We start from the raw sequence: 144,179 nt of genomic DNA on the forward strand, positions 1-144,179 counted from the left end.
CCTTCCTTCTTTATAGAGCAGGACAAACTCATCAGCAGAGAGCCAAACAGCATGTTTGTACAAAGAAAGGCTGACTGAAATGATAAAGAATAACCACCATTTTGAACAACCATTGTTGCAAGTGTTTACAGTGCTTTAGTTGTCAAAGATGTTGTGCTATGCAAGTAATAGACAGATTTTAAAATGGGTCATGCCAGCAGCTATCAACAGTATGGGCTATTCCTGTAGCCACAGGAACAAAGGTCAATCCATAAACAAAAAGGTCAATCTACAGAATATAGAAAGATCTTAGGATAAGCAGCACACAGCCATAATGTTAAGGGGCACGCACATTACCCTATTAACACAAAACAGGAGGTTGGGTTTTAACCAAACCAAGAAATTCCTGTCACCAGGGCAACTCCTCATTCAGATGAAATACTTCCCCCAGTTAGCCAAATCTAACCATACTTAGCCAACGGGATCAGAGGATCCCAGTGGTTATATTAAAAGGGAAATAAAAACTCGAGATGCTAGCATAATATTGCCCCTGTTTAACTCTCTAGTAAGGCCACATCTGGAATATGGAATTCAGTTCTGGGCACCACATTACAAAAAAGATATTGCAGTTTTAGAGCAGGTGCAGAGACGAGCAACAAAATTGATACGTGGGATGGAAGGTCTCACTTACCAAGAAAGGTTAGATAAACTGGGTTTATTTAGTCTAAAGAAAAGACGCCTTAGAGGGGATCTAATTAACATGTATAAATACATCAGAGGGCAATATAATAGCTTGGCGGATGAGCTTTTTGTCCCTAGGCCTTCTCAAAGGACTAGAGGACATGATCTGCGCATGGAGGAAAAACGTTTTAGCCATTTATTTAGGAAAGGGTTCTTTACAGTAAGAGTGATTAAGATGTGGAATGCATTGCCAATGATGTTGATCCAGGGATTTTATCTGATTGCCATCTGGAGTCGGGAAGAAATTTTTCCCTTTTGGGGCTAATTGGACCAAGCCTTGTAAGGGTTTTTTCGCCTTCCTCTGGATCAACAGGGATATGTGAGGGAGCAGGCTGGTGTTGTACTTTATACTGGTTGAACTCGATGGACGTATGTCTTTTTTCACCAAAATAATTATGTAACTATGCAACTATATTGATCACATCCTTACCCTTATTAGGCTTTAGCAGTTGCATGTGGTCTGGTGTTTGTCATGGAGAGAATTCAAAGACATAACAACAAATTTTGTTTAGGTGATACCTTTAATGACTAACTGTGCAAGATTTCAAAACATAAAGTTTCCTAACTATCTAACGACCGCGTCTCGCCAATGGGCGTTACCACGGCGGCAGCCCCAGGACCGCCTAACGTGTCATCCTGGGGCCCGGCTACTGCAGAAGATCGCGCGCAGGCTGCGTACACATCTCCTGATTGGGAGGCAGAGCTCCGCCCTACCTTCAGTCTCCAAGCAGCGATTGCGGTCTTTTTACTAAGTACAGCGCTGCGATCTGGAGCAGCGCTGTGCTGGGGATAGCCATGTGACACGGCTGTCCCTCTGGCACACAGGAGAGCAATCAGCTCTCATAGGTTGAAGCCTATGACAGCCAATTGCATCATTGGCTGGCTGGGGGGAGGGAGGGTTTTCAGGGGGAAAAAAAGAAATAGTAAATTTTATATTGAAAAAAAAAACAACATAAATATTTATACAAAAAAAAAAAAAACAACAATTGGGGGGAGGGGTGATCAGACCCCACCAACATAGAGCTCTGTTGGTGCGGAGAAAAGGGGGGGGGGAAATCATTTGTGAGCTGTGTTGTGCGGCCCTGCAGCTTGGCCTTAAAGCTGCAGTGGCCAATTTAGTGAAAATAGGCCTGGTCTTCAGGGGGGTTTAACACTGCGGTCCTCAAGAGGTTAAGGATCTGTATCATGCCTGAACCATGATACAGGTATGGCTCTGATCTAGTTCTGTATCATGCCTGAAGAAGAAACGTAAAGTTTCGAAAGCTTGCAAATAAATCTTGTATAGTTAGGGCTCGTTTCCACTTGTGCGTGGCATGTGTTTTGTGAGACGCGATGCCGGCACAGCTGTGACCTGCTCGCAGCCGAATCCCTCTTGCCGCACTATGCTTGGCTATGGGATTTGGACAGCGATGCATGAATTTATGCTGCAGGGCCTCAGATCTTTCCCCGACCACGAATTCGGATGCTTCCGATTGACTTCAATAGGTTGTCAAATCCTATCCGAATTAGTGGGCGGGGAATCGGCCCGGGATCGCAGCAATGGAAACTAGTCTCATTTGTTCCACCTAAACAACTTATTGTCTTAGGCTTAGCAAGGAGTTTATTGTTATTGTGCAGCAAGTAAGAGGCAAGTAGACATACGTTGGCAGGGCTCCTATGGTGTTAAACTCTCTCTTCATGTTGTTGAGTTTTTTTGAGCGCATGAATAAGTGATACTAATGTACCTCTGTACTCATCTGAAGGTCCATTTGTTATTAAACTTGTCTTCCAGATTCTACAAGATGTGTTAACCCGGTCACTTGGGCATATTGCCACATGCATAGGGCAGTTACCCCATCTACCTAAGCCTGAGGTAGGGAGGATCACCTTGCAGGGAGGTGGGGTGCCCCTTTTTGCAATCTGCAAGAAAGCACTAAGTAGTTGTAACGCTTGGTGGTGTATTCTCCACAGTCAGCATGCAACGCATGAGCTGGCGTGGAGGAGGTACACACACTAGCACCAGGAAACAGGCTATCCCTAGTATAGTGGAGGGGAGGACTGACTGCAATAGGAGATTGTGGCGCACAGAGCCGGTGCAGATCTGACAGCCACAAACAATGCTTTCCTTATAACGTCTCAGCGCAAAGTAGCGCTGAGCGCACAAACCAGAACTGAGGAGATCAGGACAGGTAGACAGAATGAACGCTTGCTAGCTAGCGGCTACTTAGCGACAGCAAGCGTCCAAAACCAGACAGACTGGAATGAGGCAGCCAATGCGATGCGGCGATGGCGTGCCTCACAAAGACAGGACAGGATAGTCAGAAAATAGCAGGATTAAGATAGATGAACGTAACACAGATAAATATACAATAAGTATGTTTTCCTAGCGTATTACAATTACAGCTATCAATGAAACTATTTGTAACGTCTGACTAACATATGTATATATCGGCAATGAACCGATATATGACATAAGCAGGAACGCTGACTAGGAATGGAGTAAACACAGGGAACAGGACTCAGAAGGATTCGCTATCTCTTCGCAGAGATGAACGCAATCCACAAACAGAACCAGGAGCAGGGTAACTACCTCAGCACGGGTGGTCACGGTACGCGCAACGTACCAAAACGTGCTGGAAAGCTGACTAACTGCACACAGGATATAAACAGTTTGTGTACGTATACATCAGCGACACTGATGTATTAACGTAACACAAATACAAGGAAAATAATAAACGTGCTGGTATGCATATATATTGGCAATGAACCAATATATGATGCAAAGACCAGCAAAGTATCTTTATAACAAGAAACACGATCGGGGGCTAAAGCGACAGCAAGACAGGCTTAAGCTGAAGCTATGAAAACCCAAGGAAACCCTGCAGGAAGCAGATCTTTATACTGAGGTCATCCAATGGGAGCAGACATGCAGATTCCCACACAGGTGAATGATAATCAGTCACAAGCTGACAGCAGGGAAAGACAGACAAAGCTATGCAACTTGCATGGAAATAGATCAGAACTGCCTGAGCTGCAGCACTAATACTTCCAGTAATAGCTGCTGCAGCAGCGATCATTACAGTACCCCCGCCTTTAAAAGTGGATTCCAGACGCTTTTCAAAACTGAAATTTCCAACAAAACAGTCTGACTGATAATTCATGATGACCGGGACAGCCCGGCAAGACCGAATTCCAGAATCAGTCCCCACAAGACTGGGCCCATCAGAACCAGAACCTACAGAACCATGCCCATCAGTACTACAAGCCCCAGTGTGACACCCATCAGAACCATGATTTCCAGAAGAAAGCCCTCCGAAACTCCCTGAGCGATACCCACCGCCTTCCAGGAACAGTTCAGAAACGCCAAAGCCTTTGCAATGCCCACCGGTACTGTCTTTACCAACACAAAACCCACTGTTGAACCAGTCCAAGGCACCAGGACAAGTTTTCTCAGAGACCTCCCAGAACACCTTGAAGCTCCAAAGAGATCCCCATAGGTCAGAATGCCCCTTAGGCTCACATGGAGAACTATCAAGAACCCCTATGGAACCTAGGGCAATTCCCGAGTCAGGGCCACAAGGACAAACATCAATATCAGGGCTTTCAGGGACCAGAACCATCTCTGGGCATGCAGGCAGACTGGCAATATCAGAACGTGTTCCCACTAAGGAAGCATCAGAGCACGCTAACACCTTAGACACACTTGGGCATTCTGGCACACAAAGAACATCTGGGCACACCGGCACAAGAGAAACCTCTGGGCATGTCAAGGAACTGTGAGCCTCAGGGTCAGCCAAGACAGGACCAAAACCAGGACTGGCCAAAAAAAAATCATCATGACTAAACTTCGCAACTACTGGACTTTTACACGAGAATGCTGGATCAGACTTAGATGTCGCTGATTCCAGCAAAGTCAGTAACAAATCAGATTCAGGGGCACTAACAAGACAGGACAAATCTTCTAATGTATGCACTGAACCAGACAGGGACTCCACAACTACCTCTGGACTGGACAGAGACTCATTTAATACACTGGATTGGAGCTCATGAGGCGCTGCAGAACAAGTCAGTATTGCAGCAGCCCCCACTGGACTAGGCAAAACTGAGGAATTCCCTGGACAGGAAGGGAACTCTGGAACCTCTGCCACAGCGGCCAGAGAACCAGAATCTTTCAGGATACAGGGCTGGGTTTCAGGAACACTCATCAGACCGGACTGAAATTCTGAGATTTCTATTATTTTGACCAGAGAATCAGAATTATCCATGTTACAGGGCAAGACTTCTGAAACATTCAGAGGACAGGGCTGGAGTTCCTCGGCTGTTACAACACTGGAGAGGGACTCAACATTGGTTAAATCAGACTGTGTACAGGGCAAGGTATCTGACACACTTGCTGACGAGGACAATATTTCAATGGCTTCTGCTTTGCTGGGCAGAAATTCATCAAGTTTTATTAGAGCAGACTTTAATTCCAAAACAGCTGCTAGACAAGTGAATATTACTGCAACACCAACTGAGGTAAGCAGTGCTTCAGCCTCCTCTGCTAGAGGGTTTAAAGTATCCAAAGTACTGGGTGAAGCATAAGACTCTGCGACCACAGCTTCACTGGACAGGATCACTGAACAGTCCATATTGCAGGGCAAAACCATGGAAGCACCTGCTGGACAGCATAATGATTCTGTGACCTGAGTTTCATTGGAGAGATCTACTGCACAATTCATGGTACAGGGCAAATTTATTGGAAAATTTTCTGAACAAGGTAATAATTCTGCGATTTCAGGTTCACATAGCAGATGCTCTGAGCTATTCACGAAACTAGAGCGAGGTGTAGAAACAGGAAGATCAAGACACAATGTTTGCGCATCTGAATCACCATTCATTTGTAAAATTGGAAAATTCAGATGCTGGGGTTCTGAGTTTACTAGACAGGATTGCTGGGACTCGGAAACTGATGCAGTGCACCTACTGGCATCTGCTGGATCAGACAGGAGTTGAACTTTATTAACACAGGTAATTTCTGCAGAAGTGTTTGCAGAGACAGGCAAGATTTTTCTGGTGTCTGTTTCACTAAACAAAGAGTCATGAGTACTGGCTAGACTGGACTCGGAAGTCAGCAGGACCTCTGGATTCTCTGCTGAGAAATTTGCGCAGGGCAAGGTTAAGAATGTATCAGTGGCTTCTGTTTTACTGGGAAGTAACACTGAGTTATCCCTGGTACAGGGTGGAATTGCAGGAACTTCAATTTCACACAAAAAGAGCTCCGAATCACCTGCTGAATCAGCCAAAGGTGCTGAAGCAGGCGGGTCAGAACGCCAAATTTGCGAATTCGGAGTCACATAAAAATCATCCAAAATCAGTTCCCACACATCAATCAAGGGAGCCACACGGTCATACCTACACACACCAGCCTCTATTAGGTTATAGGCTGACTTAATGCATGCGTTCAATACCATTTCACTTTTTGCACTGTAAAATTGACAAAATGAACTTGAATCATTCTTCCATTCACAGACCAGGGCTTCCATCTCTCCCCTCTCGAATGGAGGATCCCATGCATACTTAACAGCGAAACATTTAGGCTGATCACAGTCTGCAGATATGATTGTGGCAGGCACATGTATAGGGTTAATTAGCAGGTGATTGGCAGATTCCTTATTCTTAAGAATTTCCAATACCTGTAGCAAGTGTTGAACTGTAGTGTATGCAAACTTCCCTTGGTTCACAAATAAGTTGATTTGTTCAATACTCTGTAATATCTCATCATAATCATACTCAGATAATTCTTTTAAACAAAAATCTTTATTTTCCCTAGCCAGGGAGGAAAGTTCATTAGTAGTTTCATAAGTCCATTTAACTCCCCTGAAAGACAATTGCATTTCATTATCTGTTAATGGCAGAATCTCATTATAGGTCTCAGTCGCTAAGGATAATGATTCTGCAGATTGGACACGTTTCTTAGAACGTTTGCGTTTTGCCTTTGACCTTGCGGTTTTTGGTGATTTATTCAAAGCTGCAGGAAAATTATCAGTAACACTTTCTGCTTGCTGCTCATTCTTGCAAGCAATTGAAGGAGCAGCTGATTGGCCTGCTGCTAGGAGTTCATTAAGAGGAAAAGGCAATGGATCTATGCGCAACCAGTTATGGATCACAAACGCTAGAAATTCCAGCGGTCTATCTTTCAAATCGGAATGATTGAGAACATCAAATGCCCACTGGAATAATTCCCCTTTAAACAAAATATAACTTAGTTGGAGTGCCCAGGTTGAAACAGGAGTCGCTTGGAGATCAGGATTGGTCAGGAACCTGGCACATTCAGAGAAAAACTCATTTTCTGTTTCAGAGCTAAGTTCTTCAAATTTTTTAAAGGAACAGGAACCATAATTAACAGTGTCATACTTTCTGGGAATCCCCCCCACAATGGGGATTGGTAATGGGGTTTTCATAATGTAACGCTTGGTGGTGTATTCTCCACAGTCAGCATGCAACGCATGAGCTGGCGTGGAGGAGGTACACACACTAGCACCAGGAAACAGGCTATCCCTAGTATAGTGGAGGGGAGGACTGACTGCAATAGGAGATTGTGGCGCACAGAGCCGGTGCAGATCTGACAGCCACAAACAATGCTTTCCTTATAACGTCTCAGCGCAAAGTAGCGCTGAGCGCACAAACCAGAACTGAGGAGATCAGGACAGGTAGACAGAATGAACGCTTGCTAGCTAGCGGCTACTTAGCGACAGCAAGCGTCCAAAACCAGACAGACTGGAATGAGGCAGCCAATGCGATGCGGCGATGGCGTGCCTCACAAAGACAGGACAGGATAGTCAGAAAATAGCAGGATTAAGATAGATGAACGTAACACAGATAAATATACAATAAGTATGTTTTCCTAGCGTATTACAATTACAGCTATCAATGAAACTATTTGTAACGTCTGACTAACATATGTATATATCGGCAATGAACCGATATATGACATAAGCAGGAACGCTGACTAGGAATGGAGTAAACACAGGGAACAGGACTCAGAAGGATTCGCTATCTCTTCGCAGAGATGAACGCAATCCACAAACGGTAACAGAACAGGATTCAGAAGGATTCGTTATCTCTTCGCAGAGATGAACGCAATCCACAAACGGTAACAGAACAGGATTCAGAAGGATTCGTTATCTCTTCGCAGAGATGAACGCAATCCACAAACAGAACCAGGAGCAGGGTAACTACCTCAGCACGGGTGGTCACGGTACGCGCAACCTACCAAAACGTGCTGGAAAGCTGACTAACTGCACACAGGATATAAACAGTTTGTGTACGTATACATCAGCGACACTGATGTATTAACGTAACACAAATACAAGGAAAATAATAAACGTGCTGGTATGCATATATATTGGCAATGAACCAATATATGATGCAAAGACCAGCAAAGTATCTTTATAACAAGAAACACGATCGGGGGCTAAAGCGACAGCAAGACAGGCTTAAGCTGAAGCTATGAAAACCCAAGGAAACCCTGCAGGAAGCAGATCTTTATACTGAGGTCATCCAATGGGAGCAGACATGCAGATTCCCACACAGGTGAATGATAATCAGTCACAAGCTGACAGCAGGGAAAGACAGACAAAGCTATGCAACTTGCATGGAAATAGATCAGAACTGCCTGAGCTGCAGCACTAATACTTCCAGTAATAGCTGCTGCAGCAGCGATCATTACAGTAGTATCTTCAAATGCTGTATAAAAAGCCAGCATAGCAACTTTTGCTACACAGGTGAGATGAATAACTAGCTAAGCACACAAGCATGAAATATGCACTCCACAAAATTAGAGATGCCAAAAACTGAACTACATATGAATTATGCAACCAACAGCAGGAACAGACACTGGTCAGAATAAATTGTACAAAACACCACACACTAACAGCATATGTCATTCCACTGCTAGCAGTGGCGTACCTAGGGCATTTGACACCCGGTGCTGGGTATTATAAGACACACACACCCGCCGCGGCAAAAAAATGGACGTGACCATGACCGAATGAGGGCGGAGCTAATTGTAATTTAACGTGAACCTGGGGTGAGAGTGATATGGAGGCTGCCATATTTATTTCCTTTTAAGCAATACTAGTTGCCTGCCAGCCCTGCTAATCTATTTGGCTGCAGTAGTGAACTGAATTACACCAGAAACAAGCATGCTTGTTCAGGGTCTATGGTTGAAAGAATTAGGGGCAGAGGACCAGCACGGCAGCCAGCCAACTGGTATTGCTTAAAAGGAGATAAATATGGCAGCCTCAATATTATTCTCACCTCGGGTTCCCTTTAAAAGTGCAATGCAAAGACAGTGGGCCCAAGTTTTGGTGACCCTTTCCCCAGAAAATTCACATAGTTGTGCAGGTTTTCTCAAGAAAATACACGTAATGTGAGCAGATTTGCCCAGAAAATACGTTAAATCATGTCGGCAAATTTGACCAGAAAACATGTTCAATAATTTTGGCAGATTGGACCAGAAAATAGTTCAATCATGTCAGTGATTAAAAAATACGTGCAATCTTGTCGGCAGATTTGCCCAGAAAATACATGCAACCATGTAGCAGATTTGACCAGAAAATACATGCAATCATGTAGCAGATTTGGCCAGAAAATACATGCAATCATGTCAGCAGATTTGCCCAGAAAATACAAGTAATCATGTCGGCAGATTTGCCCAGAAAATACATGCAATCATGTAGCAGATTTGACCAGAAAATACATGGAATCGTGTAGCAAATTTGGCTAGAAAAATACGTGGAATCATGTCGGCAGATTTGCCCAGAAAATACATGCAATCATGTAGCTGATTTGACCAGAAAATACGTGCAATCATGTCGGCAGATTTGACCAGAAAAGACGTGCAATCATGTGGCAGATTTGACCAGAAAATACGTGGAATCGTGTAGCAAATTTGACCAGAAAAATACGTGGAATCATGTGGCAGATTTGCCCAGAAAACACATGCAATCATGTGGAAGATTTGACCAGAAAATACATGCAATCATGTAGCAGATTTGACTAGAAAATACATGCAATCATGTGGCAGACCTGGCCAGAAAACACTTCAATCGTGTAGCAGACCTGGCCAGAACATAAACGATACACCTGGCTGCTAATATAAATAAAAAAAAAAAAAAAACATTTACTCACCTGCAGCTGAGCTCCTGTCCCGGCCTCCGTCCGGAAGCAGCTCCCACGATCCTCTGCAGCCAGCAACTGAAACTCCGGCGCTGAGAGCAGGGCTACAGGAAAATGGCGCCCGAAGCCCTGCACTGCAGACTCAAAGTCTCCAGAGCAGGGCTTCCGATGACATTTTATCATAGCCCTGCTCTGCCGCTGCAGTGAACTGACATGGCGTCTATTAGATGCCGAAAGTCAGTTCATGCTGGGGGGCGCTTGGAGAATTTTAGGGGGTGCTTCAGCACCCAAAGCAACCCCCGGCACCGCCACTGCCCCCACTATAGGTAGCTAGCACAGTTGCCCCCAGTATAGGCAGCTAGTTGCCCCCAGTGAAGGTAGTATAGTTGCCCCAATATAGCTGCCCCCAGTATAGCTAGTATAGTTGCCCCCAGGATAGGCAGCATAGCTGCTTCCCCCAATGTAGGTAGTGCTGCTGCCCCCAGTGTAGCTAGTATAGTGGCCCCCTGTATAGCTGCCCCCAGTATAGGTAGTATAGCGGCCCTCATAGTTGCCCCAGTATATCTAGTATAGTGGCCCCCAGTTCAGGTTGCATAGTGGCCCCCAGTTTAGGTAGTATAGTGGGCCCCTGTGTAGCTAGTATAGTGGCCCCAAGGTAGCTAATAAAGTTGCCCCCAGTGTAGCTAGTATAGTGGCCTCCATTGTAGCTGGTATAGTGCCCCCCTCCAGTATAGGTAGTATAGTGGCCCAATAGTTGCCCCCAGTATAGCTAGTATAGTGGCCCTCCGTATAGCTGCCCCCAGTATAGGTAGTATAGTGGCCCCCATAGTTGCCTCAGTATAGCTAGTATAGTGGCCCACAGTTTAGGTAGTATAGTGGCCTCCAGTGTAGCTAGTATAGTGGCCCCCAGTGTAGCTAGTATATTGGCCCCAAGGTAGCTGGTATAGTACTCCCCCCCATTGTAGCTAGTATAGTGGCCCCCCCAGTATAGCTAGAAGGAGGGGTGACAGCAGGAATAGCGGCAGGGAGGGGGGACATAGCCCCCCTCCCTCCCTTACCTGGGTCCCCTCCTTCTGCATTTCTTCCCCTTCAAAAGGCGGGCAGGGGGCCGGGGGCAGCGAGCAGTCGGGCGCAGAGAATACTCACTTCACTTCCGCGTATCAGCCTGGAACACTGCGTCGCCATCACGTGCCTCTTCTGCGCGAAGAGGAACGTGACGGCTACTCTGCGTTCCAGCGGCTGATACGCGGAAGTGACATAAGTATTCTCTGTGCCCGCCCTGCCTGTTTGCTGCCCCGGCCCGCTGCCCGCATTTTAGGGGGGGAAGAGAGGCAGAAGGAGGGGACCCAGGTGAGGGAGGGGGGGATATGTCCCCCCTCCCCAACGCTATTCCTGCTGTCACTCCTCCTTCTAGCGCTGCTCTTTCCCTCCTGCATCTACGGGGGGTCGTGGCGACACCCCCTGGCTGTCAGTCACCCGGTGCACCACGCCCCCCTGTGCCCTATTGTAGGAAGGCCACTGACTGCTAGCAATTTATTTGGTTACAAAAGATCAAGACAAGTTGCATAGACATAATGAAATGGCAAAAGGATTCCATTAACCAATAGTTGCATATATTCATCTACGTGCAGCCAGAACAAATCTGTTCCTATAAGGAACAATTGTTCCCAAATAGGACAAATCACCCAGCTGTTAACAGGAAACGACATAATTCCCACAAGAAGGTCTTGACCATGAAACCCACCGCACGGGGGTGGCAGGAAAGGACTGATTACAATTGGCGTCCGTTATACATGTAGTCCAATGCCACACACTTATAAGAGAAAACGGAGGTCAAACCTATAGCCACAATTGTAGCCTTAACCTGCTGAGCGGTCTGGACGAGCTCAGCTCGTCCAGTACCGCCGGAGCCTGCCGCTCAGGCCCTGCTGGGCCGATTTGGCTCAAATAAAAAGCAGCACACGCAGCCGGCACTTTGCCAGCCGCGTGTGCTACTTGATCGCCGCTGCAGCGCGGCGATCTGCCGCATGCAGCGGCGAAAGAGGGTCCTCCCAGCCGCCTGAGCCCAGCGTAGCCGGAACAAAAAGTTCCGGCCAGCGCTAAGGGCTGGAGCAGAGGCGGGTGACGTCAGGACGTCGGCTGACGTCCATGACGTCACTCCGCTCGTCGCCATGGCGACGAGGTAAGCGAAACACGGAAGGCCGCCCATTGCGGCCTTCCGTGTTACTTCTGGCCGCCGGAGGCGATCAGAAGAACGCATCCGGAGCGCCCTCTAGTGGGCTTTCATGCAGCCAACTTTCAGTTGGCTGCATGAAATATTTTTTTTTTTATAAAAAAAAAACCCTCCCGCAGCCTCCCTGGCGATCTTAATAGAATGCCAGGGAGGTTAAACCATCCACCGCACGGTGGGGTCACGGCAGTAACCAAATGAAATGGCTGACTGAGTAGTCAGCACCCCTCCCCTCCCTATACCCCCCTGCAGATCAGCCCACACACACCGACAGATGCACCTGGGGTCGTCACCCCAATCAGGCTCAAAGGACAATTAAGTACTAATAGTCCATAGGGAATGGTTGATGACTGCCAAACCCTTCCCTTTAAAAATTAGGGATGTCACAAGTGCACTAATAATTTCTCAAATCCTCCAATAATGATTCTATGGAACAGTGGCAAGGAAAAAGTCAGTCCTAGATTGTAATTATTCCAGCAATTACTATTCAATTGTCAACGGATGCAGCCTGTATATGTATACACCGGCTCAGTCTTTCCCTGATCTGATACATTCTCTCCAGCATGACTGTATAAGCCCGAGACAAATAGCTTGATTTCCAGTCAGAATAGTAGTTATCAACAGATTCTGGGCTTTATGCAATAAAGCGTATGCAATAGTTACCACTCCTTGCTGTGTAGCACGCCGTCTTAGACACTTGGTGATGCCCAGCTAACCGCCTATAAACTTGTTAGGCAGGAGTCTCCCGTCCGATCTACGGGGACTCGGGAAAGCTTGCCATTAAAGTTGTCCATACATCTGCCGTCTTTTAAGTCCGTAGGGTGTGAGAGCGCCGATCACGGTGGAGGGGCAGAGGGAGGAGAGCGGCCCAGCAGCGCATGACGCAGGCCTCCGTAAACGCATTTTGCCCTGCCCAGGGACTTCCTCAGGACGTTCTGCGTAATGACGCTGCTTCCACACTGGCTTATATCCTCTTACTATGCTTTCCAGCAAATCGGAAGGGCCTTCACATAGGAAATTCATTGCGTTCCAGCTTACTAGTGACATCTAGAGGTTCATTTAGATTAGAGATGGCCTGAACTCTTTGCCGGCGATCAGTATTCAACGAAGATTGGGTATTCACGCTCGCCGCACATGGGACTATTTGACCTGACCCCATACATCATCATTGGGCTAAACTTTGACCCTTTACATCACAGTCAGCAGGCACATGGCAGCCGATCAGTCTGCACTCCTTCACAGACCCACTATACAGACCTATAAAAACGCTGCCATGCTCGCCATGTTCCAGTCTGTCTTCGGCTGGAATAGAGAGAGTAAAGGTGCGTACACACGCACTACAGCAGCCAACGACGGGGCCGTCGGCACCTCCCGCTGAGAGGGTTTTCAGCAGACTGTAGTGCGTGTGTACGCACTGTCGGCGGACTGATAAGGCTGTTCCTGAACGATCCGCTGGGCAGATCGTTCAGGAACAGCCTTATCAGTCCGCAGACATTGCGTACTCACGCACTACAGTCTGCTGAAAACCCGCCCAGCGGGTGGTGCCGATGAACCAGTCGTTGGCTGCTGTAGTGCGTGTGTACGAACCTTTAGGGACAGAGCTTGTTGGAGATAAGGAAAGCGTTAGCTAGGCTCTGAGCTGTGTGTGTTTGTTTAGCTATATCATAGTGTAATTAGCCTTATTGCTAGCTATGAATGAGAGCACAGTAGCTCTGCCTGTACAGGAAAAGACAGAGGCTTTAAGGCCTCTTTCACACCAAGACGTTGCATTTTAGGGGACGTTAAGGTTGAATAACGTGCCCCTAACGCAACGCATGGTGGTGTTGAAGTTGGACGTCAGATTGAGCAGCGTTATGAGGCTCTCGGTGCTATCCTTGGAAGTCCGGATCTTTTCAATGATTTAGATGATTCAAATCGGATCATTGAAAAGATCCGGATCTTTTTACCGAATCTTTGAATCATTTTACTAGGGAAGCAGGGGTGCAGGAGAGTGAGAGGTACAGGAGAATGAAGGCACATTGAGGGTGCTAATGGGGAAGGGAGAGATGCAGCAGGAAGATTGTGCCTTGTGCACAGAAGCTGCAGTTCCTGTTTCATCCAGACATCCACTGTGAACCGAATCCTTCATTGTGATGATCCGGATGATTCGACTCACAAAAAAGATCCGGATCAACGATCCGAATCGTTCATGATCTGGACAACACTACAGTGCAGTGAATATTAATTAGCCATGTCGCTAGGAACAATATCGGACTTTCCCCTTACTGAGCATGTGCAAACAGGCTAACGCAGCTAAAACCACCTATAAAGCACACCATGCTGCACTTTCTTTGAACGTCCAGCGTTACCCTGTAACGAAACATGGGCACTGTGAACAGCCCATTGATTTTTCATTACTGTGAGTTGGGCTGCGTTACAGGCTGCTCTAACATGCGCCTGTAACGTCCCACTGTGAAAGCAGCCTAACTGTTTCTGTGCTCCTTGAAAGCTAATCTAGTTAAAATTTCACTTGTTTAGGATTTCTGTAAACTGTAATGAAGATTTTTTCTCCCCTAAAGGTTATCATGCTGTGCCTAATCCTTTAGAGTAGAGAGAAAGTTCTGAGTTTAAATCTACTTTAAAGGGACACTTAAGCCAGGAATAAAAAAAAATCAGTTTTACTTGCCTAGGGCTTCTACCAGCCCCCTGCAGCAGTCCCGTGCCCTTGCAGTCACTCACAGAGCCATCGGTCCCCCGCTGCCAGCTAGTTTTATTTTCGCTGACAGGGAGTCGGTGGGCTTTCTGCGCCTGTGCAGTCCTGGCCACACGTATCCTTCTTCCTGTTCCTGTCCTCAATAGTGTCCTGCACAGGCGCAGAATGCTATTGCGGACGGGAACGCAAAGAAAAATACGTGTGGCCTGGCCTGTCAGGCCTTTAAGCGAAAATGAAACTAGCTGGAGGTGGGGGACAGGAGGCTTCGTGAGTGACTGCGAGGGCACGGGATGGCTGGAGTGGGCTGGTAGAAGCCCTAGGAAAGTAAAACTGATTTTTTATTCCTGGCTTAAGTGTCCCTTTAAGATTGAATTTCTGCTCCTCACAAAAGGCGTCCGCACGTATGGCAAATGTGGGCGGCTGCCTACCCCTGGGCCTGGCCACCCGCTGCCTCCCCCCCCCGGCCGCCCAGTGGCCGAATCAGTGCCCCTCTCTACCCTCCACCCAACTCAGCGCAGTGAAGTGGGAGCAGATGGCACAGTGGTGGAGAAGGCCCCCTTCCCTCACCTTGGGGCTCCCCCTTACTCTCCCCCCCCCTCCATAATGCAGTGGCGGGCGCACCAGAAAACTTCCTCTATTCCATGCTCACTAGGAAGGTTCTGTGCGCAGCTGGTCTGGTCAGTGATGTCAGACTAGCGATGCACAGATCTCCCCAGGGGTCTAGTCCTGGGAAAAGAAGTGAGTGGACTCACCTGGAGAACCTCTGCGCTGCGCGAAGCGCGGTGCGCCAAAAATGGGCGTGGTCAAGCACACCATGGGCGTGGTCATGGGTGGGGCCAAATATACATGACCTTAGCAGTGATGTAAAAGGTCTGCCAAGGAAGTTTAAGCTCTGCCGTAGTGTATCCCCCAAAAATTGATGTAATCTGACAGCATTTCACCAAAAAGACACATAATCTGGTAGAAGTTCCTCCAAAATACAGATAATATGGAAGTGGTTCCCCCAAAATAGACAATGTGGCAGCAGCAGTTCCACCAACATACACATAATTTGGAAGCAGTTCCCCAAAATACGCGAAACCTGACAGCGGATCACCCAAAATACACGTAACACCCAAAAGACATAATCTGGCAGTAGTGGTCCCCCAAACATACACAATCTGGCAGCAGTTCCCCAAAATACACGTAATCTGGCAGCAGCCGTTCCCCTAACATACACATAATCTGGCAGCTGTTCCCCAAAATACATAACAGCGATTCCACAAAAATGCAGATAATCTGACAGCAGTTCCCCCAAAATAGGTACCCCCAGGTAGCCAGGTCTATAGGTGTCCCCAGTATAAGTAGCCATGAGTATAGTAGTCCCCAGTATATGTAGCCAGAGGTATAGTTGCCTAGTATATGTAGCCAGGGGTATATGTGCCCAGTATATGTAGCCAGTGGGATATGTCCCCAGTATATGTAGGTAGGGGTATATGTCCCCAGTATATGTAGGCAGGGGTATGTCCCCAGTATATGTAGGCAGGGGTATATGTCCCCAGTATATGTAGGCAGGTGTATATGTCCCCAGTATATGTAGGCAGGAGTATATGTCCCCAGTATATGTAGGCAGGGGTATGTCCCCAGTATATGTAGGCAGGTGTATATGTCCCCAGTATATGTAGGCAGGTGTATATGTCCCCAGTATATGTAGGCAGGGGTATGTCCCCAGTATATGTAGGCAGGTGTATATGTCCCCAGTATTTGTAGGCAGGTGTATATGTCCCCAGTATATGTAGGCAGGTGTATATGTCCCCAGTATATGTAGGCAGGGGTATATGTGCCCAGTATATGTAGCCAGTGGGATATGTCCCCAGTATATGTAGGCAGGGGTATATGTCCCCAGTATATGTAGGCAGGGGTATATGTCCCCAGTATATGTAGGCAGGGGTATATGTCCCCAGTATATGTAGGCAGGGGTATATGTCCCCAGTATATGTAGGCAGGTGTATATGTCCCCAGTATATGTAGGCAGGGGTATATATGCCCAGTATATGTAGGCAGGTGTATATGTCCCCAGTATATGTAGGCAGGTGTATATGTCCCCAGTATATGTAGGCAGGTGTATATGTCCCCAGTATATGTAGGCAGGGGTATGTCCCCAGTATATGTAGGCAGGTGTATATGTCCCCAGTATATGTAGGCAGGGGTATATGTCCCCAGTATATGTAGGCAGGTGTATATGTCCCCAGTATATGTAGGCAGGTGTATATGTCCCCAGTATATGTAGGCAGGTGTATATGTGCCCAGCAGGGGTCGAGTCCTGCGTGAACGCGGGTGAACGGCGTCCACCCACTTTTTCTTCAAAGTGAACGCCGTTCATCCTGGCTTGTGTGGAGGGGGGCAGAGCAGGGAAGGCGAGCTATAGGGACAGCGGGGATGGGCGGACATCTCCCCCCCCATCCCTCACCTTTGTGCTCCCCTTCCTGCCTCTCCCCTCCAGCGTTTTTAAGTGTCGGGCCGGCGGCGAAAGTGGGCGGAGACTTCCTGCGTTCCAGTCGCATGGGACGCTCCGCTCTGTGTGCGGCTAGTCTGGTCTTCTAGCCGCACACAGAGCAGAGCGTCCCATGCGACTTGAACGAGGTAAGTCTCCGCCCACTTTCGCCGCCGGGCCGACACTTAAAAACGCCGGAGGGGAGAGGCACTAAGGGGAGCACAAAGGTGAGGGATGGGGGGGGAGATGTCCGCCCATCCCCGCTGTCCCTATAGCTCGCCTTCACTGCTCTGCTCCCTCCGGGTTTGGGGCTGGGGGCACACCTGGCTACCTGGGCACATATACACCTGCCTACATATACTGGGGACATATACACCTGCCTACATATACTGGGGACATATACACCTGGCTATATATACTGGGCACATATACCCCTGGCTATATATACTGGGCACATATACACCTGCCTACATATACTGGGGACATATACACCTGCCTACATATACTGGGGACATATACACCTGCCTACATATACTGGGGACATACCCCTGCCTACATATACTGGGGACATATACACCTGCTTACATATACTGGGGACATATACACCTGCCTACATATACTGGGGACATATACACCTGCCTACATATACTGGGGACATATACACCTGCCTACATATACTGGGGACATATACCCCTGCCTACATATACTGGGGACATATACCCCTGCCTACATATACTGGGGACATATACCCCTGCCTACATATACTGGGGACATATACCCCTGCCTACATATACTGGGGACATATCCCACTGGCTACATATACTGGGCACATATACCCCTGCCTACATATACTGGGGACATATACACCTGCCTACATATACTGGGGACATATACACCTGCCTACATATACTGGGGACATACCCCTGCCTACATATACTGGGGACATACCCCTGCCTACATGTACTGGGGACATATACCCCTGCCTACATATACTGGGGACATATACACCTGCCTACATATACTGGGGACATATACACCTGCCTACATATACTGGGGACATACCCCTGCATACATATACTGGGGACATATACCCCTGCCTACATATACTGGGGACATATACACCTGCCTATATATACTAGGGACATATACACCTGCCTACATATACTGGGCATATATACCCCTGCCTACATATACTGGGGACATATACACCTGCCTACATATACTGGGGACATATACCCCTGCCTACATATACTGGGGACATATACCCCTGCCTACATATACTGGGGACATATACCCCTGCCTACATATACTGGGGACATATACCCCTGCCTACATATACTGGGGACATATCCCACTGGCTACATATACTGGGCACATATACCCCTGGCTACATATACTAGGCAACTATACCTCTGGCTACATATACTGGGGACTACTATACTCATGGCTACTTATACTGGGGACACCTATAGACCTGGCTACCTGGGGGTACCTATTTTGGGGGAACTGCTGTCAGATTATCTGCATTTTTGTGGAATCGCTGTTATGTATTTTGGGGAACAGCTGCCAGATTATGTGTATGTTAGGGGAACGGCTGCTGCCAGATTACGTGTATTTTGGAGAACTGCTGCCAGATTGTGTATGTTTGGGGGACCACTACTGCCAGATTATGTCTTTTGGGTGTTACGTTTATTTTTTTTAGTGATCCGCTGTCAGGTTTCGCGTATTTTGGGGAACTGCTTCCAAATTATGTGTATGTTGGTGGAACTGCTGCTGCCACATTGTCTATTTTGGGGGAACCACTTCCATATTATCTGTATTTTGGAGGAACTTCTACCAGATTATGTGTCTTTTTGGTGAAATGCTGTCAGATTACATCAATTTTTGGGGGATACACTACGGCAGAGCTCAAACTTCCTTAGCAGACCTTTTACATCACTGCTAAGGTCATGTATATTTGGCCCCACCCATGGCCACGCCCACGGTGTGCTTGACCACGCCCATTTTTGGCGCCGCAGCGGTTCTCCAGGTGAGTCCACTCACTTCTTTTCCCAGGACTAGACCCCTGGTGCCCAGTATATATAGCCAGGGGTATATGTGCCCAGTATATATAGCCAGGTGTATATGTCCCCAGTATATGTAGGCAGGTGTATATGTCCCCAGTATATGTAGGCAGGGGTATATGTCCCCAGTATATGTAGGCAAGGGTATATGTTCCCAGTATATGTAGGCAGGGGTATATGTGCCCAGTATATATAGCCAGGTGTATATGTCCCCAGTATATGTAGGCAGGTGTATATGTCCCCAGTATATGTAGGCAGGTGTATATGTGCCCAGGTAGCCAGGTGTGCCCCCAGCCCCCCACCCGGAGGGAGCAGAGCAGGGAAGGCGAGCTATAGGGACAGCGGGGATGGGCGGACATCTCCCCCCCCCCCCATCCCTCACCTTTGTGCTCCCCTTCCTGCCTCTCCCCTCCGGCATTTTTAAGTGTCGGCCCGGCGGCGAAAGTGGGTGGAGACTTACCTCGTTGCAGTCGCATGGGACGCTCCGCTCTGTGTGCGGCTAGAAGACCAGACTAGCCGCACACAGAGCGGAGCGTCCCATGCGACTGGAACGCAGGAAGTCTCTGCCCACTTTCGCCGCCGGCCCGACACTTAAAAACGCTGGAGGGGAGAGGCAGGAAGGAAAGCACAAAGGTGAGGGATGGGGGGGGAGATGTCCGCCCATCCCCGCTGTCCCTATAGCTCGCCTTCCCTGCTCTGCCCCCCTCCACACAAGCCAGGGTGAACGGCGTTCACTTTGAAGAAAAAGTGGGTGGACGCCGTTCACCCGCGTTCACGCAGGACTCGACCCCTGGATCTCCCTCTCCCAATAGGAGAGGAAGTGTTCCGCTCCACTGCCGCCCGCTGCATTATGGAGTGGGGAGTCGGACCGAGGAAGGGTGAGCCCCAAGGTGATGGGAGGGGGGGGGACTTCCCCCCCTGCTCCGCCACTGTCCCTACCGTCCACACTACCTAAACTGGTGGGCTCCTGTCACTACCTGAACTGGGGGGTCCTGTCACTACGTGAACTGGTGGGCTCCTGTCACTACCTGAACTGGTGGGCTCCTGTCACTACCTGAACTGGTGGGCTCCTGTCACTACCTGAACTTGTGAGCTCCTGTCACTACCTGAACTGGGAGGGGGGGTTCCCTGTCACTACCTGAATTAATGGGCTCCTGTCACTACCTGAACTGGGGGGTCCCTGTCACTACCTGAACTGGTGGGCTCCTTTCACTACCTGAACTGGTGGGCTCCTGTCACTACCTGAACTGGGGGGGGGGTCCCTGTCACTACCTGAACTGGTTGTCTCCTGTCACTACCTGAACTGGGGGGCTCCTGTCACTACCTGAACTGGGAGGGTCCCTGTCACTACCTAAACTGGTGGGCTCTTGTCACTACCTGAACTGGTGGGTTCCTGTCGCTACCTGAACTGGGGGCTCCTGTCACTACCTGAACTGGTGGGCTCCTGTCACTACCTGAACTGGGGGGTCCCTGTCACTACCTGAACTGGTGGGCTCCTGTCACTACCTGAACTGAGGGGGGTGGTCCCTGTCACTACCTGAACTGGTGGGATCCTGTCACTATCTGAACTGGGGGGTCCCTGTCACTACCTGAACTGGGGGATCCTGTTACTACCTGAACTGTGGGGTCCCTTTCACTACCTAAACTGGGGTGGGGGGCTCCTATCACTACCTGAAGGGTGGGGTCCCTGTCACTACCTGAACTGGGGGGCCTGTCGCTACCTAAACTGGAGGGCACCTGGCGCTACCTAAACTAGGAGGCACCTGTCACTACCTAAACTGGGGGGCCCTGTCATTACCTAAACTGGGGGCCCTGTCGCTACCTACACTCGAGGGCACCTGGTGCTATATAAACTAGGGGGCACCTGTCACTACCTAAACTATCCACGCCAGCCAGCTCAGCATCACCGCCAGCCAGGCCAGTCCAGCATCACCGCCAGCCAGGCTAGCCCAGCATCACCGCCAGCCAGGCCACAGCATCACTGCCAGGCCTTTCGGCACACACATAATCCCCAAGCCAGCCAAAAACAGTATTGCCAGGCCAGCCAAGCACAGCAGCTAGTAGAGGAGAATTCAGAAGCCAGGTAAGAGGTATCTACCATATCAAGGGGGCATTCTGCCTATTTATGTGAAATGCTGTCTATTTATGTGCTTCATGACTGCTGGATTTGTCTTGTTGGGGGCCTCATGGTTACTGAATTTGTCTTGTTGGGGGCCTCATGATTTCTTGGGGGCCTCAAGATTGCTGAATTTGTCTTGTTGGGGGGCCTCATGATTGCTGAATTTGTCTTGTTGGGGCCTCAAGATTGCTGAATTTGTCTTGTTGGGGGCCTCATGATTGCTAAATTTGTCTTGTTGGGGGCCTCATGATTGCTGAATTGGTCTTGTTGGGGGCCTCATGATTGCTGAGTTGGTCTTGTTGGGGGCCTCATGATTGCTGAGTTGGTCATGTTGGGGGCCTCATGATTGCTGAATTTGTCTTGATGGGTGGGCCTCATGATTGCTGAATTTGTCTTGATGGGGGGGCCTCATGATGGGCCGAACCTCCGATTTTAGGTTCGCGAACCGGGTTCGCGAACTTCCGCGGAAAGTTCGGTTCGTGAAAACGTTTGCAAACTGCCATAGACTTCAATGGGGAGGCGAACTTTGAAAAATAGAAAAAATTATGCTGGCCACAAAACTGATGGAAAAGATGTTTCAAGGGGTCTAACACCTGGAGGGGGGCATGGCGGAGTGGGATACACGCCAAAAGTCCCAGGGAAAAATCTGGATTGAACGCAAAGCAGCATTTTAAGGGCAGAAATCACATTGAATGCTAAATTGCAGGCCTAACGTGCTTTAAAACATCTTGCATGTGTATACATCAATCAGGGAGTGTAATTAGAGTACTGCTGCACACTGACACACCAAACTCACTGTGTAACGTACCGCAAACAGTTGTTTGTGTAGTGACGGCCGTGCTGGACTACTGCGCACCATGGTGAGGATTGCTCTTCCTCACTCAGTGATGTCTGGTTAGGTAATGTCTGTCTGCCTTATCAACTTTCGATGGTTCTTTCTCTACCATTGTTAAAGCTTACATCTATTTTTTTTACATTACATTTTCTACTTGCTGTTCAGTACCTGCAATGAGAATCTATTATGGAGGACAAGTCTGCCATTGTGACCAATGGTAATGGCGGGGGAACGCTTCCTGGTGCCATTCCGGTCCGGAGTTGGAGCCTAACAAACGGTTGGCTACCACCACACATCCATTGCAAGGAGGGCAGCAGGCATGCCCGCCCCGAGGTAGTGACCAAAAATAACACTACGGGACTTGGGAGGCCCTGCTGTTTTCGAAATGAATTGACTTTAAATCCTTTGGAATCCGTTATGGAGGGCAAGTCTGCCATTGTCACCACGGGTAATGGCCGGGGAATCAAGGTTGGATTCCGGCCCGAAGTGGGAGCCTGCAGAGACCCATGCTGTACCTGCCCTGACCGTGCTTTTCAGACCAGGCACCTGTGGTCAGATGGACCCTTGACCCAGCGGAAGACAAACCAAGTCGAAAGCATTTGCCAAGAATGTTTTATGGAGGGCAAGTTTGCTATTTTTTTCAATTGTGTGAAACTGTAGATGGTACTATAGTCTCAGTACCATGGTGACTGACCACGGGTAATGGCCGGGGAATCCAGTTTCTATTGCGTTCCGGAGTTGGAGCCTAAGATACGGCTACCACCACACATGCAGGCAAGGAGGGCAGCAGGCAGGCATGCCCGCCCCGAGTTGGAGTGACCAAAAATAACAATACGGGACTCGGGAGGCCCTGCTGTTTTCAAAATGAATTGACTTTAAATCCTTTAATGGGAATCCGTTATGGAGGGAAAGTCTGATGGTGCCTTCACTGCATTCACCAGGTTGGTGTAACGGTCTGCTCAGCTGTCTGCACAGGCAGACGGCTGTTTGTCCATTTCTTAAGTCTGAGGGCTGCAGGTCTCTAGAAAAAAGACCTGCCTGTGCTTTGCAAGTTTAAGACCTGCTCTGCTGCTGAGTGTATCGATCGGTGTCAGCACACAGAGAGAATCTGATTGTTGATGATCTGCAGAATCACCAATAATACAAGTATGACTAACCTCTGGACACCTAATAAAGTGTAAGTGTTTGGTGTAACAGTAGGCTATCTCCCGAGAGGCGGGAGATACAGGCAGCTTAACCAAGAACCACCTGAGGGGCAGATGGGCCTGGGAAGTGCAGGAACTATCCCCTAGAGAGAGGGAACAGAGAGGACCTGGCAACCAGGGATATCTGGAGATTAGATATAGACTGTACTGCAGCCAGGGGACTCCAGGAGAAGAGGCCACTGGCTGCTAACAGGCCGGACTCCCTGAGGAGCAGGAGTCCTAGCTGCAACTGACACTAGGTGGAATTGTGTCACTGCTAGTACAGATAGACTGAGCACTCCAGGAGTGAGTGACAGCCTGGGAGGTCGGGCAGGCCAGGTCGGCAACACACGAGCAGATAAGGTACAGAGACAGAAGGCTGATTCAGTAACCGGGTACAAGCAGGGTCTGGCAACAGGAAGGCAGATATGCAGGGGTACTGAATCAGAAAGCAATAGAGAGGTCGACAGAGCAAATAGTCTTAACAGAAATAGAGCAGAGTTCTAGTCTGGGGTGTGAGGTCCGTGGTCTCGACACCCAGGAATTAGTCTAAAGTATAACACAGCAATGACACAGTAATCCTAAGCTTGGGTGTGAGGTCCTTGGTCACAACACCCCGGAACTGGTCTAAAGTATAACACAGCAATGACACAGTAATCCTAAGCTTGGGTGTGAGGTCCTTGGTCACAACACCCCGGAACTGGTCTAAAGTATAACACAGCAATGACACAGTAATCCTAAGCTTGGGTGTGAGGTCCTTGGTCACAACACCCCGGAACTGGTCTAAAGTATAACACAAGCGTAATCTGGCTAAGTGTGAATTCCCAGGTCCACCTGGTTCTAACACACTGTGGGATCTGACTATGGTCTGAGTGCTCACACGTATGTATTCGCAACGGCAGACAACTTGAGACTGACCAGCGAGATCTATATATAGTGAAGCGCTCCTCAGCGCCACCCAGCTCTCTTCAGCCAATCAAAGCCTGCGCTGGGATCAGCTGATCAACCTGATCAGCTGATCCCTCTCCTACTGGCATAAAGGTCCTGCCTCCCAGCGCGCGCGCGCGTAGCTCTCCATCTGTGTGCACTAGAAGGCTCAGACAAACCAGACGCATGCTGCTGTGCGGAAACCGCCAGTCTGAACGCGGAGACAGCCGCCCCGCTGCCAGACCACGCGGCGGCATCTCTGCAATCCATTACATTGGGCAATTTGCATACACTTGTCATGCAAATGGCCTAGCTGCCTCCTTTGAAGGCTTGCAGTATAAATGCCATGTGATCCCAGAGTCCTTTGCTGCTCATAGAGGTTTGTTCCTGCTGGACTCACCTGGAGTGTCAGCCACTGCTATCTTAGTATAGTTAATTCTTGGGGAGTGCTCCTTGCATTCCTAGTTAGTGCAGTCAGTTTGTGTATAATTTGTACTGCCTATTCTGTCCTGTTTTGTCTGTCGCGATTGCACTGTCACCAGCGGCGGTTGATAGCGAATCGCTCTGTCTTGTTTGGATCCCACTAGCCTCTAGCGGTAGCGGCTGTGGATCCTTCTGATCTATGTTCCTGGAGTTTAAGCTGGAGCAGCGGTTGCTACTGGCTACCTCATCTGTCTGTCTTGTTTGGATCGCACTAGCCTCTAGCGGTAGTGGCTGTGGATCCTTCTGATCTATGTTCCTGGAGTGTAAGCTGGAGCAGCGGTTGCTACTGGCTACCTCATCTGTTTGTCTTGTCTGTTTGTGCTCCTTTGTGTTACTTGTGGCTAGTTAGGGTGGCGTGCTTGTCTCAGTTGCACTTTTCGTGCGGAGACCGCGCTGTAAACGCGTTTGCTGTTGGGAATGAGTGCGGTGTTCGCGTTTAGCTAGCGTTTGTTATTTTCCTTATCTTTTATTGTTGTTTGCTGTGCCTTTGCTACTCTCGTCCTCTGTCCTGCTCAGTCTGGTGTCACTATGTGGCAATCGCCATTCTTGCGATTGCGTTACCACTTCGTTTCCGCCGTTGTGTGTTCACCATCACTGGGTGGCGACTAGTTTGGTGGACACACATTGATTCTGTCTCTATGCTCTCTCTATTTGGGGGCTATCTTGCCTTGTGTTGCTTCTCTTCAGACAATTTCCATCTGGCATTTGTGGCAGTGCAGAGGGTTTATTCCTCTGCACTCCACAGCTCCATCTGCCGGTGGGAATTCCCCTCTACTGGTGTTTGCACCAAAAGCTGGGTTCTAGTATCTTGACACACTTGTGGAGGACTTCCGCAGTGTCAGCGCACATCTTGTGCGCTGACCACGGAGATATCCCACAATCGTTACAGTTGGTCTCCGGCGAGAATATGTTATGGAGGTCAAGTCTGCCATTGTGACCACTGACCATAGCTAATGGCGGGGGAACCCTTCCTGGTGTGATTCCGGTCTGGAGTTGTAGCCTAACAAACGGCTACCACCACACATCCAGGCAAGGAGGGCAGCAGGCAGGAATGCCTGCCCCGAGGTAGCGACCAAAAATAACAATACAGGACTCAGGAGGACTTTTTGAGGCCTTAATTGTAATGAATCAACTTTAAATCCTTTAAAGGGAAACCGTTATGGAGGGCAAGTCTGCAATCCATTCAAGTGCAAGGTATGCACTGACTGCCAGGAATAATACAATGTGCAGTCACAGATACAGTGAAAGGTATGCAGTGACCGCAAACAGCCGTTTGTGTAGTGACGGCTGTGCTGGACTGGTGCGCACCATGACGAGAGTGCAAGTGACGGTGGCTTTACAGCCCATATGGTCGCCCGGCTGATGTAGCTGAATGACAAAACAACTGTCATTCAGCTACTGTCCAGATGATCAAATTTGGTCTGACCACTATGAAGCAACGACCTTATTATCTTTGGTGTGCCACCCCCACCTGAGACACTCCTATAGCCGGCGGTCATTCCTTTATTGTGATACGCAAGCCCCTTCACCGTGGCAAGGTAATGATCATGAAGGGGGATGGGCACATGTACATGCCTTTTTTTTGTTGCAGCCGCCCGCAGTGCAGCCAGAAAAATTAGGCAGGCATGTACATGCACCAGGAAAATTAGTATAGCGGCCGCTGCTAGCAGTGGCCTAAAAAATTCTGGAATCCGCCTAGAGTCCTGGACCCTGTTGGTGGTGGTGGAGAAGGCAGTCAAGCGGCCTGAAGGCAGAGATGCTGTGTGTGGGGACTGACTTAGTCTTCGGTCGTGCAGTAGCCCTTCGGGATCCATGCCTCATTCATTTTGATAAAGGTGAGGTACTGAACACTGTCATGACTTAAGCGACTTCTCTTCTCAGTGACAATGCCTCCAGCTGCACTGAAGGTCCTTTCTGAGAGGACGCTTGCGGCAGGGCAAGAGAGAAGTTGGATGGAAAATTGGGACAGCTCTGGCCACAGGTCAAGCCTGCGCATCCAGTAGACCAAGGGTTGATCGTCACTGCTCGCAGTGTCTACATCCACAGTTAAGGCCAGGTAGTCGGCTACCTGCCAGTCCAGGCGTTGGTTGAGGGTGGATCCGGAAGGGCTACGGCAAGGCATTGGACTAAAGAATGTCCGCATGTCCAACATCACCCCGAGATCGCTGGAGCATCCTGTCCTTGCCTGCGTGGACTTGGGAGGAGGAGGATTACTGCCAGTGGTACCTTTATTGCGTTGTCCTGTCACATCACCCTTAAAAGCATTGTACAGCATAATTGCCAGCTTGTTCTGCAAGTGCTGCATCCTTTCCGCCTTCTGTTGAGTTGGTAACAGGTCCGCCACTTTGTGCCTGTACCGAGGGTCTAGTAGAGTGGCCACCCAGTACAGGTCATTCCCCTTGAGTTTTTTGATACGGGGGTCCTTCAACAGGCTGGACAACATGAAAGAGGCCATCTGCACAAAGTTGGATCCAAGCGTACTATCCATCTCCTCTTGCTCTTCCTCAGTGACGTCACGCAAGTCCTCCTCCTCCCCCCAGCCACGAACAATACCATGGGAACATGGAGCAGCAGAAGCCCCCTGTGACAGCCGCTTATGCGGTTGTTTTTCTGCCGCAGCCTCTTCCTCCTCCTCCACAGAAACACCTTCCTCATCCGAGTCTGACTCCTCTCCTTCCCCACACGACTCCTCCTCTTTCTCCTCCTTCCCCCTCTGTGCTGCCGCAGGTGTCGAGAAAACATTTGGTTCGGATGAAAATCGCTCCCACGAGTCCTCCTGCCGTAACTGTTCCTTTTCACACTCCTCCACAGCTTCATCCACCACTCGACGCACGGCACGCTCCAGTAAGTAAGCGTAGGGGGGATCAAGTCGCTGATGGTGCCTTCAGTGTGACTCACCAGGTTAGTCACCTCCTCAAACGGCTTCATGGTCCTGCATGCATTTCGCATCAGTGTCCAGTGGTTGGGCCACAACATCCCCATCTTTCCAGATTGTGTCCTTTTACTGTAATTATACAGGTACTGGCAGGGCCAGATTTGTAGTTTGCACCGTCCAAGGCACAATGTCACCAACCGCCCTACCCCCCCTCCTCAAAATAACAACATCCTCACCAACTACCCACTCCAAACAAAAACATTCTCTCACAATAAACCAGCATTTTTCAGAATTACATATACCACCAGGGGGCTGCATAAGCAAAGCTGGATCATTCCAATGACTTCCACACTTCTACAGCACTAGAGGAAGTGGGACCCTTTACTTTACTATAAGCTAAAGCTACACCACCCATACAGCAACACATAATGCACATTAATAACTGCCACATGCACATTACACAGAGGGGAAAGTAAAAAGTGCTAAAGGGTACCATTTCCTGTAGTTATCCTGTGGAAATCATTATTATAATTTAGTATTTATATAGCGAAAAGAGCTTTACATAAACTGTGTATATATATATATATATATATATATATATATATATATATATATATAGTCCTGTCACTAACTGTCCCTCAGAGGAGCTCATAAACGTAGTTTAGGGCCAATGTTTTTTAAGGGAAAGCCAACTAACTTATCTGTATGTTTTTGGGATATGCGAAGAAACTTGAGTGTCCAGAGGAAACCCACACAGACAAGGGTAGAACATACAAACTCCATGCAAATAATCCCCTGGCTTGGGGTTTGAGCTAGGAACCTAGTGCTGCAAGGCAGGAGGGGTAACCACAACGCCACCATGTTTTCCACATAAATATATAGGTAATTACATCACTAGTGGAAAACCTCTGGATGGTCCTGAGGTTTCCCAGGGATTCTTGCACCCCGCCATGCCAATGCTGGGTCCCTTGGTTTTTTCAGTGTCCACTATGGAAATGCTCAGGACATTCGCCCAGAGAGGGACGGAGAGTGCTGAAATGGGGAAGATGTGGGAAATCGCAGTACTATCCAGAAATGTCCCTAATGAGGTAGCTATGTATTTTTAATTGCTGCAGGATTGTGTGTGTGATGTAGTGTGGTATGCGTTTAGAACACAGACAAGGGAAACGGACACACCTCACCAACAGCTGAGGTCTCTCCTTTCTACATGCTGCCTCGATCAGGAATGCCCCATCTGATCGGCAGCTACAAGACCTCTGACCCCATCAGACCTCGGAGAAACAGTAGCTGAACATAGGCTGCTGTGCTGTGTGCTAAAAAGCACACTAGACGGGAGAGATATGAAGCACGTGGGATGGAGGCTGCAGATTACTGGCTGTCACTGTGACTTGTGAAGAGGGGAAAGCTGAGGATCGGAAGCAGACCAGCACAAGCCGGATTCTTTTCTGCATTCTATGCCTTTCAACTTAGGCTGACCACCAGCAGGAGAAGTTTGCACCAGAGGGCGGAGGCGCTGGAGGCATGCTGTTTCAGGCAGCAAGGTAGGCTCAGGCTGTAATGAGTGTGCGTCCTCTGCCTGCTGGTCCTACCCCTCTATTCTGCTATTTGTTGATTCCTGTTTAGCCGCCCGCTGCACTGCCTGCACAAATGCACAGGGTTCAGTGTGCATTGCGAAGAGGGCGGCTTGCGGGTGGACCAAGCCGACATTTATATCAATATCAGGATGGAATGCTGTGGATGGCTCTACACCCACAGTCGCCCTTTTAAATTCTGGTGCCCTAGGAACCAGCCTTGGGGGCCTGCCCACAAATCCGGCCTTGGGTACTGGGTGACGGCTTTCTCCTGGTCTAGCAGGCGAGAGAACATCAGCAGGGTGGAATTCCAGCGGGTCGGGCTATCGCAAATCAGGCATCTCACCGGCAAGTTGTTTCTCCGCTGAATGTCCGCAAAGCATGCCATGGCCGTGTAAGACCGCCTGAAATGCCCACACAACTTCCTGGCCTGCTTCAGAACATCCTCTAAGCCTGGGTACTTTGACACAAATCTTTGCACGACCAGATTCAACACATGTGCCATGCAGGGTACATGTGTCAGCTTTCCCAAATTCAACGCGGAAATGAGATTGTTGCCGTTTTCACACACCACGTTGCCAATCTCCAGCTGGTGCGGGGTCAGCCATTTCTCCACCTCTTTGTTAAGAGCAGCCAGGAGAGCTGGTCCAGTGTGACTCTCCGCTTTGAGGCAAGACATGTCTAAGACTGCGTGACACCGTCGTACCTGGCATGCAGCGTAGGTTCTGGGGAGATGGGGCTGTGTAGCTGGAGAGGAGGAGATGGCAGCACCGCTAGAGTTCAACTGCCACTCAGCCAAGGAGGAGGAGGAGGATGACAGCAAAGAGGATGTAGCAGGAGGAGGAGGAGAGGAGGTGGCAGGAGGCCTGCCTGCAAGCCGTGGAGGTGTCACAAGTTGGTCCGCTGTGCAGCCACGTACTCCCTGCTTGCCATCGGTCACCAGGTTGACCCAATGGGCTGTGTAAGTAATGTAGCGGCCCTGCCCGTGCTTGGCAGACCAGGCATCCGTGGTCAGGTGGACCCTTGACCCAACGTTCTTCGCAATAGATGACACCACTTGCCTCTGAACTGCATGGTACAGTTTGGGTATGGCCTTTCGTGAAAAATAAGTGCGGCCTGGTATCTTCCACTGTGGTGTCCCAATGGCCACAAATTCACGGAAAGCCTCTGACTCCACCAGCTTGTATGGTAATAGCTAGCGAGCTAATAGTTCCGCCACACCAGCTGTCAGACGCCGGGCAAGAGGGTTACTGGCCGAAATTGGCTTCTTCCACTCAAAGACTTCCTTCACGGACACCTGGCTACTGCTGTGGGCAAACGAGCAGGAACCGCTCAAGGGCAGAGGCGGTGTGAAGGAGGCTGGCTGTGAAGGTTCAAGGGAGAAAGCGGATGAAGACAATGCACCTGAAGGAGGAAGAGGAGAAGGAGGGTGGCTTGTCTTTTGAGGGGTACTGCTTTTCCTCAGGTGTTCTTCCCATAGCTGCTTGTGCCTTTTCTCCAGGTGCCTTTGTAAGGCACTTGTCCCTACGTGGGTGTTGGCCTTTCCACAGCTCAATTTTTGGAGGCAGAGAGAACAGATGGCTTTGCTTTTATCTGAGGTACACACGTTAAAATATTTCCAAACCGCTGAGCCCCCTGGGGTGATGGCACTATGGTGGCATCAACAGCTGACCTTGAAGGGCATGTTGGCTGGCTGTCCATAGCTGGCGATACATGGTGCCAGACACTGCCCCCAGCTGCTTCTGAGGATGAGCTCCCTCTGCTTCTTTCATGGACTCGTCTCCTCCTACTCCTCTCTGGCTCCCCCTCTGAACTGTCCCCCTGGTCATCTCCTCTATTGGGAACATACGTGGCATCCGTATAATCGTCATCATAATCCTCCTGCCCAGCTTCACTTTCCTCAGACAACTCCACAACTGCACCAACTTCAGGTGGTTCATCATCCCCCTCCTCACACGTTACGTCCATACTATCGCCACCTAACTCAGACGTATGAGGTGGTGTACCTGCGCCTTCTTGTTGTTGTTGCAGTAGTGGATGTGAATCAGTGATTTCACCACCACCAAATAACTCCTGCGAAGTGTCAAATGCAGCAGATGTGGTGCTTGTTGTAGCGCTGGTGGCTGGGGGAGATGAGGTGTTCTGTGTTAAATAATCAAGCACGTCCTCACAATTTTGGGAAGTGATGGCACGTGCCTTCTTCTGAGTACTGTACTCTGGGCCAGGTCCGCACGAAATCACAGCAACACCACCTCGCATAGACCTGCCAGTGCCAGGTGGCCTTCCTCTGGGTCTGCCTCTACCTCTTCCTCTACCTGGTTTGTCCATTTTATCCATCTCGGGGGAAAGCTAGGTATATGAAGTGAGGTGGGTTCACTCAACTCAAAGGTAGGTAGATGCAGTGAGGTGAGTTCACTCAACACAAAGGTAGTTATATGCAGTGAGGTGGGTTCACTGAACACAAAAGGTAGTTATATGCAGAGAGGTGAGTTCACTCAACCCAAAGGTAGTTAAATGCAGTGAGGTGGGTTCACTGAACACAAAAGGTAGATATGCAGTGAGGTGAGTTCACTCAACCCAAAGGTAGTTATATGCAGTGAGGTGAGTTCACTCAACACAAAAGGTAGTTAGATGCTGTCAGGTGAGTAATTATATGCAGTGAGGTGAGTTCACTCAACAAAAAAGGTAGATATGCAGTGAGGTGAGTTCACTGAACACAAAACGTAGTTATATGCACAGAGGTGAGTTCACTCAACACAAAGGTAGGTAGATGCAGTGAGGTGAGTTTACTCAACACAAAGGTAGGTAGATGCAGTGAGGTGGGTTCACTGAACACAAAAGGTAGATATGCAGTGAGGTGAGTTCACTCAACACAAAGGTAGGTAGATGCAGTGAGGTGGGTTCACTGAACACAAAAGGTAGATATGCAGTGAGAGGTGAGTTCACTCAACACAAAGGTAGTTATTTGCAGTGAGGTGAGTTCACTGAACACAAAAGGTAGATATGCAGAGAGGTGAGTTCACTCAACCCAAAGGTAGTTATATGCAGTGAGGTGGGTTCACTGAACACAAAAGGTAGATGTAACGATCGGTGTCAGCACACAGAGAGAATCTGATTATTGGTGATCTGCTGTATCACCAAGAATACAGATTATACCTGATTATTGATGATCTGCAGAATCACCGATAATCCAAGTATAACTAACCTCTGGACACCTTATAATGTGAGTATTAGATGCAACAGTAATAACTTTGAGTAAGACCACCCGGGGAGCGGGTGGTCTTTGGCAGTACGGGCGATACTGCCTTTAGGGAGGAACAGAGACCTTCCAGTAGCCTGAGAACTCCAAAAGGGTGGAGTTTCAGGGTAAGGTAGGTTGAACCTGTGAGTGAGTGACATTTGAAGGTGGTAGTCACTACCAGGTCAGGAGACTATCTCTTAACGAGAGAGATAGCTCTCGAGGTCGGGCAAGCCAGGTCGGCAACACACAGACAGATAAGGTACAAAGACAGAAGACTGATTCGGTATCCAAAACGAGCAGGGTCTGGCAACAGGTAATCAGAAGTGCGAGGTACCGAATCAGAAAGTAGAGGGAAAGTCAGAAACACAATAGGTCATAACAGATAACAACAATGCCTAGTCTTGGGTGTGAGGTCCGTGGTCTCTACACCCTGGAACTAGTCTGAAGTATAACAGAATGGTAACACAAGTCCCTAGTCTTGGGTGTGAGGTCCGTGGTCTCGACACCCTGGAACTAGTCTGAGGTACAACAGAATGGTAACACAAGTCCCTAGTCTTGGGTGTGAGGTACGTGGTCTCGACACCCTGGTACTAGTCTGAGGTATAACAGAATGATAATACAATAACAAACAGAAGCAATCTGGCTCAGTGTGAATTCCCAGGTCCTCCTGATTCAAACACACTGTTGGATCTGACTAAGGTCTGAGTGCTTCCACGTAAGTGTTCGCAACGGCAGACCACGTGAAAGTGCCCAGCAGTGACTATATATAGAGCAGTGCTCTCTAGCGCCACCCCTATGTGATCAACCAATAGTCAGCTGCCTTGAGATCAGCTGACCTCCCTGGTCAGCTGATCCCTCACCGCTTGACATAAAGGCTCTGCCTCTCGGCGCTCGCGCGCGTATTCCTCAGCCTATGTGAACTAACAGACCCAGCCACACCAGACGCATGCTGCTGCGGAGAAACCACCGCGCTGGACGCATGCTGCTGCGGACAAACCGCCGCGCTGGACGCGGAATCAGCCGCCTTGCCGCTAGTACACGCGGCGGCTTTTCCACGTTCTCTTACAGTTTGGGCATCTGCAACATAACATCTCAGAAACTGCTCCAGGGATTGATTGACTCTCTCGGGTCTGGCCATTGGTCTGTGGGTGGTAGCCTGATGAAAATAAAAGATCCATGTCAAGCTGATGGCAAAATGCTCTCCAAAATTTAGATACAAATTGGACACCCCGATCTGACACTATATTTTCCGGAATGCCATGCAGCCGGAAAATGTGCTGGATGAAGAGATCAGCCAATTCCTGAGCCGAGGGGAGTCCTTTCAGAGGGACAAAATGAGCCATCTTACTGAATCAATCGACTACCACCCAAATGACCGTCATGTCCTCAGATCTGGGAAGTTCGCCCACGAAATCCATGGACAAATGGGTCCAAGGTTCACTTGGAACTGGTAAAGGCTGCAATGTTCCAACAGGTGCCTGGCGGGAGGGTTTGCTTCTAGCACACACTGCACACTCTCTTACAAACTCCTTACAGTCTGTTGCCAATGACGGCCACTAAGCACATCTAGTAAGTAGATCCTGAGTTCTGGTGGCCCCAGGATGTCCAGCATTCTTATGGGAATGAAACAGCTGCAACAGCTGTAAGCGAAAAGGCAATGGTACAAACAAGACCCCCTCAGGTTTCCCCTCGGGAACATCCTGTTGGAATGGACCCAAAGTGACAGTCCAATCTTTCCAGGTCTCAGTAGCTGCCAGGACCATCTTCTGCGGAATAATGGTCTCGGGGACTGAGGGCTGTGCTGTCTCGGGCTCGAAACACCTGGACAAGGCATCAGCCTTGATGTTCTTACTACCAGGGGTATACGTGATTATAAATCTGAATCTCGAGAAGAATAACGACCACCGAGCCTGTTGGGGGCTAAGTCTCTTAGCACCCTCAATAATATGTTCTGCCAGTTCTAGACAATAACGCCATTCTTCAAAGGCCAACTTGATGGCTAGAAGTTCACGGTTGCCTATATCGTAGTTTTTCTCTGCGGGTGAAAATCTACGAGAAAAATAGGCACAGGGGTGAAGTTTCCCCTGCAAGCCAGAACGCTGAGACAGCACAGCCCCTACCCCTACCTCCGAGGCGTCCACCTCCACGATAAAGGGGAAGATGATGTCAACATGTCTCAATATGGGTGCAGAACAGAACAGTTTCTTCAGAGTGGAAAAAGCATCATGGGCCTCTGGGCACCAGTGATGAGTGTCTGCCCCTTTCTTGGTGAGACTGGTGAGAGGCGAGATCACTGTAGAGTACCCCTTTATGAACCTCCTGTAGTAGTTGGCGAACCCCAGGAATCTCTGGAGTGCCTTCAGTCCCACTGGCTGAGGCCACTCCAAGACAGCAGAAACCTTTCCAGGGTCCATAGTGAGGCCAGATGTCGAGATTATGTACCCAAGAAAGGCGACAGAAGTCACTTCGAAAATGCATTTTTCCAATTTAGCGTACAGCATATTCTGTTTCTGTAGCACAAACTTAAAGGGACTCCGAGCTCACCCAAAAAAAGAAAGTTGTACTCACCAGGGGCTTTCTCCAGCCCAGTGCTGGTCGGGAGGTCCCACGCCGGCATCCTGGCTCCTCTCCTTCTCCCCGATCCGGAATGGCTGACAGGCCACAGCCCGGGCGACACTCGGCAGAGTGTCGGGCTGCTCCTTCCGTGTATGACGCGGCTGACGTCACACGCCGGCCGCCTCGTGTCATCACGGCGGCCGGCGCGAAAGTACTGCGCATGCGCGCTTTAATCGCGCATGCGCAGTACTTTCACGCCGGCCGCCGTGATGACGCGAGGCGGCCGGCGTGTGACATCAGCCGCGTCATACGCGGAAGGAGCAGCCCGACACTCTGCCGAGTGTCGCCCGGGCTGCGGCCTGTCAGCCATTCCGGAGCGGGGAGAAGGAGAGGAGCCAGGACGCCGGCGTGGGACCTCCCAACCAGCACTGGGCTGGAGAAAGCCCCTGGTGAGTACAACTTTCTTTTTTTGGGTGAGCTCGGAGTCCCTTTAACATGTTTCCTGTGTTCTGAGATATTGGAAGAGAAAATCAGTATGTCGTCTAAGTATACCAAGAGGTATTTGCCCAACACCTCCCTGAACACCTCATTAATCAGTTCTTGGAAGACGGCTGGAGCATTGCACAACCCGAAGGGCATCACCAGGTACTCGTAATGCCCGTCGGGTGTGTTAAAGGCCGTCTTCCACTCATCACCGTCTCTGATACGCACAAGGTTGTATGCACCCCTTAAATCCAATTTCGAGAAAATATTAGCATTGGTAACTTGGGTAAAGAAATCGTCAATTAAGGGCAAAGGATAACGATTTTTTATTGTAATCTCATTTAAGCCTCGATAATCAATGCATGGACGGAGGCCTCCATCCTTCTTTTTCACAAAAAAGAATCCTGCCCCTGCTGGTGACCGGGAGGGACGAATAAACCCTTTAGCTAAATTTTCTCGGATGTATTCCTGCATGGCCAATTTCTCTGGTCCAGACAGATTATAAAGATGACCTCTGGGGGGCATACAACCAGACCTAAGATCGATGGGACAATCAAAAGAACGGTGGGGAGGGAGTTTATCTGCAGATTTGGGACTAAACACGTCCGTGAATTCGGAATACTGACTAGGCAATCCCTCCACTTGAATTTTGGTGTTACCCAAGGTTACCTTCACTAAACAATGATGATGGCAATGGGTAGACCAGCTCGTTAGCTGACCTGAAGCCCAATTGATCTAAGGAGAGTGAAGTTGTAACCATGGCATGCCAAGAATGATCGTGGAAGTTGCCATTCGTAAAACCATAAACTGAAGACTCTCTTTGTGTAACTCCCCCACTGTAATCGTCAATTCTGGGGTCTGAGACAGAGGATGGTCACTCTGCAGAGGAGAATCATCCACAGCAGTGACCAGGATCTGTTGATTCAGAGGGGAAATAGGAATCCCTAATTTCTTAGCAAATTCGTAATCCATAAAATTGGCTGCTGAGCCTGAATCCAGGAAGCCCTCAGTGGTCACTGTTTGACCTTCCCAAGATACGGTACAAGGAAGGAGCAAACGTTTATCATTTAGAGGTAAAGACTGCGCGCCTAGGGTATTACCTCCGACTACACCTAGGCGGCAGCGTTTCCCGACTTCTTGGGACAATTCTGTACTCTTTGACCCTCCCCTGCACAGTACAGACAGAGCTGTTCTGCTTTTCTGCGATTCTGCTCCACCCGGGATAATTTCGACCGACCAATCTGCATTGGTTCCGGTGGAGGTGAAACGAGTGGAGGAGAGGTGTAGGAAACATATCTCACATTGTTCCCACCCCGAGTCTGTCTCTGGTAACGTAGACGACGGTCTACTCTGATAGCTAATGCAATGGCCTCATCGATTGACTTCGGCTCAGGTTGACCCACTATTAGCTCAGATACTGCGTCTGATAACCCTGACAAGGAACAGTCTAGAAGTGCAAAGGAATCCCATCTAGCTGAAACTGCCCATTTTCTGAACTCAGCTGCATATACTTCAACCGGATCTTTGCCCTGCCGCAAAGTTTTGAGCTTCCGCTCAGCGGTAGAGGCGATGTCCGGATCATCATAAATTATAGCCATAGCTTTAAAAAATTCCTCAACTGATGTTAGGGCATCATTCCCTGGCTGAAGAGCATATGCCCAGGTCTGGGAATCCCCTGACAGCAGAGTCTTAATGAACATAATTCTCTGCGCCACGGTCCCCGATAAATTAGGTCTCAACTCAAAGTACGACAACACTCGATTTCTAAAATTCTGAAAGTCAGATCTGTGGCCAGAAAACCTTTCAGGTACGGACATACGGATGTCCGTGACTAGAGGAGATCGCACTGAGTTTATAGCTGATTGAAGTTCCTGAATAGCCCCAAATAACTGGCTGATCTGGGTCTGTTGGTTCAAAACTACCCCGGAAAGATTGTTTACCGCGGCGGTCAGGACTTCAACATGACTATACAGTGCGTCCATTTGGTTTTGGTCTGCCGTTCTGTAACGATTGGTGTCAGCACACAGAGAGAATCTGATTATTGGTGATCTGCAGTATCACCAAGAATACAGATTATACCTGATTATTGATGATCTGCAGAATCACCAATAATCCAAGTATAACTAACTTCTGGACACCTTATAATGTGAGTGTTTGATGCAACAGTAATAACTTTGAGTAAGACCACCCGGGGAGCGGGTGGTCTTTGGCAGTATGGGCGATACTGCCTTTAGGGAGGAACAGAGACCTTCCAGTAGCCTGAGAACTCCAAAAGGGTGGAGTTTCAGGGTAAGGTAGGCTGAACCTGTGAGTGAGTGACACCTGAAAGTGGTAGTCACTACCAGGTCAGGAGACTATCTCTTAACGAGAGAGATAGCTCTCGAGGTCGGGCAAGCCAGGTCGGCAACACACAGACAGATAAGGTACAAAGACAGAAGACTGATTCGGTATCCAAAACGAGCAGGGTCTGGCAACAGGTAATCAGAAGTGTGAGGTACCGAATCAGAAAGCAGAGGGAAAGTCAGAAATGCAACAGGTCATAACAGATGACAACAATGCCTAGTCTTGGGTGTGAGGTCCGTGGTCTCGACACCCTGGAACTAGTCTGAGGTATAACAGAATGGTAACACAAGTCCCTAGTCTTGGGTGTGAGGTACGTGGTCTCAACACCCTGGAACTAGTCTGAGGTAAAACAGAATGATAATACAATAACAAACAGAAGCAATCTGGCTCAGTGTGAATTCCCAGGTCCTCCTGGTTCAAACACACTGTTGGATCTGACTAAGGTCTGAGTGCTTCCACGTAAGTGTTCGCAACGGCAGACCACCTGAAAGTGCCCAGCAGTAACTATATATAGAGCAGCACTCTCTAGCGCCACCCCTATGTGGTCAACCAATAGTCAGCTGCCTTGAGATCAGCTGACCTCCCTGGTCAGCATATCCCTCACCGCTTGACATAAAGGCTCTATTATATATATAGTATTCCTCAGCCTATGTGAACTAACAGACCCAGCCACACCAGACGCATGCTGCTGCGGAGAAACCACCGCGCTGGACGCATGCTGCTGCGGACAAACCGCCGCGCTGGACGCGGAATCAGCCGCCTTGCCGCTAGTACACGCGGCAGCTTTTCCACATTCTCTTACAGTAGATATGCAGTGAGGTGAGTTCACTCAAGACAAAGGTAGGTAGATGCAGTGAGGTGAGTTCACTCAACACAAAGGTAGTTATATGCAGTGAGGCGAGTTCACTCAACACAAAAGGTAGTTATGTGCAGCGAGGTGGGTTCACTCAACACAAACGTAGGTGTATGCAGTGATGAGGTGGGTTAACTAAACACAACAGGTACTAGTAGTAGGTAAATGCAGTAATGGGTAGTACAATGTGCAGCTCCCTGTCACACACACAGGTAGTCACTGAATGTGCTGCTGCTGCTTGGCTGCTGGCAGTGGGACGCACACAGTATGAATTAGCAATGCTGTCTAAGCAACACAAGTGTCACACACACATGTAGTCACTGAATGTGCTGCTGCTGCTGGGCTGCTGGCAGTGGGACACACACAGTATGATTTAGCAATGCTGTCTAAGCAACACAAGTGTCACACACACAGGTAGTCACTGAATGTGCTGCTGCTGCTGGGCTGCTGGCAGTGGGAAACACACAGTATGAATTAGCAATGCTGTTTAAGCAACACAAGTGTCAGTTTCAAACACAGGAAAAAAAAATTATCACATGAGCAGGATTAGCTCTGAAAAGAGCTGTTTTGGGGTGCTATTACAGCAATAAGATTCAGCTGGAGCAAGCTAAGAAGGCAAGAGCCTGACTAATCTGTCCCTAGGAGAACAAGTCTGTAGCAGCTGTCCCTAGTCTGTCTCTAGCAGGCACACGAGTGAGGCTAATGGCCGCCGGAGCCTGCCTTATATAAGGGGGGGTGGGGCTCCAGGGCTTAATGTAGCCGGATTGGCTACAATGTGCCAGCTGACTGTGATGCAGAGGGTCAAAGTTGACCCTCATAGAGCATTATGGGGCGAATCAAACTTCCGGGAAAGTTCGCCTTTGCCGGCGAAGGCGAACCACCCCAGGTTCGCCTGGAACCGTTCGCCGGCGAACCGTTCAGCCCATCTCTAGTGGTTACATGAACTGCAAGACTTTGGAAAAAGCTGAATCATCATCATATGCGACAATAGCATTAAACCTACTTTTTCAGCTTTTTAAAACAGAAAATGAAACTGGGAGGTTCCAAAAAAATGAATACATTTTTCAGGAGTAGGATGGATGAAATTGTTTATTTTCAACTTGGATTCTCCATAATGTTCATGTATGAGTTAAAACGTTTGTAGTTAGTTTAAATTGTTGTTGGCACTTTGCGATAGATAAGTGACTTTTGGGTTGCAGTTTGGACACTCGATTTCCAAAAGGTTTGCCACCACTGTCCTAATGTAATGTCCCACCATTGCTAAGTTCATGTAAACTTGTCTCCACCCGCGACCACACCCACATTCTGGTCCATGACCACACCCATTTTTCGGCATGACGTAGCCCCATGTTTTGGCGCGCTACGCACGCCACACAACATACCGCCAAATTCCGGCGCTACTTCTTCCCCCCCCCCCTTTTTGCCCTCCCCCCCCCCCTGGAATTTTTTTCTGCAGAGGCCCATGCTCCTCACTTCCTGTTCCTGAGACTATCAGGGTTTATATGAAACCAATGGTGGTCTATTTAAAGGGGAACTGAAGTTAAGAGGTATACGGAGGCTGCCATATTTATTTCCTTTTAATCAATACCAGTTGCCTGGCAGCCCTGCTGATCCTCTGCCTCTAATACTATTAGCCATAGCCCCTGAACAAGCATGCAGCAGATCAGGTGTTTCAGATCTGACAAGACTACTGCATGCTTGTTTCTGGTGTTATTCAGATACTACTGCAGAGAAATAGACCAGCAAGGCTCATTACATACAACTGAAGTAGTTCAAGCCTTTTATTGTTTTAATATTGATGATTTTGGCATACAGCTCATAAAAACCCAAAATTCCTATCTCAAAAAATTAGCATATCATGAAAATGTTCTCTAAACGAGCTATTAACCTAGTCATCTGAATCAACTAATTAACTCTAAACACCTGCAAAAGATTCCTGAGGCTTTTAAAAACTCCCAGCCAGGTTCATTACTCAAAACCGCAATCATGGGTAAGACTGCCGACCCGACTGCTATCCAGAAGGTCATCATTGACACCCTCAAGCAAGAGGGTAAAACTGAACGAATAGGCTGTTCCCAGAGTGCTGTATCAAGTCACCTCAGTGGGAAGTCTGTGGGAAGGAAAAAGTGTGGCAGAAACGCTGCACAACAGACCCTGAGGATGATTGTGGAGAAGGACCGATTCCAGACCTTGGGGGACCTGCGGAAGCAGTGGACTGAGTCTGGAGTAGAAACATCCAGAGCCACCGTGTACAGGCGTGTGCAGGAAATGGGCTACAGGTGCCGCATTCCCCGGGTCAAGCCACTTTTGAACCAGAAACAGCGGCAGAAGCGCCTGACCTGGGCTACAGAGAAGCAGCACTGCACTGTTGCTCAGTGGTCCGAAGTACTTTTTTTTGATGAAAGCAACTTTTGCATGTCATTCGGAAATCAAGGTGCCAGAGTCTGGAGGAAGACTGGGGAGAGGGAAATGCCAAAATGCCTGAAGTCCAGTGTCAAGTACGCACAGTCAGTGATGGTCTGGGGTGCCATGTCAGCTGCTGGTGTTGGTCCACTGTGTTTTATCAAGGGCCGGGTCAACGCAGCTACAGTAGCTATCAGGAGATATTGGAGCACTTCATGCTCCCATCGGTTGAAAACCTTTATGGAGATAAAGATTTCATTTTTCAGCACGACCTGGCACCTGCTCACAGTGCCAAAACCACTGGTAAATGGTTTACTGACCAATGTATTACTGTGCTCAATTGGCCTGCCAACTCTCCTGACCTGAACCCCATAGAGAATCTGTGGGATATTGTGAAGAGAAAGTTGAGAGACGCAAGACCCAACACTCTGGATGAGCTTAAGGCCGCTATTGAAGCATCCTGGGCCTCCATAACACCTGAGCAGTGCCACAGGCTGATTGCCTCCATGCCACGCTGCATTGAAGCAGTCATTTCTGCAAAAGGATTCCCGACCAAGTATTGAGTGCACAACTGAACATAATTATTTGAAGGTTGACTTTTTTTGTTTTAAAAACACTTTTCTTTTATTGGTCGGATGAAATATGCAAATTTTTTGAGATAGGAATTTGGGGTTTTCATGAGCTGTATGCCAAAATCATCAATATTAAAACAATAAAAGGCTAGAACTACTTCAGTTGTGAGTAATGAATCTAAAATATATGAAAGTCTAATGTTTATCAGTACATTACAGAAAATAATGAACTTTATCACATTATGCTAATTTCTTAAGAAGGACCTGTATATACCCAATGGAGCATACTTTAGTAGCAGGCCAAAAATGATCTAACTTTTTCCCATATCCAAACCATCCATATCCAAACCTAAAATGAGAAATGTTCCCAGCATTTGGTTTTAATTAAAACAGATTAGTTACTTTATTTTTTTTTCAAGGAGATAACAATAAAATACTTTAGCAGACATAATGAAAAGTCACAAGATAAACATTTTGCTGCAAAGCCATCATAGAAAGACAAAAACATAAATGTATAAACAAACTGCAGCCTGGAGTGGGTTAATAGCACACTTCGCACTGTGTAAATCTGATATCAATAAAATATGATTAATCAGTCATTAGAAATCTGGAGTGTCAGATTCCACACTTTACTGTACTTCCAAATCTAATCATCTGCACAATTTAAGAGCACCTTTCTTTATTACTGTAGCCCTTGACTCCTACAGAAGCTAATTCCCAAGGATATCCTATGCAGTCTGAAATTTCATCACAATACCTTCTCCATTTACGATGACTAAACTGGCGAATGGAAAATCAATCTCATGCAGTTTGCTGCCACATAGAAATAATGAAATAAGCGCAGCTCGCCGCTCTTGTCCAGTCAGCGCATCTCCTGTCTCCCAAGCAGAGGGTTCTGTACTTTCTCTGAGGGTCCTCATTCATGGGTGGATGATCTACAGAGAAAAGATATTTTAAGGTGGCAACAGTATTTAAGGTAGACATAGACATGGAACTTTGGTTGGCAGATGGTTAGCCAACTATGGCCGTCTTTCCATCTGTGGACTACCTTATAGACAATACAAAGGAACGTCTGCTCAGATGCGCCCTACTGACCATGTTTCAGCAGATAAAGTTTGACAGGTGATATCATCATGTACCATAGAATGAAGTCTCTTAACAATAGAGAAGTTGCCATGGAAAATCACCTAAAGATTGGCTCAGGAGAATCTATCTAGTGGACTGCGTTTTCGGCTCAGTAAAGGTGCATACACACCATTGAAGAATGTTGCCTGTTGGGGATTGGGACCCTATTCCTTGGGAAACATTGCTGGGCTGATGCTGACAGTCATGAAGTCAGGCGTCATGAGGCGGGTGGGGGAGCAGCGTGCCACTGCAAAATGAGCCGTCACTGGGAGTGAGGGGATCCACCAGGTAGATTGCTTGCTGGTTGGGGGTTTTGGGACCTGTGCACATGCCTGATTATTGGCTCAGGCTGTCATTATCGGCTGCCTCAGCCAACCTCAATCAAGCATGTGTACAAAACTTAAGACAACTGAAGTGAGAGGTATATGGAGGCTGAAGATGTTTAGGTATATGGAGGCTGAAGATATTTATTTTCTTTTAAGCAATACCAGTTGCCTGGCACTCCATTCGGTTTATTTGGTATCAGTAGTGTCTGAATCACACCAGAAAAAAAACATGCAGTTATTTTATGAAATTTGACAATAATGTTAGAAACACCTGATGTGCTGCATGCTTGTTCAGGGTCTATGGCTAAAAGTATTAGAAGCAGAGGATCAGCCAGACTGCCAGGCAACTGATTTTGCTTAAATAGAGTCTGAAGCCATTAAAAATACGTGTTTTTACTGGCTATTTATCTTAAAGAAAATCTGTAATGAAAATACGTCTCCTGGGGGGTACTCACCTCGGGTTGGGGAAGCCTCTGGATCCTATTGAGGCTTCCCCCGTCCTCCTCGGTCCCACGGTGGCGGCGAAAATCCTCCCGGAGAGGTGGCGATGTGAATGTTTACCTCCGTGGCTCCAGCGCAGATGCAGTATCCGCTCTTCCCATGGAGATAGGCAGATATAGCCGATCTCCGTCGGGCCGTTCTACTGCACAGGCACAAGTCTCCTGCGCAGTAGAGTGGACTCAACGGAGATCGGCTATTTCCGCCTATCTCTGTCAGAAGAGCAGAAACAGTCCCCCCCCCACCTCCACCCCCCCCCCCCCCCCCCCCGCTGGAGCCTGGAAAGGTAAATATTGAACAGGCTGTCGTATTTGTCGCGCTGGCTTTGAAGGGCTGCAGCGAGACCCCCGTGGGACAGAGGAGGATGGGGGAAGCCTCATTAGGATCCTGAGGCTTCCCCCTCCCGAGGTGAGTACCTCCCAGGGGACGTTTTTCTCGTTACAGTGTCTCTTTAAAGCGGACCCAAAATAAACATTTTTTTTTATTAAAAATATTTAGTTGCACCACTCTGACACATACAAAGATAAATAAACACTCCTTCAAGCCTATGCGCATTTCAGTGCGTGCTTTTCACCCTTCTCTTTTCATTACTGGGGTTATACTGGGGGCAGCCATTAGCAATTCCTCCATTGCTGGACACCACCTACTGCACCAGTTTGCCGGATTTTGTCCCGGCAATTTGAAAGGAAGGGAGGGGTTCCTCCAATAAATGTAAAATATTTTATTTTTGTCATCATGCAGCTGAAAAAGGCTGCTATTTATTATTATAATTTCGAAAATAGATTTTATTTCTGAAATCTTGTATTTTTAATTTGGGTCCACTTTAAGTTATATGAGCATAGCTGAAACGCCACATTCCAATGGCAGAATGATGTAATTATACCCACTAAATCTGTCCGGTTAGGCAGAGCTTTGCACTGTAGCTCTGCCTCTGCTGGAGTCAATCTCCGCTGATCTCTGCCTCTCCCCACCCCTCTCAGTGAAAGAAGACTGAGAGTGGTGGGGGGAGGCAGCGATCAGCGGAGATTGACTCTAGCAGAGGCAGAGCTACAGCGCAAAGCTCTGCCTCCAACAGAAAGCAATCCCTGAATTTTGTCCCGAGGACTTGGGGGGTTTAAATACATTGTTCTGCCGTGGGAATGCTGGGTTTCAGCTATGCTCATATTGCTTAAGATAAATAGCCAGTAAAAATAAGTATTTATTTTGGCTTCAGACTCTCTTTAAAAGGTTATAAATACAGCTGCCTCCATATCCCTCTCACTTCAGGTGTCCTTTACAGAGTCACAGAAGTCTATTTTTTTACCTTAATTTCTTGTCCAGTCCGATTCAGAATTAAATCCTAAGCAGATTCGCTGCATCCACATGGCAAAATGAATGATTTATGGCTTAGAAATAGACCTTCACAACTTTGCAGGTCACAGATTGTGCTGCCCTGGGGAGGTAGAGCTTTGCGCTGTAGCGCTTCCTCCTATCCAGTCAATCTCCGTGGATCTCCACCTCTCCCCACCTCTCTCAGTCAAAGAACACTGAGAGGGGTGGCGAGAGGCGGAGATCAGCAGAGATTGACTGTAGAAGAGGCAGAGCTACTGCACACAGCTCTGCCTCTTACAGGAAGGAGAATGATGCGGGCCCTGGAACTTTGCAGGGCTATTTTTGCTGCAGGGATGCAGCAAATTTTCTTAGGATTTAATGCTGAATTGGACTGGACAAGAAATTAAGGTAAAAAAAGAGACTTCTGTGTCTCTTTAAAGAGGAACTTCAGCCTAAACAAAAATACTGTCATTAAGTTACATTACCGTATATACTCGAGTATAAGCCACATTTTTCGGCCTCAAAAAGTGGCCCAAAAGTGGGAGTCTTGGCTTATACTCGAAGTCTCTACTTTCAGTAACCCTTAGTGCCTCCCCGCCTTAACCCCCGGAGTGCTCCCTCCACCATATACGGGTGCATACTTGTGCCGAGTGCTAGGCATAATGATTCTGTCACATCCGAGTCTCCTTCTCCCTGCCACCTGACCTCTCACCAGACGGGAGCGATGTATGCTGTTTGTTGGCTTCCCATGGGCTTTTCTCCCTGCCACCGCTCACTACAGGATGCAATCTATCTTGTTTCTGGCTTCTCCCAACTGGCGGCTCATAGCGGAGCGTTCCCTCTCCCATCCATGCTGCCTGTCGGAGTCTCCTATCAATGACATCAGACATAGTGTTGGGCGAACACCTGGATGTTCGGGTTCGCGAACGTTCGCCGAACATGGCCGCGATGTTCGGGTGTTCGCGCCGAACTCCGAACATAATGGAAGTCAATGGGGACCCGAACTTTCGTGCTTTGTAAAGCTTCCTTACATGCTACATACCCCAAATTTGCAGGGTATGTGCACCTTGGGAGTGGGTACAAGAGGAAAAAAAATATTTGAAAAAGAGCTTATAGTTTTTGAGAAAATTGATTGTAAAGTTTCAAAGGAAAAAATGTCTTTTAAATGCGGACAATGTCATTTTTCTTTGCACAGGTAACATGCTTTTTGTCGCCATGCAGTCATAAATGTAATACAGATAAGAGGTTCCAGGAAAATGGACCGGTAACGCTAACCCAGCAGCAGCACACGTGATGGAACAGGAGGAGGGTGGCGCAGGAGGAGAAGGCCACGCTTTGAGACACAACAACCCAGGCCTTGCATGAGGACAAGAAGTGTGCGGATAGCAATGCATTTTGTCGCCATGCAGTCATAAATGTAATACAGATGAGAGGTTCAATAAACAGGGACCGGAAACGCTAACCCATCACAGATGTTCATTGTTCATGTTACTTGGTTGGGGTCCGGGAGTGTTGCGTAGTCGTTTCCAATCCAGGATTGATTCATTTTAATTTGAGTCAGACGGTCTGCATTTTCTGTGGAGAGGCGGATACGCCGATCTGTGACGATGCCTCCGGCAGCACTGAAACAGCGTTCCGACATAACGCTGGCTGCCGGGCAAGCCAGCACCTCTATTGCGTACATTGCCAGTTCGTGCCAGGTGTCTAGCTTCGATACCCAATAGTTGAAGGGTGCAGATGGATTGTTCAACACAGCTACGCCATCTGACATGTAGTCCTTGACCATCTTCTCCAGGCGATCGGTGTTAGAGGTGGATCTGCACGCTTGCTGTTCTGTGGGCTGCTGCATGGGTGTCAGAAAATTTTCCCACTCCAAGGACACTGCCGATACCATTCCCTTTTGGGCACTAGCTGCGGCTTGTGTTGTTTGCTGCCCTCCTGGTCGTCCTGGGTTTGCAGAAGTCAGTCTGTCGGCGTACAACTGGCTAGAGGAGGGGGAGGATGTCAATCTCCTCTCTAAAGTCTCCACAAGGACCTGCTGGTATTCTTCCATTTTGACCTGTCTGACTCTTTCTTCAAGCAGTTTTGGAACATTGTGTTTGTACCGTGGATCCAGAAGGGTATAAACCCAGTAATTGGTGTTGTCCAGAATGCGCACAATGCGTGGGTCGCGTTCAATGCAGTCTAGCATGAATTGAGCCATGTGTGCCAGAGTCCTGCCAGAATCCTCATCATCCTCTTGTGAGCGTTGTGATAGTTGTGATGCATCATAGTCGTCACCTTCTTCCTGGTCTGCTTCTGCTGACCATTCGCGCTGAATTGTGGAAGTCCAACGTGCACCGCTCTGGCCCTCGTCAGTGGTGGCATGAAATTCCTGCTCCAACTCCAGCTGTTCCTCCTCCTCTTCTTCGTCATAGCTGCTGGGGCCAGCGTTTCCTAAAGCAGATGGCCTGATGTTGGTATCATCACGCTGATCGTTTTCTCCTTCAGATTCCCCCAGTTGCATCATGACAGCTGTTTCCTTGATTTTCAACATTGACTTCTTCAGTAAACACAGCAGTGGTATGGTAATGCTGACTGAAGAGTTGTCACTGCTCACAAGCAACGTGGATTGCTCAAAATTTTGGAGGACTTGGCAGAGGTCCAACATGTTGGCCCAATCGGATCTACAGAAGCTTGGCAGCTGTCCGGATGCGCCTCGGTACTGCGCCGTCATGTACTGGACCACTGCACTCTTCTGCTCGCAAAAGCGGGCTAGCATGTGCAGCGTAGAATTCCAGCGCGCAGGGACATCACACAGCAAGCGATGGTGGGGGAGATTTAAGCGCTCCTGCATCTTGGCGAGAGCCCCCGAAGCAGTACTGGAATTTCTACAATGTTTGGCCACTCGTCGCACCTTCAACAGAAGATCGGCCACACCTGGGTATGTCCTCAGGAACCGCTGAACTACTAGGTTCATCACGTGCGCCAGGCAAGGGATGTGTGTCAGCTTAGCCAACCTTAAAGTGCGAATGAGATTACTCCCATTATCACACACAACCATGCCCGGTTTCAGGTCCAGCGGTGCCAGCCACAAATCCGTCTGTTCCTTTATTCCCCTCCAAATTTCCTCCCCTGTGTGCTGCTTATCCCCAAGGCAGATCAGCTTCAGCAACGCTTGCTGACGCATGCCAACAGCTGTGCTGCACTGCTTCCACGATCCTACTGCTGCTGGGTTAGCGTTTCCGGATGAGGTACAGCTTTGAGATGCGTTGGAGGAGAAGGAGTCAGACTGGTAGGTGCTGCTGTTGTTATCCAGTGGGAGGGACGGCGGTGCAGCTGTTTGCGGCGTGGGCAACACCCGCGCCGTAGCAGGTGAGGAATCGCTGCCAGGCTCCACAAGGTTCACCCAGTGCGCGGTAAGGGAGATGTATCGACCCTGGCCGAACGCACTCGTCCAGGTGTCAGTGGTGAGGTGAACCTTGCAGGCAACGGCATTCTTCAAGCTTCGGGTTATTTTGCTGACCACGTGCTCATGCAACTCAGGCACTGCAGAGCGCGCAAAGTGGTAGTGGCTGGGAACCACGTAACGTGGGATGGCCACTGACATCATGCCCTTGAAGCTGTTTGTCTCCACCACTCGATATGGCAGCATTTCGCAGGCCAGAAGCTTGGCTATGCTGGCTGTTAGTGCCACGGCCTGGGGGTCATTTGCTGGCAATTTCCTCTTGCGCTCAAACATCTCCGAGACAGACAACTGAACCGTAGGGCTGCACACTGAAGGGCTGTTGGTTGTTGTGTTTGATGAAGACTGCTAGACCTAAAGAGCACTATTCCGGAAAGTGACAGTGTCAGCGTCGTCTGATGTTTGTGAATGTTGTTGTGAACCACGCAATGGCTGGGCTACTGCTGCTGCTGAGGAGGGTCTGGTGGTGAGTCTGGTGACCCCAAGGGAGGCAGTGTTTGGTACCCTGTCCTGCCACGTTTGCCCACAGAGTGGGATGTTTAGATACCATGTGGCGGGTCATGCTGGTGGTGGAGAGGTTGTTAATATTTTTCCCCCTGCTCAGGCGGGTCTTGCACTCCTTGCAAATCACCATGGTACCATCCTCACTGCAGTCTTCAAAGAAAGGCCAGACTTTGGAGCACCTGCCTTGCTGGCGATTTCTGTTTGCGCCTCTTTTGCGTCTCAATTGAACTTCCACGCTTGTGGTGCCTGAAATTTCGCGCCGCCTACCTTGTGGCACAAGGCGAACTCGTGCAGCAGTGGGTTCTTCAACAGACTCATCTGTGCTGCTACGACGGCGATGTTCTCCTTCACATACAAAATCTGGGTCTGTGTCCACATTGTCCAAACCCTCCTCTTCCATCTCCTCAAACTCGTCATATGTGATTGTGGGCCGCCGCCGTGGAGTAGAGCTCCGCAGAACAACCTCTGCGCAGCTCACTCCAACGTCGTCTTCCAGATCTTCTCGGCCGACCTCCTGCAATTGAAACCCCTCCTGCCCAACTTGCTCTGGGATTTGGGTTTCAAAGTCCTCGGACTCGCCTTGCATTTCAGTGCGCGGTGCATTTCCCACAGTAAATGGTTGTGAATCCGGGCACAACATTTCTGGCTGTTCCATTGACCTTTGAAAGGTGGAAGTTTGTTGGGCTAGGAATAGCTCCTGCGAATACCCCATTGTGTCCTGAGGAAATTCTTCGGACTGGTTATTTTGCAGTTGTGTGCGTAGTGTCACTGCCGGTTGTGTCAGCTTTGTGCCCACTGGCTCCTTGTAACTGGCTGAAAACTCGGACCTCGTGCGTGATGTGCTGGTGCTGCTTAACCCACTGCTGGACGCTTGAGAGGTCATCCAATTAATTATCTGGTCCTGTTCTTTTGGATTTGTGAGGGTTGATTTCCTGGACAACATGGGCGGTATTGAGTGGGTTTTCTACGGTGCTCCACTGTGGCCTGTACGTGAACCGTCAGGGGAAACACCTCTTCCCTTGCCCTTCCCTCTTTCACAGGATTTCTTCTTCATTTCACTTATCCTTAAAGTACACGCTGACTGGCAGCAGTACAGTGGCAGTACAGAAATGCTATATAGTGGTGGGTGAGCGGTGTACTACTATTCCCAGCAGCGACACAGAGCACAACGCTATACAGTGGTGGGTGAGCGGTGTACTACTATTCCCAGCAGCGACACAGAGCACAATGCTATACAGTGGTGGGTGAGCGGTGTACTACTGTTCCCAGCAGCGACACAGAGCACAATGCTATACAGTGGTGGGTGAGCGGTGTACTACTGTACCCAGCAGCGACACAGAGCACAATGCTATACAGTTGTGGGTGAGCGGTGTACTACTATTCCCAGCAGCGACACAGAGCACAATGCTATACAGTGGTGGGTGAGCGGTGTACTACTGTTCCCAGCAGCGACACAGAGCACAATGCTATACAGTGGTGGGTGAGCGGTGTACTACTATTCCCAGCAGCGACACAGAGCACAATGCTATACAGTGGTGGGTGAGAGGTGTACTACTATTCCCAGCAGCGACACAGAGCACAATGCTATACAGTGGTGGGTGAGCGGTGTACTACTATTCCCAGCAGCGACACAGAGCACAATGCTATATAGTGGTGGGTGAGCGGTGTACTACTGTTCCCAGCTGCGACACAGAGCACAATGCTATATAGTGGTGGGTGAGCGGTATACTACTATTCCCAGCAGCGACACAGAGCACAATGCTATACAGTGGTGGGTGAGCGGTGTACTACTATTCCCAGCAGCGACACAGAGCACAATTCTATACAGTGGTGGGTGAGCGGTGTACTACTATTCCCAGCAGCGACACAGAGCACAATGCTATACAGCGGTGGGTGAGCGGTGTACTACTGTTCCCAGCAGCGACACAGAGCACAATGCTATACAGTGGTGGGTGAGCGGTGTACTACTATTCCCAGCAGCGACACAGAGCACAATGCTATACAGTGGCGGGTGAGCGGTGTACTACTGTTCCCAGCAGAGACACAGAGTGGCAGTAAACACAATGCTATACAGTGGTGGGTGAGCGGTGTACACAGAGTGGCAGTAAACACAATGCTATATAGTGTGGGTGAGCGGTGTACTACTGTTCCCAGCAGCGACACAATGACTGGGGGGACCCTGGCTAGCCTGGCTGGAGAGAGAACTACCCTGCCTGCCTACCCAAAGCTAAACCCACAGACAAATGGCGGAGAAATGACGTGGATCGGGTATTTATTTACCCGAACCACGTGACCCGTTCGGCCAATCAGAGTGCGTTCGGGTCCGAACCACGTGACCCGTTCGGCCAATCACAGTGCTAGCCGAACGTTCGGGGAACGTCTGGCCATGCGCTCTTAGTTCGGCCATATTGCCGAACGGTTTGGCCGAACACCATCAGGTGTTCGGTCGAACTCGGAAATCACCCGAACAGGGTGATGTTCTGCAGAACCCGAACAGTGGCGAACACTGTTCGCCCAACACTAGTCAGACAGTGCCGCACGTCATACATACGAGACTCCGGCAGGCAGCGTGGATGGGAGAGGGAATTCTCCGCTATGTGCCGCCAGCAGGGAGAAGCCAGAAACAAGACAGATTGCATCCTGTAGTGAGCGGTGGCAGGGAGAAAAGCCCATGGGAAGCTGACAAACTGTATACATCGCTCCCGTCTGGTGAGAGGTCAGGTGGCAGGGAGAAGGACACTCGGATGTGACCGCATCATTATGCCTAGTACTCGGCACAAGTATGCACCCATATATGGTGGAGGGAGCCCTCCGGGGGTTAAGGCGGGGAGGCACTAAGGGTTACTGAAAGTAGAGACTTCGAGTATAAGCCAAGACTCCAACTTTTGGGCCACTTTTTGAGGCCGAAAAATTTGGCTTATACTCGAGTATATACGGTAATGTAACTTAATGACAGTATTTTTGTTTAGGCTGAAGTTCCTCTTTAAAGAGACACAGAAGTCTCTTTTTTTACCTTAATTTCTTGTCCAGTCCAATTCAGCATTAAATCCTAAGAAAATTTGCTGCATCCCTGCAGCAAAAATAGCCCTGCAAAGTTCCAGGGCCCGCATCATTCTCCTTCCTGTAAGAGGCAGAGCTGTGTGCAGTAGCTCTGCCTCTTCTACAGTCAATCTCTGCTGATCTCTGCCTCTCGCCACCCCTCTCAGTGTTCTTTGACTGAGAGAGGTGGGGAGAGGTGGAGATCCACGGAGATTGACTGGATAGGAGGAAGCGCTACAGCGCAAAGCTCTACCTCCCCAGGGCAGCACAATCTGTGACCTGCAAAGTTGTGAAGGTCTATTTCTAAGCCATAAATCATTCGTTTTGCCATGGGGATGCAGCGAATCTGCTTAGGATTTAATTCTGAATCGGACTGGACAAGAAATTAAGGTAAAAAAAGAGACTTCTGTGACTCTGTAAAGGACACCTGAAGTGAGAGGGATATGGAGGCAGCTGTATTTATTACCTTTTAAAGAGAGTCTGAAGCCAAAATAAATACTTATTTTTACTGGCTATTTATCTTAAGCAATATGAGCATAGCTGAAACCCAGCATTCCCACGGCAGAACAATGTATTTAAACCCCCCAAGTCCTCAGGACAAAATTCAGGGATTGCTTTCTGTTGGAGGCAGAGCTTTGCGCTGTAGCTCTGCCTCTGCTAGAGTCAATCTCTGCTGATCGCTGTTTCCCCCCACCACTCTCAGTCTTCTTTTACTGAGAGGGGTGGGGAGAGGCAGAGATCAGCGGAGATTGACTCCAGCAGAGGCAGAGCTACAGTGCAAAGCTCTGCCTAACCGGGCAGATTTAGTGGGTATAATTACATCATTCTGCCATTGGAATGTGGCGTTTCAGCTATGCTCATATAACTTAAAGTGGACCCAAATTAAAAATACAAGATTTCAGAAATAAAATCTATTTTCTAAATTATAATAATAAATAGCAGCCTTTTTCAGCTGCATGATGACAAAAATAAAATATTTTACATTTATTGGAGGAACCCCTCCCTTCCTTTCAAATTGCCGGGACAAAATCCGGCAAACTGGTGCAGTAGGTGGTGTCCGGCAATGTGGCGGAGGGAGCACTCTGGGGGGACCTGCACTACAGATAACATTCAGAGAGAATCTGTGCCCTATCAGAGAGGAGCTGTGCTGTACCGCACATGCTGGGGGACATTCCAGCATACGTAAACATATACAGTGTGAGATAACCGCTCCACTGCGCTGTGACAGACAGTGCAGGATCAAAGGCAGCCCGGCCCAATCAACGCAGAGTAGAGGAAAGATCCGCAGCTGGGACATATCCTAATACAGCCAACACCAACTAGCTAACATGTTTCGGACCAGAGTCCTTAATCATAGCTATCGTGCAGGTTTCAATGTCAGATTTAAAAAGAGGAGGAAGTGATTATGGGTGGGGTAGGTGCCTCCCACAAAAAGGGGAGGATCAATACTCAGACCCAACCCAAACACCATGAGCCTCACAACATAGTGCAAATAGATAAAATCAAATCAAACAAGAAACATTTAAAAACACATGAAACAGATATTATACAAAAAGGACATCATTCAATGTTTATAATAGCAATGCTGGACATGCATACTATTTGCCACATTAATATAGATTGAAAATAGCTACCAAAGAGCAAAATGCAAGACTCTAGAAGGGATATGGCAGCCTAACCTGTGACTAACGCCACATCCCATCTAGCATTCAGGCCATGCGGCATCCTAGTTCCCAGACGAAAAATCCAGAATGCTTCTCGCCTGCGAATGATAGCATGCAGATCCCCTCCTCTTTTCGGCAAAAAGATCCTCTCTATGCCCTGAAAGGAGAACCCAGACATGTCACCTTGATGGACTGTACGATAATGTCTCGCCACATTAGAGATATTAGTGGTTTCCCACCCTGCTCCCAAATAATGCTCCGAAATCCGAGCTTTTAAAGGCCTTGTCGTACATCCTATGTATTGTAAAGTACAGGTTTCACATGTCACCAAGTAAATTACATTTTTTGTGTTACAATTGATAAAATGCTTCATCGGAAACCTGTGACCATTAGTGAGGGACTGGATAGATTGTGTCCTCCTATGGAGGGCACAGTAGTTGCAGGAGGGTGCAGCACATCTACGAGCCTTGAGTGGATAACCAGGTAGTAGAAGAGGTATGAGAACTAAAAAGGCTTGGGGAGAGGATACTGCCTAGTGTAGGGGCCCTTTTACTTGCAAATTTAACACCACTCTGTAGGTATGGACGTATGTTCTCATCTCCCTCTAGAATGGGAAGATACCTAGCAATTACCTGTTTCACACCCGGATATTCGGAACTAAAAGTAGTAACAAAACGTAAACATATACAGTAAGCGTAAAGTACTTACTAACTATACATTTATATGAATTTGTGTTTGTGTGCAGTGTGAGATTCTTCTGGCATTAGGGTCACAAGATTTGGCGGTATGATTAAATCACTTATTTTATGCTTACTGAACATTACAGTATGAGAGATGTTTGGCAGCATACTTATGATGGGAGATGATCCAGCCTGCATACTTTGCTGGACTTTGCAGTACAGAATCTGATTAATTTATAAAAAATATGCCAAATAGCTTTGGGACCTGGAAAGTGGAATCCTTGCCCTCCTGAAGTTATTTTAGTGTGTCTGAAGACTGAAGCTGCATACATGCTTACAATAGTACTTGGCGGCTGGTAGGTGATTGCTCCATTGTTGTGGCTTTTTCTAACCCCGGCTTATACTCGGGTCAAACATTTTATCCAGATTTTAAAGGGAAAAGTTAGGGGTCGGCTTATACTCGGGTCGGCTTATACTCGAGTATATATGGTAGTTATGTTAATTAAAATAGAGAGGTAATATAATCTCTTACCGACCCTGTTTTTAAAAAAAGCAGGCAAATGATTGTGCTTTCATGGGGGCAGCCAACTTTTTCATAGGGGCAGCCATTTTTTTGCTTGAAAGGAGGTGACAGGGAGCATGAGACACAGTTCCAACTATCCTGTGTCCTGATTACCCCTCATAGCTGCGTGTTCTAGGCTTCAAATTTAAAATTCAAAGTAAAAAGAAAACAAATTTGCACCAAAACAGCAGAACGAAAACCACAACATCAGAAATCCCATCATGCTTTGCACAGCATCAGGGGAAAAATGCCTGGGCAGTTTTTTTCCGTGCAGCTAAAAATGAGGCTTGGGTAAGGAAAACAAGTTCTGATGCTGTGAAACTGTTGAAGAAACACCAAGACTTTTCAGTGCTGCTGAGTAGATTTTTAGTCTGGAGGTTCACTTTAAGCTATTTTTATCTGAGTGACAATAAAAGTTCCTTCCTAAATTGAAAATGCACCCATGTTCAGTCTGTGCTCAGGTCTCAGGTTCAGTAGTAAAAAAAAAAAACATTTACGGTTTTATTGAAGTTTGAAGGCTCTCCATTATATAGATTTCCTTGTGCTTCCTGTTCTCAGCGATAACTGCTATTATAAAAGGAAGGATAAAAACACTTTATCCCTCCCCACTGAAGGAGAACTGATATCAAAACAATATTCTTATAGTAATTGTGGCCATAACCAACTTAAAGCCCATTTCACTACACAAATCCATGCATTTTGTGATGTTTTGCTCAATTGCTACCTTTGTTTAAAATGTGGCAACTGGAAAGACAATCTGAGGTTTGTTTATCTATGAAAGACCACCTTCAGGTAATAAAGTGGTGCTGACTGGTCTATCGTGACACACAGTAACTCGGTAAGGGGATGTGCTGTGTGCAAACAACTTTCAATAACACAGTGTTATAAAACCACAATGTACAAATAATATCTAAGTATTATTAAACAGCTGTGTAAATATTTTCCCACTTTTCATATTATTGCTTTACTTTGTGCCAGTTTTAGTTGCACCGGAACAATCCATTAGCAAAGATAAGTGTGAGAAAACGTGGAAAAGCCGCCGCGGGCTGATTCCGCGTCCAACACGGCAGGTTGCGCGCGTGGGCCTGCATCTGCTAGCATGACTGAACGCGGAGAAACCGCCGCATGTCCTGAGAACAAGGCGGCGGATTCCGCGTCCGACGCGGCAGTTTGCACGCATAGGCCTACATCTGGCAGTATGGCTGAAAGCGGAGGAACCGTCACATGCTCTGATAGTGGTGCGGCTGGTTCCATGCTCAGCACAGCGGATGGTTTGCAGCACAGGTCTGGTGTGGCTGGGACTGATAGTCCACACAGGTTCAGAAGGACGCGCGCGCGCGCTGAGAGGCAGAGCTTTTATGACAGCCAGAAGGGAGTCAGCTGACCAAGCCGGTCAGCTGACAATTCCACCACTTCCCATTGGTCCAGCACTTAGGGGAGGCGCTGGAGAGCGCCTTGCTATATATACTGGGTGCTGGTCATTCTCTGGTTGTCTGCGTTGAGATCACTACGTGGAAGCACTCACCTTTTTGTCAGATTCTGTGTTATTCTTTAGACCAGTTCCTGGGTGTTGATGACCAAGGACCTCACACCTCAGATTAGGAATTCTGTATATCATTTGTGTTATTCTCTAGACCAGTTCCAGGGTGTTGATGATCACGGACCTCACACCCCAGATTAGGAATACTGTATATTATCTGTGTTATTCTTCAGACTAGTTCCAGGGTGTTGATGACTATGGAGCTCACACCCAAGACTAGGAATTAGCTTTACCATCCTGTTATATCTTCAGACTAGTTCCAGGGTGTTGATGATCAAGGAGCTCACACCTTTAGACTAGACAATTGTTGATTATTTATTATGACCTTCTGCTTTTCCTGACCTCTCTTCTGATCTCTGATTTTGGTACTTCGCTATATCTGATGTAACGATTGTGGAACTTTCTCCGTGATCAGCGCACAACGCGTGCGCTGACACGGCGGAAATCCTCCACAAGCGTATATTTGCAGGCACCCAGCAAAAGGTGCTACGCACCTGTAGAGGGAAATTCCTGTCGGCAGATGGCGCTGGGGAGTGCAGAGGAACCAATCCTCTGTACCTCCACAAGTGCCAGACAGGAATTGTACGAAGAGCAGAACGCAATCGCAAGAGAGGCGATTGCGAATGAGATTGAGCAAAGGGACAGGTTGTATGTGTGTGCGCCAATCCAGTCGCCACCCCGCGACCGCGCACACACACAACAGCAGATACGAAATAGGAACGCGATCGCGAGAGGTGCGATCGCCAGACGTGACACAAGGCAGATCAGAATAGAATACGAGGGTAGCAAAGGCACAGCAAATAATACAATAAGGAGATACGGAAAACAACAAACGCTAGCTAACCGCGAACACCGCACTCATTCACAACAGTGCACGCGGTTATGCGCGATCTCCACGTGATAAGCACAATAGAGACAAGCACGCCTAACTAACCATTAACAGACAAACATGAAACAGAGGACGCGAGCGCTTTCTTAACGGTTACCTCACCGAGCCTCCAGCAAGCGTAGCGGACAAGACAGACACATGAAACAGGGACAAATGAGAGATAGGATCCACAGCACTCGCGAAAAGTGGCTAGCGTGATCCAGGTACAGAGTAGCAGAACAGAAGGATCCCCAGCGCTAGCGAAAAGTGGCTAGCGCGATCCCAGAAGACAGAACAGAAGGATCCCCAGCGCTAGCGAAAAGTAGCTAGCGCGATCCCAGGAGACAGAACAGAAGGATCCCCAGCGCTAGCGAAAAGTAGCTAGCGCGATCCCAGGAGACAGAACAGAAGAGATAGCTGGTAGCAACCGCTGCACCAGCTATACTCCAAGAACAGAGATCAGAACCATTTCCTGTCGACCACAGTAGGGACAGGACAATGGCAACAGGCAAGACAAGACAGAACAGGCAATACAGATAATACAACCTGACTGGGCTAGAAGGGGAGCCTAAAGCAACCCCCAGGAATTAACTATACTAGATAGCAATGGCGGACACTCCAGCAGTGTCCATCAGGAACAGACCATGGAAAGGTAATGACCAGCAAAGCCTTCTGGGAAACATAAAGCTCTTATAGTGCCAGTCATCCAAGAAGGCAGGTAGGGGATTTGCATAACGAATGTATGCAAATTCCCCAGCAAGAGAACAGACCAGAAACTTGCAATGGAAAGACAGGTCTCTGTTCCAGAGACCTGCAGCCCACAGACTAGAGGAATGGACAAACAGCTGTCTGCCTGTGCAGCCAGCTGAGCGGATCATCACAGTACCCCCCCCCCCCCCCTCTAGGGATGGATTCCAGACATCCCTCAAAACTGGTATCATCACAAAACTCTAACTGAAGACTCATGAAGGTCGGGGCAGCCCGACAAGGCCCAATTCCAGAGTCAGTCCATCCGAAACCGACCTCATCGGAAGCAGAAGCCACCGAAACATGCCCATCAGCACTACAAGTCTCAGCGTAACACCCATCAGGACTGTGGACACCAGAAAAGAAGCCACCGACACCCTCCAGACAATACCCACCACCTTCCAAGGAGCGTCCAAGAATACCAAACCTGCCGCAATACCTGTTCGAAGTGTCCCTTACAACACCAAAGCCATTGCTGATCGTATTCAGGGCACCAAGCAAAACCTTTCCCGGAATCTCCCAGAACACCTTGAAGCTCCGCAGAGATCCCAAGAAGCCAGAATGCTCACCAGGCTCACATGGAGAACCACCAAGAACCCCTATGGAACCTATGATCATTCCAGACTCAAAATTAGCAGGACACCCATCAAGATCAGGACTTTCAGGGACCACTTCTGGGCATGCAAGCAGGCAGGCTATATCAGAACATGTCTCCACTGAGGAAGCATCTGAGTACGCTGGTAACCGAGGCACACTGGGTCACAGAGCACATCGGGGTACACTAGTACAGGAGAAACCTCAGGACATGTCGGGGAACTGCCAACCTCAGAGTCCGACACGACAAGACCAAAACCAGTACCGGGCAGAAAATCATCACGAGTAAAGGTCACAGGTACTGGTCTTTCAAAAGAAGACTCGAAGTCAAATTCAGAATTTTCTGTAACTGCCATATCATCATTGATTACACCTGACTGAAGCTCCACCAGAGCTGAAAAGGTAGCCAGCAAGGCAGCAATGCCTATGGAAGAGGGCAACACCTCAGAAGGACTTGGGGGGCAGGAGACATCTCCTACAAGTTCTGCACCCTTTGGGAGGAACTCGGAGACCTCCAGAACATCATTTTTCAAGTTTTCTAAGAAGGATTCTGTACTATCCATGTTACATGGCAAAACTGAAACTTTATTTTGTGAACAGGGCAGATGTCCCAGGGAAGATTTCACCACAAACTGAGACTGGATCTCATCATCATGAGGGGAATGTACAGGTATATTTATTGGAACACACACTGACTCCCTAACTTCAATCTCACTGCACCCGGAATTCTGCGTAGCAGTCAAACTAGCTTGCAACTCCAAAACTGCAGAAAAATAGGTAAAAATAGCAGCAATGCCTAGACGAGCCTCTAGGGGCAGGGCAGGAGATATTGTACAAGGCAATATTGACTCATCCAGAGTACAGGGTAGAGAGTCAGAACTTCCCTCAGAGCAAGAAAGGGGCTCACAAACGTCAGTGTGAAAGGAAAACATGTTTTTATTCATGGTACAGGGCAGGTTCAGAGAAAGTGTCTCTGAATAAGGCAAAGAGGGTTCAGCATCAGATTCGCAAAACCGAAGCGCTGTCTCACTCTTAGATTCGGCTAACAATGTCGAATCCGAGGAATCAGAACGCAAAACCTGTGAATCAAAATTCACTTTAGGTTGTGAAACTGACGCTTCTATAGCGCAAACCTCCGCGATCTGCGGAGCAGACTGCAAGGCATCTAGGACCGAAACACTGTAGTAACTGTCCCCAGGCAACGGGCCCTTACAGGTGTGAACAGGGTGAGACAGAGACTCATCTGCAGAAGAAATAGTGACATCAACAGGACAAACTTTATTAGGCATATTAATTTTACTTTTGACGCTGCATAGTCGAGAACTTTTCCCCATAGCAGGGTCACAGACGGAAGATCTCAAAGATCTGTTACTAAATGACAAAGGATCCCACACATCCTTGAGAAAACCGGCAGACTCATGCCGATCACAATTTGCAGGAACATCCGAGAAACAGGCATCAGATCGCACAGATTCAAACTGCACACTGTCAGGAGAGAATCCTTCAGGATTCGCACAGGAATCAACCACAGCGGCACACTCATTCATTTCAGATTGCACAAAGTCAAGACTCTCATGCTTTACCCCAGAAAGGCAGGAACAATCATCCGACAACGATGTCTCTTTATTGGAATCAATTGGTTGGTGTGTGTGCAACTCATCCAAAATCGTTTGCCATACATAGATCACCAGATCCACATCATTCTTGTCACATTCATCGGAATCAATCAGAAGGTACATAGAATCAAGACAAGCATTCAAGACATCTTCGCTTTTTGCTATGTAAAAATCGCAAAAGGCTTTCCAATCAAAATCGAATTCCTCCAGCAAGGCCCCAACATCCCAGGAAGCAAATGGGGGTTCAAACAGGCCAGTATCCAGATAATCTCCATAGGGGTGGAGTTCAGGAACAAGAACAGATTTTTTAACTGCTTTAATGTAGTGTGCGATCCTACCTATAGCAGGATCCACATAAGCTTTGGATTGGGGCAAAAAACCTGGAAACTGATCAGCAGATGCATTATAAACATCATTATCATACTGCATGGTTTTGCCCATTTCAGACTTGACAGAAATAACCTCTCTATCTGTGGTTGCCATGGGCAACGGATCTTTCCGCTGGGAAGCCTTCCTAGATCTTTTACGTTTAGACTAAAGGCCCATACACACGTCGGATTTGCGCGAACGACGGGTCGTTTGAACGTTCCGTCGTTCGCACGTTTCCGCATGAAATCCGGCGTGTGTACAGACTATCGTTCGGGAGATAAGACTGGTTACCAGCGATCCGCCCGGCGGATCGTTGGTAACCAGTCTTATCTCCCGAACGATAGTCTGTACACACGCCGGATTTCATGCGGAAACGTGCGAACGACGGAACGTTCAAACGACCCGTCGTTCGCGCAAATCCGACGTGTGTATGGGCCTTTAGAGGCTTTGGATGACTGCTTTATGGATGAAAGAGTAGATGGAACAGCTGATTGAGCTGCTGACAACAACTCATTAAGGCGGTATGGTAATTGAGGTAATCTCAGCCAATTGTGAATTAAAAAGGCCAAGAATTCCAGGGGTCTTTGACTCAGGGTGGTATGATCTAACACATCATAACCCCACATTGACATTTCGCCCCCCAACAGAATGTAAACCATTTGGGGGGCCCAGGTAGACACTGGGGTGCATTGGAATTCAGGGTTCGATAACAGTTTCGTACACTCAGACAAAAAATCGTCTGCTAATTCAGGTTCAAGTTTTTTAAATCTCTTAAAGGTACAAGAGCCATATTTGACAAAATCGTACAAATCGGAAATTCCATCTACACTGGGGTTTTGGGTTGGGCTGGTCATTCTGTAACGATTGTGGAACTTTCTCCGTGATCAGCGCACAACGCGTGCGCTGACACGGCGGAAATCCTCCACAAGCGTATATTTGCAGGCACCCAGCAAAAGGTGCTATGCACCTGTAGAGGGAAATTCCTGTCGGCAGATGGCGCTGGGGAGGGCAGAGGAACCAATCCTCTGTACCTCCACAAGTGCCAGACAGGAATTGTACGAAGCGCAGAACGCAATCGCAAGAGAGGCGATTGCGAATGAGATTGAGCAAAGGGACAGGTTGTATGTGTGTGCGCCAATCCAGTCGCCCCCCCCCCCGCGACCGCGCACACACACAACAGCAGATACGAAATAGGAACGCGATCGCGAGAGGTGCGATCGCCAGACGTCACACAAGGCAGATCAGAATAGAATACGAGGGTAGCAAAGGCACAGCAAATAATACAATAAGGAGATACGGAAAACAACAAACGCTAGCTAACCGCGAACACCGCACTCATTCGCAACAGTGCACGCGGTTATGCGCGATCTCCACGTGATAAGCACAATAGAGACAAGCACGCCTAACTAACCATTAACAGACAAACATGAAACAGAGGACGCGAGCGCTTTCTTAATGGTTACCTCACCGAGCCTCCAGCAAGCGTAGCGGACAAGACAGACACACGAAAACAGGGACAAACGAGAGATAGGATCCACAGCACTCGCGAAAAGTGGCTAGCGTGAGCCAGGTACAGAGTAGCAGAACAGAAGGATCCCCAGCGCTAGCGAAAAGTGGCTAGCGCGATCCCAGAAGACAGAACAGAAGGATCCCCAGCGCTAGCGAAAAGTAGCTAGCGCGATCCCAGGAGACAGAACAGAAGAGATAGCTGGTAGCAACCGCTGCACCAGCTATACTCCAAGAACAGAGATCAGAACCATTTCCTGTCGACCACAGTAGGGACAGGACAATGGCAATAGGCAAGACAAGACAGAACAGGCAATACAGATAATACAACCTGACTGGGCTAGAAGGGGAGCCTAAAGCAACCCCCAGGAATTAACTATACTAGATAGCAATGGCTGACACTCCAGCAGTGTCCATCAGGAACAGACCATGGAAAGGAAATGACCAGCAAAGCCTTCTGGGAAACATAAAGCTCTTATAGTGCCAGTCATCCAAGAAGGCAGGTAGGGGATTTGCATAACGAATGTATGCAAATTCCCCAGCAAGAGAACAGACCAGAAACTTGCAATGGAAAGACAGGTCTCTGTTCCAGAGACCTGCAGCCCACAGACTAGAGGAATGGACAAACAGCTGTCTGCCTGTGCAGCCAGCTGAGCGGATCATCACATCTGATACTCCGTTGCCAAACCTTGCTTGCCTTAGGATTCCGTATCAGTCTCTTTCCTCTGTATCTGATCTGTCTGTCTGTTGCCGACCTGGCTTGTCCAACCTCGAGAACTATCTCCTCTGTTTAGAGATAGTTCACAGATCTGTCAGTGACTCTCCACCATTGGTGTCACTCACACTCTGGTCCTTCCCACTCTCAGCCTGACTCCTCCCCTGGGGGAGCCTCAGGCCTTTGGAAGGAGCCTGTTCTTTGGGCAGTATCTCTTACTGCCTTGCACCCTCTATATGGAGGCTCTCCTCAAAGTATTACTGTTGCACCAAACACTCATATTACTCAGGTGTCCAGAGGTTAGAGATATAGCTGATTATCGGTGATACTGCAGATCATCAATAATCGGGAATATAGCTGTATTCTCGGTGATACTGCAGATCACCGGTAATCAGATCCTCTCTGTGTTACACCGATCATTACAATAAGGTTGTGTTTTATGTGAAATGTGACATCACAGCCAGTGCAGGTCCAAGTGCAGTGCAGGTCAAGTACAGAGCATTTTTTTTTTACACTGAAAGATGTCAAAGAGGTGACATATATACTGTATATGTTTTGCGGGTCTCATCAGCTAAAGTAGATCTCCAGGGTTAACAAATGTAGGGATGGCGATATGTGAAGGATTGCGGAGTAGCCGCCGCGTGCTCTGACGGCGTGGTGGCTACTTCCGCGTCCAGTCCGGCGGTTTACGCGTGGTGATATGTGTCTGATGTGGTACAGCCTTCCTGTGCACATAGGCTGAGGAATACACGCACGCGTGCGGAAAGACAGAAGCTTTATGGGAAGCAGAGAGGGATCAGCTGACTCCCTTGGTCAGCTGATCCCAGGTTGTATGCGGATTGGCTGGAGGGGACTGGGCGGCGCTGATCAGCGCTGCACTATATAATCACTCGTCCCTCAGTCTCACGTTGTCTGCCGTTGCGAATGCTTTACGTGTTGGCACACAGACCTCAGTCATATCCCACAGTGTGTTAGAACCAGGAGGATCTGGGAATTCACACTGAGCTACATTATTCTCGCTATGTTATGTTATAGACTAGTTCCAGGGTGTTGTGACTACGGACCTCACACCCAAGCCTAGGATACTGTGTCAATGCTATGTTATGCTATAGACTAGTTCCAGGGTGTTGTGACTACGGACCTCACACCCAAGCCTAGGATACTGTGTCAATGCTATGTTATGCTATAGACTAGTTCTGGGGTGCTGTGACTACGGACCTCACACCCAAGCCTAAGATACTGTGTCAATGCTATGTTATGCTATAGACTAGTTCCAGGGTGTTGTAACTACGGATCTCACACCCAAGCCTAGGATACTGTGTCAATGCTATGTTATGCTATAGACTAGTTCCAGGGTGTTGACACTACGAACCTCACACCCAAGACTAGCACTGTGTACTTGTATTACCTTAGCCTGCCTCTAGGGTGTTGAGAGCTAGGATCTCACATCCAGTTAGGGCAGGTCTGTTCATCTTAGCAGCAGGGCATCCTGCAACCAAGCCTAGGCCCCTCTCCTAGGGAGCCTTTAGCCTATAGGGATTCACCCACAGTCTGGGGTGAATTCCCTTCTTCTTCTAACCTCCAGCTCCTCTGGTGGTTCTCACTCAAAGTGCTACTGTTACACCAAACACTCATATCTCAGGTGTCCAGAGGTTAGACATACCTGGATTATTGGTGATTCTGCAGATCATCCATAATCTGGTGTATATCTGCATTGCTGGTGATTCTGCAGATCACCAATAATCAGATTCTCTCTCTGCGTGTTGACACCAATCGTTACACGATAATACAGGAACGCCTGTGCAAATAAGCTGATCCACTGCTCTGGCACTGTCAGTAAAAGAAAGGTAGCATCTGAAGATACCTTTATAACATGAAATGAAGAGATAAGCAGGGAAAGTACTTAGGAACTCCAAGACAGGCACAGTTATTTCTATCACCATTAACATCATTTTCTGAATGCTATTAGTTATTTATTAGTTATCACCGAAGAATCCAAATAATTATATAAATTTTCCAAAAGATTCAGTAGCTATATCCTTTTTGGACAAAAGAATACCCCCTATTAATGCCTCATTCATGATGCAACCAATTAATGATACAACCCCATTTACCCAAAGGCTCAAGTCAAATGCACAGACAGTGAAAGATTGGAAAACAAAGAAAAGGGTAGGTGTGTCACAGTAATACAAGGGGAGTGGAACCAGTGACATAGATAGTGAGGAGAACACTATACTGTATGAGGCACAGGTGTCACATTGCAGCTGGGAATGTAGCATGTTGTTGGGCTTGTCAGCAATGTAGAAGAAACGGAACAGGACTCCAGTACTGATACCTCTAGGTCCCCTAAAAGTAGTGCCTCTAAGCAAAGGCCTCCAATGATGGGGCCTCTGAACAAATGCTCAATGTACCCAAATGCAGCCTTGCCTTAGGGTAGCTTAGCATAAGGCTCAGTCCACACTATGTACATTTGTGGAACACAATTTGTGGTCCGGGCTCCGATTTTCAAACAACAAAACGCAAACTGATCCGTGCTGCCCTTTTGCAGCATGCGTTTCCAGGTCCGTTTGCGTTTTTAAAAACGTGCCCCAGCTCTGTCCCTGGGTGTGGGGCGTTGAGCCTGAGGGGGTAGCAGCCAGGAAGGGGGGCGGCGGGCACAGCGGTGGGGAGGGGGTCGGCCCCCTCTCTCACCTGGGTCCCTGTGCCGTCCCAGCTCCCCCTCCAGCTACGTGCGCTATAGGATTGGCAATCAATTAGCTCGGAAGCAATTACTTTCTCCTTGCTCGCCGCATGACTTCCTGCAATGACGCCCTCTAGTGGGCGTGAACACCTATGGGGGTGACGTTGAGGGGAGCAGCAGGCAGTAGGCAATCCGGGTCTCCCTCCGTTTATTGCGTGCAAAGTTCTCTGTTTAGAGGGAGATTCGTTTCTGCATTGCCTTTCACTACCCCTCCGTGTTCAAATCCGAACCGTTCAGTTTTTCAAGTCGTTTCCCCCGGATTGCCCACAGATCCGTTTTTGAATTGGGTGAAGACGGCTGCTATTTTTTACATTGGTATCCGTGGCTCTGGTTTTGGTCCAGTCCAAAAAACAAAGGCAAAAGAATGGGATTATAAACAAGAAAAAAACCACTTCACTTACACCCAGTTATTAAAGCGAAATTGTCAGCCATAAAATCAAATTCCATTTACCCACTACTCTTTGTTTATTATGTAGTCTACATGTAGTCTGCATTGTAAGGATTCCAATATAATCATTCATTTGTCTGTTGTAATGAATCTTATCTCAGTCAGCCTGGCGCTATTCTGGTACAATTCCAGGGAGAGGAAAGCTTGTTATCTGCCCCTCCCACATTTCTTCTCCTCCTTGATTGGCTGATGGCAAAAGCAAGCTAGATATGACAATGCAGTTTCTAGGAGGAAAAAAAATGTAAGGGAGGAAATTACATCAGTAAGCTTCAGCTTCAGTAAGAGGCAGTAAAGATGGAAAATGTCTGGAACAGTTTTCTATATAGTTACTGAAAACAAAACATGAAGAGTACAATACATTTGTATGAAAGTAGAACAAGTATCTACATATATGTTTGTTTTTTTCCTAGGACATTATGGCTGTCCCTGTTGCTCTCTAAAACTTGAAAACAGACTATTGCCATTAAAATGATCTACAATACATCCAGGTATAATACCAACGCTTCATGTACGTATGTTGATATTGTGTGTACAACTCTCGAGAGAGAATTATCTATCCCTAGAGTTGTATTCTTTAAATCTTCCAATGTTTTTCATTGAGAATAAACATGAGGACATTTGCACATCAATGAGCAATGGAAATCCTCAGCAAGCCTCTGAGCCTCTTTGCCACTTAAGCTTCTCGTTTATAATATTGGTTGGATTATGCAAAAATGTACAACACCTCAGAAAAACAAAAAAGCAGGAAATTGGAGTGTTTGATCGATAGTTTTCATACTAAGCATCCAAAGTCCTAGCGGCGGTGAGAGAACTGTTTGTTCAGACTCAGCAGTGGCTGTGATATTTGGAAGGTGATTCAGATCAGATTCATGGGTAGCTGAATCAGTAAAAAGATTAAAGTGCACCTTTCATTTGAACAAACCTTTATAAATAAAACACCAGACTCAAAACAGAGATGCCCAGCTAATCATTGATGAATATTCTGTGCAGACAGGACTAGCTAATTAGGAAATATAGTAATTTATTGCTTACAGGGATTTTGTCCTATTCTTTGGAAGTACTTACAGTACATTTAAGGTGCGTACACACGTCTGATTTTTCCAAACAACCGGTCAAGTGGATATGTCAAAACCAGCGTTATCAGCTGAACGACCATTTGTACACATGCCTGATTTGATGTCCAAACGACTGGTCGAAACGACCGGTCGTTTGAAAAAATCAGACATGTGTGCGCACCTTTACACCCATCGCTCCCCTTTTTGGATTATTATGGGTGGATTTAAAGCTAATGGGAAGGTTACAAAAAATAGGATGAACCAGATACTTACCTATGGAGAGGGAAGGCTCTGGGTCCTACAGAGTCTTCCCGCTCCTCTCACGGTCCCCTACATTAAGCGATAGCTCCCCCTTTGTCTCCACCGCCGCGGGGGGCTCTATACTGCGCGTGCGTAAGTGCACGAGAGAGTGTTTCAGTATGGATCTGACTGATGTAGCAGAGCCCCTCCCCGTGTCACTGAGAGGAGCACAGTAGTGAGGTGTGCACTCTCACAGCGAATAAACATATTAAGGATGAAGGGGCTGGAGGAAGGAGCTGGTTGGCCAGGTAACAGGAAAAAAGGGCACCGGCAGCTAGTGGACATTCACTCCCATAATAAATGTCATTTAATGGGCGCTGAACAGGAAAAAAGGGAGTCGGAGATTATTAATGTTTTACAAAGGGTGCCAGGAGATTTTTAATGTTTTATAACTGTGCTTGTGATGATTAAGTTAAGAAACTGCGCCCGTGACGTATAACATTTATAGAAATACTAAACATATTTATAGTATTTAACTAAAACATTATTTAAAATGTTATCCCTTACTGTTTGTAAAACATTAATATTCACAAAATAAAGTGATCAGTACGTAACGTAAATTGCAATATATTTTTTACAGTCACTATTTGTAAAACATTATTATCCACAAAAACACTGTGAGATGTACTCCAGCAGGTGTGATCCGACTGAACAAAAACCATTCACACCAATTATAGGAAAATATATACAAAAACTTTATTAATCATCATAATTAACTCAATACAATTCCCATTAAAAATGTGTGCCCCCCTCCTTCCCTATCCACCTTGCGGACCACTCTTCATCCGCAGTCCCCGACCCACAACCCACCACTCCCAAATAGGCCCACAATATGATCAGCGAAGTATATGCATCTACTTCACTGCTGACAAAAACATATATTAACAATCAATTGAGCTCAAAAATAGGAAGATCAGCGGGAGGCCTCTGTAAACAAGACAAAAAAAGGGACCAATCTGTTGGATATATTCCTCTACTGTACACCAGACATGCAGTTCAATGATAAGCCATTTAATCCTCCAGGAATGATACAGTCAGTGCCCAGGCAAGGGTGACAAACTCAGTTTGAGCCAGTGAACGATTGTATGTTCCAGGTGTCAGGAGATGTATGCAGTTCATAAGCAAGTGGCAAATTGTAGCAAGCCAAGGATGTTAGTAGCCAGCAAATGCGCAACAGCAAACAATGCGTCTTATTCAGCCATCTGGAGCAGAGTAAGCTTATAGCTCACGCGTGATTCAGTTAGTTGACAGCAGCATGCCTAGTTGAATACAGCACAGATTCCTGCATAGCCAGCGGTGAGATTAGACCCGCTACACAGTTCCCATACGAGGCATGGCACACATGCAATATATCATATCACTCCCAGGTATAGCCCACTGGGCTGCTTACATCTCTTAGGTTAGAACTGGTGGCTGGCAACGCTGGCTGCTATAAGAAGCTGGTGGTAGTTGATGGCCGCGTGGAGCCGCTGGATGCGTGAGGTGCTTCGATGGAGGCCAAAGGCCAGACAGGTCCACAGTGGAGAGGTACACGGAGGTCGGGATGCAGCACATGCGTATCCTCAACCAGCGGATAGCGAGCCGAGCGCCGGCCACGCCCACCCCCACCAGCGGCCAATGCCGGGCAGGAGGGCGGGGCCAGCTGACACAGCAGGGAAGCACAATACGTAACCAACCGATGCGTCAGCACAACCACGCCCACCCGCCCGAACACACGCCGGGCGAGGGGGCGAGGCAGGCAGACACCACGGGAAGGCACCAAAGCAACCATCCCGGGGCGTCCGCCAAGCCCCGCCCCCCGCCCGGACCGCCGTCGGAGGGGGCGGACGAGGACAACCAACAAGAACCCGCCACCTCGCTAGGAAAAACAAACAGAGGTCGCCAGGAATGAACCAACCAATTCCCACATACTTCAACAACCAAGTAAGCCACTAAGAACGATTACAATCATTATATGATAAATTAAATTAAATTATTTTCAAAAGGAAAATTCTTGGTAGTAGAAAAAACGATAAGTTTATAAATCTTCCAAAGCCCAGGAGACTTGTATAGAACCCGACCCGTAAAATGGGTCGCGTGCCAAATGCCCCTAGGAAACAAGGACAATAAATGTCCATAATATAATACATAACTATACAAACAAACAAAATCTGTACTTGGCAATGTATAGCAAAGCACCCCCCCCCCAAAAAACAGCAACAGGTCAGCAAGAGTGCCCCCGAGACCCAGGTAGCCCAGGTGCCAGCATACCCTCATAAAGGCAAGAACGAAACATAACTTGTATGTTCATTCAAGCCAGGGGGCCTGGTGGCCTCCAATTCACAAATCCACGGGACTCCCTTTGTAATAATAAACGTTCCATGTCTCCACCCCTGATGGAGACATGGATCCGGTCCAAGCCAACAAACCGCATTTTCGTAGGGATGCCAGCATGTGCTGTTTTGAAATGTCTTGCTACAGGGGTCAGGTTGGAGAGGTTTTGACTCTTGATACTGGTAACATGATCAGAAATACGAGCCCGCAGCTCGCGTTTTGTCTTGCCAGTATAAAATGCCCCACAAGGGCATAAAAGAAGGTAAACCACTAAGATGGTATTGCAGTTAACATAATGTGCCAACTCCCGATCTCTACCATCGGGTAGTTTGACTGACTTCCCCACCTGTATGTAATTCTGCACATAGTGCACCCACCACACGTGTAAGTACCTGTCAACTTGCAATGTTTACCACTAGTGGAGGAGGGGTCAACAAAGTGGCTGCTCACCACCTTATCTCTCAGAGAGGGTGCCTGTCTAAAGGAAAATTGGGGTCTTGTGGGGATTACTTTATTCAACTTCGTATCATTGGCTAAAATGTGCCAATGTTTCTTGATTATGTGCGTGATCTTAGATTGTTGAGCCGAGTATATAGTGCAGAAACGCACAGCAGGTTCCGTATCACGTGCAGATAGTGGTGCTCAAATACCCCTTTTCAAAATTCGAGTTAGGTCGAATTCGAATAGTAAATTATTCGAGATCAGTCGAATATTCGAGTCGAATAATTTTTACTATTCGATTCGACCTCGGAATTCGAGCTCACTATTCGAGTCGGTATTCGAGCTCATTATTCGAGCTGACTATTCGAAATGGCCTTAAATAGCTTCCAACACTTGTTTTGAGGGTGAATGATGCAAGAAACCTCTTTTTTTCCAAGTAACAACAGCAAGTGATTATGTGGGGATGTTCCTTTAAAAAAAAAAAGTTGAAAAGAGAAGTTGTGTCCAGAAATTTGTTCAGTACTGTATATACTTCTTCTTCTTCTTCTTTATCTTCTATATCTTCTTCTTCTTGTTCTTCTTCTTCTATATCTTCTTCTTCTATATCTTCTTCTTCTATATCTTCTTCTTCTTCTTTTATATTGTCTTCTTCTTCTTCTTCTTCTTCATCTTCTTCATCATCATCTTCTTCATCATCATCTTCTTTTTCTTCATCTTCTTCATCTTCTTCTTCATCTTCTTCTTCATCTTCTTCATCTTCTTCTTCATCTTCTTCATCTTCTTCATCTTCTTCTTCTTCTTCTTCTTCATCTTCTTCATCTTCAACTTCTTCATCTTCTTCTTCTTCTTCATCTTCTTCATCTTCTTCATCTTCTTCTTCTTCTTCTTCTTCTTCATCTTCTTCATCTTCAACTTCTTCATCTTCTTCTTCTTCTTCATCTTCTTCATCTTCTTCATCTTCTTCTTCTTCTTCTTCTTCATCATCTTCTTCTTCTTCATCTTCTTCATCTTCTTCATCTTCTTCTTCTTCATCATCTTCATCTTCTTCTTCATCTTCTTCTTCTTCATCATCTTCATCTTCTTCTTCTTCATCTTTTTCATCATCTTCATCTTCTTCATCTTCTTCTTCTTCATCTTCTTCATCTTCTTCTTCATCTTCTTCTTCTTCTTCATCATCTTCTTCTTCTTCATCTTCTTCATCTTCTTCTTCTTCATCATCTTCATCTTCTTCTTCATCTTCTTCTTCTTCATCATCTTCATCTTCTTCTTCTTCATCTTCTTCTTCTTCATCTTCTTCTTCTTCATCTTCTTCATCTTCATCTTCTTCATCTTCTTCATCTTCTTCTTCTTCATCTTCTTCATCTTCATCTTCTTCTCCTTCTTCTTCTTCTTCTTCTTCTTCTTCTTCTTCATCTTCTTCTTCTTCTTCTTCATCTTCTTCTTCTTCATCTTCTTCATCTTCTTCTATATCGTCTTCTTCTTCACTTATTTCTCTTTTCAAATTTTTTTTTTTAAAGAAATGCAGCTATTTTTGAGCGTAACAAATAGCTGGTGGCGCACGCATGTTGGAAGCGCCATTGTATGTGCTCCCTGGCAGTGGAAACACACAGACAGCAGGAGGTAAATTCAGCAGCAGGAGGAGGAGGATGAGTGTGTGGCAGCAGGCAGTCAATGAGGCAGGCAGCGTGACATAATAGCCCTGGTACCTAGCGGTGATACCAGGGCTGTAAATAAACACAGCAGGCAGGAGGTCCCAGACAGCGGTCGTGCAGCCCACATTGTGTCCAATACACAACTGGGACAACACAGTTTTCAACCCGGGCACCTCAGAAAAATTAAACCTTTTTTTTTTTTTTATGGTTTTGTAGTTTTGTTTTTACAACAAATTACACAGACAGATATAGCTATTTTTTGACGTAATAGCTGGTGGCAGAGTGGCAGCAGAAGGTAAATCTGTGTACCCTGGCGTTGGGAAACACAGACAGACAGACAGCAGCAGCAGCAGCAGGAGGAATGGAGGAGTAATGTGAGCAGCTATTGTTTGACGTAATAGCTGGTGGCAGAGTGGCAGCAGAAGGTAAATCTGTGTACCCTGGCGTTGGGAAACACAGACAGACAGACAGCAGCAGCAGCAGCAGGAGGAATGGAGGAGTAATGTGAGCAGCTATTGTTTGACGTAATAGCTGGTGGCAGAGTGGCAGCAGAAGGTAAATCTGTGTACCCTGGCGTTGGGAAACACAGACAGACAGCAGCATCAGCAGGAGGAATGGAGGAGTAGTGTGAGTGTGGCAGCAGGCAGGCAGCGTGACATAATAGCCCTGGTACCTAGCGGTGATACCAGGGCTGTAAATAAACACAGCAGGCAGGAGGTCCCAGACAGCGGTCGTGTAGCCCACATTGTGTCCAATACACAACTGGGACAACACAGTTTTCAACCCAGGCACCTCAGAAAAATTAAACCTTTTTTTTTTTTTTTTTTATGGTTTTGTAGTTTTGGTTTTACAACCAATTACACAGATATAGCTATTTTTTGACGTAATAGCTGGTGGCAGAGTGGCAGCAGAAGGTAAATCTGTGTACCCTGGCGTTGGGAAACACAGACAGACAGCAGCATCAGCAGGAGGAATGGAGGAGTAGTGTGAGTGTGGCAGCAGGCAGGCAGCGTGACATAATAGCCCTGGTACCTAGCGGTGATACCAGGCCGTAAATGAACACAACAGGAGGTCCCAGACAGCGGTCGTGCAGCCCACATCGTGTCCAATACACAACTAGGACAACACAGTTTTCAACCCGGGCACCTCAGAAAAATTAAACCTTTTTTTTTTTTTTTTTATGTTTTTTTGGTTTTGTTTGTAAAACAAATTACACAGATATATAGCTATTGTTTGACGTAATAGCTGGTGGCAGAGTGGCAGCAGAAGGTAAATCTGTGTACCCTGGCAGTGGGAAACACAGACAGACAGCAGAAGGGCAGTACGCAGCCCACTGTAGGTGTAAAATGTGTGGCTGCAGGCGACTTAATAGTCAAAGTGAACCAGGCTGGCTTAGTGAGCAGGAGCCAGGAGGTGGTAAAGGGTGGTAAGGCACATTAACGATGGTTCTTAGCCAGTTCATGTCCCCCTCTCGCCGACAACAGGGGCCAGGAACTCGCCTTCCACCCACGCCTGGTTCATCTTGAGAAACGTCAGTCTGTCCACAGACTTGTGAGACAGACGTGAGCGTTTCTCGGTGACCACACCACCAGCTGCACTGAAGCAGCGCTCGGACAGCACGCTGGAAGGGGGGCAGGACAGCACTTCCAGGGCGTACTGCGCCAGCTCGCTCCAGATCTCCAGGCGCTTGACCCAATACTCCATGGGATCAACAGGGGCATCGCTGTCAAGCCCGCTGTAGGACCCCATGTAGTCAGCCACCATGCGGGTCAGGCGCTGGCTGTGACCGGTGGAGGATGCTGCTGCATGCACCTCCTCTCTAGTCACTGCTGCCGGAGCCTCTACAGTCCTGTAGAGCTCGTGGCTGAGAGACAGCAGGTCTGTGGGGCGCTTGCTGCTGGATGCAGGCACCTGCTGCTGCCTCTGTGCTGGCTGCTGGACAGTGGGGGTGGAAGACTGGGGGAAGGCTTCCTCCAAGCGCTCAACAAGGGCCTGCTGCAAGCTCCTTATTTGTTGCGCTGGGTCTCCTCCTGCAGGCGGCAGGAACTGGCTCAACTTCCCCTTGAGGCGTGGGTCCAACATCATGCTGATCCAGATGTCCTCCCTCTGCTTCATCTGGATCACCCTGGGGTCTCTGCGCAGGCACGTCAGCATGTGCGCTGCCATTGGGAAGAGGCGGGCCACGTCTGCTGGCACATCGACGGCAGTGCTGCTGTCCTCATCCTCCTCCTCTGCCTCGTCAGCCTCATCCTCTCTCCACCCCCGCACCAACTCAGCTGCACTGTGCTGCTCCCCCTCATCAGCAGCAAGGTCAGGGACCTCCACCAAGTCCTCCTCCTCCTCCCCCTCAGAGGTGGACTGTGCAGCTGCTTGCCGCTCCTGCTGGTCCAAGGCTGCCGCTCCCTGTTCCAGCAAAGCATCGAGGGCCCTGTTCAGCAGACAAACCAGGGGCACCCACTCGCAGACCATAGCATGGTCCCTGCTCACCATGTTAGTGGCCTGCAGAAAGGGAGCCAGCACTAAGCACACCTGCTGCATGTGCCTCCAGTCATCATCGGGGACGATGGACGGGATGTTGCTGGTCTTGTCCCTTCTCTGAGCGGCGGAAACAGTGGCCAGGGCAAGGTACTGTTTGACAGCGCGCTTCTGTTCAACCAGACGCTCCAACATCGCCAGGGTGGAGTTCCAGCGAGTCGGAACGTCAAGGATCAGCCGATGGCGTGGCAGATCCAGCTCCTTTTGCACGTCTTCCAGGCTCGCACAGGCTGCAGCCGAGCGCCGGAAGTGACGCACAACGTTCCTTGCCGTTTCCAGCAGTTCGCCCATCCCCTGGTAGGTGCGCAAGAACTTCTGCACTACCAGGTTCAGCACGTGGGCAAGACAAGGGATGTGGGTCAGGTTTCCCCTGTCTATTGCGGCAACCAGATTGGCCCCATTGTCGGCCACCACCTCTCCGACTCTGAGGCCTCTGGGGGTCAGACAAATCCTCTCCTGCTCCTGGAGTTTGGCCAACACATGGGTTGCCGTCAGCTTGGTCTTCCCAAGGCTGACCAAGTGCAGCAGCGCTTGGCAGTGGCGGGCCTTCACGCTGCTGCTGAGGCGGGGGGTTTGGCCAGGTGTGCCGGAGGATGGCAGAGGATCGGAGGAACCTGCTGCAGTTCCCCTGACCCTGCGGGGTGGCACCACCCACTGTGTTGCTGCTGCTGCTGTGCCCGCTGCTGCTCTCCCATCCTCACCCCCTTCCACCAAGCTGACCCAGTGGACAGTGAAGGACAGGTAGCGGCCTGTCCCGAAGCGGCTGCTCCAGGAGTCCATGGTGACGTGGACCCTTTCACCAACCGCGTGCTCCAGCCCTCGCTCCACATTGGCCATCACAAAGCGGTGCAGTGCAGGAATGGCCTTGTGGGAGAAAAAGTGTCTGCTGGGGAGCTGCCAGTCTGGGGCTGCGCAAGCAAGCAGCGCACGAATGTCGCTCCCCTCCTGCACGAGCGTGTACGGCAGGAGTTGGGAGCACATGGCCCGTGCCAGCAAGCCGTTCAGCTGCCGCACGCGACGGCTGCTGGGAGGCAGAGCCCTAACCACCCCCTGGAAGGACTCGCTCAAAAGGCTCTGGCGTGGCCTTTTGCTGGCACGGGAATCAGCAGACACAGCGGAGGAGGCCACTGAGGACTGGCTGCCAGAACAGGCCTCAGTGTCGGCGGCAGGAGTTGCAGAGGGGGGAGGAGCAGTGCGTTTCCGCACTCCTGCTGGTGCTGCTGGAGGAGCAGGAGGGCGGGTGGCTGCTGTTGCTGCTGCTGCTGAAGGCTGTGCAGTGATGGGTGTGGTGCCACTGCCAGCACCAGATGCCTTCAGCCTCTGGAACTCCTCATGCTGGTGGAAATGTTTCGCAGCAAGGTGGTTGATGAGCGAGCTGGTGCTGAACTTTAAGGGGTCTGCACCTCTGCTCAACTTCCGCTGACAGTGGTTGCAAGTGGCGTACTTGCTGTACACTGTGGGCATGGTGAAAAAGCGCCAGATTGGTGACAGAAACATCCCCCTACGGCATGGAAGCGCTGCTGCCTGTCTCCCTGTGGTGGTTGGGGGTGGGGCTTGGGGGGCTTGGGTGCGGCTGGTGGTGGTACTGGCAGATGCTGCTGCTGCTGCTGCTGAGCCTGAGACACCAGCAGGCTGTGGGACCTGCCTACTGCTGCTGCCAATGCTTGCAATGATGCGCCTCCTTGCAAGGCCCACAAGAGCATCCTCCTCCTCCTCCTCAGAGCTGCTGAGGACGACATCCCCTGGAGGTGGTGGCACCCAGTCTCTATCTGTCACCGGGTCATCAACATCCTCCCCCTCCTGAAACATGTCCTGCTGGGATGAGGACCCCCCAAACTCCTCTCCTGATGCATGGATGGGCTGCTTGACTGTCGCCACAGTCTTGCTGTCCAATCCCTCATCCCCCAAAGTGCCCATCAGCATCTCCTCCTCAAGATCGCCAACAACAGCAGACAATTTACTCATGATGCCTAGGGTCAAAAGACTGCTGAATGACAGGTCGGCGAGTGACGGTGAACTGGCCTCCTCCCCAGACCCTGCTGGGCGGCTGCTGCGAACAGGGGTGGTGGTGGTGGTGGTGAGGGTGGAGGCCTCAGATGCAGAGCTGATGGCGGGCTGCTCATCCTCCGTCATGAGTTGCACCACAGTGTCTGCATGCTTTTCCTCAATGGGACGTTTCCGACCCGGCTGGAGGAAAATCGGAGCAGGTGCTACACGCTGCTGCTGCTGTGTCTCTGCAGCGTGAGTTGCAGATGCTCCTGCTGGGCGGCGCCCAAGGCGTCCACGGCCAGTGGCTATGGGAGGAATGTTAGCCACTGACGCTGCTGCTGCTGCTGTGGAACTGTGCATGGTGGCGCGCCCGCGCCCGCGGCTTGCCACAATGCTGCTCCCTCTCCTCCTGATTCCCTTGCTGCCCTTCCCCTTGCCCAAACCGCGCTGGCTGCCACTTCCAGACATCTTCGATGTTTTGGGCGTATAGACAAAAGTTTTTTAAAAGGGCGGGTGAAAAGTGGGGTACTTTAATGGAGTGGGTTGGTGGGTGAGGTGACTGAGTGAGTGTGCCTAGTACAGTAAGTAAGTAGTAACAGTCAGGAAGTACAACTAGCAGTTACAATAATCAGTAGTAATCACAAGTAAATTTAGTGTGTGTACACTACAGACAGTGAGTGCACGCACGCGCAAACACGCGCAGGAGCTAGCCTATGAACAGTGACTGAGTGAGTGTCCCTAGTACAGTAAGTAAGTAAGTAGTAACAGTCAGTAAGTACAACTAACTAATTACAATAATCAATCAGTTATCAGAAGGAAATAGAGTGTGTGTAGTGTGTACACAGACAGTGAGTGCACACACGCAGGAGCTAGTAGCCTATGAACAGTGACTGAGTGTCCTAGACTCCTAGTACAGTAAGTAGTAACAGTAAGTACAACTAACTAATTACAATAATCAATCAGTTATCAGAAGGAAATAGAGTGTGTGTAGTGTGTACACAGACAGTGAGTGCACACACGCAGGAGCTAGTAGCCTATGAACAGTGACTGAGTGTCCTAGACTCCTAGTACAGTAAGTAGTAACAGTAAGTACAACTAACTAATTACAATAATCAATCAGTTATCAGAAGGAAATAGAGTGTGTGTAGTGTGTACACAGACAGTGAGTGCACACACGCAGGAGCTAGTAGCCTATGAACAGTGACTGAGTGTCCTAGACTCCTAGTACAGTAAGTAGTAACAGTGAGTACAACTAACTAATTACAATATTCAATTACAATAATCAATCAGTTATCAGAACTTGGAAATAGAGTGTGTGTAGTGTGTACACAGACAGTGAGTGCACACACGCAGGAGCAGCTAGTAGCCTATGAACAGTGACAGTGAGTGTCCTAGTACAGTTACAGTATATAACTACAATACTAATACAATCAGTAGTAAAGGACAGCAGAAATACTGGTATAGAATAGAGAGAAATAAACAGAGGACAGGAGGACAGCTGCCCACACAGGCAGGCCCTGAGGCCTAAAGCTGTAAGCCTGCAGCAGCTGGCCTGTCTCTATGTAACACAAAAGCTACTAACTAAAATACAATGTCTAACTAACTAACAACAATATAGGTGTGTATAGGAGGTGTATGTGAGCAAAAACGCTAGGTAAATGACCACAATAAAGCTCTTGCTAAGCCAAAGCACAAAGGAGCAACTCTCTCTCTATGCAAGTCTCAGGCAAGGACGGAGAAACGTAACATGGCGGCCGCTATTTATAGGGTAGGGGCTGGCCAGGGTCCCCCTCTGTGATTGGCTGCCGTCAGAGGGCCTAAGAGCCCTCTGATTGGCTCTAAGGACATCAATCTGGGCTATGACGCTATTCGAGCTCGGTACCGAGCTCGAATAGCGCCGTTTGCTCGAATAGCTCGAATAGTGAATGGGCTATTCGAGTGTACGCGAATAGCCCATTCGAATAGCTACAGCTATTCGGAGCTCGAATACCGAGCTCGAATAGCTGGAAAAGAGCTCGAATATTCGAGCTACTCGAATATTCGAGCTCTGCTGAGCACCACTGCGTGCAGATCGAGGGCCAGTCGAGAGCAAAGATGATCGTACGCTGGCATCTGCCCTTTTAAAAGCCTTCTTAAGGGCACCCTCTGGGTATCCCCTCTCTCTAAATCTCCTTCTCAAATTATCTGCTCCACACAATAATTTTTTTTTAAATGTTATCCCTTATTGTTTGTAAAACATTATTATTCACAAAATAAAGCAATTAGTACGTAACGTAAATTGCAATATATATTTTACAGTCACTATTTGTAAAACATTATTATCCACTTAATAAAGCAATCAGTAAAGGGGGTGGATAGGGTTAGGCACCACCAGGGGGGTGGTTAGGGTTAGGCACCACCAGGAGGGTGGTTAGGGTTAGGCAGCACCAGTGGGGTGGTTAGGGTTAGGCACCACCAGGGGGGGTCTTAGGGTTAGGCACCACCAGGGGGTGGTTAGGGTTAGGCACCACCAGGGGCAGGGGGGTGGTTAGGGTTAGGCACCACCAGGGGGGTCTTAGGGTTAGGTACCACCAAGGGGGTCTTAGGGTTAGGCACCACCAGGGGGGTCTTAGGGTTAGGCACCACCAGGGGGTCTAGGGGTTAGGGATAGGTACAGGGAGGGTTCTGTGTGAGAGTAGGGTTAGGTATAGTTACAGTACAATATACACCACCAGGTGGTGGTTACCGTTAGGCACTACCAGGGGGGTCTTAGGGTTAGGCACCACCAGGGGGATGGTTAGGGCTAGGCACCACCAGGGGGGTCTTAGGGTTAGGCACCACCAGGGGGGTGGGTAGGGTTAGTCACCACCAGAGGTTTGGTTAGGGTTAGGCACCATCAGGCGGGTTGGTTAGGGTTAGGCACCACCAGGGGGGTCTTAGGGTTAGGCACCACCGAGGGGGTCTTAGGGTTATGGATAGGTACAGGGAGGGTTCTGTGTGAGAGTAGGGTTAGGTATAGTTTTAGTAACATTTTAGTAATACTTACTAATGTTTTACAACACTTATTACGAACGTAGTTATATTCATCGTTATAAACAATATTTTCAGATTTTATTATAAGAAGAGACGACAAATGAAGGTTATTCACGAATCACAATAATATACAATTATAACGAATAGACATATATTATCGTTTTTTTTAACAAACGTAATTATAAGTTTCACTTTTGAAACAGGAAAGATACATTTTTTCACAATTGGCAATTTCACACACATTATTTAATGATTTCTAAATTTGTAAAACATTATTTGTAAATTAAATACAACACAATATTTTTATAAACGGTATTTCTGCTTATCATTTACCTTTTTTCCTGACGCCCTTTTTTGATGTACGCGGTTGGCAATTTAACACATGCTAACCAACAAATGGAGGCTTCACCAGACAGCAAACATAAAAATGACAATATCTGAAACCTAAAATAATACATTTATTCCTTTATTTTCCTTAGAGTATTAATATACAGTATATCACGTCTACTCTTATGTAATTGCTATTAAATGTATAATTCGGGTCCAGTTTAAACTATATAACTGCCTCTTCCTTTTATAAGCAGTGAACTGACAAGAGAGTACTTCAGAAAACAAAGTGAGATCACTACGCAGAGAGCTAAAGACAATGCACAGAAGTTTACTAAACTGCTTGCAAAGTGTGTTTATAAGATGATCATAGAGAAAACAGGCAGCAGGAATCACATAGGGGATAGAAGTAATAGTGAAAACATACTAAAGTAAACATGTAAAATGTTACATGTGCGGCTATATAATAGTGTATGTAATGCATGATTGGGTATGCCTTTGCTATGTACATCTTATTATATTAATCCATTTGTAGCCAGACATTTGATGTACTGTATGTGGCTTTCTGATGTATGGAATATACCTTTTCCGGTGACATGTGTGTGCATAGAGTTTAAGGCAATTGCCCATCTGTTTTGATTACCATGTGCTTGTATTTGTAGCCAATTGAGTGTATATGGCTGCTCCGCAAATGACACGCTGGGCGCTTCTGTATTTGCGCTCCAGCGTGACACACAGGCTTGTGAGTGTGCTGTGCAGTGGCCGTCCTTCACCTTAATACCGGAGTGACGCTGAAGGCATCACTTCCGGTTTTTGTCTGAGGTCATTTCCGGCTTGCGTTCCAGCTTGGTTACGCGATGTTGCTGGGCGCAGCCGCTCGTTTATCTCTGATCCCCGCCTATTGACATGTGCAGAGCATCCTTACAGACGCCGGGGACGCTATTAAGGTGGCTTGCCGCCATTGCGCTGTGCCCTCCCATGTTTACAGCATGCCACATTAGTTGTCTATCAGCCATTGGGATCGTAAGTATGCTCTTTATCAACTTGACAGGCATTATTATTACGGACTATGCTTTTTATAGATCTTCCAATATTTGCATTGGATCCCTTTATATATTCTGACTGAACATTAGGTTTGTTTGCCCTATTTGCATTTCTGAGCTTTTGGGCATTACATGATTACTTATGTCATGTGTAGTTCTTTGCCTTGATACTTTGGGGACAATGTGCATCATTATTTAGGGTACAGCGGGGCACATCTTGGTTGTGTCTTTTTTTTTTGGCACAGCTGCTGTAGCTCTGTTCTGTACAGTTTTGATTAAATTCTAGGTGCATTGATAGGCCCTTTATGATGTATATGTGGTTGTTTAGGACTGTGACCTCAATAACATTGTATATGTTAGCAATTTGGGATCTTATTTAGTCTTTATAGAATGTTTAGATCAGGTGGTTGTTAGTGTTTGGTCATAGTACTCACTGCTGCTACTTTATGCCGTTTTATTAAAGGTGTAATCTACATCTGGTTGGTTCAGATGCTCTTTTGCTTCCTTCCTGTCCTAATTAGGCATTGTCCACAGGATTAGCAGGTCTGCTGAAACATATTTACTTTGGATTTATCTCTCCTCTCTATGTTCTTTATCTTTTATAGTGACGAGGTCAATATTTATAGACCTCTGGGTCTGTCACTGTCTGATATCTTGTAGCTGTCTGAATACCCCTCTCTACAATTTTTATACCATGGCATATATGGCGGACTGATATTTACTAGCCCGCAGGGTTTTTGAGACATGCCAGGTTTCTCTTCCATTGCTGCTCGTGTCTTTCTGTCTGATATTGACACCTCTTTTTTTCCCCTTGACGAGTGTGGAGGTCCACTGATATGGGACCTGGTGTCCACACGGCATCATCATTTTCACTTTCGGGTTATTCCTCTGTGAGGTGCTGGATTTGATTTATAGATTATATTAATGTTATTAATATATACTTGTTTATGTGTTCTTTTGTAGACAGTGCTTTCTGCAACCTGGCCTGATGAAGGGCCTGTTGTGCCCGAAACGAGCGTGTCGTTGCCTTTTTCAAAAATTTGCATTAAAGGGACTCCGAGCTCACAATAAAAAAGAAAGTTGAACTCACCTGGGGCTTTCTCCAGCCCAGTGCTGGTCGGGAGGTCCCACGACGGCGTCCTGGCTCCTCTCCAACACCCCGATCCGGAATGGCTGACAGGCCGCAGCCCGGGCGACACTCTCCCGAGTGTCGGGCTGCTCCTTCCGCGTATGACGCGGATGACGTCACACGCCGGCCGCCTCGCGTCATCACGGCGGCCGGCGTGAAAGTACTGCGCATGCGCGATTAAAGCGCGCATGCGCAGTACTTTCACGCCGGCCGCCGTGATGACGCGAGGCGGCCGGCGTGTGACGTCATACGCGGAAGGAGCAGCCCGACACTCGGGAGAGTGTCGCCCGGGCTGCGGCCTGTCAGCCATTCCGGATCGGGGTGTTGGAGAGGAGCCAGGACGCCGTCGTGGGACCTCCCGACCAGCACTGGGCTGGAGAAAGCCCCAGGTGAGTTCAACTTTCTTTTTTATTGTGAGCTCGGAGTTCCTTTAAGTCTACAATAAAGCTGATGTCTGTGCTGTAAATTCTGTATTGGAAATATCCACAAGGAACCTCTAACAGAGAGTTTTTTACCTTTTTCCATGTGTGTGTCATTAAAGTTTTTGATATTTTTTGCATTGAAAAGTTCCTGTCCAGAATTTCTTCATTTTTTCATCTTTATGGTCCTTTCTACATATGTGATGTGTGTGTGTGTGTGACAGCTGTACATTTGTAATACTGCATATACCTACCTGTTGTTCAGTGCACCCACCTACCTACGTGAGCACACGCAGTGTGATATTTAATACCACCAGTCACTGTACCTGTTCATGGTACCTGTGTGTGTGTGTGACAGCTGCACATTTGTAATACCCATCAATGCATATATCTACCTATTGTTCAGTGCACCCACCCACATACCTACGTGAACGCACGTAGTGTGATATTTAATACCACCAGTCACTGTACTTTTTCACGGTGTGTGTGTGTGTGTGTGTGTGATAGCTGCACATTTGTAATACCCATCACTGCATATACCTACCTGTTCTTCAGTGCACCCACCTTCCTACGTGAGCGCACGCAGTGTCACTGCACCTGTTCACGGTACCTTTGTGCGTGACAGCTGCAAATTAGTAATACCAGTCATTGCATAATTATTCTGTGGGACCGCACGCTGTGTAATATACCACTCTGTGCATACCTGTTAACTGCACCTGTGTGACAGCTGCACATTGTATTGTAATACCAGTCACTGCATACCTTTCACTGCACCTGTGTGACTGCACATTGTATTAGTCAAGTCAGTGCATACCTTTCACTTCATCCCCCCCAATATGTGCAAAACAGACAGGGCAGGCCACCTGGCAGGTCTGTTTGAGGTCGTGCTGTCGTGATTTTGTGCAGCCCTGGACCAAAGTACAGTGTTCAGAAGACGCGTGCCATCAACCCCCAAGATTGTCAGGACGTAGTTGACTATTTAACACAGAAACCTCATCTTCCTCAGCTTCTGCATGGAACCGTGACATATCTTCCTCCTCCTGCTGTGATTCTGGCACCCCACTTAACACTCAGTCGGCCACCACCACCAAAGTGCCATCACTACAGGGCTCAGCGGTGTGGACATTTTTGTGTGTGTCTGCCTCAGATGATAGCAATGCCATCTGTACTCTCTGCCACCAAAAATTGAGCCGTGGAAAGACCAAGACAACTTCCTTACGAAGGCACATGATGACAAAGCAAAAACTGCAATGGGATGACCACCTGAGGAAAAGCAGCACACAAAAACAAATACCCAAACTGTACCGTGATGTTGAAAGGCACACAGTGTTGGGTCAAGGGTCCATCTGACCACGTGTGTCTGCAAAGCATAGTCAGGCCTGCCCAAAGACTAAGTCAGTCCCCACACACAGCATCTCTGCCTGCACGCCGTGTGACTGCCTGCCCCAAGACTAAGTCGCTCCCACACAGCATCTCTGCCTGCAGGCCGCTTGACTGCCTTCTCTGTCATCACCAACAGGGTCCAGGACTCCAGGTGGATTCCTGAATTTTTAAGGCTGTTACTAGCAGCGGCTGCTATAATAATGTTTCTGGTGCGTGTACATGCCTGCCTAATTTTTCTGGCTGCACTGCAGCTGTAACAACATTAAAAAGGCATGTACATGTGTCAATTCCCCTTCGTGATCGTTACCTTGCCGCAGTGAAGGGGCTTGCGTATCACAATAAAGCAATGACCGCCGGCTATATGAGTTTCTCGGGGGGGGGGGGGGGGGGCACTCCCAAGATAATAAGGTCGTTGCTTCATTGTGGACAGACCAAATTCGATCAGCTGGACAGTCACCTTTGCTCTGTCATTGAACTACCTCAGCCCGGCGACCATATGGGCTTGAAAACTGCCATGGCCTGCACTCTGGCCATGGTGCGCACCATTTCAGCACGGCCGTCACTACACAAACAGCTCTGTGCGGTGAGTTACACAGTGAGTTTGGTCTGTCAGTGTGAAGCAGTACTCTAATTACACTCCCTGATTGATGTATACACATGCAAGATGTTTTAAAGCACTTTAGGCCTCCAATTTAGCATTCAATGTGATTTCTGCCCTTAAAATGCTGCTTTGCGTCAAATCCAGATTTTTCCCCGGGACTTTTGGCGTCTATCCCACTCATCCATGCAAAAACTCAGATGTTAGACCCCTTGAAACATCTTTTCCATCACTTTTGCGGCCAGCATAAATGTTTCTTTTTGCGGAGGTTCGCGTTTGAGGTTCGCGAACCGAAAATCGGAGGTTCGAGCCATCTCTATGCTTAATTAAGCATCCACAACAATTTGGGACATTTCCAAGCTCTGTGCATTTTACAAAGACAGTGTAAGATCCCGAAAAAAACTGCAATTTGAGTTGCAGACAGTTATGAAAATTAAGATTGTTGCAGATTAAAATGAAAAGATGTTTATTCATAATGTTATATTTGCAGAACACTAATATATGTTCATGGCAATTTTAAGTGAAATTGCAATATTGCATTCCGCACAACACATGCAATTTCTCATTGAAATTTACTGACTACTGTAAAAAAAAAGCCTGCAAATGCAGACAAACACCCATATTATGTGGTAAAACATTTGCCGGGAATCATCTGCATTTCCCACAGGAACAAGTGTGATTCCCCCCCCCCCCCCCCCCCTCAGTGTCAGGGGCGCTCACGCCCCTTTGAGGCCCTCTTCTTGGGCCTTTAGGCTACATTCACAGTGATGCATTGCAGTGCTATTTAACAACTTGATGACCGCAGTGTTAAACCACCCTAAAGACCAGGCACGTTTTTTTCACTAGTGGGCTGTGCAGGCTTTTCAGCCTCCTGCACAGCCCAGATAAGGAATATGGTGATCGGACTCACCTCCTATTTTTGTACCTAAAGGGACGTGCTGCCGGAGGGGTCCAATCGCCGCTGTCACTGTTTTTTTTTTCCTGCAGCCTCATAGAGGCTATCATGGCCGCTGTCCCCCTCCCTCCTCCCCTCTTCCTATACAATTGAGCAGGACGGCGATCCATCCTGCTCTCCGCCTCTCATAGGCATCAGCCTATTAGAGGACAGTGATCCCCGGCCAATCAGAGTCCGGGGATCGCCGATCTCATACAGCTCTGTGGCCCCCGGCAGCGCTGTACGCATGTAAACAAAGGGGAATTCTTTCCCCTTTAGTTTACAAGCAGCTTGCTAGCCGTGACTCTGTTCCGTGAAGTGGAACCACAGACCGTCGCACTGCAAAGCAACACCTGTGCGGCCAGTGTGGTATGGTATATCGGTGAGTGGTATCCCAGCAAAATGCATGAGTTAATAGCAATAGTTAACATACTTTTCATTGACTGTATGCTTAACTTTATGCGATGCAACATGCGGAAAACATGCGGCGTGACTTTCCCTTTCAGCTGTCACAGGGAACACAACGCAATGCCTACTGTGAACCTAATCTTAACATGATTTGTGGCTTTACTGAAGGATCAGAAATCTTGGGTGCGAGCAACTGTGCTTTCCCATGATGCATCACTCCTATATATGCAAATTATTTTTTAATGCCCCTGAAGCCAGGATTACCCAGAACCACCTGGAAGGTATAAAGAGCTCAAAGAGACCAAAAATCCCAAAAAGAAAGCAATTTTGCCTTCTTAAAATAGAAGGTATTAGCGTTAATTCAGCTTTAAGGAGTGATGTTTTCCCATCACTCCTGAATATGCAAATCCTCTATTTCTGACCCTGCAAAGCTACACATCCAGAACTGCTGGTGTATAGTGTAGCTAATACATTTTTCAGAACCACATCAATCCAACATGCAGATAGCCTGTTTTGGACCTACTGATCCTCATCTGCGCATGGAAAGGTCCGAGATAAATAAAAAAAAAATCTACTTACCAGAGGCTTCCTCCAGCCCCAGTGGCAGCCAATATGACCCTCGCTTCCAGCTAGTGGCCTGGGGTCCCCTCCGTTGCAGATGCCAACCTCACCAGGTTGGCATCCTCTGTGCCTGCATGAGTGGCGCGCCCACGCCGCTCGCAATCGCGCTCATGCGGTCTGGAGCTCCAAGCCATGTAAGCGAGATCATGAGCAGCATGCTCGCGCATGCGTAGTTGATGCCAGTCGGTATCTGCAACGGAGGGGATTCTGGGCCACTGGCTGGAAGCGGAGCTTCGGCGAGGGACATATCGGCTGCCAGAGGCTGGAGGAAGCAGCGGGTAAGTGGATCTTTTTGTTTGTTTGTTTATCCTCGCATCTCTCCTTTATGAAGACAAAATTACATTTAGCTTTGCTTTTTGATAGAAGGCTTTTTGGCCTCTTTTAGCTCTTTATACCTTCCAGGCGGCTCAGGGTCACCATGAGTTGTACAGTTTTCTCCTGCTGTGAGCTAAGTTTGTTTCAGGTTTCTGTTAAATTAGGGCCTTTTAAAACTGGTAATTATTCAAATACAATATGACTGTACAAATTAGGAATACATACAAGTAAACAGAAACTGACAATAGGAGTAATAAGATACACACACACACACTCGGAGAAAGTTTCCACCTCTTAAGAGACAAAACTACAATTATACTGTTATAACTGCCGCCTTGAATGAATACACATTCTGCACAATGAAATCCATATTGTGAACCGTTATGAATTTTCACTATTCCAACAATCCATGACAAGCACAACAATAGCTATGCATTACATCTGGATAATTTGCATTTTAAATGGCAGAAAATCTGCTTCACATTACATAGGTTTATTTTAGAACTGTGTGCTGTATTACTGAGAACATGGGGATTCAGAGTTCTCAATTTGCCAGTGCATTCAGCTGCAGATGACTGGCGGAAAATGAGTGTTGGGCTGCTCAGCTAATAGGTATTTATTTAGAAAAATAACTTCTCTGGTGGGGAATGGCAGCATATAGTTAAGTCTGGCAACATTTTTGTGGCACCTGGTTTATTGGATCCTTGACATCTGGATTGCAAAAATGAAGTTGCATAGACATCCTGGGATGATCGTTGTGCAGACACACTGCTGAGCAGCCTGTTCTGTTTGATGGAGAGGAAATGATCAGAAAGGTGCCTCACTGTACAGACTGTGGCCCAGTGCACACCAAAACCGCTAGCAGATCCACAAAACGCTAGCGTTTTTTGATGCGGATTGCAGAGATTTGGCCCAGTGCACACTGAGCGAATTTGGATGCGATCCGCCAGCCTGTAAATCCACTTGGCTATTGTATTTCAATGGGCTGGTGCACACCGACGATTTGAGGTTTTTAGCAAACCGCAAATATGCAGCAGGAGGCACGTTTGCGGTTTGCTACAAACCTTAAACCGCCGGTGTGCACCAGCCCATTGAAATACATCGCATCCAAATCCGCTCGGTGTTCACTGGGTCTACAACAGAAGAACAACAGAGGTCAATCATCAGTGATCTAACACCATAAATCTGTAACACCATTGATTTATAAAGTGCCAGCATATTCCGTGGTGCTGTACAAAGTAGGAAACAAATATGGAGTACATAATAATACAGACAATGGTATACACCAATACACAAAATACAGAATTGGTAATTACAGTGACAAAAGTAACACGATGAATAAACTGTATAGCACATTCCGAGACACAAAGGTGTGAGAGAGCCCAGCCTTTGTGAGCTTATAATGTGAAGGGGGGGGGAGGGAGGACAAGAGGTAGGGTATTATACACTAACCATACCCAGAGACTGTGTGTTTTTAGGATATCTAGTACAACTTTGCCAGAGGTCAAAGGCGGAATGGACTAAGGTAGAGCGCATGCTTGTCAGAAAAGTGAGGGAGAGTTTAAAAATATCAAAGGTTGGAGAGTGACAGATGAATTGTGGAAGCACATTCCAGAGGAGGGGTGAAGCACGTGAGAAATCTTGTATATGTGAATGTGAGAAGGTCATTTTAGAGGAGGACAAAAGAAGGGCATGTGTAGATCTGAGATTGCAATTGGGTTGGTATCTGGAAACTAGTAAGGCGATTTACAGGGGAGAGAGATTGTGAGATGATTCACTTGCCTCTGTTTATACTTGCCTGAGGCTTCTTCGCCATCTTCTTTGGTCACTCCATTTTGCTTCTATTACTCCTGATAATCCGGGCAGTTGCAGGCTTATGCGAATGCACGGCTCGGCCGCGTGTGACCCCCTCGTCGCACTCCCATGGGCCTGGAGCATTCTGCGCCAGAGCAGTAGAACTGCACAGGCGCAGAATACTCCTAGGGATGGGAGCATGGCAGGGGCGCACACGTGGCCGAAACCACGCATGCGCAGAAGACCACGACTGATGGCAACTGACTGGATTACCGGGAGTCATAGTGCCAGAGCAGAGGGGCCGAAGAGGACGGCGAGGGAGGCCACGGTGCTAATGGGGCTGGTGGAAGCCCCAGGTAAGTATAAATAAAGACCAGTGTACCATCTCAGGTACACTTTAAGGGGCCGAGATGTACAGTTGGGTATCATCTGCATATAAGTGGTATTGAAACCTAAATGAGTTGATTGCCAAGTCTGTGTATGTAGATGGAAAAAAGGAGGGGGCCGAGGACAGAGCCTTGAGGTACCCCAGAGACAAAGGATATGGAGAAGACGAGATATAATCTGAGTAAGAGTCTGTGAAAGACCTTTGAGAGAGAGGAAGATATCCAGAAGAGAGTGAGGCCCTTTATGCCAGCAGATGAAAGTATCTGTAGGAGTAAGTTGCGGATGGTATCCTAATATTTTCTGCCTCCCAGGCAGAACACTTAATATATGTGAAGATATACTGAATACTTTTTGAGTTCCTGTATTTACTGTTTATACTAAACCTGACAATTATGAATTCAAGAAAGAGAGGTTTCCACTCGAAGAGTTTAGATGTACTTTAAAGTGGACCTGAACTCATGCACAGGAAACAAGGAAAACACAGATTAATCCAGCCTGTTTGTGTTTAGAGTGAAGAGCCTTTCTAATTCCCCCTCAGCTTCAAATAATCACAGTTGTAATTTGACCTCTCAGCTGTGACAGCACGGAAATTTGACAGTCCTCCACAGCCTCAACTAAATTATAAACAAACAAACAAACACAGAACATTTATATTGCGCTTTTCTCCTGGCGGACTCAAAGTGCCGGAGCTGCAGCCATTAGGACGCGCTCTATAGGCAGTAGCAGTGTTAGGGAGTCTTGCCCTAGGTCTCCTACTGAATCGGTGCTGGCTTATTGAACAGGCAGAGCCAACATTCAAACCCAGGTCTCCTGTGTCAGAGGCAGAGCCCTTAACCATTACACTATCCAGACACAGGGTGTAAACACAGGGAGTAGATGCACTGCAGGGCTGTAGCAAAGAAATGTTTTTCTTTACATGTTATTATGCTGTGGCTTATCTTTTAGAACAGAGAGGAATTTCTGGCTTCAAGTCTGCTTTAAGACAACAGTGTCTTGTTGTTTTCTGAGATGGTCTTGAATACACCACTAATTAACTGTTTACAGTAACAAGCACTCATTTGATTACATTATATGGTATGACTTAGAAGTTAATATGCTCAATGCTATTAACAGTTTCTCCCCATAGATATCCCTTCATTATAAGAAAATTGTAATTATATTTCACAAGGGATGAAAAAAACAGCAGCTTTTAGTTATATAAATGAGGTAAAAGTATAGCCAAAAAAAAGAAGATATTTTGACATTTCATATTTTGCATTGCGATCTTCCAGGGCTGGCACTCACTGTCTCCTGCATTCAAATTACCAGCCCACCATCTGTCAAGTGTTCTGATAATCACTGGGTTTAATGCACAATATGGTTATTAGTATGTGACCCAACAAAAAAGAAAGAGAACATAGTCTAATGTGAACCGTAAAATGAATGATCTCACTTGCAAATGACAGTTTGACAAGCCATTATTCTGCAAAGCTGGCTCCAAGACTAAGAAGATTCTTATGTTCCCATAATTGTATTAGTCATGCAGGCAACTGCCTGTGAACCATTCCTTTAAACTCTGCAATTTCCTTGGTCATTGGCCTTTGCAAATCCATTGTCTCATACGCCAGTGTCTGTACTAGGATCCTAAGAAGTACTGAACAGGCATAGCAGTTCAAATAGTAAAAATAATATGCTTTACATCAGCTCAGGTAGTGGCTATCCACCTAAAATAGTGAAACTGCGTGGCAGATTTTATTTTTTGTCACAAGTAAGCGGAAATTGATTTTAATTGTTTTTTTTCACAAAGTGTCATTTTCCGCTAACTTGTGACAAAAAATAAAATCTTCTATGAACTCACCATACTCCTAACGGAATACCTTTGGGTGTCTTCTTTCTAAAATGGGGTCATTTGTGGGGTTCCTATACTGCCCTGGCATTTTAGGGGCCCTAAACCGTGAGGAGTAGTCTTGAAACCAAATGTCGCAAAATGACCTGTAAAATCCTAAAGGTACTCATTGGACTTTGGGCCCCTTAGCGCACTTAGGGTGCAAAAAAGTGCCACACATGTGGTACCGCTGTACTCAGGAGAAGTAGTATAATGTGTTTTGTGGTTTATTTTTACACATACCCATGCTGGGTGGGAGAAATCTCTCTGTAAATGACAATTATTTTAGATTTTTTTTTACAGACAATTGTCCATTTACAGAGAGATTTCTCCCACCCAGCATGGGTATGTGTAAAAATACACCCCAAAACAAATTATACTACTTCTTCTGAGTACGGCGATACCACATGTGTGACACTTTTTTGCAACCTAGGTTTTTTGGGGGGGTGCCTAATTGTAAGCATTCCTGTAAAGCCTAAAGATGCTCATTGGACTTTGGGCCCCTTAGCAAAGTTAGGCTGCAAAAAAGTGCCACACATGCTGCTCAGAAGAAGTAGTATAATGTGTTTTGTGGTGTATTTTTACATATACCCATGCTGGGTGGGAGAAATATCTCTGTAAATGAAAAAAATTTTGATTTTTTTTTACACACAATTGTCCATTTACAGAGAGATTTCTCCCACTCAGCATGGGTATGTGTAAAAATACACCCCAAAACACATTTTACTACTTCTCATGAGTACGGCGATATGACATGTGTGACACTTTTTTGCAGCCTAGGTGCGCTAAGGAGCCCAACGTCCTATTCACAGGTCATTTTGAGGCATTTGTTTTCTAGACCACTCCTCACGCTTTTGGCGCCCCTAAAATGCCAGGGCAGTATAGGAACCCCACAAGTGACCCCATTTTAGAAAGAAGACACCCCAAGGTATTCCGTTAGGTGTATGGTGAGTTCATAGAAGATTTTATTTTTTGTCACAAGTTAGTGAAAAATGACACTTTCTGAAAAAACAATAAAAATCAATTTCCGCTAACTTTTGACAAAAAATAAAATTGTCTATGAGCTTGTCATACACCTAACAGAATACCTTGGGGTGTCTTTTTTCTAAAAAGGGGTCACTTGTGGGGTTCCTATACTGCCCTGGCATTTTACGGGCCCAAAACCGTGAGTAGTCTGGAAACCAAATGCCTCAAAATGACTTTTCAGGGGTATAAGCATCTGCAAATTTTGATGACAGGTGGTCTATGAGGGGGCGAATTTTGTGGAACCAGTCATAAGCAGGGTGGCCTTTTAGATGACAGGTTGTATTGGGCCTGATCTGATGAATAGGAGTGCTAGGGGGGTGATAGGAGGTGATTGATGGGTGTCTCAGGGGGTGGTTAGAGGGGAAAATAGATGCAATCAATGCACTGGGGGGGTGATCGGAAGGGGGTCTGAGGGGGATCTGAGGGTTTGGCCGAGTGATCAGGAGCCCACACGGGGCAAATTAGGGCCTGATCTGATGGGTAGGTGTGCTAGGGGGTGACAGGTGGTGACAGGAGGTAATTGATGGGTGTCTCAAGGTGTGATTAGAGGGGGGAATAGATGCAAGCAATGCACTGGCGAGGTGATCAGGGCTGGGTTCTGAGGGTGTGGGCGGGTGATTGGGTGCCCTAGGGGCAGATAGGGGTCTAATCTGATGGGTAGCAGTGACAGGTGGTGACAGGGGGTGATTGATGGATAATTAGTGGGTGTTTAGAGGAGAGAACAGATGTAAACAATGCACTTGGGAGGTGATCTGATGGCGGGTCTGCAGGTGATCTGATGGTGTGGGTGGGTGATCAGATTGCCCGCAAGGGGCAGGTTAGGGGTTGATGGGTGGCAGTGACAGGGGGGGATTGATAGGTGATTGACAGGTGATTGAAAGGTGATCAGGGGGGATAGATGCATACAGTACACAGGGGTGGGGGGTGGGTCTGGGGGAGGGGTCTGGGGAGAATCTGAGGGGTGGGGGGTGATCAGGAGCCCAGGGGGCAGTTTAGGGAATAAAAAGAATAGCGTTGACAGATAGTGACAGGAAGTGATTGATGGGTGATTGGGGGGTGATTGGGTGCAAACAGTGGTCTGGGGGGTGGGCAGGGGGGGGGTCTGAGGGGTGCCGTGGGTGATCAGGGGGCAGGGAGGGCCAGATCAGTGTGTTTGGGTGCAGACTAGGGTGGCTGCAGCCTGCCCTGGTGGTCCCTCGGACACTGGGACCACCAGGGCAGGAGGCACCCTGTATAATACACTTTGTATACATTACAAAGCGTATTATACGCTTCCTATGCGGCGATCGTCGGGTTAACAACCCGCCGGCGCTTCGTAATGGCCGGCGGGTTGACGGCGCGGGTGGGCGGAGCCTATTGCCAGAGGATGCGCGATCCCCGACCAGCAGCCACTTGAGGACTCGCCGCCGATGGGCGTATTGCGGTCGTTTAGGCTCAGCCTTTGCCGCCACCCATCGGCTGTGGGCGGTCCTCAAGTGGTTAATACATATTTAATTCAAAATAATGTATGAAATGCATATAAAAGACTGTGTCTGTATTTGGGTTAGCTGAAGCTCTATAAAAGGTTTAAGTAATAAACTCAGGTATTACGTAATTTACTGCATTACCTCTAGCCCAGACACAAGACCGTTCTTAATCTTTAACCTTTCCTAGTCAGATTATTACTGTTAATGTATTTATAAAGATCAGGTCTAGACAGACTTTTATGTCGGCCTCTGCTGAGAGTCTGCAGCACAAAGTGAGCCAGTTTTCATAATAAACATCATTTTACAGCATCGTCATGTTTCTCCCTGCCCCTCCATCTCCCCACAAGTTACGCTAAAGTTTGTGACCTCTTTTCTGATGTACAATTCCCTGTGGCGTAATGCAGGAATTAAATCAGGAGAGCAATATGTTTTTAAATCTCTTTTTTCCCCTCTTAAGTTTTAGTCTCCTCTAGGTTAATTTTTCAATCTGACAAAAACTGAGAAAGAACATAAGTTTGTAAGACTGCTGCGGTTAAAATGTTAAAAGGGAATATGCTTTGTAAGTGGAATTCCTTCCAAGTACATTGAGTATTATGTTGCTCACATCTGCAGCAGCAAAAAGTCAAAAGTTTCCTAGATTTCATTTTACAGATAACTATAATGAAAATATGACAATAATACCAAGCTGAGCTTAGCACATTATTCTCTTTCAAGGACTACTATCGGGAAAAATGTTAAAATTTAAAATACAAGCGTGCATACTTATAAACAGAACATTTCTCCTACATTATAATGCACTATGAATTACTTTTTTCCTATGTTGCCATCACTTACAGTAGGCATTAAAAGTTTGACAGCTCTGACAGGTTTTGGACTAGTCCATTTCCTCATGGGGATCAATGATAACTATGTACGCAAAGATGTCAATCATCCTCCCTTGCACACTATTTTGGCAGTTGGACTAGGCAGCTTCTGTTTGGTAAGTGCTTTTGTAAACAAAGAAACCCCTGAGAATCCCCCATGCGGAAATGTACTAGTCCAAACCTGACAGATTTTTACTATCTACTGTAAGTGACAGGTATACAGAACCACAGAAATACAGCATACAGGTCTAGGTTAAAGTGGACCCAAAATAAAAATACAAGATTTCAGAAATAAAATCTATTTTCTAAATTATAATAATAAATAGCAGCCTTTTTTCTGCTGCATGATTACAAATATAAAATATTTTACATTTATTGGAGGAACCCCTCCCTTCCTTTCATATTGCCAGGACAGAATCTGGCAGACTGGTGGAGGAGATAAAAAACAAAAACAAAACACACAGGCTGCTACTGATGATGTCACACAGGAGGTGATCTCAGCTTGTGTGAGATTTCACAGACGACGCCCCTGTGAGGGAGGGTAGCTGATGACAAACACACCTATGATCTAAAACCTCCTACTAAACTCAGAAGTAGTGGCTGCCACCTGTATAATACTAGTTATGAAAAGAGAAGGGTGAAAATCATGCACTGAAATGCTCATAGGCTTGAAGGAGTGTTTATTTATCTTTGTATGTTTCAGAGTGGTGCAACTAAATATTTTGAATTAAAAAAAAAATTGGTTTGGGTCCGCTTTAAATGTATCCTTTAGGCCCATATGCAATTCACCTTTCACCTGAGTTATCTCCTAGGATACAACTTTTAATCTTCTATTTGATAAGTTTAAAAATATCACCTAGGAAGAAAATTAGGAGAAAAAGTGAATTCCATATGGGCCTTAGTGTTAGGTGGTTAGAGTTGGGCATAAAGAAAGATTGCACATTAGGCGAGGAGGTTAGAGAGAGGCATTAGGGCAAGATTTATTTTAGGAAAAAGAATATGTTTGGCAGGAAGAGGGTGCTAGTATGAGGTGGGGGGGTGGCGGGGGGGGGGGGGGGGTAGGTTATTTAAGGTAAGGTTAGAGTAGAGAGGACAAGGAGGAATTAAATAAGCCAGATAAAAGCTCTACAAACCTTAATGAAAGTATCAACACTAGTCCCATTATCCTATACTAAAATATTGGTAACCACACATTAACCACTTGAGGACCGTGGGCTTTACCCCCCTTAAGGACCGGCCACTTTTTTTCCATTCAGACCACTGCAGCTTTGACGGTTTATTGCTCGCTTATACAACCTACCACCTAAATGAATTTTGGCTCCTTTTCTTGTCACTAATAAAGCTTTCTTTTGGTGCTATTTGATTGCTCCTGCGATTTTTACTTTTTATTATATTCATCAAAAAAGTTCATAGAAGATTTTATTTTTTGTCACAAGTTAGCGGAAAATGACACTTTGTGAAAAAAAACAATAAAAATCAATTTCCGCTAACTTGTGAAAAAAAAATAAAATCTTCTATGAACTCACCGTACTACTAACAGAATACCTTGGGGTGTCTTCTTTCTAAAATGGAGTCATTTGTGGGGTTCCTATACTGTCCTGGCATTTTAGGGGCCCTAAACCGTGAGGAGTAGACAAAATTTCTCAAAATGACCTGTGAAATCCTAAAGGTACTCATTGGACTTTGGGCCCCTTAGCGCAGTTAGGGTGCAAAAAAGTGCCACACATGTGGTATCGCCGTACTCGGGAGAAGTAGTACAATGTTTTTTGGGGTGTATTTTTACACATACCCATGCTGGGTGGGAGAAATAACTCTGTAAATGGACAATTGTGTGTAAAAAAATCTAAAGATTGTCATTTACAGAGGTATTTCTCCCACCCAGCATGGGTATGTGTAAAAATACACCCCAAAACACATTATACTACTTCTCCCGAGTACGGCGATACCACATGATTGGCACTTTTTTGCAGCCTAACTGCGCTAAGGGGCCCAAAGTCTAATGAGTACCTTTAGGATTTCACAGGTCATTTTTGTTTCAAGACTACTCCTGACGGTTTAGGGCCCCTAAAATGCCAGGGCAGTATAGGAACCCCACTAATGACCCCATTTTAGAAAGAAGACACCCCAAGGTATTCCGTTAGGAGTACGGTGAGTTCATAGAAGATTTTATTTTTTTTGTCACAAGTTAGCGGAAATTGATTTTAATTGTTTCTTTTCACAAAGTGTCATTTTCCGCTAACTTGTGACAAAAAATAAAATCTTCTATGAACTCACCATACTCCTAACGGAATACGTTTGGGTGTCTTCTTTCTAGAATGGGGTCATTTGTGGGGTTCCTATACTGCCCTGGCATTTTAGGGGCCCTAAACCGTGAGGAGTAGTCTTGAAACAAAAATGACCTGTGAAATCCTAAAGGTACTCATTGGACTTTGGGCCCCTTAGCGCAGTTAGGCTGCAAAAAAGTGCCAATCATGTGGTATCGCCGTACTCGGGAGAAGTAGTATAATGTGTTTTGGGGTGTATTTTTACACATACCCATGCTGGGTGGGAGAAATACCTCTGTAAATGACAATTGTTTGATTTTTTTTACACACAATTGTCCATTTACAGAGAGATTTCTCCCACCCAGCATGGGTATGTGTAAAAATACACCACAAAACACATTATACTACTTCTCCTGAGTATGGCGATACCACATGTGTGACACTTTTTTGCAGCCTAGGTGCGCTAAGGGGCCCAATGTCCTAATCACAGGTCATTTTGAGGCATTTGTTTTCTAGACTACTCCTCACAGTTTAGGGCCCCTAAAATGCCAGGGCAGTATAGGAACCCCACAAGTGACCCCATTTTAGAAAGAAGACACCCCAAGGTATTCCGTTAGGTGTATGGCGAGTTCATAGAAGATTTTATTTTTTGTCACAAGTTAGTGAAAAATGACACTTTGTGAAAAAAAAACAAAAATCAATTTCCGCTAACTTTTGACAAAAAATAAAATCTTCTATGAACTCGTCATACACCTAACAGAATACATTGGGGTGTCTTTTTTCTAAAATGGGGTCAGTTTGTGGGGTTCCTATACCGCCCTGGCATTTTACGGGCCCAAAACCGTGAGTAGTCTGGAAACCAAATGTCTCAAAATGACTGTTCAGGGGTATAAGCATCTGCAAATTTTGATGACAGGTGGTCTATGAGGGGGCGAATTTTGTGGAACCGGTCATTTGCAGGGTGGCCTTTTAGATGACAGGTTGTATTGGGCCTGATCTGATGGATAGGAGTGCTAGGGGGGTGACAGGAGGTGATTGATGGGTGTCTCAGGGGGTGGTTAGAGGGGAAAATAGATGCAATCAATGCACTGGGGAGGTGATCGGAAGGGGGTCTGAGGGGGATCTGAGGGTTTGGCTGAGTGATCAGGAGCCCACATGGGGCAAATTAGGGCCTGATCTGATGGGTAGGTGTGCTAGGGGGTGACAGGAGGTGATTGATGGGTGTCTCAAGGTGTGATTAGAGAAGGGAATAGATGCAAGCAATGCACTGGCAAGGTGATCAGGGCTGGGGCCTGAGGGCATTCTGAGGGTGTGGGCGGGTGATTGAGTGCCCTAGGGGCAGATAGGGGTCTAATCTGATAGGTAGCAGTGACAGGGGGTGATTGATGGGTAATTAGTGGGTGTTTAGGGTAGAGAACAGATATAAACACTGCACTTGGGAGGTGATCTGACGTCGGATCTGCGGGCGAACTATTGGTGTGGGTGGGTGATCAGATTGCCCGCAAGGGGCAGGTTAGGGGCTGATTGATGAGTGGCAGTGACAGGGGGTGATTGATGGGTGGCAGTGCCAGGGGGTGATTGATGGGTGGCAGTGCCAGGGGGTGATTGATGGGTGATTGACAGGTGATTGACAGGTGATCAGTGGGTTATTACAGGAAAGAACAGATGTAACTAATGCACTGGCGAATTGATAAGGGGGGGTCTGAGGGCAATCTGAGCGTGTAGGCGGGTGATTGGGTGCCCGCAAGGGGCAGATTAGGGTCTGATCTGATGGGTAACAGTGACATGTGGTGATAGGGGGTGATTGATGGGTAATTAGTGGGTAAATAGTGGGTGTTTAGAGGAGACAATAGATGTAAACACTGCGCTTGGGTGGTGATCTGATGTCGGATCTGCGGGCGATCTATTGGTGTGGGTGGGTGATCAGATTGCCCGCAAGGGGCAGGTTAGGGGCTGATTGATGGGTGGCAGTGACAGGGGGTGATTGATGGGTGGCAGTGACAGGGGGTGATTGACAGGTGATTGACAGGTGATCAGTGTGTTATTACAGGGAAGGACAGATGTAAATAATGCCCTGGCGAATTGATAAGGGGGGGTCTGAGGGCAATCTGAGCGTGTAGGCGGGTGATTGGGTGCCCGCAAGGGGCAGATTAGGGTCTGATCTGATGGGTAACAGTGACAGGTGGTGATAGGGGGTGATTGATGGGTAATTAGTAGGTGTTTAGAGGAGAGAATAGATGTAAACACTGCGTTTGGGTGGTGATCTGATGTCGGATCTGCGGGCGATCTATTGGTGTGGGTGGGTGATCAGATTGCCCGCAAGGGGCAGGTTAGGGGCTGATTGATGGGTGGCAGTGACAGGGGGTGATTGATGGGTGGCAGTGACAGGGGGTGATTGATGGGTGATTGACAGGTGATTGACAGGCGATCAGTGGGTTATTACAGGGAAGAACAGATGTAAATATTGCACTGGCGAATTGATAAGGGGGGGTCTGAGGGCAATCTGAGCGTGTAGGCGGGTGATTGGGCGCCCGCAAGGGGCAGATTAGGGTCTGATCTGATGGGTAACAGTGACAGGTGGTGATAGGGGGTGATTGATGGGTGATTGATGGGTAATTAGTGGGTGTTTAGAGGAGAGAATAGATGTAAACACTGCGTTTGGGTGGTGATCTGATGTCGGATCTGCGGGCGATCTATTGGTGTGGGTGGGTGATCAGATTGCCCGCAAGGGGCAGGTTAGGGGCTGATTGATGGGTGGCAGTGACAGGGGGTGATTGATGGGTGATTGACAGGTGATTGACAGGTGATTGACAGGTGATCAGGGGGGATAGATGCATACAGTACACAGGGGGGGGGGTCTGGGGGGGGTCGGGGGAGAATCTGAGGGGTGGGGGGGTGATCAGGAGGGGGCAGTGGGCAGGGGGGGGGATAAAAAAATAGCGTTGACAGATAGTGACAGGGAGTGATTGATGGGTGATTAAGGGGGTGATTGGGTGCAAACAGGGGTCTGGGGGGTGGGCAGGGGGGGTCTGAGGGGTGCTGTGGGCGATCTGGGGCAGGGGGGGAGAAATCAGTGTGCTTGGGTGCGACATAGGGTGGCTGCAGCCTGCCCTGGTGGTCCCTCGGACACTGGGACCACCAGGGCAGGAGGCAACCTGTATAATACACTTTGTAAACATTACAAAGTGTATTATACACTTTGTATGCAGCGATCGCGGGGTTAACATCCCGCCGGCGCTTCCGTATAGCCGGTGGGATGTTGCGGCGGGCGAGCGGTGACAGGCGCCGGCGGAGGATCGCGTCATGGATGACGCGATCGCTCCGCCCATGCCCTTACAAGGACCGCCGCCTCTGTGGGTGAGCTGGTCCTTAAGGGCTCCACTTCCCGGCCGCCCCTGTGCGTTAGGCGGTCGGGAAGTGGTTAATGATGTTCTCACTAAACCCCTCCCCTGCCCTTCTGAATGTATTTTCCTAACAGAACTTTAAATCAATGTTCTTTAAAACTACATGGCCTTTTTTCAAAATTGTTTTGAAATGTTCCATCAAGTGACCCTAATATGCATAACAAAAACAGCATTAATCTGGCCGCAGCGGTGATCCTTCATCTCTCCCCTCTGTGCACAGATCGGCTATTTAATTCAGCAGCAAGCAGCCTCTCTCACCTTACCTCGTTTCAGCGACGAGCCTGCAGCCCAAGCCTCTGATCCCCACTCTGAACTCAGCCGCATAATACTGAATATCCGGGTCCCAGTTTGATGACATCATCAAGCCGGGACCCGGGTAACCGGCAATACACAGTGGCGTTCAGAGCGGAGAATCGGAGGCTCAGGCTGCAGGCTCGTCGCTGGAACGAGGTAAGGTGAGAGAAGCTGCCTACTGCTGAATGTAATAGCCGATCTGTGCACAGAGGGGGCTGCCTGATGGTGGGCTGTTATCTGGCCCCTGTGGGGGTCTGTTATCTGGGGTTTATGGGGGGCATCAGGGTAACTGGCAGGCATCAGGGTTGGGAGGAGGGATCTGATGATGAGGCATATCTGGTTAGCCTGGGGGGGGGGGATAACCTAATACTGGGGAACATCTGGCTATAATGGGGGGGGCACTAATCCTGGGGGCACATCTGATTGTAATGGTGGACTATATTATCCTGCGGACATATCTGAATGTAGTGAGGGGTGCCAATCCTGGGGGTGCTACTGTCTATCTATACTGGGGGCGGCACATACAAGGGGCACATTTGACTATACTGGGGGACTGGTATTAAGGACACATCTGGCTATACTTGGGGGGGGGGGGAGCAGCTACTCGGGACACATCTAACTATACTAGGGGGACATAAAACTGGCGGCATGGTTTTTTATCACAGTGGCACTTTTTATTTTTAACATGGAATTGGTAAAGACTGAGAAACAATACATTTGTTTTTTTTTTCCTCTTTTTCCCATGAAGATGCCTAGAAAACAAAACATTTATTTGGACTAAATACCCCCTATTGAAAGCCTAGTTTGTCTTGAAAAAAAATGATATATAGATATAGGTGTAGTAAATAGGGATAAAGTTATTGCTAATTATACAGGGACATAGCTAAAGCGTCAAAACAGCTCTTGTGCATAAGGAGAAAACAAGGTCTGGATGCGAAGTGGTTAAAATCAATCCCCCCCCCCCCCCCCCCCCAAAAAAAAAAAAAAAATACTAGATCTGTTCATTTTTTTTTTTATTTTTTTTTTTTATTCTGTATTTCCAAAGGTTATCCTGACATGCATAGCAAATATGTAACAATAGCATGTTTGTGAGCTTTAGAAATACAGGAATTGGCCTGAAAGCCCACAATGAAGTTTAGATCTGAATTTGAGTTTATTTATGTACAGTGGAACCTTGGTTTGCAAGTATAATTTATTTCAGAAAATATGCTTGTAATATAAAACACTCCTGTATCAAAGCGATTTTCCTCATAAAGATGAATGAAAACTCAAATGTTTCATTCCACAATCCAAAAACATTTATAGAAAAATATTTAATATAAAGTACATATTTAATACAAAGTTTTATACAGTGTAAAGTAAAACTGTAACAAAGACTATCTGTTGGAACACCGTGAACTTATTTTTGTATGGCTTTAATAGGGAACTTATCCAATGACAATTGCTTTTGCTTTTTTTCACAGAAATGTGACATTGCACAGCCCCAGGTCATTTATGACCTAAATATGTGGCATATGGGTCTTGATTCATTAAGCTGCGCTGCTAAAGCAGTGCATCTTAAATTGAGCAGCACGAGTTAAAATCTAGGCTCGCATGATCCACGCAGTCATGCGCTGGTAACATACGCGTGCTCCTTTTAACCACTTGAGGACCGCAGTGTTAAACCCCCCTAAAGACCAGCCTGTTTTTTCCCTAATTGGCCACTGCAGCTTCAAGGCCAAGCTGCAGGACCACACAACACAGCACACGAGTGATCCCCCCCACAGAACTCTCTGTTGGTGGGGTCTGATCGCTCCACCTTTGTTTATTTTTTCTTTATATAAATATTTATTTACTTTCTAAAAAAATAAAAATCGCCTTTTTTTAATTCTTTTCCCCTGCTCCCTCCCACCACCAGCCAATCAGGGTGATCAGCTGTCATAGGCTTCAGCCTATGACAGCCGAACACTGTCCAGCCTATGGAGGGGACAGCCGTGTGACACTGCCGATCGCAGCACTGTACATGTAAACAGATGGCGATTACGCCATCTAACAGTCTCTAGACTGAAGGCGGGACGGAGCTCTGCCCCCCGAGAAGGAGATGCACGTGCAGCCTGCCCACGATCTTCTTCAATAGCCGGCTCCAGGACCTGACGCCAATTGTCGTTAGGTGGTCCTCGGGCTGCTGCCGCGTCCACGCCCGTTGGTGTGCTGCGGTCTTAAGGTAGTTAAATAACATACAAAGGGAAACCAAGGGCCCGATATAGTGTAGTAAGTACTGTAGTAAATGGAACATTTTAACGAGTACAATAGATATTCTCCCAAAGCAGGGTCACCGCAAAGGTAACCACTGTATAGGCAGGTCAGGTGAGGAGATTATCCCTTCCCCACTCAGGATTAAGAAGTCGCACTCTGTAGATAGGAAAAAATATGCTGTATCCCCCTCCACCAAAGATGGATCTTAGGTACTGTGTACAAGTCAGAGGCGCCAACAGGATAAAACAATACGATATAACGTTAAAAAGCCTTGGGAGACAGTGGTGGACTTACCTCCCGCAAGCAGACACCAGAACTGTCTATTCAATTGATACAGATTTTATTGGCATACTCCAAAAAGAGGGACTGCTACGCATTTCGCAGGTATAGACCTGCTTCCTCAGGCAATAGGGTAAAGAAGCATACAACAGAAATTGGTCCGGGTAACACCTGGCGCCAGGTGTTACCCGGACCAATTTCTGTTGTATGGTATTCTATGGCTGCCAATAAATATATGTAACTACACCATATCTTCTCAAACTTTTCATAAGAATTTCTGCGCACATATATAATTTTTTCAAGTTTTAAAGAAGCATTTACCTGAACAATCCACATATTTAAAGAGGGAGGGTTGGACTTTTTCCACAGTTGAGGGATCAATTTTCTAGCTATAAAAGTGATCTAAGAATTGCAGTTTTAGTATGTTCAGAAATGCCTCCATCCTCAAAAGAGCCCAGAATGCAAGCTAGAACAGTGCGTGGGACTGTTACTTAAAATACTTGATCTATAACCTCCAGGACGCTCCCCCAATATCTTCTAAGTTTGGGGCAGTTCCAAAGCATATGTAACAGATCACCATATTTTCGAGCACATCTGATACAATGGGGGGTAGAAAGCAGGCCAAACCAAAACAAACGCTTAGAGTATAATATGCCCTATGAATAATTTGCATTTGCATTAATTTTTGGGTGGCATTCACAGACAGTAAAGGAACCACCTGCAATTCCTCCATCCAATCTTGATCTGACATAGTCAGGATATCTTTTTCCCAAGACATTTTACATGTCAGAAGGAAATTTCGATGGAAATCACTCAGTAACATATTATAACAAAGAGAAATTAAGCCCCGTTTGGTAGTAGACTGAGCGACCACATTGAATACAAGAGATGTCTGAAGTTGAAATAGGTAGGTTTCTGCCTGCTTTCTAACCGCATGTCCAAAATGTAATAATTGAAATTGAAGACTCTTCATGAAGAGTGCCCTTGGGGATGGCCTGCAACAACTGTGATAGTGAATCTAAAGATACCAAATTATTTCCAGCAAATATCATATCTAATTTATCCATCCCCATACCTTCCCAATTATGGCCCAAGTCCAGGTTAGCAATTTCAGGTACATCTAAATTGCACCATATTGGCGTGTATCTAGTAAACCTTTTTATCTGCTGCAGACATCTAACCTTATGCCATACTTTATGCATAAGAACGAGAGTGGGCATTTTAAGCATCGTAAGATTAGCTCTGCCACCTTCTAATGCTTCATAAACCACTTTAGTACCCAGCCAATAGTTCAATAAGTCTCTAGTTGACTCCGTCAGGTCACCTTGCTCCCACCCGGCTAAATGTTGCATTTGGGCTGCCAAGAAATATATCCACCATGAATTAGGGACTGCCAACCCCCCTTCATCGTTGGGATACTGTAGTAATTCTAGTTTGATTCTAGGTTGCTATTTATTCCAAATCAGGTCTCTAAACATTTTATCAAATACTTTGAATAGTTTCTTGGGCAACCAGAAAGGGGAATTATGCAGAAAATATAAAATCTGAGGCATAAGAACCATTTTTAGAAGATTCACTCTAGCCACTATTGACAGAGGAAGTTTAAGCCAGGCCTTAATCTTGGACCTGGATACTTGGGGATAATTATCTCAAGAGACGCTTCCCAATTTGAACAATTAAATATAGCAATACATATTTAATCTTCTGTAGCAGATGGCGGTAGAGGCTTCCTCTTCTTCTGCTGTGACTACACAGTGCGTCATGTGACTAGTCACATGGCGCATCATTTAGTCACATGACGCGGGAGAAGACGGAAGCATCTACCGCCTGCTGCTACGGAAGATTAGGTATGTATAAACCATCCCTCACCCACCCGCCCGGCTGCTGCACCCTCCCTCACCCTCCCGTCGCTCAGGTTCGCATTGGCCCATGCCCCCATCCCCGCGTGGAATGGTCAGTTTCTTCACTAGTGTGAAGAAACGTTCCGTTTTACATTGTCCCAATGCTGCTGCATTTTTTGTCCCGATCCGTTCCGCTAAGCAGAACGGTCCGGAAAATTAGGGCCTGCAGCAATTTTTAGGTCCGGGGACCGGAATGTACGGAACGTATCCGTACCAACGGACGCATGTGAATGGATCCATAGGTTAACATTGGATCCATTACCATCCGTTCCGTTTGTACAGTATACGTTCCGGTTCCAATCCGGAAAAAAATGTGAACCGGGCCTTAGAGTGGGATTAAAGGAGCAGCCGTTATTTAAAAGGAGCGCGCGTTTCCAGCACGTGCCACACAGCACTACCGCACGTAGCGTGCACGGCTAGATTTCAACTCGCACTGCTTAACTTAAGCTGCACTACTTTAGCTTAATGAATCAAGGCCCCGGACCTTTATTGCATGTGTTATACCTGCTCGTTGTAAAAAGACTATAATTAAAAGCTACATTTTACAACATTGATTGTTAATTATGGGCCATAACCCTCACTGTGTCTTTTTATTTAATCATATTAATACCATTTACCAGAGGGCTGTACAGTCCCTAAACTATGATTAACCATTTTTGCCTTTTGGACGTGACTGTCACGTCCAAAAGGCTGCTCTCTGTGCCGCTGTGTGCTGCTGCTCGCTCCCCCTTCATTAGCCCAGAGATCAATCAATGGGAACATAGGTCCCATTCATTGATCTAAGTCCCCGGTAGAAAGACCGACGGCTTCTTTGAGAAGCCGCAATCTTTTTGAAGAAGAAAAAAGTTTCCCGTCCTCCTTGTACTTCGAGAGTGCCCGCTTCCAGGACTAAAAAAAAAAATAAAAAATGACTGTGGCCATCTTGTGGCCAAATAGTAAGACTACATCTACATCAATTTTTTATGAAATAAACACACATTATTACATTTAAAATTAACTGTTTACCTCCCACGCCAAAAATTACCCAAATAAAAATTTTAATAGAAAAAAAAATTACAATAAAAAAAAAGATAAAGAATAAAAAATAAAAAATAAATAGTTACCTAAGGGTCTGAAATTTTTTAATATTCATGTGAAGAGGGTATATTACAAACATTTTTTAAATTATAAGCTTGTAAATAGTGATGGATGCAGAACTGAAAAAATGCACCTTTATTTCAAAAATAAAATATTGGCGTCATACATTGTGATAGGGACATGATTTAAATGGTATAACAGGGACAAATGGGCAAATAAAATACATAGGTTTTAATTATGGTGGTGAATGGATGGGAGGTTAAAATTGCTTGGATGCATAAGGTGAAAAACGACTGAAGGCTGAAGTGGTTAAGTACAATTAAGTACAATCCTGCAGCATCAGAGGGAGAACCCTTGTGACATTTGTAAATGTTTTGTGCTTGTATATAAAGATGTTGCTTACTTATTAAGGCCCGGTTCACATTAGCTTTTTTTCTGGAACGTAACCGGAACGTATACTAATGGAACGGATGTGAATGGATCCTATGTTAATCTATGGATCCATTCACATCTGTCCGTTGCTATGGATACGTCGTTCCATACGTTCTGGTCCCCCGGACCTAAAAATTGCTGCAGGCCCTAATTTTCTGGGCCGTTTTGCTTAGCGGAACAGATCCGGACAAAAATGCAGCAGCATTGGAGCAATGGGAAACCAAACGTTTCCTCACACGTTCCGTTTACCATTGGAGAAATAGTGTATTTTTCATTTTTTCCTTGCTTTTTTTCCTTGACCCATGCCCCATTGTCAGGAACCGGCCCGCGGCACGCCTGCGTATACGGTTCTCGACTGCGGGTTTGACCAGATTAAGCGGGGCACAGCCTTATTTAAGCTACAAACAAGGCTGGGACCCCTCAAACTCTTCCCACTGCCACCACTAGCGTTGCTAGACACGTTCACTCAGCTGTCGAGTCCTCAGCGCGCACTCCGTGTTTTCGTATTTGGGTCAGCTTTGCGCTTAGGCCAAATACGGGAACGCCACGCACCCACACCCACACACAGTTGCAATCTTACACTGTCGTGAAGCAAAGACCCACTAACAGTCGTTCTGAACGATACTGTTAGCCACTCTGCTGTCGCTACTCGCACTGGCGTTGTTCGTATGTTGGGTCAGCTGCGCGCTTAGGCCAGCGTATGACAAACGCCCCCACACACAATGCAATTACAATTTCATACGGTAGTGTTGCTCAAGCGTACAATTAGGCATGAACTTATACACGGTTACACTTCAGTCTCTTCTAGGCTATGAGTGTTAGTTTAGTACGGCAGAAGTCAAGCTTATTAAATAATAATTTAATATTCCAGAAAAACATAGAACAGTGCAGAACTTAATATATACAAAAAGATTACAAAAAACAAAGTAAAAACAGTTACAAGATAAAGTTACAAAGATAACACACAAAGCGATTTTGCTTACCAAAATAAACGGGGAAATAAACGTACCAGCGTATCGATCTGGCGTTGTTGCGGAGGTTACGCACTTCTGGTCAGGAACCAGGTTAGTTCTAGCCGTGTGAGCTACCTCCAACAACTACAAGTTGTGGCTATCCTAGCTGCGGTTTTATACTATGAAATATGCCTGGAGGCTGCAACTTCCTTGGGGAGGGGAGGAACTAGTTTTTAATTAAATCTCAGACATAAATGGGATTTCCAGAGATCCAAGTTACAGGTGACAACCCCATTGTTGACAGTATTTCCTAGCTGATCAAAGATAAGGATGTAGTTTGCACCTCCACCAATAATTCAATTTCCACAGGTAGAAAATGGTATCAAAAGGACTTCACCCCTTCAATAATTTCCAGTAGGCTGTCAAATACATTTCAAACATTCAGGTGTCAGCTTCCCCCTTTCCTCAAGACTCTAGCAGGCTTGCCTTATCTAATGGGACAATGGCTGACACCAGACTCAAAAGCCATGCCGACCAGCCTATTCTTCCTCAATTGGCAGCTAATTAGCAGTCGACACAGTTTCCCCTGCTGGACAATGGGGCAGAGGTAATGGACATCTACATACAGAATTACATTAGACTTCCGTTTACTCTGGCCAGGTGACCAATTACTCCCCAGCGCAATACACATCTGAGGTTTTACCCAGTAGACAGAAAAAGGACAGAAATATGTTCTGTTATTATCCTTAACATTATCAGCACCCCAATATATCACCACACCTCCCCACTTTAGAATGGGGCAAGGCAGATGATCTTCCCAGATTATCCTGCCTGCGCCTACATTGTTGGTTCTGCTTGACGGGACAACCCATCAGCATTCCCATGATTGCTCCCCTTCCGGATAGTGCTGGCAGGTGATTCTAACGAATCATCCTGCCAAAGCCTACATTGACGGCCTGGCCGGGTGGGGTAACCCTTTAGCATCCTCAGGAGGGTTCCCCACCTGTCAGTTAGCTCCAAGCTACACGACTGGAAAGCTAGGTCAGGTTGCTGCAATGTGTCGTTGCCCTTGGCAACCTGACGTAACCAACCAGGGGAATGTGGGTCAGTGACGACCGTGAATTCGCGACCATAGAGACAGTGCTGCAGCTGGGGGAGGGTTCCGACCGTCGCTACACGCACCTTCTCTATAGTGGCAGGAGCTATCTCTCGGTCCCTTTGGGGAACGATTATCTGCCGGGCTGCCTCCTCCACTTCGGACAGCTCTGAGGGAATAACTTCTCAGAACCCTCTCAGCCCGCCCCTCCCAGCTGGTGACCTGCTGGCTAGCCCCCTGAGCTCTTCCAGGCTGCTGTCAAATCGAACAGCCCCAGAGAGCTCAGGGCTGCCTGTCACACATTCTAGGAAGGCTGCAGACGGAGAGGCTCCTGAGCCCTCAGAGCCAGGTTCCGAAGTGGATGTTGCTGACCCAGCAACATTTGTCCCTTCAGTGGACAGTCCCTCTGCTGTAGACTCGCTAGCGCTGCGGGTTACCACGGCAGCCGAGGGAGCGCCCACCTGACCCATATCATAAACCACATCACCTTTGGTCTTGAAACCATCTGAAGGGGAAGGATCTGGCCTGGTGCCATCTGCCCCTTCAGTGGACAGTCCACCTGCTGCAGCCCAGCGAGTGCCGCTGGTTACTCCTGCAGCTGATGGAGTGTCCACATGACACACAGCATTATGTAGTACAACACATATGACATCAGCATTATCAGCCCTACATATATTGTCATTTGGGACATCACATAAAACATCCACATTATCGGTATCATTACACACATTGCTACTCAGCACTTCACAAGTAGCATCAACAGTTCTTGCATAGATCGCCTCGATAGTCCGTGCGTCACAAATGACATTATCAATTTCTGCATTCTTTGTATCAACATGTCCCACTCCAGGCCTAGGCACTGGAGACTCACTAGGGCTGGCTCCTAGCATACAGTCCATAGCCCCTGGGGCCTCGCCAGCATTGCCCACTTGCACAGCATTATCCAACAGTGCCTTGCAAGAGTCCTGGACTTCTGCTGGGGATGCAGGCCCCACAGGGTTTGGGGTAGGCTCATACCGGGCCACTAACCGTCCCAGGTCAGTACCCAGCAAAACGTTGGTGGGGATTTTGTCAGTTACCCCAACTTCTTTCAGTCCGCTGCCGGCCCCCCAATCCAGGTGGACCAAGGCGGTGGGTATTGCTGGGGTGACACCCCAATTCCTCTGACAGCAATCATTTTCCCAGGTATGTACTGCTCTGGGTTCACAAGCTGGGGATGTATGAGAGTCACTTCTGCTCCAGTGTCTCTCAGCCCAGTGGCAACTGTACCCCCAACCGTGACAAGCTGCAGATTCTCTGCATAGCCAGTGGCATTCCTCGTAGCACACAAAGCAGTTGGGACTTCCCTGGGGTTTGAGGCCTCACTGGATTTTGGGGCCTCCCTCTTCCTCTCTGGGCAAGTCATGCTGATATGACCCACCCTGTCACAGACAAAGCATTTCCGAGTGTCAGTGGTTGGTTGCCTGAATCCAGGAGACAGCGGTGCTTGCCTCCTCTGGGTGCTGGGTGACACAGGTTTAGCACTCGGTTCTCCCCGCCAGCTGGGAGTAGTAGTCCTCCGGGACTCGGGTGCTCTATGGGCGGTGTAGGAATCGGCCATTTACGCAGCCTCATCCACTGTCTTTGGTTCTCGATCCAGCACAAACAGCCGGACCTCAACAGGACAGGTGTGTAGGAACTGGTCTTTTATCATCAGCTCCTTCAGGGCATCCAAGGTTTCAACTGACAGTCCTTTTAGCCACTGCTGGTAGGCAGTGCGCAGGTTGCACGCATGATCCAGGTAACTGTCATTAGGACCTCGCTGCACTGTCCTGAAACGTTTTCGATACACCTCTGGCGTGAGGTGGTATCGCGCAATAATGGCTTTCTTGATTGCCTCAAAGTCTGTTTCTTCCTCCTGGGGGAGACTCACAAACGCCTCCAGGGCCTTGCCTCTCAGCCCTGGTGTGAGGTATCTTGCCCACTGCTCACGGGGCACCCCATACTGCCGACAAGTCCTTTCAAACTCCTGTAGGAAGGTGTCTATGTCAGAGTCCTTGTCCATAGCGGGGAACTTATCCAGGGGGATTCTGTGGACTCGCTCACCTTCGCGTTCTGCGGGTCCAGCAGACCGGTTCTGCTGCTGAAGTTTAGCCAGCTCCAGCTGGTGTTGCCGTTCAGCTCTTTCCCTCTCGGCCTGGAGTCGCTGTGCCGCTTGTTCCTTCTCTGCCTGTCGGTGCAGTAGGATCAGCTTCAGGCGCAGTTCAGGCTCAGCCGGACCTAGTAGCTGTAGGTCGGCTTCCAGAGATGTCATCTCCGTGTTCGGCGGATCGTCCAGGACATCGTCTCCACTCGCATCCTGTGGCGGGAGCGATTCCTCCTCTGGCGTGTCGTGAGCTGCATCCGCTGACGTTGAAGCACGGGCTTGCTCTGCCTCATCATACTCCTCGAGCGCACGAACTAACTGCTCCTTAGTCTGGCCGCTCACCGTCTCGATGCCTTTGTGCTCACACAGGTTGAGTAGCATCTCTTTGTTTTGCCTTGCATAGCTGGATGCTTTCTGAGCCATCGTGTTGCAAAAAGAAAAAAAAAAGGGGGGAGGGAAAGCAATTACCAAGTGTGTATCTTTGAACAAAAAAAAACGTATATAGATTCTGCACTGAGTAGACTTCTGTAGGCTAGTTGCTTCTAGCAAGCTTCCAGCCTTTAGTACTCAGAATAGCGAGCTAAACTGCGTACTAATGTACTAAACGTTCCCACCACTGCCAGCCAATTATGTCAGGAACCGGCCCGCGGCACGCCTGCGTATACGGTTCCTGACTGCGGGTTTGACCAGATTAAGCGGGGCACAGCCTTATTTAAGCTACAAACAAGGCTGGGACCCCTCAAACTCTTCCCACTGCCACCACTAGCGTTGCTAGACACGTTCACTCAGCTGTCGAGTCATCAGCGCGCACTCCGTGTTTTCGTATTTGGGTCAGCTTTGCGCTTAGGCCAAATACGGGAACGCCACGCACCCACACCCACACCCACACCCACACACAGTTGCAATCTTACACTGTCGTGAAGCAAAGACCCACTAACAGTCGTTCCGAACGATACTGTTAGCCACTCTGCTGTCGCTACTCGCACTGGCGTTGTTCGTACGTTGGGTCAGCTGCGCGCTTAGGCCAACGTATGACAAACGCCCCCACACGCAATGCAATTACAATTTCATACGGTAGTGTTGCTCAAGCGTACAATTAGGTATGAACTTATACACGGTTACACTTCAGTCTCTTCTAGGCTATGAGTGTTAGTTTAGTACGGCAGAAGTCAAGCTTATTAAATAATAATTTAATATTCCAGAAAAACATAGAACAGTGCAGAACTTAATTTATACAAAAAGATTACAAAAAACAAAGTAAAAATAGTTACAAGATAAAGTTACAAAGATAACACACAAAGCGATTTTGCTTACCACAATAAACAGGGAAATAAACGTACCAGCGTATTGATCTGGCGTTGTTGCGGGGGGTACGCACTTCTGGTCAGGAACCAGGTTAGTTCTAGCCGTGTGAGCTACCTCCAAGAACTACAAGTTGTGGCTATCCTAGCTGCGGTTTTATACTATGAAATATGCCTGGAGGCTGCAACTTCCTTGGTGAGGGGAGGAACTAGTTTTTAATTAAATCTCAGACATAAATGGGATTTCCAGAGATCCAAGTTACAGGTGACAACCCCATTGTTGACAGTATTTCCTAGCTGATCAAAGATAAGGATGTAGTTTGCACCTCCACCAATAATTCAATTTCCACAGGTAGAAAATGGTATCAAAAGGACTTCACCCCTTCAATAATTTCCAGTAGGCTGTCAAATACATTTCAAACATTCAGGTGTCAGCTTCCCCCTTTACTCAAGACTCTAGCAGGCTTGCCTTATCTAATGGGACAATGGCTGACACCAGACTCAAAAGCCATGCCGACCAGCCTATTCTTCCTCAATTGGCAGCTAATTAGCAGTCGACACAGTTTCCCCTGCTGGACAATGGGGCAGAGGTAATGGACATCTACATACAGAATTACATTAGACTTCCGTTTACTCTGGCCAGGTGACCAATTACTCCCCAGCACAATACACATCTGAGGTTTTACCCAGTAGACAGAAAAAGGACAGAAATATGTTCTGTTATTATCCTTAACATTATCAGCACCCCAATATATCACCACACCCATCCCCTACGGGGGATGGGGGCATGGGTCAACGCGAATCTAGCAACGGGAGGGTGAGGGGAGGGTGCAGCAGCCGTGCGGGTGGGCTAGGGAGGGTTTATACATACCTGATCTTCCGTAACAGCCAGCGGTAGAGGCTTCCGTCTTCTTCTGCGTCATGTGACTAGTCACATGACGCACTGTGTAGTCACAGCGGAAGAAGAGGAAGCCTCTACCGCCGGCTGCTACGGAAGATTAGGTATGTATTTGCTGAGTGAAAACGGATCCGATCAATCATTGATCAGATCTGTTTTCATATGTGGACTGAGCCACGGACTGAGCCATCCGGATCCGGTGAAGCGGAGACCGGATCCGCTCACCGGATCCTTTTGGCTCATTTAGCAGATGTGAACCGGCCTATGTCAAAATTTCATAAAAACAAACTTTTGTTTGTTTTGCACAGCAAATACTGGTAGGTGCCTAAGAACCAAGCATTGTAAAGGTCGCCCTTCCTCCTGGCTTATACATAAGATATGGCGGATTTATCATATGGAGCAAATATCTCATACATTGAAATCTGCCATTTATATATTTAATCAGGTATGGTCACCCTGGATTGCATGCTTTACTTTGGGTCAGCCTGTGACCACTTAGAAATATCATATTTTTTTACTCTCTCTACTAATTTTTATCATATTGTTATCTATTTATACGCTAGTAATCTCTTTTAATTAATATAGTTGTGATTTACCACATTTCATTGTTTGGATACTACTCTGAGACTATTTTGTATACCGTTTATTATGATGTTATACTTTAAAATTTTTATAAAAATCATAGTAATAAAAAAACAAAACTTTTCTTTGTCTTGCAAAGTGCTCTTAAACCAAGTTACTTGCAATCCAAGGTTTTACTGTATTGATATATTAATATAAAAAATAATGATTTCTAAAAGTATTTAATTGTTTTGGGAAAACATTAACTATTATTATTGATGATGTTAGTTTAACCACTTCACCCCAAAGGGGTTTTTACCCTAACGGACAAGAGCGATTTTCACCTTTCAGTGCTCATCCCTTTCATTTGCCAATAGCTTAATCACTACTAATCACAATGAAATGATGTATATCTTGTTTTTTCACCACCAATTCGGCTTTTTGAGGTTGATATTTGTTTTCAGTAATTACTTTATTTTCTATGCATTTTAAAGGGTAAAACAAGGAAAAAATACACTATTTTTCTAATTTCATCCCCTATAGATTTAATATAAACACGGCTACTGTGCATAAAACCCACACATTTTATCTGCCTATTTGTTTTGGTTATCAAAAGATTTTAATTATGTCCCTAATACAAAGTATGGTGACAATATAGTATTTGGAAATAAAGGTGTCTTTTTTCTTTGGTGGGTTTTTTTCTCTTTTTACTTGCCAGTTCTCTTCAGCAAAAAGATCATAGCTGAAACGCTGCATTCCCATGGCAGAACAATGTATTTATACCCCCCAAATTTCAATGTATTTATACCCCCAAAATTCCATGACTTTCCAGGTTGTGGATTTTGCTTACCAGGGGAGGCAGAGCTTTGCGCTGTAGTTCTGCCTCTGCTGGAGTCAATCTCCACCGATCTCCACCTCTCCCCGCCCCTCTCAGTGAAAGAAGACTGAGAGGGGCGAGGAAAGGCAGAGATCGGCGTAAATTGACTCCAGCAGAGGCAGAGCTATTGCACAAAGCTCTGCCTCTACCAGGAAGTGATCCCAGAATTTTGCCCCAGGGATTTGGGGGGTATAAAGACTTCAGTCTCTTTAAAGCAAACCTTAAAGAGAACCTGAACTGAAAATAAAAAGTCAAAATAACCATATACAGGTCATACTTATCTCCTGTGTAGTCTACTACTCAATCTCTTTCTCCTCTCCTGTGTCCCATTCATCCACTGTGATCAATGGATTTCTCCGTCCTCCATTTTAAAAATGGCCATTACCCCCTAACAGCTTCCTTGTCAGCACACTGTTAAACTGTAATGTCACCCACTTGAGCCATAGGGAAACATGGACAGTACCTTGCACATTCAGTTATAACTGACAGCTGCTCATATATAACTGTCAGCAACAGGTATATTTCAGTTCTAACAAAATATTGTCAGAACTGGAAGGAATCACTGTAAGAAGAAAATGGGGAGCCTCTGAAAGGAACTGATGGTGGAGTTAGTATGTAATATTCATTTGCAGCTACGTCATGTGGTTATTTTAAATAATTTTCCTCACTTCAGGTTCCCTTTAAAGAGCCACTATGACGGAAAATTGTAACATGTACATTATGTGCAAACAGACAAATAAGAATTTCGTTTTTTTTTTTCAGAGTAAAATGAGCCATAAATTACTTTTCTCCTATGTTGCTGTCACTTACAGTAGGTAGTAGAAATCTGTCAGAAGCGACAGGTTTTGGACTAGTCCATCTCTTCATAGGGGATGCTCAGCAGCCCATTTATTCTTTATAATAATAGTCCCTAAAAAGGATTTAAAGAGAAACTCCGACCAAGAATTAAACTTTATCCCAATCAGTAGCTGATACCCACTTTTACATGAAAAATATAATGATTTTCACAAACAGACCATCAGGGGGCGCTGTATGACTGATTTTGTGCTGAAACCCCTCCCACAAGAGGCTCTGGTACCGTACGGTACTCTGGGCAAACTGCCACAATGTAACAATGACACACACAGGAAATGGCTGTTTATAGCTGTCTGTTAAAGCCAGAACAGCTACATAATCTGCCCACAGTAACAATGTCACCATGTAATACATGTCAGAATGTGAATCTGGGAGAGGAAAGATTTTACAATGAGCAAACACTGACTAAATCATGTATACATAATTATTGTAAAAATTAAGCACCTTTTTATATTAAATTATTTTCACTGGAGTTCCTCTTTAAACAATTATGCTGACCAGTCTCCCTGCTCACTACACAGTTTTTTGGCAGTTGGACAGAGCAACTGCCGTTCACTGTAACGGTTGGGTGCTGCAACTCAGACGTCTGATTATTAGGTGATCTGCAGTATCACCAATAATACAGACACTATACCTGATTATGTGGGGATCTGCAGAATCACCAATAATCCAAGTATAGCTGGTTGGAATACAGAGAGAGTTGTGTATTGGTGCAACCATACTTTAATAGTTTAGCGAGACCTCACCAGCGGAGCTGGTAAGGTACTATCAGAACACTGACTGTATATAATAGAACAGACCTTTTCAGGGGGTTGGAATAGGTATACACAAAGGAAGAACAGAAATATACAGGCTAGTCCTCACCAGCTAGGCTGGCGAGGTCCTAGTAGGATAAGTGACTGTGTAGACTTGATCAGACCTTTCCAGAGGGGCTGGAAAGGTGCTATCAGTCACTAAATGAGCAATAAGAAACTATCTCACCAGAGGAGCTGGTGAGCCAATAATACCTATCCAGTGGCGAGGGCCCACTGGTGAGTAGAGAGGTCAGACAGGCTAGGTTCGGCAACAGAGAGGTAAGTAACAGTACAGAATCGTGAGGCAGAAGAATAACGAGTAATCAGGCAAAGGTTCAGCAACTACACAGATGTCTGAAAGTACAGAAACGCTGAGCAGTAAGCAGGGTCAGAGGTATAGCCAGAATCATACACAGGTAATCAAATATAACAACAATAATCCTAGTCTTGTTGTGAAGTCCTTGGTTTCAACACCGGGAACTAGTCTAAGGTCTGAGCGCTAACACAATGTATTCACGACAGCAGACAGGGAATGACTGAAGACAGGAGGCTTATGAAGTGGAGGCACGATTCTAGCCACTCCCACCACGGAATCCGCCATTCAGAGCGGCGAGAGTCATCCGTGACGTCAGCCGACCGGCAGGTCAGCTGACGCGCCTTCTGCCCGCATAAAGGTCCTGTCTCTGCGTGCACCCGCGCGAGACAGAAACCTTATGAGCTGGAGATAAGACCGTTCCCGGTGTGCTAGACGCTACGGGAACGGATAGCGCCTGAGAGCCAGGGGAAGAGGCGGCTGCAGACCCCCCCTGCGAGTCTGCAGCCGCCAACTTTCTACTTGTCACATTCACCAAGTGCTTTTGAAAATAAATAAATCCCTGCCAATCCCCCATGAAGAGATCGACTAGCCCAAAACCTGTCGCTTCTCTCAGATTTCTACTACCTACTGTAAGTGACAGCGACATAGGAGAAAAGTAATTTATGGCTCATTTTACTCTGGGAAAAACATATTTCTTACTTGTATATGTTTGCACATATTTTAAATTTTACAATTTTTCACCATAGTGCCCCTTTAAATGAAAAATAAACTGATGAGATAATGAATTGTATGTGTAGTACAGCTAAGGAATAGAACATTAGTAGCAAAGAAAAGAGTCTCATATTGTTTTCCAGTACAGGATGAGTTCAAAAAAATGCAATTGTTATCTATGCAAATGAGTGTCTCTGAGCTAATCGACCCACTCAGTCAAATAATAATAAACTTAGAAAGATGGCTTGAAATAAGGTTTTACTGCAGGAAAGTTCAAAGGGTCATTATTTCTCCTTTGTTTTACAGCTTAAAAGACAGAGGGCCATATCCTATACCAGGTGATAAGTAGCTTGCAGATGCGAGCTACTTATCACCTTGCCATCGAGCGAGGATTTCTGGCAAATCCTTCGTGCGATGGCTGATCATTAGGGAGCATTACTCAGGCAAAAGCCTGAGCGATGCTCCTTTTTACTGGGCGATGGAGAGTGAGGCGTTACCCTGTGGTGCTGTCCTTCAGCACCACGCCTCACTCCCCACACATGCGCACACCCGCCGAACATCGCCGCCATCTCCTGCTGATGCATTTGGGGGGCTCCTCTAATAATGAGACACCCAAAGCTCCCCGTCGGGTCGCCGCACATCTAAAGCCCCCCATGTAGCTGCACCAACACCCGTGTCATTATACATAACGCAACGAATCACCCGCCGCATCTCGCCACAAGTTCCGTTGCGTAATTACAGTGTATCTGTCACTGTAATTACTGTGTGCCTCTTAGCCCGGGTAAAGCATCTTTGAATCTGCAGCTGGGGCTCCCCATTGGTCCACTGTCAGAGCCATTTCATTGGCTCAGACAGTGGACCAATAGAGAGCCCCGGCTGCAGATTCAAAGATGCTTTACCAGGCTTTACAGTGACAGATACACTGTAATTACGCAACAGAATTTGCGGCGAGAGGTGGTGGGTGATTAGCAGAGGTATGTAGAATGACAAGGATGCCTAGTGCAGCTAAGTGGGGGCTTAAGAGATGTGTGGCCACCAAGCGGGAGCTCTGTGGGTCTCCTTATTAAAGGAGACCCCCAGATGCAGCGGCACAACACATACGTTAGCATGTTTAGACCTGCTTTTTACAGGTCTAAGCTAACGCTCATGTCTGCAGGGAAGCATCACTTCCCGGAGACATAAAAAGGACTATTGGATAGTCTAACTATTGGGGGGGGGGGGGGGATAAATAGAATTAGGCGATGCCCCCATCGCCTAAATTTAGAACTCGCCAGTGCTTAGTGCTGGCGAGTTCAGCAATAGGATATGGCCCAGAGTGTGGTTTTAAAACTGCAACTGTGACAGTATGATGCGATGTTAAAAAAAGCTATATAGCTGAAAATAATATGAAAATGATTTCTTTGTTACTAATGTTCTATCCGTACTACACATACAGTTCCTTATATCATAATTTGTTTTTGTGTTTTATATTTTTTATTTTGCTTCAGATTTGCTTAACGTACTTAGTGTATGTTGGTGGCTGAAAATGTTTTTTGTTTTTCTTGGGGGGGGGGGGGGGGGTAATTTAGAAGATATAAAAACATTTTCTATATGAAAATTCATGAGTAAAGATAATTGAATCAAGACCAACATACGATAGTTATGGAGTCTAAAACAATCATCTTTTTTTTGCCAGGTGAAGGTACACGTGGATCATCAAAAAGGAAAGAAAGAAAAGGAAATATACTCGTAATATATATAGCATATATTTAGAAACATTTTTAAATGTATCTTTTCTATTGTTGAACACAATAAATTGCAGTGTTTAGATGGTCTTTAAGTAAAAAAATCAGCAACAACAAGGTCTTTTTTTTTTTTACTTGAGGAGCTCTAAAATTACTTACATTTCATAACTAATATGGCTTCCAAAGTCCTGACTCCTGAACTGCTACCACCAAACGTAAAGTTTTCCAGGTATTTTTCATAGTTGTCACAGAATTCTTTCAGTGTAACGGAAATGTATGTTAATCATAGAACAGTACTGCGGAACAAGAGGAAACTGCAATTCCTATGGATTCTCTGCAGACGTTGTGCATCCAGACCATTACTGAATCATTCATTGTATGGTCATCATTGTATAAAACTCTATTATGTAAGCCAAACTTTTGTTTCAGGTTTATTGTGCCTTTACATTTCATATCACTTTTAATACCTGCCCCACAGTGCCTTCCAATTACTGACTGCAATGAACACAGTTTGTTTAGCCCCTTTGTCTCTCAGACAATTCTCACCAAAGGAAAGGTTTGAGAAGACACCTAGTCAGCATAAAGATGAAATTTATGTCTGATTGTAAAAGCGTTTGCGGCTTCCAGGCTGCAAGATAAGCCCCCGAGCACGATGTTTCACTCATCCCGATGTTTTTCATAAATCTTTTTTTCTTCCCCAACCAGGTAGAAAGTGCCTTCTCTTGCTCCTTGTATGTAGATGTTTAAAACCAGGCAGATTTAATTAAGTCTCAAGACAAAATGTTCTGTCACGATGACAAAACAAAACCAAATTTTTCAGACGTGCAATTATATACCTGCAGCATTCCTGAGAGATAATAAGAACCGCAAAATGAGCAGAAACAAACCAGACCCACAAAATTACATTTGTCTGCTCCGTGTTCTATGCCGAGTCATCATCAGATTAACATCCTTGTTATTTTTAAGTGAGACAATAAAACAATGAAATTCCTGACACACGAGTCAAAATTTTCAAAAGATCAAGGCTTTAATGGTGACCTTGTCTCAGTACTTTGATTCTTTAAAAGAAGGAAGTATTTACCAAAAAAAGGTAAATATATATATATATATATATATAGAGAGAGAGAGAGAGAGAGAGAGAGAGAGAGAGAGAGAGAGAGAGAGAGAGAGAGAGAGAGAGAGAGAGAGAGAGGGAGCATATATCCAGGTTTCCTCTTCCCCCCAATGTCCAGTCAATGAGGAGGACGGGAGGAGAAGACTAGTGTTGAGCTCGAATTTCATATAATTGCCTTTTCACATCAAAATTTACAATTATGATGCAAGATTGGAATGTGAAATTTCCGGCTAACTTGTAATTAATTTTGCATGTAATTATGTTCTGTAATATCGCAATTACTAGTAATTACATGAAATGTGATATTAGCTTTTTTGGGATTTTTTTTTAAAAAAACCTTGTGGTTTTTGATAAAATAGGATTATTAAAAAAAAAATAAAACTTGGTAAAACGACATTTTGCTGTGATATACCTCTTTAACCCCTTGCAACCTATGCAGACTGGTATAGTCAGATTTTGCAGCCTGGACTGTGTGCATGTGGGCCCTGTAGTCTGAGCACGTATATGGTCCATTCATGATGTGGTGGAGCTCTGAAATCCTCACCCTCTCCCACAAATCTCATGTCCATAGCATGTACAAGGGTCTCCCTCCCACCACCAGTACCCAGGCACCAATAGGGAGCTCCAGAGGCATATTTAAAGCTGCTTTGCTGGGGCTTACCGTACATTAGTTTAGCAAGTGTCACCGGAAATCAAGGTGTGCACCATGTGCACAGATGTGCGTTGGGGATTAATCAATCAACATCCAGAGGATATTGGTATTCTTGTGGGATCATTAATTAGGGTTTTATGGTTAATTAAGAACAATCAATTACTTTTTTGTTGTTACATTTTTATTTAACTTCAACCCTTTGTGGAAATTTCCATGAGGGGAGGTGGGCATATGGGGACCCCCAGATTCCACTAAAAACCCACCTCCCCAGGCTGCCCCCTCCTCCTGAGCACTGAAGGTGAGGAAGAGCCCCTTGTGTGGACAAGAGCCCCCATGGTATGGACAAGTGCATGGGGGGAGGGGGAGGCTTTTATGATATCGGTATATATTAAAGTGTACTGCAGAAAAATGTTATTTTACCAACATATTTTCTTTGAATTTTTTAAAATCATTTTTTTATTTCAAAATCTACAAGGTCTTTTTGGAAAAAAAATCAACTTCTTCCCACTATTGCCCCTATCCCCCCTAACTATTCAGGTTTTTCAAACTTTATACAAAAAATGGTTTGCAACTGCTGCATTCATAATTTTGTGTAAAGAGGTGGCTTCAAATGTATCATTTGGTGAGCATGCATGGAGACTCTCATTCAAGCAGGCAACAGGTTTAGCTTTCATTTACAGGTCACATAACAGTATGCAGTCACTCAGCCATGTGACACCCAGATACCATCATTAATCTCAATTCCCAGATACAATTGTGTAGTCATGTGCCTCCAGTTAAAATAATTAAATATTCTTGTGCCCCCCCAGATAAAAGAATTAAGTAGCTTTGTGTCCCCAGATATCAAAGTTACATAGCCCCCCCCCCCCCCTTTATCATTATCAGGCAGCAGTGTGTGCTACCCAGATATTAGTTCTAGCTGTGTGTCCCTAGATTTCAATATTGGGTAGCCATGTACCCCCCCCCCCCCAGATATCAGTATTCAATGTCCAAGTGGACCCTTAACTCAGTAGTAGATACCCATAGGTGCCCTCCAGGTATCAATATGAAAAAGACGTTCTTATATCCCCATATGTCAGTATTAAGTGGTTGTGGTTGCCCGCCCCACCCTAGTTATCAGTATTAGATAGCCCTACAAGTAATAAAGTGTAAGCAGAGCAGCAGGGTAGCGCTTTAAACTCATTCAACTTTCCTGCTGTAGCATGCCCTCCTCTGTGCACTGCCTGTTTAAGTTTCCTTATGAGGGCCATATCATTGTCATGCCAGCAGGTTACTGGAGAAGAGACATGGCTGTGGCATGGAGCTACTGAAACAGAAAGTGCTGACTAAAGAAGGAAGAAAGAATGCAGTGGAAGGACAGATTAGTTACTTACCATATGAACTCAACTATAAGTCTAGAAATGTAAGTCTCACTCACTAGATAAATATATAGGGGTAGATTTGTACTTGAGTCGGACCTAAATTTCTGGACTTATAGTTGAGTATATACGATAAGTAACTAGCATGCTACAGCAGGAAAGTTGAGTGAGTTTTAAACAGCTGCCCTTGACGAATGCAGTGGAAGGACAGATTAATTACTTACCCTATATTCTTGACTATAAGTCTAGAAATTTAGGTCTGACTAACTAAAAGGATAGGGCTCGACTTGTGCTCAAGTCAGACCTAAATTTCTGACTCATAACCTTTGCAGAGCAAGCCATAGCGGCCAGCATGCTTTATAATCCCCTCACTTTTTGGAAAAGTACTACTTTGTATACCTTGTATAGTATCCATTGCCTGTGAGACACTGACACTTTTACCAACCAATGGCTTCAAAACTGAGCACACTGAGTAATGTATGAACTATTAGTGACATTCCCATTTACACCAATTTATCCAGTGGTAAAAAAAAGTGTCACTTGCCTGGTAAAGGACAATTTCTTGATAAAAGAAAATGCCAATAAAACAAGGAAAGGGAAGGGGGGAAGATACTGGGCTGCAGTGCTTGCTAAGTAGGGGGAGTGGATAATGGCTGAACATAAGGGTCAAGAGTGCTGTAATACTTTATGCAGTACAGTCATTAACCCCTCCTGGTCCCCAGATGCAGCTCTTAAATTTGCTGGTTAGACTTATATTTGAGTCAATAAATATATCCAGCTTAAGAGGGTAAAATTTTGGGGTCGACTTATACACAAGGTCAACTTATATTTGAGGACATATGGCATATCATTAGCTCACAACTCTGCTTTTCAGCTACAGGCCTCATGGAAACCCACAGCAGTCTCCAGCAAGGCCGGATTTATACTCTTCGTGCCCTTAAGCCAAATATGTGGAAACTCCTTTTTTTGTGCACTGTCACCTCTCCTATTCCATGTATGTCATCCATGTACAGCAACCCCTTTCTTTCATGAGCTTTCAGCTTTACGTCATGTTCTCTCCATTTTCATCCTCCTCTTTCATATCATATGTAGCATGTGCAGAAGACCCAGAGTAGACCCAACTGAGCCTGTTACCGGGGCTGATCGGGCTGAACAGCAGACCGCAGGAGAACAGCAATAGACTCACACGTGCTTATGGGGCTGGAGGAAGCCCCGGGTACGTATCAATTAGTTCTATGTCTCTGGTACACTTTAAATGTACTATTTTTGTTTTATTTACGTATGTATTTTGCTACAGTAAAAATTCCTTTTAAGCTGATCAAGAACCAAATACGGGTCTATTATGGCCCGATATGCCAAACTGATCAATAACCCAGTAACTGACCAGCCTTTTGGCCACAGTGGTGAGACTTATGCAGAGCAGTTCAGGCAGTACTAACACTGAGAACTGCTTTATGAATACTTAAAACTTTTCCGTATCTACAAAGAACAGTGATGAAGCAGCAGGGAGCGAACTACTGCAGGAAAGCTTACTGCGGCTTTTACTGCTATTTTATAAATAGAAGTAACAAATATAACATGTGACGATAAATATGCTACATTATCATAGAGGCATACATCTGCTCCTAAACCTAATAAACAAGTAACACAGAAATGAAAAAAGAAAAAAATATATACATTATCTTTAAGTACACATTGGACAGCTGACTTTAAATATTTCCTATATAACCCATTGCCACAATGCAGTTGAACAGCTTGCAGTTTATTGCTTCAAATGCATAAATGCTTGAATGGGTTTTGCCTTTCTGTTAACTCTCTGCCCTCTCTTGCCTTAAAGCCTTTCTTTTCTCATATCCTTATTTGTATGTACACAGCATGCACAGTGGAATATTAACGGTCACGTTGCATCCACTTTGCTGGCGTAAAAGCCTTTTACATCCAAGGCAAATTAATTATCTCCCACCTCTGATTTTTCAAGCAAATTTCAAAATGCAACTCTTAATCATGAATACATTTATCCATGTATTACAACTCCAGAACAGACACTCTATACATGTGTTAAATTACATGCTAGTGGGGCTGAGTGGACACTACAGAATTAGCAAACCAAATTTATTCTGTTTCCATCATTTTCTTGTAATACTCTTGATGGAAAAATGGAAAAGCAGTTAGAAGAACTACAGGGAGGTCCGCTCTATATTGTTTAAAGGAGTTCAGGACACGAGGATATTTGTTTTCCTGACAGTGTGCCTTGCAGGATTATGAAGCCATTTGATTTGCAGGATTTTGCCCAAAATTGCCTTCTGCAAGTTCAGCTTTTTTCAGCCTGAAAAAAAAAATTCAGTAGTAAGCATTCATGTTAAAGCGGACCCAAACCAAACATTTTTTAAAATTAAAAATTTTTAGTTGCACTACTCTGACACATACAAAGATAAATGAACACTCCTTCAAGCCTATGAGCATTTCAGTGCATGCTTTTCACCCTTCTCTTTTCATAACTAGGGTTATACTGGGGGCAGCCATTAGCAATTCCTCCATTGCCAGACACCACCTACTCCACCACTTTGCCGGATTCTGTCCCGGCAATATGAAAGGAAGGGAGGGGTTCCTCCAATAAATGTAAAATATTTTATATTTGTCATCATGCAGCTGAAAAAAGGCTGCTATTTATTATTATAATTTAGAAAATAGATTTTATTTCTGAAATCTTGTATTTTTAATTTGGGTCCACTTTAACTGTGTTTCCATATTAGAGGTATAGATGCGTACATCAAAAAAGGGCGTCGGGAAAAAAGGGCGCGTGGTGTAAACGATAAACAGTATTATCATTTATTGAAATATTGTGTAGAATTTCGTTTACAAATAGTGTTTTAAAGAGAACCCGAGGTGTGTTTAAAGACAGTTATCTGCATACAGAGGCTGGAACTGCCTATACAGCCCAGCCTCTGTTGCTACCCCAAACCCCACTAAGGTCCCCCTGCACTCTGAAATCCCTCATAAATCACAGCCGTGCTGTGAGGCTGTGTTTACATCTGTAGTGTCAGTCTCAGCTGCTCCCCCACCTCCTGCATAGCTCCGGTCCCTGCCCCCGTCCCTTCCCTCCAATCAGCAGGGAGGGAAGGGATGCAGGCGGGGACTGGAGTTCTGCAGGAGGCGGGGAGAGCAGCAGACTGACACTATAAAGATAAACACAGCCAGCTCTGACAAGCTGTTTGTCAGCAGCGTGGCTGTGATTTATGAGGGATTGCAGAGTGCAGGGGGACCTTAGGGGGGTTTGGGATAGCAACAGAGGCTGGGCTGTATAGGCAGATCCAGCCTCTGTATGCAGATAATATTCTTCAAACCCACCTCGGGTTCTCTTTAAGAATTTATAAATCACTAAATAATGTGGATCAGATCGGCAATTCTTAAAACGTTAATTTACCCTATTTCTAAACTGAAACTTATATTTACGTTTATTAAAAACCCTCCCTGTACCTATCCCTAACCCCTAGACCCCCTGTTGGTGCCTAAACCTAAGACCCCCCTGTTGGTGCCTAAACCTAAGACCCCCCAGTTGGTGCCTAAACCTAAGACCCCCCTGTTGGTGCCTAAACCTAAGACCCCCCTGTTGGTGCCTAAACCTAAGACCCCCCAGTTGGTGGCTAAACCTAAGACCCCCAGTTGGTGCCTAAACCTAAGACCCCCCTGTTGGTGCCTAAACCTAAGACCCCCCAGTTGGTGCCTAAACCTAAGACCCCCCTGTTGGTGCCTAAACCTAAGACCCCCCTTTTGGTGCCTAAACCTAAGACCCCCCTGGTGGTGCCTAAACCTAAGACCCCCTATGGATAATAATGTTTTACAGACATTAATAAATAAAAAATGTAAATAAAAAAATGTAATTAATTTTTTTGGGTGGATAATAATGTTTTAGAAATGTTTTAGAAATAGTGATTTAGTATCTTTATAAACGTTATTCGTCACGGGCTCATTTTGTAAAGTTAAATCATCACAAACATAGTTATAAATCCTTAAAAATCTCCGGGCGCCATTTGTTAAAACGTTAATAATCTCCGGCGCCTTTTTTTCCCTGTTCGGCGCCCATTAAACGATATTTATAATGGGAGTGAATGGGGCGCCCTTTTTGTCCACTTGTCTCATGCGCCCAAATCTCCTGCTTCCGTATAGATATTCTGCAATCTGCAATATTGACCTAGATGTCTCTGCTAAAGCTTGGTACAAACTTTTGATTTTGATTGGCCAACAACAGACCAATGTTACTACCTCCGTTTAGTAGGGCCAACAGATTTTTGAATACTATGAACAGATCATGAACAGATCATGTACGTAAGCTCTCATAATACATGGAAGTGATGAAATTGGCCAATCATTGGCAATTCAAATTTGGATGTGTGTACCAGGCTTCACTCCTTCCTTCCAGTGTGAGCATGTACCAAAGGGGGAGTACACACATACAATTGTGATTGACCAAGGGTTGGCCAATTTTCCACCTATGTGTAGTATGAAAGCTTACCTACACAACCTGTTCATAGTAGTTGAAATTTTTTGGCCATCATACTACATGGAGGTGGTAAAATCGGTTAATCATTGGCCAATCGAAACTGGATGTGTGTATGCACCATAAGAAGTGAAGCAATTTGGCCAGCATTTTTGCATCAACACCAAAGAATCTGTTTATCGGGACTCACCATCTAAATAGATAGGTAGCATTAGTAGTTGGTGTTAGGCTTTTATGTGTGGTTAGTTTTAGTGTAGGGTTATTGTTTAACCTCCTGAGCGGTATGGACGAGCTCAGCTCGTCCATCACCGCCGGAGGCTGCCGCTCAGGCCCTGCTGGGCCGATTTTCTTCAAATAAAGTGCAGCACACGCAGCCGGCACTTTGCCAGCCGCGTGTGCTGCCTGATCGCCGCCGCTCTGCGGCGATCCGCCGCGAGCGGCGGCGAAAGAGGGTCCCCCCAGCCGCCTGAGCCCAGCGTAGCCGGAACAAAAAGTTCCGGCCAGCGCTAAGGGCTGGATCGGAGGCGGCTGACGTCAGGACGTCGGCTGACGTCCATGACGTCACTCCGCTCGTCGCTATGGCGACGATCTAAGCAAAACAAGGAAGGCCGCTCATTGCGGCCTTCCTTGTTTATTCTGGGCGCCGGAGGCGATCGGAAGAACGCCTCTGGAGCGCCCTCTAGTGGGCTTTCATGCAGCCAACTTTCAGTTGGCTGCATGAAATAGTTTTTTTTTTATTAAAAAAACCCCTCCCGCAGCCTCCCTGGTGATCTCAATAGAACGCCGGGGAGGTTAAGGCATCAATAAAGTAGTGACATATAGTAGACTGTAGTAAATTATTTAGGATGGCTGCGGTACAATGGACTAGGCGAGAGAGTGGTCAGTAAAGCTAAAGTCGAACCTAAGTCAGTCTGGCAGTCGCATTGAAATACAATAATTGAGTAATAAAAGTCGCATTGAAATACAATAGGTTTATCACGGAGTGACAAAGTGCCCAGCAAAACCAGCGTACTGAATGCTATCACAGGCAACTAGAGACTGCGGCAAGAAGTTAAGTACGGACAGAAAGGAACATAGACCAACCCCCAGGAGAAAACAACCAATCAGAGCAGCATAACAGAAACCAGCTGACCAAAGGCAATCTCCAAGCAAGGTGTCAGCTGACAAGCATGTCAGCTGACTCTAATTACACAGGGCCCATCTGAAAGTATAATAGCCTCTCAGAGACGTGCACGTTCGCTTGGGGGGACTGGAGGAGCGCTTACCCACGACTGCAGGGCAGCCGGGGATACCGCTGCAGGAAGAAGTCTGCAAAGCTCCATTTTCAGAGCTGGCTGCAACCTCGCTGGAGCCACTGACAGGTAAGATCGTTACAAATATGCTTTGCGTTTATGTAAATTGGAATCGCTGTGGGAAAAGTACAACACTATTGCTATGTTAATCATGGTGCAATCGGTAAATCGTGTTGAATGAATCCAAAAATCAGATTGAAATGTGGTAAGTGGAAAAAGGCTCTGAGATTAAATATTACAGACTTGGTTATGATTCAAGACAACATGGAATGTTTAACAATGTTTAAATTAGGGGAAAATGAATGACCTTTCACAAGAACTGTTCAAATATGGCATTTTGTTACTTTCGCTTTTGAGCACTTGTATACACATTTTTTTCAGTTTTATTGATTTGAGGGGACAATACCTCCTACTGTACAGTGCACCAGTTGTGTTTATTAGGCCCGTTACACACTGAAAGCGTGCAGGAGAACGGCTCCTGCACGCGTTGCGGCGTGTCGTCGGGAAACTCTGGTGCGACGCTGAGTAGCGGCGGTAGTAGTTAATTAACCCGAAGGGGAAACGGCGATTCCCGACGATAAAATGCGCCGGGACGCGTCGTACCGCAACGTATCAAAACGCAGCGTCGGGTGTGAAAGGTAAAAGGAAAGTCTATGGACTTTCCTTTTACCTTGGTTAACGCAAAGTATAGACTTTATAGACGTTAAAACGCGGAAAATGGGCTCTGGTGTGAAAGAGCCCTAAAACACTGGTGATTGTCAATCACACATTATTATTATTATTATTATTATTATTATTATTATTATTATTATTAGAACAGGGGCGGAGGTGGGCACACATTTGTATTAATTTTTTTTTCACTGAATCCTTAACCAAATTATGTATTGACCCTAATATGGTCGCTAATACATGACAGAAGTCTTGCGAACTGACATCATCACTGTGTTTTGTTTTTTGTTTTTTATATTGCTGTGCAATTTCCTCCTCATCCCTTTCCTACCAGCTGTTTGGCTATTCCATGACCTCAATCCAAACTGGGTCTTCCATTCATCTACTTCCTTCCTGTTGGGCACAGTTTCACAATAGGCACTAAGAGTTAGCATTTTGTTTCCTTGCATGCTTGTAGTTCCCCATTTCAGACATGGTCCTATAGAGGACTGCCCACAGACACTGACTTACTATGCTCTTCCTCCTTTGACCAGTCCTCTTTCCCAGTTTAAATAGACAGTTGGGTATTAGTCAGCCTTCACATATATATATATGTGGTTTCCACCTACAATTTCCAGAGGCTTTCCGCATGTCAAATTCTGCATTTTGAAATTTGTTGATTCTTTCCTTTGCAATTCCATGTTTTTGTACACTTTTTTGTGATTTTTTGGGAATCCGATTTTTCTGTGATACAAATGAACTTAATGTACATGAGAGTGTATCTAATTAATTTCAAAATCGAATGGAATTTCTGAATAACAAATGCAATTGTTTTGCTTTTCCATTGACTTACATTGACTCGCAAATCTCAAATCCATTGTGAAAATACATGCAGCCAGGGGCGCCTCTAGGCATAGGCAGTACAGGCCATTGCCTGGAGTGCCATTAGTTCTGGGGGGTGCCATGTTGCTGGATTAAGCCCTGCCCCAAAATTAAGCCACGCCTCCTTTTGGCCCTCATGCCTTCTTCTGTCCCCCTGTACCTCCCGCTGCCCCCTCTGTGTACCTTCTTTTGTCCTCCTGTGTCTCCTTCTGTCCTCCTTTGTGTCTCATTCAGCCCCTCATTGTGTCTCTTTATATCCTCCATTGTGCCTCATTCTGTCCCCCTGTGTGCCTCCTTCTGTCCCCTTGTGCCTCCTTCTGTATTCCTTTGTGACTTCTTCTGACTTTCATGCCTCCTTCTGTCCCCCTGTGCCTCCCTATGTCCCCCTGTGCCTCTCTATGCCCCCCTGTGTGCCTTCTTCCTTACATGCATTTTTTTTCTTACATGTATTTTCTGGTGAAACGCTGCCACAATAAATGTAATTTCTGGTGAAATCCTGCTGCATTACAATTATTTTCTGGTGAAACATTGCCGCATTACGGTTATTTCCTGGTCAAACGATGCCACATTACAAATATTTTCATGTGGGGGAAGGCGCCATGGGGGCAGGGGAGCGCCAAAGGTTTTCTCGCCTGGAGTGACAAAATAGCTAGAGGCGCCCCTGCATGCAGCCAAATTTTTTTGCATTCAAAAATCGGAATACAGCACACAACAAATGCAATTATATTGACGTGCATTAGATGTGTGGTTAATACAAATAGACAGAAACACAAATCGCACTTTATGACTTAAATTCTGTTATGCGTAAAAGGGCCTGGTGGTATGGTATGTCTTGGTGTTCTCCTTCTTATTAATGCTCTCTTCTCCTCCAAGTACCACGCTTACAAGCAAAGCCTTTTAACTTTGGTGTGCCTGAAAAGATGTTGAGTGTGGTCCAAAAATATGATAGCCACCAAGAATTGTATTCTTTACAATGTTGATTTTACCAATGGTAAAGCCTGGCACCCACTACCAGCACTTTTCTAAGCACTTGCGATTTGCACAACTCTTGTAAATACAATGATATGGGTGTTTTTTTTTTTTTTTTTTTTTTTTTTTTTATCATATCCTTGAAGTGGGATCACATCAAACATAAAATAAAGGTGCAGTCTAGCAACAGTGCTGCTTAGTGCCTGGTCTAGCATGCGGCGAATGCAAATTTAGAAGAACAAGCACCACAACACAAAGATATTATGATGATGATGAACACTTAAAAGTAGTTAGAGCTATATTATGCAGACGAGCCTTGGTATAATGTGTGCCAATTACAAACATAGCACAACAAGCTCCACGGATAGCACAGAGAAATGAGGATGGTAAGTGGTTTACAACACATTGATTATGTAATTTATATGTTCATTTATACTCCTGTCTTTTCATTTTAATTTCTGTTTTGGTTTGAGTTATCCATTAAAAATGTAAATAATGATCTGAATGTATGTAATATAAGGACAATATTAGAGGCATGCTAGTAGCTGTGCTTTTAACACAACTATTTATAAAAGTCAAAAGGGGGATAAACATGTTCTGAAAAAAGATAACGCATAATAGGAGGTTGTAAGAAAAAGAAGCCAGCTTCTGAAGAGAAGCACCATGCCCTGTGCATTCGGAGTTCCATTAAATAGAAGGCAGCATTAGCAAGAGCAATCCTAACCACCCCACAGAGACATTATAAAAATCCATACTTCCTTGGAAACATAATTATGTAACAGCATGGGCTTCACCATTTGCAACAATAGAGCCAAAACAAGCCAATTGCAATACGAGTCAGACGAGAAAGAAGCACAAAGGGAAGTATATTATGTCTACTGCAGACTATAAGTGCTTCTCCAGATAATACGGGAGAGAAAGGAAGAGAGAGCCATATACACACACACAAAAAGATCTCCATTCTTCTTACAAGAAGAGGATTTGACAAACTCTTTTTTTTCTGTTCTCTTTCAGTTGTATTCCCTTAATAAGTGCGGAAGATATATTTTACTGCTCTGTGATATTGTGAAAGCATACAAGATCACAAGCTAATGATTCAATCCACCTTCCAGGTTAGGATATTGAAGTCCCATCTAGAGAAAGACACTGACTGGGTTATTGAAAGTAAATTTCCATAAAAGAACATGAACAAAAAAAAAATCATAATAGATTCTTTTCGCACAGAATTGTAGAGGGAAAAAATACTTTGCAAGCTGTTTTTAACTCTCTGGATTTCTGCACACATTTACCTCATCCGTGATATGATCTTTGCCTCAATCAAAGTAACTAACTAACAAACACTACTAAAATTATGAAAGTCACCGGAAAAATGTTCAAATTCTTATTTTACTAACTAGTACACACTTATTAGTTCAAAACTCAACCAAATCTTCACACCTGATGAAGTATTCTATTCTGCACCATTATTGAAAACAAAATGATTTTACTTTAGGTTCATTTTGAGGCACATTAATCAATAGAGCTCTTTACTTCATGCTACAGTATTTCAGAGGGATTGAAGTTGGAACTCTTAATCTAGTGATTATGAAATACAGAGCTGTTTCTTTCTGCTCAACGGAAATCAGATTTTGGTAATCATTTACCTAAATAAGTATGCTCAATAATTCCAATGCAACTGGTTATTTTCCTGCGCTTGTATGTTTTAATGACTTTGTTACACACTGGGGTAATGTGCATGGGCTTTTAGGAACCACCTACCCACATGAGTCAGATAGAATGCTGATTTGAGCACGCCAAAATGAGTGTATCAAATTACATCATGAACCCTCATTCCAATAAGCAGGAATATCACCAGTCAAAGGAATTTACCCACAGAGCCTCTCTTCCCCCATGGAACCCCTCTCCTTTTAAGGTGCCATGTCCCGCTGCTGTGATAACATAGCCATCAATTAACTTAAAACTTAGTTCATGTATGTTTTGTTAGTGAATAACAAGGCAAATTGAGGAAGCTAGGAAAATTGATAAAATGGGAGTTATGTTGCTCTAAAGTGTTTAGTGTATCAGGCCCAACACAACACTCTAGTGCAATGACATATAGAATCACCATAGCAGCCATAGTGGTTGCTATGGGGCCTGTAGCCCAATGAGTTCCAGTAGTCTTGATGGTCGGCAATAAGGGGGTCCACAGTGGGCCTCATGGAGACATATGGCAGACCCCCTGAAATGCAGAGTAGCGACTGGAGTGCAGTAGTGAGTTGTCATACCTCTCCGGCCTCCACTGATGCCCTACCTTCCTCCTAGGCATCTTTGTATCCATGATGGGAGGAGGCCCAACCAAAATTCATCTAGGGGGTCCTAAGATTTATAGCTACATTCCTGCTCCAGTGTAAACCTAGACTAATAAAAACACTTCAGACAAGCTCTTCTAAGACTACATTATTGGTTTGGCTTTGCAAAACTGGTCCTGGGAGTAAAGGTACTTTTATCCCATTCATATTGCGTTGTGCATCCTGATATAGGATTGCAATTAAATGGTGCTAAAAAGTCACATTGCGCTTTACGAGTTGCCTTCAGTTTCACTTTAAGTCCATTGGCATTTTCCTAAAAAAATCCATGAAAACCAGAAGAGATGTAAAGAGAATAAAAGCTGTATCAAACTACAAGCAGTGCTTGTAAATTCCCAGTGGATCCAAAAATAGCCATTCTGATGTACAGTATAAATGAAGAGGGCTTAGAGTTGTATAACACTATAAATATAGCGTATGAAAATCCCAAGGCAGCTAACAAGAGCTTAAAGTAAACCTCTTGTTACTTTTAATCTGCTAAACTGATAGCCTGAATAAGATGCAGACATCTTGACAAACCTTGTATGTACAGTATATATCTTTTTATAAGCATCATAGTTTCCCTGTTTCTCTCTCATCTCTTTAGTTAGAGCAGCAGCTTATTCCATTGATTGGTCACTAGTGACATATGAGAGTTGGGGGAAAGAGGTTCATTTTACAAGGTTATGAAGATCTTGTTTAGACACCGGTTACTTCCAGTTTCAGTTCAGCACTCTTAGGAGGTGAACAGTACAAGTCGTCAACTGTAAGTGTATGCATTTCATTTAGAGGATATTAGTGGATGTTGTTAAAAAGTGGTCATTTTTTTGGGGCTGGGTTTCCACTGGAGTGCCGAGTCCAATGTTCTTTGTCTTGTCTTGTATCAGTTGAAAACAATGCTCCAGAGCCATATGTGTAAAAAGGAAACCACCATAGACTTCAATGTTATGGCTGTATCCGACACCCTTTTATAACCAAGCTACATCTGAAGCCCTTTTTTTCAGGAGCATGTACACATCCCCATTCCATCATCACCTTCAAAAGATAATCAGAGAGGACCTTAGAGAGGACACACCAGTCTTTCTCTATGAGTACAAAGCTAAAAGCTTTACCCCTCACTCCTCTTGCTTCTGCTGAGAGATTAACTCGTTTGTAGCCATTTCCCTTGACAGTCAGGCTATTGAGCCAATCAAAGTGCAGGAATATCGTACGTTAAAGCTACTGGAACTGCCGGGCTCTGGGCGGGTTCAGTGGAGCACTCGTTAAGTGTAACGAAGCACTCTTTAAACTATTTGAGCCAATTGTAATTTAACTGTGCAGGCTATGACTGTATCGAGTGCACAGGGAATTATAACATTCTCTGCTGTCATTAAAGTTAACCTCCAGACTAAAAATCTACTCAGCTGCACTAAAAAGGCTTGGGGTTTCTTTAACAGTTTCACAGCATCAGCACTTTGTTTTTCTTACCAAAGTCTTATTTTTAGCTGTACAGAAGCTAAGCTCCGCCCCATCAAAGAAAACTGCCCAGGCATTTTTCCCCTGATGCTGTGCAAAGCATGATGGGATTTCTGATGTTTTTGTTCTTGTTGCCTAGCAACTGGAAGGGGTGATCAGGACACAGGACAGTTGGAACTGTGTCTCATGCTCCCTTTCACCTCCTTTCAACCAAACAGATGGCTGCCCTCATGAAATCACAAACATTTGCCTGTTCTTTTAAAACAGGGTGGGTAAGAGATTATATTACCTATCTATTTTAATTAACATAACTAATGTAATTTAATGACAGTATGTTTGTTTAGGCTGGAGTTCCTCTTTAAGCTGCGCTGTTGTAGCTGCTGCTGCTGCTGCTTAGTGAATCAACCTCATGCAATGATTTATTACACACTGAGCAAAGAGGAATTGGAAAGGTAGATGATAAGACTCCCTGACTGTAGCTGAAGTGCTGAACACAAGGGTTAAGGTAGGTGGGGTCAGATTTTTAGCTCTGTGTTACAGAAGCAACTCCCACTTACCTGACAGCAAGGAACTACGAGATCCACTTAGCCAGTTACTTTTCATATATTTATTGCAAAGGACTGATTTGCAATGCACAAACCTTGGTGCTCTGTTCATTAATTCAAATTTATTATCACATGCATTAAAAATGGAAGGCTGAATTTTAACTTATTTTGTTCTCTACGGAAATTAATAAAATACATTTAATACAACAATCACTCCTAGTGCCTTAAATCTCTGCTAGAAGTTTAGGTCATGAGAACCTTTCTGGCAGCATTACTATTATAGATCTTGTGAACCAAAGAATCTAGTGACGTAGATCAGAGTTGGCGGCTCCTTGTCATGTTTGCATTGGGATTTGCAAGTTTGGAAACCTGTAAATGCAAGCTCACAGGTTCACTAGTCAGCTGGAAAACCGCAATGCAGTAAGTTAGTCCATCAGGTTCACTTGGCGAACCGCACTGTAAAAAGTTCACACACTGGTAATGAAGATAATACATTGAAGAGAATAAGGATGTTTACACACATCCACTTTTGATTGGTTTGATTGGCCTATTTTTCCATCTATATCTGGTAAAAGGGCCAAAAGATTTTGAATAGTATAAACAGATTGTATAGGTAAGCTTCCTACTACTTGGAAGGCGTCGAATTGGTCATTCATTTGAGAATGAAAATTGAATGTGTCTACACAATCTAAAGCTTGAGACACCTTCAATTTTGAATTGTCAATGATTGGACAATTTTACCAGCTCCATCAAAATTGATGGTGTGTATCAGGTTTAAGTCCAGTATGCAAGTGCAAGGGATTACACTCCACTCTACTGGCACATGGTTCTCTGAATAAAGTAAAGCCTGGTACACATTTTTTATTGGCCAAGAGCTGGCCAATTTTACCACCTTCACGTAGTGTGTGAGTTAACCTACACAATCTGTTTATAGTATTCACAATCTTTATTGCCCTCATACTACATAGAGATGGTGAAATTGGCCAATCAAAATTGGATGTGTTTTCCAGGCTTTAAGCCTGGTATACACATCCACATTTGTTTGGTCAGTGAGTGGCCAGTTTTGACACCTTCATCCAGTCTAAAGGCCAACAGGTTTTGAATACTATAAACAAATTTGGTAAGCACTCATACTATGTAAAAAAGAAGTAAAATTGGTCAATAATTGGGGAACAAAAATTAGATGCATGTATGCACCCTAAAGCACCCTAAAGCCTCGTACACACTTTTGATTATGGTTAGCCAATCACTGACCAATTTTATACCTCTTTGTAGTATGAGGGTTTACCTACACAATCTGCACATAATATTCTATATCTGTTTATCCTCACACTAAATGGAGGAGGTAAAATTGGTCAGTGATTGGCCAATCATAATTGAAAGTGTGTACCAGGCTTACATGTAAGTCCATGCACTGTGCAAGTGTGAGGGGTTAGACTGCACTATCCTATACAACCTGTTTATAGTATTCAAATTCTGTTGGCCCTCATACTACTACTGATGGTCGGAAATGCTGATTTTGGATTCCACGGTAATACTGATTTCCGCCAATGTAATTCTGCAGATTTCTGGTTTTCCGATTTTCAAGCTCAAATTTCCAAGGAGTCATTATTTTTGCCATTTTTTGCATTGACTGAGTATCCAAATACAAAAAAAAAGACGATTTTATTTTTAAAGAAAGAACAACACAATTAATTAAAAAAAACAACACAGCAACAATCAGATCCCACCAACAGAAAGCTCTGTTGGGGGGCAGAAAAGGAGGCAAGATTAATTTTGCTGCTAAGTTGTATGGCCGAGCAAAAACCTGATAAAGCTGCAGAGTGCTGAATTGTAAAAAATGGTCTGGTCACTAGGGGAATTTAAGTTTGTGGTCCTCAAGTAGTTAAAGTATACTGAGCACCTGAGTGCTCCTAAGTGCAGAAAACATCCTGCCCTTAGGGGAGGTTCAATAATTGTGTAGGCTATGTGGAATGCAGCGCGCATTTACTTACCTAAGGGGCTACTCTATTTGCTGCCGCAAGTTGAAGGTCCTGTGGTCATGTGTGGAGAAGTAATGACATTAATGAGAATTACATCTTCCAGCATGCATCACACATCCTCGGTATGCATTGCCGCGGCCAGGAACTCAAGAAATCACCACAGGAACGTCAACCTGCAGTTCTGCAGCACAGGGACATAGAAAACGGATGCCTTCTGTAATGATCGCTGCTGCAGCAGCTATTACTGGAAGTAGTAGTGCTGCAGCTCAGGCAGTTCTGATCTATTTCCATGCAAGCTGCATAGCTTTGTCTGTCTTTCCCTGCTGTCAGCTTGTGACTGATTATCATTCACCTGTGTGGGAATCTGCATGTCTGCTCCCATTGGATGACCTCAGTATAAAGATCTGCTTCCTGCAGGGTTTCCTTGGGTTTTCATAGCTTCAGCTTAAGCCTGTCTTGCTGTCGCTTTTGCCCCCGATCGTGTTTCTTGTTATAAAGATACTTTGCTGGTCTTTGCATCATATATTGGTTCATTGCCAATATATATGCATACCAGCACGTTTATTATTTTCCTTGTATTTGTGTTACGTCGATACATCAGTGTCGCTGATGTATACGTACACGAACTGTTTATATCCTGTGTGCAGTTAGTCAGCTTTCCAGCACGTTTTGGTAGGTTGCGCGTACCGTGACCACCCGTGCTGAGGTAGTTACCCTGCTCCTGGTTCTGTTTGTGGATTGCGTTCATCTCTGCGAAGAGATAACGAATCCTTCTGAATCCTGTTCTGTTACTGTTTGTGGATTGCGTTCATCTCTGCGAAGAGATAACGAATCCTTCTGAATCCTGTCCTGTTACCGTTTGTGGATTGCGTTCATCTCTGCGAAGAGATAGCGAATCCTTCTGAGTCCTGTTCCCTGTGTTACTCCATTCCTAGTCAGCGTTCCTGCTTATGTCATATATCGGTTCATTGCCGATATATACATATGTTAGTCAGACGTTACAAATAGTTTCATTGATAGCTGTAATTGTAATACGCTAGGAAAACATACTTATTGTATATTTATCTGTGTTACGTTCATCTATCTTAATCCTGCTGTTTTCTGACTGTCCTGTCCTGTCTTTGTGAGGCACGCCATCGCCGCATCGCATTGGCTGCCTCATTCCAGTCTGTCTGGTTTTGGACGCTTGCTGTCGCTAAGTAGCCGCTAGCTAGCAAGCGTTCATTCTGTCTACCTGTCCTGATCTCCTCAGTTCTGGTTTGTGCGCTCAGCGCTACTTTGCGCTGAGACGTTATAACGAAAGCATTGTTTGTGGCTGTCAGATCTGCACCGGCTCTGTGCGCCACAATCTCCTATTAGAGTCAGTCCTCCCCTCCACTATACTAGGGATAGCCTGTTTCCTGGTGCTAGTGTGTGTACCTCCTCCACGCCAGCTCATGCGTTGCATGCTGACTGTGGAGAATACACCACCAAGCCTTACTTTCCAACCAGGGAGCTGAGGCAGAAAATTCTGAGCCATCGCGGTGAGGAGGACCTGACTCCAATAGGAGATTGTGGCGCACAGAGCCGGTGCAGATCTGACAGCCACAAACAATGCTTTCGTTATAACGTCTCAGCGCAAAGTAGCGCTGAGCGCACAAACCAGAACTGAGGAGATCAGGACAGGTAGACAGAATGAACGCTTGCTAGCTAGCGGCTACTTAGCGACAGCAAGCGTCCAAAACCAGACAGACTGGAATGAGGCAGCCAATGCGATGCGGCGATGGCGTGCCTCACAAAGACAGGACAGGACAGTCAGAAAACAGCAGGATTAAGATAGATGAACGTAACACAGATAAATATACAATAAGTATGTTTTCCTAGCGTATTACAATTACAGCTATCAATGAAACTATTTGTAACGTCTGACTAACATATGTATATATCGGCAATGAACCGATATATGACATAAGCAGGAACGCTGACTAGGAATGGAGTAACACAGGGAACAGGACTCAGAAGGATTCGCTATCTCTTCGCAGAGATGAACGCAATCCACAAACGGTAACAGGACAGGATTCAGAAGGATTCGTTATCTCTTCGCAGAGATGAACGCAATCCACAAACAGTAACAGAACAGGATTCAGAAGGATTCGTTATCTCTTCGCAGAGATGAACGCAATCCACAAACAGAACCAGGAGCAGGGTAACTACCTCAGCACGGGTGGTCACGGTACGCGCAACCTACCAAAACGTGCTGGAAAGCTGACTAACTGCACACAGGATATAAACAGTTCGTGTACGTATACATCAGCGACACTGATGTATCGACGTAACACAAATACAAGGAAAATAATAAACGTGCTGGTATGCATATATATTGGCAATGAACCAATATATGATGCAAAGACCAGCAAAGTATCTTTATAACAAGAAACACGATCGGGGGCAAAAGCGACAGCAAGACAGGCTTAAGCTGAAGCTATGAAAACCCAAGGAAACCCTGCAGGAAGCAGATCTTTATACTGAGGTCATCCAATGGGAGCAGACATGCAGATTCCCACACAGGTGAATGATAATCAGTCACAAGCTGACAGCAGGGAAAGACAGACAAAGCTATGCAGCTTGCATGGAAATAGATCAGAACTGCCTGAGCTGCAGCACTACTACTTCCAGTAATAGCTGCTGCAGCAGCGATCATTACACCTTCACAGTAGTAAGTAAATAATTACTCACCCACCCCCCCCACATAATTAATGAACTTCACTTAGGTGGGGGTTCTTTGAAAAGTTTTATCATTTTTTTGCATATTTACCTTATGTCTGATACATACATGCAATTTTTATTGGCTAATCATTGGCCAATGTTACCACTTCCATGTATTGTTAAATCGTATCTTTATTATTATTTTTTAATTATATAGCACCAACATCTTCCATAACGCTGTACATAGTACAAAACAAATATTGGGGAACATATATATATATATATATATATATATATATATATATATATATAAACATGAAAAGCTTGAAACACTGTACAGTTATGACATCCAGTAATACAAGTACAAATACATGCATACATACATACAGGTCCTTCTCAAAAAATTAGCATATTGTGATAAAGTTTATTATTTTCTGTAATGTACTTATAAACATTAGACTTTCATATATTTTAGATTCATTACACACAACTGAAGTAGTTCAAGCCTTTTATTGTGTTAATATTGATGATTTTGGCATACAGCTCATGAAAACCCAAAATTCCTACTTCAAAAAATTAGCATATCATGAAAAGGTTCTCTAAACGAGCTATTAACCTAATCATCTGAATCAACTAATTAACTCTAAACGCCTGTAAAAGATTCCTGAGGCTTTTAAAAACTCCCAGCTTGGTTCATTTACTCAAGACCGCAATCATGGGTAAGACTGCCGACCTGACTGCTGTCCAGAAGGCCATCATTGACACCCTCAAGTAAGAGGGTAAGACACAGAAAGAAATTTCTGAACAAATAGGCTGTTCCCAGAGTGCTGTATCAAGGCACCTCAGTGGAAAGTCTGTGGGAAGGAAAAAGTGTGGCAGAAAATGGTGCACAACGAGGTGACCAGACTCTGAGGAAGATTGGGGAGAAGGACCTATTCCAGACCTTGGGGGACCTGCGGAAGCAGTGGACTGAGTCTGGAGTAGAAACATCCAGAGCCACCGTGTACAGGCGTGTGCAGGAAATTGGCTACAGGTGCTGAATTCCCCAGGTCAAACCACTTTTGAACCAGAAACAGCGGCAGAAGCACCTCACCTGGGCTATAGAGAAGCAGCACTGGACTGTTGCTCAGTGGTCCAAAGTACTTTATTCGGATGAAAGCAACTTTTGCATGTCATTCAGAAATCAAGGTGCCAGAGTCTGGAGGAAGACTGGGGAGAGGGAAATGCCAAAATGCCTGAAGTCCAGTGTCAAGTACCCACAGTCAGTGATGGTCTGGGGTGCCATGTCAACTGCTGGTGTTGGTCCACTGTGTTTTATCAAGGGCAGAGTCAATGCAGCTAGCTATCAGGAGATTTTGGAGCACTTCATGATTCCATCTGCTGAAAAGCTTTATGGAGATGATTTCATTTTTCTGCATGACCTGGCACCTGCTCACAGTGCCAAAACCACTGGCAAATGGTTTACTGACCATGGTATTACTGTGCTCAATTGGCCTGCCAACTCTCCTGACCTGAACCCCATAGAGAATCTGTGGGATATTGTGAAGAGAAAGTTAGGAGATGCAAGACCCAACACTCTGGATGGGCTTAAGGCCGCTATCCAAGCATTCTGGGCCTCCATAACACCTGAGCAGTGCCACAGGCTGATTGCCTTCATGCCACGCCACGTCATTTCTGCAAAAGGATTCCCGACCAAGTATTGAGTGCATAACTGAACATAATTATTTGAAAGTTGGCTTTTTTTGTTTTAAAAAACACTTTTCTTTTATTGGTCGGATGAAATATGCTAATTTTTTTAGATAGGAATTTTGAGTTTTCATGAGCTGTATGCCAAAATCATCAATATTAACACAATAAAAGGCTTGAACTCCTTCAGTTGTGTGTAATGAATCTAAAATAAGTGAAAGTCTAATGTTTATCAGTACATTACAGAAAATAATGAACTTTATTACAATATGCACATTTTTTGAGAAGGACCTGTAGTTAATGTGTGGATTGAGATATGACTAAAGTTGGTATACGTTCATATGGTAAACTACAGCAAAATAAGAAATAATAGGAGGAGGTCCCTGCTAGAACACCTGGATGTTCGGGTTTGGGAAAGTTCGCCGAACATGGCCGCAATGTTCGGCATGTTCGGGCCGAACCTCGAACTCCCCGAACATCCAGCTTTTGGGGGCCCTATGGGGTCGCAGGCATAAGGGGGGAGCATGCCCCGATCGTGGGGGGGGTCGGAAATTCCCCCCACCCCCTCCGCTAGCGCTCCCCCCTCTGCCCGCTTCCCCATACAAAAGTTTCAGGAAGTACCGGTCCGGTGGTAGTGGGTGGCTGGCAGTGGGCGGCACTGTGAAGTGAGTGACTGAGGAGGAGGAGTCCGGAGAGTGACGCGTTGAGGGAGGCCGGGCAGCGGGCGGTTCAGCTCCTCAGTCACTCACTTCACAGTGCCGCCCACTGCCAGCCACCCACTACCACCGGACCGGTACTTCCTGAAACTTTTGTATGGGGAAGCGGGCAGAGGGGGGAGCGCTAGCGGAGGGGGTGGGGGGAATTTCCGCCCCCCCCCCCCCCGCGATCGGGGCATGCTCCCCCCTTATGCCTGCGACCCCATAGGGGGGCAGTATTCGGCCGAACAGGGCCCTGTTCGGCGGCCAATTAGTAGTTCGGGGTGAACCCGAACTTAAAAGGCCGAACACCATCAGGTGTTCAGCCGAACTCGAACATCACCCGAACAGGGTGATGTTCTGCAGAACCCGAACAGTGGCGAACGCTGTTCGCCCAACACTAGTCCCTGCCCTTACGAGCTTACAATCTAGAGCTTACCTACCTGTTCATAGTATTTCAAATCTGTTAGCATTTATGCTACTCAGAGGTGGTTAGAATGGCCACTCAATCGGATGTGTGTATGCACCCTTAAGCCAGATATACACCTTCAATTCTGATTGGCCAATGATTGACCAATTTTTACCATCTCAACGTAGCATGAGGGTGAACAGATTTCAAATACTATTATTATTATTATTTATTTATAAAGTGCCAACATATTCCGTGGCGCTGTACAAAGTAGGGAAACAAACAAGTGATCCTACAATCTACTATGTAGTTAAGCTCTCATAGTTAACGGAAGTGGCAAAATGCAGAGCGTCCCTCATACAAAGTTAGGCAGCATATCACATCCTTCAAAAATAAGAACAATAGCAGCAGTGGAGGATGCAGAGGTTGTAACCACACGAGGGACTCTCGATTTGAAAAGCCCAAACGGGTCCCTCCTCTGGACATTCTTTATTGGTGCTTTAGTGGTAATGATCAGCGCCTTGAACAGTGGTGTATCTACGTAAGACAGCGCCCACGGCAAATACTAAAATTGCCCCTCCCCTCCCCCCCCACCCCACACACACAATTAACAGCATCCTGCCTAACCTTTTTGGACAGGGTAACCCCTTCATGCATTCAGAACACACACGCACACACAAATACCAGAATGTAACAGTCACTATGAAATAAATGAGGCTATCCTTCTGACAACCTATTAAATATCAGTAGATAGATACTAAGCTAGACATATAATGCATTTTAACTACTGAGGTACACTGTACAAGAGAGAAGTTGTTAAAACTGGCCACAGATATTCCAGCAGGGTAATGGTTAAAGTGCAGAGAGTGTCATAAATAAAAGTAAATAAACAGAACATTGAGATAAGGCTGAGAAATGTGTGAATGACAGAGAGGAGAATGAATGGGAGATCCTGTAACCTCCAGACCAAAAGCATCTGCTGCTATCTCAGTGGACTGAGTCATGATCTGTGGTAGGGACAGAGGGAAAAGTTTGGAGCTCACTTCTTAATAGCTTCTAATGTAGATATATGACAAAGATTGAGATGGCCAGGCTGCTGGATGATTGTTACTAACTTAGACTCAAGAATGCTGTCAGCAGCACTGCGGGGGGCGGGGGGGGGGGGTGCTTGTTTGTGGGGGAGGTCACCTGGGGCACGTGCCATGCCTGCAACTTTCCAGATACGCATATGGCCTTGAATTGTGGTAGTCATTGACCAACCATTCCTTTACCTTTCTTTACATCTATCTTACACAGTGACTGCCCTTGGAAAGTTGGTTCGGTGCTCTGTATCATGTGATTATTATACATGAAAATGTTGCACTGAGGTCTATGGCTCTGTAGCTATGCCACTGTATAGCAACCATCCGCTAAAGTTGTAAAATACAAATCCAATAGGCTCACAAAGGTAACTACATTCAGCACGCAAAGGCTTGCCTTATTGCAAGAGACAGAGAATCTCCCTGTTGCTGTTGGCCATATATCGCATTCAGCCAAGCCTTCACAGGTTGAAGCAAAATTGGAAATGCAAATAATTTTTACTGATGCAAGGAATAGCTGTGATAGCGGCTTTCCCTTGGGCGGGTCTGAAAATCCTCTAATAAAAACATCACCGCTAACATATAAAATTCTTTCCTGGATGTAATATGACTGTTTTTTATGTTTCCTTTCATTTTGTTCACAGTCTAATGATCCCAGGGTTTAAAATAATGAATACAAAAAATATGTATGAGTTTTGTAATCCTAGCCTATGGATGATGTGACCTTTTTTTAGAAGGTAATATTTTTTTATGAAATGTGGATTTTACTTCATAAAACAGAAAACACGAGAACAAGAATAGATAAAACACAATGACCTGCACATCAAATTAAGTGCAAGTTCAGCTTTATACAACCAAACATGAAAATATATCATAGGTGAACTATACATTCTGATACATTTCACACAGTTGTATGCCTAAAACATAACTGTTGTTAGTTACACAAAACTATAGGCATCCGTTCGCCCTGAACCCCACCCCACACCAAAGTGAATTATAACCTAAAGTGAACCCCCTTCGTAGAATTCCTAGATACAGAGGTATGGCCATTATTGGCAAATGCTCTTCCTCTTCACATTGAAAGTTATAAACAAGAGTGATGTGGTTTCCTGTGTACTGAAAGAAGGCAGAGTTCATAGTGGTTGTGGGAGGGCTTCACACATCAGTTCTTATTTGTTGGAGAAGGTGCCATTTCTCAGGAGCCCTGTCAAGATTTTGCGATGCGGGTCCATAATTTGTAGTAACACCTCTGAAACCATGCATAGAGGGCACTCAAAGTGACATAAAATATAATGAGATAACCATGTGTATGTATAGTGTCCTTGTCCTACCTATAACTGCACTCAGGGCTTGTTCTAGACTTTTTGCCGCCTGACGCAAACTTGTGAGGATGTACCAGTGGGCGACATTGCAGGAAGTGACGCGGTGAGTGGTGGAACGCAAGTAAGGAAGTACGTGAGTAATTGCTTTCCCGCTCGCTGCTGCCTGCTGTAAATTTGGCGAAAATAGCTGGAGAAGGAGCATGGACAAGGGAGTCCCAGGTGAGGAAGGGGGGTTCTGATCCTCCTCCCCACTGCTGTGCCCACTGCTCCCCCTTCCTGGCTACTACCCCCTCCAGCCCCCCACTTCCACCACCTGAGGAACCTGCCTCATGGACGGCCCGGGGCTGAATGCACTGTGTTCTACTTTCCTTGTTGCTCACTTTAATGGTTAAGAATCCAGAACTGTAAATGATCGTTTCTCTGCAGCTGGAGCATCTGTAGGGTAACACATACTTGTAACTAATTAGAGGTCATAAAAGAGGGTACGACTCTTCCTGCTTGCAGCAAAGTAGTGGAATATAACAAATATATTCCCTTGCTGATTACCTAGCC

Source organism: Hyperolius riggenbachi, chromosome 9 (genome assembly GCF_040937935.1).
Source record: "Hyperolius riggenbachi isolate aHypRig1 chromosome 9, aHypRig1.pri, whole genome shotgun sequence".
Taxonomy (NCBI): domain Eukaryota; kingdom Metazoa; phylum Chordata; class Amphibia; order Anura; family Hyperoliidae; genus Hyperolius; species Hyperolius riggenbachi.